This window comes from Pyxicephalus adspersus, chromosome 5, assembly GCF_032062135.1.
Source record: "Pyxicephalus adspersus chromosome 5, UCB_Pads_2.0, whole genome shotgun sequence".
NCBI lineage: Eukaryota > Metazoa > Chordata > Amphibia > Anura > Pyxicephalidae > Pyxicephalus > Pyxicephalus adspersus.
In genome coordinates this window covers 31,245,323-31,367,218 of record NC_092862.1, presented here as the reverse complement: position 1 = coordinate 31,367,218, position 121,896 = coordinate 31,245,323, and the positions used below count along the sequence as shown (strand labels likewise).

Below are 121,896 nucleotides of genomic sequence, written 5' to 3'. Positions count from 1 at the left end.
ACAATACTATTTTATAAGGCAATGTTTATTTTAGGTTTATAGACCTATATTCTTAGTTTGCATATGACTGAGTAGAATAATATTCCCTAAAGGATATACTTATACTTTGTTAAATCTGTTGGGAACATGATGCAATTGCTGATGTAATAGACTTCTGAAGGCTTTCAACATTAAGGACCTGTATTCATAGGTATTGCTCCCACGCAATTGTTTGAGTCTGGTATAAATATTTCTATTTAAAGCAAATGTGCGAGGCACAGAACTCAGCATAATATAGGGGCCTGCATGTAACTTTTTTTATCTTTAGCAGAGTGAAATGATGTTATTTGGTTGTATTTGCATCCTGAAAAGAGGTCAGAAGCTCAAAGTATACACTGGAGGAGAAAAAAAAATGATATAAGACAAACTATTTATAAGCTATTTTTGCTATTAAATAGGTTACATAAAAATGACTTACCATTTCACTTTGCAGACACTGTAATTTCTATAATGGTAAAGGAAATTGTTGCAATGAAGTCAAACGTTAGGCATCTGCTGCAAAAGTGGTTTTAACGTTTATTGATAATAGGCTTCTCCACATCTAAATAAAATGCTGATTTTTGTATAAATTTCCCGATATGTTTTACACATACCTTTCATTTTTGTTGTCTGTCTTTGGATTCATTTAAATTTATCATCATGTAAGTGAGGTCTCCAGAACTGGACACAGTATTATAAATGAGGTCTAACTAATGATTCATATAAGAAATTAAAGACTTTTCCCATTGTTGGTGAACTTTTTAGTGACGAATCCTGTTGGTTTCCCTCACTTCCCAGTCACTGTTCCATTTTTTTTAGTCATTTGAAATAAACACCCCCAAAACTTTTTCTTTGGTTAGCGCTGTACCCCCAATGTCGGATAATTATTTTTCCCTAAATGTGGCCTTTCTGTACGAAGTTTAGTCTTAAACGAGGGAAATGCATGCTCAATTGGGTTCAGATCTTGGCCATTCAAGAATATTCCACTTCTTTGCTTTAACCTCTCTAGCGGTGTAATTCCATCTTAATTTCCATGCAAAAAGCGGTACAATCTTTTGAATAGAAATTTATTTTCCATTGTAGGCTATAATTCTTAGGCATAACGCATCGATATTATTACCAAATTTAATAATAAACTTTAAATAACACAAAAATCTGTTACAAAAATGAAAGAAATATTTAAACATGTAATAACTGTACTGTAGCATATATATATATATATATATATATATATATATATATATATATATATATATCTTTGTATGGGACTCAATAGAGCTATTTTGTATTATATCAAATAGAAAATTATTTGAATTTCTCGCCAATCCACCCACCTGAACCGACCCCGGAGATCGTCTCTGTATTCGGAGATCAAAGAGGAAGGACGTGTCACCAGGACCTGCAGTGACCAGCAGGACGCCGGGGGACAGCGACGAAGCAAGGCAAGTGTGTTTTTTTTTTTTTTTTTTTTTAGTTAAAAGCTACCCCTAGTGTGACGCGGGAATACCAATTTTTGCCTGGAAAATCCACAATTAGTCACACTCGGGAATACCGCTAGGGGATTTATTAAACTCCTGGGTTGCTTTGGCTGTATGTTTTGGGTCATTGTCCATTTGTATTATGAAACGCCTCCCAATCAATGTGACTGCATTTAGCTGGATTTGAGTGGACAGTATGTCTCTAAACACCTCAGAATCCATTCGGCTGCTTCTGAACTGTGTCACACTGGATAAACACTAGTGTCCCAGTGCCACTGGGAGCCATGCACGCCCAAGCCATCACACTGCCTCCGCCATGTTTTACAGATGATGTGGTATGCTTTGGATCATGAGCTGTTCCACACCTTCTCCATACTTTTTTCTTGCTGTCATTCTGGTAAAGGTTGATCTTGGTTTCATCTGTCTAAAGAATGTTTTTCCAAAACTGTGCTGGCCTTTTTATATGTTATTTTTAACAAAGTCCAATCTAGCCTTTCTATTCTTGAGGCTTATGAGTGGCTTGCACCTTTCAGTGTACCCTCTGTATTTACTTTCATGTAGTCTTCCCTTTATGGTAGCCTTGGGTATCGATACGCCTACTTCCTGGAGAGTGTTGTTCACTTGGTTGGCTGTTGTGAAGGGGTTTCTCTTATAGAAATCATTCTGCGATCATCCACCAGTGTTGTCCTCCGTGGAAGTCCAGGTCTTTTGGCGTTGCCGAGTTCACCAGTGCTTTGTTTCTTTCTCATGATGTACCAAACTGTAGATTTTGCCACTCTTAATATTGTAGCAATTTGGATGTTTTTTTCTGTTTTTGCAGTTTAAGGATGGCTTGTTTCACCTGCATGGAGAGCTCCTATGACCGCATGTCTGTTCACGGCAAAATCTTCCACATACAAGCACCCCCCCCCCCCCAAATCAACTCCAGGCCTTTTATCTGCTTAATTGATAATGACATAACAAAGAAATTGCCCACACCAGCCCCTAAGTCAATTGTCCAATTACTTTTGAGCCCCTGAAATGAAGTGACTGTGTAAAAAAAGGCTTTAGTTACTCACATTTTATGCAATTTTTTGTTCAACCCATTGAATTAAAGCTAAAAGTCTGGAGTTCAACTGCATCCGAGAACCAAAATTAGAAAAAAGCAGTCTCTGTCCAATCATCTATGGACCTAACTGTATGTATGGGTAAGTGTCCTTGAGATCTTTCGAAGCTATGAAACAATTTGGTGAAAGCATGGACAATGAAATATCTTGCATACAATAATCATGTTTACCTTTTAAAATTCAGGATCAACTGAAACTTTCACAAAGATTTCACATATCAAACACACAATAAAAGAATAAACCCTTCCCCGTCTGGTCTCTGGAACTGAAGACAAAATCTTCTGGTCTACTAGTTCCTAAAGATGCAACATCAAAATGGGGATGTTTTTTGCCACTGAATGAAGTAGTGGTAGTTTTCTTTTATCAGCAGGAAAGGCCTTTTTTCAGTCATCATGTGTAAATTTTTTTTCCAACTTAGGGCCATAAAAAATGCAGGCATTTTAAAGCTTGACTTTAGGCCACTGGAAAAAGTCTATGACGCGGTTTGAAGCATTGATAAATTGGGAAAATGCCCCCATTGTAATCAATGTTCATTTTTAAAATGTTGCAAGGAGCGTTATCTGTAAGACTCAAAAACGTGCCTCAAGGAAACTCCTTGATGTAGATAGCCCATTGAAATACATAGGAATTTCAAACATGGGTTTTTAAAGAATCAGGTTAAACACTGGGCAAACAGTCCGTGTAGACTAAGCCTTACATTGCAGTTAGGGAAAACTATGAATTTTCAGAGGCTGCAAACATTAAATCCAACTTAGTGCTCAGCAACAGTCTCAGGCATATCTAAATATAAGGATACCCTGTCTAGGGGAGGTAATTACAGGTAAATACCATGTCTAAAATATACAGCTATAATATTTAGGGAAGATTGTAAAACTAAATGTTCTGGCGACTGGCTATGCTTAGATATGGTTTATACATTTTATGCAATAGTGTACCAATTCCTGCTAGTGTTTGCATTTTTCTTAAAACTTTGAAAATTTAAAGGAAAACTTAGCCATGGCCTTGACAAAGCTGGGAGCAGTCATACCAACAAGACTACTTTGGCTAATTTATCAAATCTTGCACCTTATGCATGGATCAGTGGGCAACGGACACTGAAAGACTACTACTGAGCATCTACATGAAGATGCACTGCACTTTATCCATTGTGCTCTGCCTTAAGAAATAAAGGCTATTGTGTTAAATAGTAACCAAACAAAAAGCAATGGTAATATAAGGAAAATAATTTATTTGACAAAGAATATTCCATAAGACCCAACAATTAGTTGTGTTAGAGCATCAGCGGTATCTGGTGTCAAGAGACATTTATAGCCCCCAGCTCTGCTCTGCTCCTCCTCCTTCATGCAAAGTCTAAATATCACCTAACAGCCTGGAAGAGACCATAACCAAAAATGTGCTCACAGTGTTTCTTTTAACAGACAGTTCTGCCTATTGTGTAAAGAAGCAGAGTAGCTCTTGTACTACACAATCACAGATACAACTGTGTCACATTCAGAAATCTTTGAACAAATATTAATTTATAATAAATATTTTAATTTATTTTAAATACATGGAAAATTAAGCATATATACTACAGAATGGAGGACATATGTCCAACAAGGAATGAAGGGTGGTGATAAATCCCTCAGTTTTTGAGTGGCCTGTATGTCTCCATGATCAAACTGTGGCCGTCCAACAGGTGTGCTATGCACAATAAAAGCTTACTTTCCAATTCTACCAAAAGGAAGAAATCAAATTAAAAAAAAAAAAAGTTTCCAAAACAAATGAAATTTACAAATTTAATAAATAGAAGTATGTAATAAGTATGCAGTCTGAGCCTAACCTCTCTGCTCTACTGTCTTACGGTCTGACATTACTGGGCTACGCATATCTAATAGCAAGCAGATACTACTGGTTTTAAGTATCTCCTGTTGGACAACCCCACTACAAGAAGGCCCTTATATAACTAGTTATGAAAGGAAAATACAATGTATGTTCTGTTGTCACAGGAAGGGTGATTTTTGTGCCTGGTCATGGTGCTACAATTGTATGTACTCACTCACCAGTCTTGGGGATACTCTCAGTTTGTCATTTACCATGATTTATTCAATATTAAAAAGCAAAAAATGCCAGACATATTTTGGTAATTTGAAGACTACAGATTGCTGTGCTGCAAAACGAGACTATCATCTAGACAGAAGTGGCAGCAAATTAGTTCTATTTTGTAGTTCCAACAATACAGAGGCCAATACGATGAGCAGCCATAACCCTCATCTTCCTCAGCAGTCTGACTGTAAACAAAAGTCTTTACCGATGAGCTAGCCATTGAAAAGGCACCAGTTTAAAGGCCACATTTGTGAATGGCTAACGTGGTGCTGGACCCAGCTCTGATGACTAATGACTAAAAATAAATGCAACTAATTTGCCTGACCTTGTTTTTAGATTATGCACTAAATTCAGTAAAGAACTGAAAAATCCAAAATAATAAGATTACAAATAGGGATAACTCTGAGCAACATGACTTTTTATTTCCCCAGTAGTGAATGTTACCATGTACTAACCAAAGGAATTATTTTACAGCCAATAACATTTTTCAGTGTGTCTACGTCTAGCAAAGATTGGCATCATTACTGTATTTATGGACAAAACTTTTTTGGGTTAGGAAGAGAACACTTCCATATTTTTGTCCTGCTGAGAGATTTCTCTTCACTTGAGGACAACAGGAAGTGAAGAAAACATCACCAAAGTAATTCGGATTTCCATCTTAGTCAATAGTAGATTTTCCCCCACAGGAAGATTTCCCTTATCCTGGTCATTCAGAACTTTACAAGAACAACTATGAACACAACTTTAGTAACTCTAAAGAAGAGGAGCATTGACTGAGTCATTTAATAATAAATCTATTTTCTCTGTAAATAAATCTTTATATGACTTCATGGGTTCTACATTTCTAAGAATAAAAAAAAATATATGACAAAATTCTCTCTCTAAATAAAGTTTTGTATTAATTAAACATGACATAAAACAATGACCAGAAAGAAAACAGTGACAAATGTTTTTTAAACAAATATTTAACAGAGCAGGGCTCAAGTCGATGAAAACCTAATGAAGCATTAACTAAAAGAAAAAGCGAGAAATAGTACTCAGGTAAGTTTGCCACTATTTCTCATATAAAGCCCTGAATAGTGTTACCCTCACCTATAAACATTGGTGCCACCATTTTGTAGACCCAAGATTTTCCCAATATTGCAGCTTAATCACAGACTAACAATATACCCATGTCATTAGCTCCCTAGTATGCCGAAAGGCCGAGGAAAATTAATGGTTTGCTTTGGCTGGGATGGAATGAAGCTATGACCCTATGCTGAACTGGGAATCTTTGTGTATGTGTATTTGAAGCCTTAGCTGAAATCTGACATCTTGACCAGTGCCGCCCATCCCACTTATGTTGAATAGGTTCAGCTTCATTGATATAGAACTTTAATGCAACCTGTGTCATAATGGCAGTTTACAACAAATGCTTGACACACAGGTACTCTGCTTTAAGGACAGGTTCCGTTAGGGATCTGTCAAAGCTTTGCAATCATAACTTTTACTATTCCCACTGTAGCCATAGGTGGGTCAGATGTGCTAGATATACCAAGCAAACTAATTAGGTGGTGCTAAGGACATCCAAAGAAAGACAATCTGGTTAGTTCATAGTAACCGGAAAATTAATATTCTCTCTCATACTGAACTAGGAAAATAGGTTTGCTATGGATAATACAGACAGCAATATCGCTTTCAACAGACTCTGAAAACTGAGCTCCCTGACCAAGCAGTGATGTGAGTGATAACAGCAGTACTATCACTGTCCATAGTAATATATGGAGAAATAGGTATGCTGTTGCAGAACCTTATCACAAACACTGTGGAAGTATGGGAGACCTTCCTAATGGAGTTGTGACCTATTCTAGGACCTAATGCTGCCTCTTTTCACTCAAACAATGCAACCATGGGGCATGGGTTGTGTCTGAGTCCACAAAATGACTGTCTGGTGTGTACAGGCAAGAAGTCCACTTAATGTAATCTAGAACCTAGCATATCTCACACACTATATTCTAAACTTCATCAACAGGTATATATATACAACTTATATATTTTACTGCATGGGATTGAGATTTTTGTACCTGTTCATTCACAAAACCACCTGACATAAAGGAAACAGGTTAATAAATATACACAGTTCCTGTTTCGCCGTTTTTCAGGTCAAGCATGTTCAGCCATGGAGCCACTTTCATGGTCACAGTGCAAGGTATCCAGGTGTCATGGATGGCAATGTAATGCTGGAAGCATTCTTTCTTATCCCAATGCATTTGGTAAACATATCCAGTAGGCCCACTCATGCATTTATCATTGTTATTGCACAATACATGAGGACCTGGGAAATCGTGGAAAGCGTAAGAGAAAATAAAATGGAATTTTGTCCTGACATCTGCATTTATCCAGTATGACTAACAAAGCATGTCAGCTGCATGTGCTGAGACAGCTAGTAACATGCGCCACAATGCACACTAGTAAAAATGCAGTAAAAAGGAAGTAGTCTTCATTTCCTTCAGTCACCTCCAGTCCAGGGTTAAAGTTCAAAGACATGAAGGATCAAAGTGCTCATGTATTCAGTAGGTTATCTTCTTCTAGAGGGGCTTAAAACTGACATCAACATGTGTCATCTGTCAAGAGAAAAACAGAAGGTAATGTGCACCACAAACTTACAAACATAAAAGCCAAATGCATAAATAAAAATAATGCAGTTTGAGCAATAATCTACATATATATTAAATTTGTATCATCTTCAATAACAAATCTCCTTCCACCTTTCCCCATCCTTTACACTATTTGAGTAAAAAAAAATAGATATTGGTAATATCTTTAATCCAGAGCTGCAATAATTAAAAAATGCCCTTTAACTTCAAGGAGAGGAGTAGATGGGCTACTCACTTTACCTAGAGTGACCTGCTAATACCTTGACAGACTTCAGAAGAGAGTGGAGAGCTTTTCCATCTGCAACATACAGCGAACAGATGTAAAACTGTTTCATGGTGCTTATATTTTCCTGCTTACCAGATGGAGCTCAGCTTGTCTTCTCAGTGTTTGAAATGTGGGGCCACAAAAGCTGACGTATATCATATGATTTGGAGCTGCCCCAGTATCAAGCATTTCTGGAGACAAGTTGCATCATCTGCATCCACACCTAGTAAATTACTTACCACTATTCCCACCTGGGCAATTTTTGGACCACTGACCCTACAGGGAGTACAAATTACAAAAGGATGTGGAAAGCGCTTGTCAATACTATCATTGGCAGCCAAAACCATACTGCATAAATCAATAAGTCCGGACCCCCACCCTCTGCATCATTTTGGAAAAGTTCAGGTATTTCAAAGGGAATGGATAGAGGCTTCCTTGGAGCAAGAGGTGAAGGTTAATACCTTCTTGGAGAAATGGGCTCGTATATTACTATTTTATCTTTATCTACAAAAAATGCATTGTATCAACATTTGACCAGTCATTGTGGTAAATTGTCTGTTATCTAATATATTCACTGCCAAGTACGGTCACTTATTCTATTTGCCTATAATAGGTTAACATATTGTCTCCTTTTTGTTCTCTGCTTGTTTGGATATAATGATGATATATGTTTACATTTTTTCATTTCACACACAAAAAAAAAATAATAACCTGGAAAACATCGGAAAGGAAATCTTGCAAAACCACTGGCTGGCTCGAAAAAAATAATCAAATGCAATATGTCCTTTTACAACCAGTACACAAAATAAAGAAAAGTCACTGCAAGAGAAAATGCATTTAAGCACAATGATGTAGAACCCTATACACTTACCATGGTACCACCATTTTGTTTTCTTTGGATTTTTGTTGCACGTTCTTACATAAAAGGAATTATCTGGAGGTCGTCTCTAAAAAACAAAAACAAAATACAAAAACGAATTGTCAAATAGAGTTTAAAGGAGCAGAATAATGTAGATTCTACAGTACTAAAAACGCATAATTACATGAGGGTAGAAATTTCATCCCACACAATAAGATCATAATGGTTGCTGACAAGCGCTAGCTGAGACAACTCTTCTGAAGCATTGCGGTTAAAATCTAGGTTACATTCCTGAGTCAAGAATAAAATGACCTCAATTTGATCTCCACGCAGATAATAAAGTAAACCTTCCCAGATTATAGAAAGCTGCCATCAAAACAAGCCTAGTAATAAAATGTTATTTATTAAGCCCAGATAATTTTTGATGCAGGCCTGAGGTAGCTAAAGCAAGATCCGTTTCCCTAGCTTGAAGAAACAACTAATATAATTGTTGTCATTATGTTGGGACAGTTTCATTTCAGCTGGACAGAAGGTACAAAATATTGTATTCTTTTTCTGAGTTTTCAACACAAAAACAAAAATTCTAATTGTTCTATAAATATTACTCAGTATTTATAAAGAACTGACATATTATGCAGCACATTACAAAGTGCATAGTCATGTCACTAACTATGCATCAAAAAGGCTCACAATCTAATGTCCCTACCATAGCCATATGACTAATAAAGTCCAAGGTCAGTTTTTTGGGCGAAGCCAAGTAACTTCCCTTGCATGTTCTATAAAGTAAACCCAGAAATAGCATTGCACTATGAGATAGCTCCCATCTATAAAATAGGTGAGGTAGGAGTATGTGGCTCCTATATACACAGCTAGCTATACAAAACTATAAACAGCACAGACGATTTTGGTCTGTTCCCATGGCAGTGGTCAATTAGTTTGTGAAGTTAGCCTTTAGATCACCAGCTGCTGACAGCAAATGGCCAATATGACATGTAAATATGCATCACTGACTCTTGTATTAGGAATGACATCTAACAAAGTCAAAGTAATGTATTCTAGAACATCAACTGTGTGTGTGTGTGAAATCACATGCGTCATAGACTCCATGTTTTCTGCACATTAGAATGGTTTACATCTGTTACTGAACATAAACCACATATGTGTACATAAGATAACTCACCATTACAACTAAAACACAACCTGAACCTCACTCTAATACACAACACTCACACTCCCTGCAATGTTGTTGTTTGGAACATTGTGCTCTGCAATATCTGAATTCTTGCTTTACTTTTTAGACAGCCTATTTCCAAACAATAAAAAAATAAAAGGTAATAAAGATTTATTTAGAAAGTTAATTTAAAATGAATAGTTTTCCTTAAACTGGGTTATTCGTTTAAAGAAAGTAAGGAATTTAAAGGTGATTACTTTACAACTTTTACCTTTTCTTTGCAGCTAGACAGCATGCTGATTATGCTAAGACACACGGATTGCACAGATAGTGCAGGAGACCAGTCTTCCGTTAAAATAGATAAACAGATATGACCGTTGCTATAAACATGAGGATGGACAGGGATATTATCACCGGTGAACATAACCTGAAGGAAAAAAAACAAACAAACATATTTTAGGACCTTATCAATAGTCTACAAATGATGTACAACCTACAAGGAACGACTGATAAAAACTCTCCTAACCAGACACTAATGCTACATAGAAACGTTTGATAATCTCCACAAACTCTGACACATGTACAGTGGTCCCCTGATTAATGAATGACTGATCGGGAATAACTGATGTTCACTCCTATGGAGGAGAGGCACAGTGGCAAGCATAGGTCTTAAGTCTTGTGATCATGCACAGAAAAGTCCCATTCACTCCCAAGGACCAGCTGTCTGTTATAGAGTCACAAACAGAATGTATCTCAGTAGGAATGACAGGTATTATCTCTGTGCACATACAGCCAACAGCAAATTAAATGTAATTGAAAGAATAACTGTACAATCGCAGTGAGAGATGACCACTTCCCCTGTTTGCTGCTAGGGTGCCCCATGGATGGATCCAAAGCTCATGTTAGAGATGCAGACATTTTGTACACCCAGAAGTGTCATATGATTCTACCACAGATTATAGATCAGCAAGAGAAGAAACATCAGAGGTACAAGGGTCTGGGGGAGTAATTGGTTCCCCCACGAGGTGGCCATATCAGAAAGGCTGACCTGGAATATTAGGTTAGAAAAATCTGCCAATAAATTTGATAATAACTAAAAGATAAAAATAAGTAATTCAGTCTTCAGACCTCCTAACAAACTTCCCTATATGTCATGTCCAATCCTTAACAATCCGCAGCAATGCCATATCACCTCCTGAACTGTGGCCTGAATAATACAATTTGAACTTGGCAACACCAAAATTTCGCAATTAAAGACATCCTACAAGTAAATAAAATTAATTTCCATTTAACTCTTTATTACCCTTAGTTAACACTAATCAGCTCCAACTATTTTTTCCCCTTAATCAAAATCAGCAGACAAAATGGCTATTACTTTTAGCATTGTTTTTAATTTAAATTTGTTTGTAATTTTAGTAATTAGTGTTGCAGAAAATTAGCACAATTAATGTATGTGTTTGCAAACAACTAATATTCTATATTTCAGAAACATAATTTTACTGTTATTTTAAACGTGACATATTATAGAATAAAATGTATACTCCGTTTATATTAAATATATTTTTGTTGCTAACAATGGTCACAATAGGAAAGATCTGAGAGTTGAAATAGTTAATAAAGGTTAGACTGTAATTCTCATTATTCAACACTCATTTACTACTATACCACACCTTTCAACAAGTTGCTCTGGAAACAAAATATCACCCATAAATAATATCAGTGGCCTAAAGCCAAATTCCAACCCATATTAAAATAAACTCGGAAGGTTTTCTATAGTTGTCTGTATTTGCTTTGGGGAAATTTCCGCTTGCAGCAGGGACTTCAACAGCAGTAACATCTTTTGCAGTATCTGTTCTGTACCAGAGCACCCTCAGTGTTAAAGGCACAGACCGAATATTTTATCTACGTGTCTGTTGGCAATTCATTTCACATCGGCCTAATTAACATTTAGGGAGAAGATTTTTTATTTGACATTTGACATTACCTGAGGGGAATCAAAGGGATATCGGCTGCTGAACTTAAATAAAAGTTGAAACTTCTCTCCTTCATATAATGTTCCCGGTGCTCCTTCCATATCTACAATCCATCTGTCAACAAAAGCAATACACAGATCAATGCATAGTAGAACAAAAACTTGAAAATCAAGTTCAATTCATAGATTTGTTCTTTTCATAAATGTATTCTGCCTAAAACAGACATTGGGACTGGTTTATTTTCAAGTTAAGGCAAAGATTCTCAACCTGCTGGGGGAACCCCTTGAAGTATCTTTCAGACCCTCAGGGAACCCTTGCTATAGTTACTACACCTGCAGCTCACCGTATATTAATGTGGTGGTCAGTAGGGTGAATCCCTCTAACATTGCTGGCAGAGAGCAAAAAAAGTCACTGGTTTCAGATAAATTGAGTCTCAAATTGCCAATGGCTCAAGGAACCCCCCAGCATGCTAATGCATACATAAGTTTTTTGTAACTACTCAAAGGTATCAGAAGTATCACCACCCCAAAAATGCTTTTATTTTCTCCTTGGACACCACGTTGGGTCCTGGACTGTTACTTTTAGATGTTTCATGAATGTATTGCTTTTTCTCATAGCTCAGCTTATCATCTTGTAAGCTGCCAAAAAAATTCAAAGATCACAGGGGAGACAGGCGAGACTTGGGAAAATGCTTAAACACCTTGCAGCAAATTGATGAAATACTTTCAGATTGGGACACTCAGAAAGACCTAAAAAAACTGTCCTTATTCAGTTACTTGGCAAGAATTCAGGACTACTTACCTATGATAAAATTAAAGATTGAGTAAAAAAAATAAAGTAATATTAACAAAATATGTACTATAGCATAATGGGAAGTGTGAGGCTAAATTCAGAGTGTATTTGGCAACATTTACTTCAATTTCACATGGAAAAGGGTAAAATGATTTGGAGTTAAGGCTGCAAATAATTATGATGTTGCAGATTTGCAGTTTTGGGATCCAGGCCCGAAGTGTCGTAGAAGAAATGTGTGGGTCAGGCACTCCTCCCCTTTTCCAGGCCAGAATATGACAGTGACTAAAAAGGACCTGGCTGATGATAAAAAAAACAAATTGATTTCTGAAACAGGAGAGTTGGGAGCCAGTGGCGAGGTGTCTCAGTCAGAAAGGCTGTGGGAAGTCTTGAGAGCAAGGAGGTCTCCCAAAGATTGGGGCTGTTAGACCAAAATGTCTACAGGAAATATCATACAGAGAAAGGTGGGCTAGAGGCTGAAATTTATGTTTTTATGATAAACTGTGATAACACTGATTCTCTGTGAGAGGAGGGTAAAAAACCCAGGATGTTTTTTTTTTTCTGCTCATGTTTCAGAATGAATAAAAGTAGGCAAAGTGCTCTGAAATCCTACTTTGTAGTCCAGACTACCTCTATGCATTTGATACACACCGTTGCGGCATATGATGATACAAACTTGTAGTTAGTGATAGGATCTTACATTGACCTTTTGATCTTTATTTAAAAATAAAAATGCCTGGGGGAGGATCACCTAGTCACAAACCTGTCATGCAGAAAACACTAGTTATCACAGGCTTCACATCATAGCAATACAGAATGTGGTGTGGCTTATATACACTGTGGTGCTCTCCAGTCCTTCATGCATAAGAGGGTGTTTTTTCTGTGTATTGTACTATTGAAAGACCTGTTAATGAAAAACTGACTTTTCATGTTACTGGTTCTTCATACACCAGAGATTATAGAACTCATGGTTATGAGGGTTTTCTTTCTGGAAATTGCTACAATTATCTCCAGTCACAGGAATTGCTGCATGCTTTGTTCTGGGTCCTGGTCCTCTGAGTACAAGCTCCAAGTAACTGGAGCACACATAATCTCTCAACAGGCATGACATACATATCATGTGTTCTTAGGAAACTGAGAACGGAGGTGTGTTCTTATTTCTCCAACATGAATGATGTGCAGGAACCAATTTTTGCTACAATATATTACAGCAATGAATTGTGAATGTGGTAACCTCACTTCTTCGGCCTACAATTTCCATTTTTTAAATTTATACCCACGGAAATAAGAATATATATGATATCATATTGCCAGATTTTCTGCGGGCCACAGTCAAATTTTCAAACTAAAATTTGATATGCATGTCAGTTCTAATATTTTCTGTTGATTCAGGTAGGTGGTTATTGCTGAAAGGGACAGATGATGTTCCTTCTGCAATAACACCTCTTACCTGCCTGAAGTATGAGGAAAATATGTAAAAAGGCTGAGATGGCAGCATCAGCTTTGGTTACCAGGAAACCCAGCACTCCCGTTTTCCTTTGCGTGTGCGGGGATGAATGAATTCCCAATCAAGATGGCTGAAGATTGTTGCTGGGAGAAAGAAAGAAGTTGGCGCCTAGTTAGTATAGATAGTTCCCGCAGGGTTTAGTTTTGCTTTACTGATGCCTATATTTAAATGTACTAGTTGCACAAATGTGAAGGCTTTAAACATATTTGCAGACTGGGAGTTCTCATATTATTGGCTATAACCTTGTTCCAGGATCATACAACAGAACCTAGAACAGAACATAACAAAAAACAGAAATATCATATTCCAAACCAAATATGCAAAGCAGCCCATGTTATATTTTTCAGCACAAGTTTCAGTTAAATTGTCCTTTAATTAGTGCAGAAGGTACTTCTTCATTCTGTAGCTCAGCTCCCCACTTTGAGCAGTGACTTAGAACATTAAAAGGAGAAAGAGAAAATTGCAAACACCAACCCTTACTGCAATTAATTGTTCCAAAGGTGATGAAACTACAAAGAATAGTGAGGGTGCGATATCATTTGTACCACTTGTTAGAAATACTTTGTATCTGAATGTCAATAGCCACCATACGTTACCCAAAGATCACATGGTCATCAAAAAGGGGGTCCTAGACAAGCAGTTTCAACACGTGCCAAGCACTCCTCAACCAAACTTCCAAATTTGCTGGGCAGAGTTGCATGCAAGGTTTGGTTAAAAGCAAGGTATTCCTAAATGAGTGGGAATGGAAATTTATGGGTATTGAAGAATAATCCTTAAATGTAGAAATCAAGCACTGGAAATATTCTGCCTCCATGGTGAGTAATTTTTACCCTAGCAGTCATGCTGTGCAGTGGACTCCCCCCTCTGCCATTTACCTATGTCTTTCTGTGACTTTTCCAGATTGGTAATGATACAAATAGAAAACTAAAAACAATGTCTTGATGAGCCCCTCTCCTGCATTCTCCTAGGTGTCTACAACAAGAACACAGTCAGCAATATGAAACCTATTGGTGAATCTAACCTTACCAGGCTCACCTAACAATATAGTGCTTTAATTCTGCCTGTGGCTGCAATGGGACGACATCCTCCACTACCTCTTCAGTTCTGTCAGCAGAACAAGAAGTAAAAGGAGAAAATAGCAGCAAAGATAAAACGAGTAACATATGTGCAAACCTTTTTTTATGTCTTTCAGGATTTGAAGTTAATGGTAAAAGCAAATATAATCAAGCTGTCCTTATTAAATTCTGTTTGGAAAAAACTACCTCCCCTGGTATGTAAATAAAAAGGCTTGAAAAGCTTGAGTAACAGATCAACTTCTACAGAAAGGAAACATTTTCCATATATATGTCAGGGGATTTGCTATCTTATAAAATACAAACTATTATGTGCTCTGGTATGTGCTCTTTGTGCAGTGATATATTAAACATTGATGTAACACTCAAAAAGCAAACCAATTATTACATACATAATTTCTGGGAGTTAAACATACCACAGAAGCTGGAATACTGGAACAACCCTTGGCTGAAAATCCTGGCTTCCAGAAATGTCAGCTATAATTATTTTGTAAGAGCATGGTGTCACAGTGAGTAAATGTGAGATGTTCTATAGTGTCTGTGACATCTAATTAGCAGCTACTGAAAAATCCTGATATTATTGCCACAAAGCTTTTTATTGTTTTCATGGACAGAAACAGTTTAATTGTCAACATGATACCCAGGGAAATTCTTTCTGGTGTTTGTTTAGGCAACCAGCAATTTAGAGCAAAGAGGATTGCCATGCATATGCAGCACCGATGTACGTTTGACATACTTAAAATTCAGCAAATGACTTTCTTTTATCACTTAAAATTTTCAGTTAATATTCGCTATTGCATGTGGTCCCCCTTTTGTTCTGCATTGTATCTCAGTGAAAAGGCCATCTTGGTAGGGCTTTGCTTCCTCACATCAGAGCCTCCAACAAAAAAAAAAAAACAGACTAGAGATAGCCTGAGTAGAAGTATCTAAGATCTCATACTACAGATATACAGCTATAAGGTTCAAGGAACAGGATGGTCTAAGCACACTCACATAGCAGGTGTTCCAATCCTTTTTTTTAGGAAGCTCTGAAGACAAAAGTTATATCTTAAGGACACTGTGTGAGCACAATAAAAATATGTTAAGGTAGTCCATGTTAACCAGTAAAATAGAACTAGCATTAGATATGTTTTCATGTAATGTGAATTCAGTTTGTATTTCTTCTCTAGGAGGTCATAGTACTTTCCATGTCTATCTTTCTTGGTCCACAGAAGGTCAGCACCATCAGTAAGGACCTAAAGCTAATTCCTTGAGTCAAACTTTAGCCTTTTATTCCAATATGTGTACATATGAACTTATGCAGAGGAGGAGGACTTTGCTCCTACCAACACTTTCCCAAACTCCTGTTAACGATCATGCACTGCTTACATCATTAGTATAGTTTAGAGCATTTGCACAGTGGAATACTTGGAGTTGTTGTGTGTGTTGTGTTAAAGAACTTTGCTGTACAGTGGTAGCTTGGAAGAATTTTTACAGCTGCTTACAGAAATATGTGTATGCTACAAGGCTTAAGAGAGCAACAACATTCATTTGTAGCTCCTACATCAGTATGGCCACATTGCGGCTCAAGGGAGTTCCTGCAAGGCAACCTATTAGCAGAAAACACAAGAATTTACTATGTACACACATGCAAAAATTGTCATTGGCAAGGATCTTTCACGATCCTTTCCAAAGACTGCACGATGCAAGAACGAGTGCTGTACATACAGCACCATTCTTCTGCTCTATCGATAAGGGTGGGGGGAAAACGATGGAACAGCACCCTGCTGCGCTCTCTCTGCTTCACTTCCATTACGATCGTTCATCATTGATCGTCTGTGGAACCGCCAGGACGGTCATTCGAACGATGGATGACAAGCTCTGTATACATGCAAGATTCTCATCCGATATTGGCCCTGAGGGCGAGAACCATTGCACGTGTGTACCTAGCCTAAATGACAGTATGCAAACTAAAGGATGCATCAAATTAGTTACATGTGTGACTCTAAAATATGCTTTGTGTCAGTCTACATTGTAAAAAGCCAAAATTGCTTTTGGTGCTACAATTCATGCAGTCATATTAAGGTAATAGGGGCCCTCCTATTTAAATCTATATTGTTTATTCAGAAATATAAAACAAAAGAGAAAGTTAATAAACTGGGTAACCAAGAGGTTTCCCAGCATTTCACTACTAAAAATGTTGAAGAAACCACCAAGTTGTCTCATCACAAACTAATGAGAGGGGTTGAAGTGTTAGCATTTAGCTGGCAGTGCGGTTGCACTGAAGTCTTTAAGTGGGTGCTTAGACACTACATTCACCATCTTAGATGCAGTAGGCTGCTCAACTGCTTTTTGAAACATATGCAAGGTTAACCAATGCATTCTCACTTCCTTTAGCCATCAAGTTCCTAAAACTGCTCCACAGTGGATTTCAAGCAAAATCAGGAAAAGTTTATCAAAATTCTAACATCCAGCAGTTCATATTGGGTGCCCAGTTGTGTCGGTCTGTGTACAGCTTAACTGGTGCTATTACTGAAGACAATAAACATGGCAATATTGAATTTATCGGGCCATCATATTAATTTGAACACTAACTGACTGAATCCGCAAATAAAAATTACATTTTTAATTAGAAGCATTGAAATATCTATATGGGTGACATACTCCTTTCATTTTGGGAGTGTATCTTAAATGTCTATTTCATTGTTCATAATTGCTAATAGATTTTATAGAATGGCTACTCATGACTGTCTTTTCTATTTGTGTACCATCTGGAATGGAGTTTAATCTACTATCCTGGCATCTGTCTAATCCAGGGAGCTCTAAAAATGGCTGTGATTTCTATTTTCAGAATCCATGCAAAGACACAGAAGGGCAGTATGCATGTTAATGTAAACTACATCAATCTAGAGGCAACAAAGTCTCCCCTAAAAGTATCATTTACCTCTCCAAACAGGGTTTCCTCCTATTGTTACCTGGCTATACAATCTTATGTACTAGTCTTTAAAACAATGTATTATATTACCTGTACAATTCTCCTTTACTATCTATTACTTTGTACAGCACAACAGGAAATAATTGAGCTATAGAAATCTTATAAATGCCAACAGAATGTAAATAACAAAGACACATACAGGCAGAGAACATGGTGTTTGTAGAACAGATTGTATTATTAGGAAGCCATAACTCACAGCAATACAAAGGTATAGAGAGGGGAAGTGAATTACCTTTAAACATTTTTAATCAGGATAAAGACAAAAAGTATGTCAGCTGCAAACAAATAAAGGATTACCGATTATACAACAGGAGAGATCAGTAAATTCCCATTTGGTCTATTACATATACTATTGAAAGTGGGGTTATTATAGTACCTAATAAGTGCAAAACAAATAACTGTGGGTCCTGTCAAAGCTTTTCCCTCTTTGTTATCCCAAAGAGTCTTATCATCCCTCCCAGTTCTTAATGTGGACTACAAAAAGTATATTCTCTGTTGTGGAGATAGGGGAGAGCTGGCAAGGTTCTGTAGTTTTGCAAGAAACAAATATTTTCATCTGATTTTAGTCCATAACAGGAAATTAAGAGGGGATTGAATTTCTAGTGCACAGTCCGCTAAAGCAGATGGTCTGCTTGTACTCTGTGGTTCTCCACTGATATTTTTCTGTTTTGGCAGCAAAATTAGACACTAAATCTGTAACAATTTGGATATATTGTACAGATGGGCTGCATATTTTGTATTGTTCCCTGACACACACATAATATTCAGCCACACAGAATTTGTAATCATTTACATGAAAGATTAAGAATCTAGTTTTTTTTTTTCCCAGATAGTGTAGGACCTTGAAAAAAACACAAAAAGAGAACATACAAAAGAATGTTGGTAATAGCAGAACGCAATACTAAACGGAGGAACACTGACATAAGACAATCAGCAATTTAAATTTAGTGACAGCTCAGAAAATAAAAGGAGCTTAGTTTAAAAAAAAAAATATTTTTCCAACTTCAACACGTAGGAGTTATCATTTGAGGTCTAATGGTGCCAGGCTATAAAAAGCCCAGGAATGGATGGAGCAAGAAGTGGGGATGGATATCTATCCACACAAATATCTGTCCAGACTAGATTAACAAAATTTCCAGCCGACTGGAGGAAAAGTGGAGCTCACCCAGTTTAATTGAATGACTTTGCTGAATTATTCTTTTTGGAAACGCAAAACTAAAGGAAACAAATTCAAACCAATTACAACTTTTTTCAAGCTCCTATTCCAGAGCATTGGACACAATGTTTATCAAGAATGCATTTTTCAGCTATAAAATGTCTCACCTAGCCACACCAAACATAATATCAAATACAATGTCCACTTAAGTAATACTAGAAACTTAGCTTGGACTGATTTTACTTACTGCGTAATAGAATTCTGAACACTCTTTTCATTTAATGTCATTCCGGGTGGTGGCTCATTTTGTAAAGCCAACAATTCCTTTTGGAGCCGTTTCTAAAAAATATAAAATAGTGGGCGATATGGTTATATTTCGATTTTGGTTTACGTTGTATTAAGATTTTCACACACACAACATAAAATCTCTCCATATAATAGGTAAATGACAACATATTCACTATATAGACATAAACCCCTTTAGTATGTATAATATGGTCAGATAGGTCCAAACTACTAAATTGGTCTCATTGACCCTACCTGTCTACACGACCCACAATTAGCATTTAAAGTGGAACTAAAGACCCAATTTATTGCCAGGGATACCCGGAAATCCTGGTTTCTCTTGCATATGCTGGGAATGAATAAACTCGCTATGTCATCCCACCCAGAAACGAACATGGCCAAAGATATAAAAAGGGAGAAGATGGTGGTGCCCTGCGATGAAACAAGGACAGGTGAGTATCGCGGGGGTTTAGTTCTGCTTTCATTTAGTGAGGAACGATAACAATGTACACTAACAATGCGCCAACATTCATGAAAATACAGAATCTGAAGTTTTAGGTTCCAGGGTTCTTATATCCCAGTCTGCTGTTACTATTGGTCCTCAGTTAGGGATTGGCATCAAGGGCTTTATATTAAAGTTTACGTTACCGGTTATGTGTTAAGATTAGGTTAACTGTTGAGGATGTAGAAGGATAGGTAAGTGTTACAGAAGCCACATATGTATATCTATTAAAATGGGTAAATGATGCATTGTGCGAATGGTAGCTTGTCATACATTCTTTGATATATTTGACAATTATCAGACAATGCTAAACATTTTCAACTAGCATCCAATCACACAAACAGATCAAGGCAACCTATTAGCAGCAAGAGTGGGAGAATCAAAACTGCCAGTGGTGACTTCGATGAACAAGTCTGCAATTTTTTGTTTTGTTTTTTTTTTGGCACTCCAAGCTTGTTAAATACTTACAAAAGAAAAGTTAATTAAGAGAAGACAAAAGTCATAATAATGAAAATGACAATCATAAAAATTTGAGTACGCAGGCAATACAAACAATATCAAAGCTTGGAAAGAGAAAAAAAGTTAAGCCTCCAGGAAGGAAAAGAGCCACAGTACATATAGATCACTATATACTGCCTACTATCTGGCATTTGTTAAATGAATCACATGATGACATGTATAAGAGAAGGGTATTATTCTACATAATAACAAAGTCAATAAAGTCTTCCAAGCTGAAGAATCGAGATTTATTTTGCTGCATTATATCCTGCAGAAAAACATACAATGCCTTTTTTAATACACAGACAGAAAAAGTTAGCAAAATGATTATTTATGTAACGCCTTGGAATAATGAACCATTTGTATTATTTGGTAACACACAGCAATATGTATGAATAAAATCATCTGAGGACACAGTATGCAAATATTTCATCAGGTCATTCGAAATGGGGACTCTCTTCCTCACAGCTGGAAGAATGAATTGCCTATCTGGGGATTTCATCTACTGCTTAACCTTTTCAATTCATCTGCTGTGCCATGCTTTGTAGCTTACAGGATAATGGAAGAAATGTGTATGCAATGAAGACCCATTACTTCCAAATCACAGCCCAAGAGACTGTGTCCGATGGCCTAAATACAAATAACCTGACTTTAGTAAAGAAATGACAGACATTACATAGTATAGACAGATACAAATGAACTAATGTAGAACAGAGGCTATAGAGAGGTGAGAATTGCAACAAAACAACAATCCTATGATCACTAAGACCTGCCATTATGTACTGCAAATAATGTGATTTTAGTATGAAACCTTGGACTGTACCAGTAGTACCTCTAGCATATGCTATGGCTATACTATATTATGTAATACATTTTACTATTAGAGCAAAAAATAAAAAGCTTATCATTAAAGAAAGCCCCACAACAAAGCAAGACCTTCCTGTTTAGCGCAGCAGTAATATTTCAATTTGCATGCTTTTTATGAAGTGCTCGGGGTCTATTCACTCCACAAAAGTATTATTATTAATAAACAGGATTTATAGAGCTCCAACTAATTATGCAGTGCTGTACATCAAATAGGGGTTGCAAATGACAGAGGAATACAGTGACACAAGAGGAGAGGACCCTGCCTCAAAGAGCTTACAATCTAGGAGGTGAGGGAAGTAACACACAATAGGAGAGGGGATATGTAGTGGTGGAAAGTAGTTACTGTTTTAAAAGACAGAAGAAGATGAATAGGCAAGTTAAGAAAAAAAAAGGGGGGGTTTGAGTGCTTTTTTAAATTTTTTCTCTCACCTAACTGTACATAAAGAGTCCTTCCTACCCCACCCTCTCTGATTTTCACTTCATTTGAAGTCCACTCTGTCCAACTCTTTAGCCCCTTACCCCTCATTGTTACTGTTGTCTACCACCCTCCTGGCCAGTATCACAAATTGTGGATAACGTTGCATCCTGGCTCCCACACATTCTTTCCCATGACCTGCCCACCCTAATCCTTGGTGATTTTAATGTTGCAATGGATGAGCCTAACCTTCCCTCCTCAGCCAAACTGCTCTCCATTACCTCCTCATTTGGACTATTTGCAATCCCTATTTAATGTACAGCGCTGCGTAATATGTTGGCGCTATATAAATCCTGTTTAATAATAATAATAATAATAATAATAAATGAGCAGAAAGTAGGAGCAAGCCGAATAGGACCAGGAAGACCATTCCAGAGAGTTGGGGCAGCTCTAGAAAGTGTATGGATGTTTTGCTGTGGTTTATCGACTCTCAGTGCAAGAGCACAGGAAAATAATTTTTCAATGTGCCCAGTTCACGCCAATACATAGCTGTGATGTACACTGGGCAAAAATGGCACATGCTACAATACAGCTCAATGGGTTGCATCACAGTACACACAAATAAAGCAGACCTTCCATGCAACTATTATACAGTATTTATATAGTGCTGACATATTACACAGTGCTGTACAAAATCCATAGCCATACCACTAGCTGTCCCTCAAAGGGGCTCACAATCAAATGTCCCTACCATAGTCATATGTCTTTAATACAGCCTAAGGCCAATTTGGGGGGGAAGCCAATTAATCTAACTGCATGTTTTTGGAGTTTGGAAGGAAACTCCCAAGTTAGGTAGCAGGAAAAATATTTTTAGTTTTTGGTTTTAGCAAATCAAAATTTTTTAAGCCATATTCACCTTTAATTCAGAGATTTTATCTACTGCGTTTTTTTTTGAATGTCCTTAGTCAGATTGGCAGAATTACTGAACCAACTTCCTGGCCTTTCCCAGTCTGTGACTGGACAAAAAAAGGGATGCAGCACAACAATGAACTCATCTCTCTGCTCTATCAGCATGCATCTCCATGAAACAAGAATTCATTGTCTCCATAAAGGACTACAAACGCTGAAATTCAGGTATGTACAATGTTTGAATTTGCAGAGAACAATTGTATAAATGTGTGTGATTAGACTGCACATGGAATATATGAATTTAGAATGCATGCCGATCCAGAGTTCTGACTTCAGTGTGACTTCACTGGCGGCATACTTGATCCATGTTATTGACACTAATGTCACAGCCACAGCATTGGCATTGCAGCAAGACAACAATCAGCTCTGGTATTATTCTCAGTAGAAGTGTTCTATACAGAACTGCACAATAATACATTTTCTACAGACTTTATATAAACCTTGTCTATTAAGAACAAACTGCAGCAAAAAAAAATGTGTGACAATCTTGTACCAGAACGAGCAAAATGATTGTCTTTGTAGCATAGTACAGTAAATGATACCAATGAAGGCTTTGTTGCTAAACATTATGATTCACCCTGGATACAAAAACACTTTGTGGAAAATTCACAGTAAAAGCCAGATTGTTGTGATTGACGATCCTTATCAAGTCTACATTTAACTAAATTGAAGTCTGACACTTTATTGGACTACTTTTTCATTTTACAATGGCAAAAAAAATAAAAAAATAAAAATAAAAGTGCAAAAGTCACACAACCTGCTGTATGTATATTATGGCCGTGTAGCACAAATCAATGGTCAGTGTAATTTAGTGCAGTGTTTTTCAACCAGGACTCCTCTAGAACTTGCTGGGACAGTTTGTGCCTCTCAGGTACCACTGACACCAATGATCTTGTTGGCTATCCATATTGGTAACAATCTTCCCACTGACCACCACACTATTATACTGTGAGCTGTGGAGTTAGTAATTTTAGCTGGGGTTACTAGAATACCTGAAAGTTATTTCAGGCTGAGTTAGTTATTATACTTGCTAATAAACAGTGTTCTTTTTATTGATAAATAGAGAAACTGTTTCAGTTAAGGGGGGGGGGGGGGGGGTATATATGTTTTGGTACAGTCACAATATGTTCCATCAAATATAAAAGATGACACAAGAACCCAATATATTGTGACTGCACAGCCATTGTGTTGTACTGCAAAAGAGGAAGAAGAATCTGAATATGTAACAGATATAGCTGCCTCTACATACAGTGAATACAAACTAAACATTATTAGAAAGAAATGGCTAACTAGAACAATTTTGACTGTGAGTGGGGAGCTCTGAAAGAAGTACAAAGTTCTGTTTTTGCACTAAAGGTTGCTGAAAATCAGCCACAGATTGATCAGGGTATGTATAATCTTGCTGCCCTGTGTGTTACCACAATGTGTTATTGCAGCTTCATACCCTTCATTAACTCCAATGCCATAGGAATTGTCTAATGTAAGCACAGCGGGATGTCAGCCCATGGACTGAAAGGTGTGTCTGGCTGTGTAAATACAAGCTACAAAATGACAATGTACACACACTGGTGTAAATGGTAAAAGCTGTGGCAGCCTGAGATTTTCTTTTTCTCAAAGAATGAGACCAAATGTTCAGTAATCATAAAAAATAAAACATAATTTAGGAGGAGACATTTGATGGTAAGATTAGTGGTTACATAAAGAAATAAGCAGGCATGTTTTTACTGATTGTTTCACAAGATACCATATTTGTGTGCTACAGCAATGACTTCACCTAAGGAAGTCAATTTTAACACAAAAATACCGGAAGTAAATAAACCTTTGCTATGACCAACTAGCACAAAGCAACAGCTCTGCTTTAATCCTCCTGTGAGTTCATACTCACCTGTTCTTACTCCCATTGATGCACGCAGGAGAAGCTGCCCCATAAACAGCCATAAATATTAAATATACCAGGATATCAGCTTTATGTGAAATCCTTACAAAGCAGAATCAAATCTGAGGGGGGGTCTGTATTTATAAAGCAGTGAACCTGACAAATCAATGAAACATTCCCAGGTGGAGAATCAGTTACAGTCATTGAGCCTGGAAGATTCACTGCTTGATAATTAGACTCCTTGAAATCAGGAATGCTTCTATAGCTTTGCAGTGTTGTCAGTCTTCCTTTCAGACAACATGTATAGCTATGAAGTTATGGTAAGCTGGTGACAAAGCTGTATTACCATATTACAGTTTAGAAAAGCAGACAGTAGCTACCTGGGAGGCCTGGATATGAAGAGCTGATACATGGAAATCCAAGACATTTCCCATTTATGTACTTCCAACCAAATGTTTGTGTGTTAGCTGACAGTTCAGCATTAAAGTGACCCGGTCAGGAGAGATGTATGGAGGCTGCCATGTATTGCTTCCTCCAAAACACACATTACCCGGATGTATTGGCTATCGGTACTTTTGAGTCACATGCAGACTTGTGCCATTACCAAGTGTCAGAATTTCTGATCTCTTACTTGATCTAGACTGTTGACTAAGAAGACAGTCAAGACTTTGGCTTTTTTTTTATAAAAAAAATGATCAGCAATGGCAGCTTCCATGATTCAGTGAAGACCTTGTATGTTTAACAAAAGTATTACCAGACATATTTACATTATATACAACTGTAACTTAAATTAGGTCTGCATCAATAAAATGAAGTGCTGTCATATTCATAAATGATTAGCATTCAGCTGCCTGTAAATACAGACTCAACAATTGTTCTGTGCAGCCTCATCTCAAGCCAACAATCTACTGAACTTGCAGCCAATTTGCCTAGCACACAATACACATGGAAGTTCGCAGTCCTCTAAGCAGGTGTGATTCATTATAGTAAATGATAGGATTCATTGGGGCAGGAAAAGACTCCTAAAGATGATCCAGTACACGTACCACATACTGTATGTGTCAGCTATAAATGTTCAGGCTAAAGCTGTGTATTGGTGACAGATCCACTTCTAAAGACCAATAAATCAGACACTGAATCATAGGATAAAAGCTGAAGATATGACAAAGAGATTATGTGACTACACCATGCATGTTAGGATAACACAGTCATGTAAATCTACTCACAGTAGAATCATTTATCAGTGTTCAACTTAGAATTTTTTTTAAGTGGAGTGGGAAGAAATTGTAAGCAGTTGGGGTGGCCCTTTATTGTATTGTGACCCAACTCTTCAGTAACCAACCCAAAAACAACCGTGTAGTTACTGAAAAAGCACAGGGTGGTGCGCCAACATAAAAAAGGGCTGGGGGGGAACACTGGTTTATAGTTCCATGTATTTTCTAAATTTCTGCTGCAGATGGTTGACATTCCTTGTCAACGTTTCTTGCAAGCTCTGCTTTAGCAGTTAGCATGGTTTGCAGTTGATCACACACATTGGGTGGTGACAGGGACTCTTTAGATTTCCTAGCACACAACGTCTTAAAGTGGAACTAAAGTCCTACTTTGAAATCTAGAGATCTGGCAGGTGTTTATTGCAGGCGATGTCCCTTCCGCAATACCTATTCTTACCTGATTGCCACCCAGCAGTCAAATTTCCTTTTTTTTGGCAAGGGATACCCGGCAATCCTAGCTTCTCTTGCAGGTGCTGGGACTGAATGCAATTATTAGTAAGTTCTATTATCAGTCTTGACAATCAGGATGTGAAAGAGAAGATGGAATCCTGGATTGTAAACTCTTCTGTGTCACTCTCTGTATCTGTCTGTCATTTGCAACCCCTATTTAATCTACAGCACTGCATAATATGTTGGCGCTATATAAATCCTGTAGTATTATTATTAATATTAAAAATAATAAAAAAGGAAGGTGGTGCCCGCAACAGAACAGGGACAGGTGAGTATCAACTGGGTTTAGTTCTGCTTGAAATCCTTTACCTTGAACCAAGAGACTATCCTAAAGTTTGCAGGTGTTTTAAAACATATACCACAGAGACTAGATTGCTGCACATAACACTAGGTGTACCACTGACGGATATAACCAGGTTACAGGAATTTACAGCTCTTTTTAAAGTTATGTATAAAGATCATAATGTGAAGAAGGAAGTTAGTAAAGACAGCTCAGATCTGATCTTAAACAGCTTTAATCCTGCAAGAGTAAGGATGGATAATTGTTTACACAACTACAGTAACTATTTTACATTATTTCTATGCTGCCAAAATACTTATTAGATCAGACACTAAACCTCAGCTCCCAGTCTGGGTGAAAGTTCCTGCTGGCTGGAGTGGTGATGCCACAAACCGAAGCAGCGATTCTGCTGCTTCCACATCCATTATGGCTCGCAGTGAGCAGAAGTTGTGGCTCACACTTTTGAGATCAGCTCCTCTTACCACAAAGTCTGACTGTGCCTTCATCTATAATGCCTACTAAAAGTATGCAGGGCAAATCACCAAGTGTCATATGACTACATTACATGCACCTAACCACAGCCCCTGCTGCAATTTCTTGCCAGGTTTGTTTTTTAGTAAGTTGGCAGGAGGGCCCATGACCCAATCGTAAAGAACCATTTTACTTTCATAATTTAAAAATACGTTTTTTATTGCCAGTAGCTGTTGGTTTCTTTACTGAAACTTGGTTTCTATTATGTGACTTAGACCTTCAGCTTAAAATGTACTAAAATGCCAGTCCAAGGTAAAGATTTTGGGCCCTGAAGCTTTTTGCCATAATGTGCATTTTTACACGGTATAGTCACACACAAATCTTACCATGCAAAGAGCCCTTCCCTTTCCTGCTTGGTGATATCAGCAACCACAAATTCTTCCTATGGGTTTGGAGTCCTATACTATTTGACTGTTTTTTTTTACCTTGACTTTATCTTTAGTTTGATTCTGGGTGAAGTTACTAAGAAGTGTTGAAGAGCACCTGTCATAATGCTTAGCACACTTGCACAGTGCACCAAACCTACCGCTTAGTGTGGCCTTCTCCAGCAATGGTCTGTGCATTCCCTCATCACTGTCACCATTCGGACATTTCCTTTTGATCTGGCCACTGATATTGGAACGTTTGTGCTGAGGTTACATTGCCCCGCCACCTAGACTGGCAGACCAGGTACCACAGGCAGGGTACACAAAAAGTTAGCTAGGAAAGTGAAAGGACTGAGACAGAGCATTCACTCAGCACTACAAATATCACTGCTTGTTTAATGTATGCTGAGTGGGATATTTTGGTCTTACTTCTCATCTTACTATTCCCCCTATAATAATAATAATCATTTCTCCAAGACTCAGGTACCAGCATCAAATAAATCTAAAATCAAACAATTCTCTCTGATGGCTGATTTTACACAGAACATTCAGGAATTGCTGGATGTGGGTGAATATGGAGAGAACATCAGGGATATCGGCTATTCTTGTGCTAGGGAGCGGTGTACATGGCTGGGTGTCAGGGGTACTGACCCTTTTAGGGATAAATGTTGAGAGGAAAGGCCTTGTTTGTAATGGAGGTCAGGGGTGACGGCTGTGTGGCTGAGGAGCAGGATAGAGTATGGAATAGTGATGAGAGGACGTCCATAGGATAAGTATCAGGGGTGTAGAAGATATTTGGGGGTCAACAGTATGAGTGGGCATCAGAGTTTCAGGTAAGCATGGTGTCGTTAGTATGATAGGGGTCAGGGGTGCAGAATGGGTATGCAGTCCATGGTATATATATGTGGGAGGTCAGGGTGAGTATGGGCTCAGTGGTATATTTGGGGGGTTAGGGCAAGGATAGGTATATGTAGGGGGTGCGGGACAAGCATTGGGTTCATGATATATGTGGGGGACAGGATGAGTATGGGGCTCTGTAGTAGGACTGGAGGTCAGGTGTGCAGAAAGAGTATGGTGTCCGTGGTATATGTAGTGCAGGGGTGCAGGATAGGTCTGTGGTATACACGGGTGCATGAGAGGTATGTGGAGGGTGCAGGATGAGTTTGGGTTCTGTGGTATACATGGGGGTTAGGGTGCAGGATGACACATAGGTATGTGGTGGTGGGGGGGGTTAGGGTAAAGAATAAGTATATGGGGGGAATGCAGGGTGTAGGATAGGGGTGTGTAGGTTGCAGGATGAGTGTGGGCTCGGTGGTAAGACAGGAGTTTGGGTCTGACTGTTAGGTGTGGGGTCTGTGGTATATGAGGAGGAGAGGTCAGTGCAGGGTGCAGGCTGGGTATGGAGGGGTCAGGGTTTCGGCTAGGTCTGTGGGGTGCAGGCTGGGTATAGAGAGGGGGTCAGGGTGTAGGATGCATGCTGGGTATTGGGGGGGGTCAAGTTTCAGATAGGTCTGTGTAGGGTGCAGGATAGGTCTGTGTAGGGTGGAGGAGGGTCAGGGTTTAGGATAGGTCTGTGTAGGGTGGAGGGGGGTCAGGGTTTAGGATAGGTCTGTGTAGGGTGCAGGATAGGTCTGTGTAGGGTGGAGGAGGGGGGTCAGGGTTTAGGATAGGTCTGTGTAGGGTGGAGGAGAGGTGTGAAGGGGGGGTCAGGGTTTAGTATAGGTCTGTGTAGGGTGCAGGCTGGGTATAGAGGGGGGCCGGGGTAGAGGCTAGGTCTGTGTAGGGTTTAGGAGGGGTCTGGGCTCGCAGGTCAGGTGTGCAGGTTGTGTCTGAGGTGACCAGGTAGCAGTACGAAGACTGATATCACAGCACGCAGTTTACCTGTCACAGACACAAACTACCTATAAACTAATAAAAGCAGCCCCTGTGTGAATGGCACTGTGTCGCTCCCCGCAGCCCCGGCATTAGAAGGTTGTATGTACGGGTCATCCGGATATACATTCGCGCAGCACTCACCTGCATTGACGCCATGATGGGATCCCGCCCCCTCCCTCCTGTGGTGACGTAACGCGTCACGTGACAGAAACGAAGTCCTCCCCGGCACGCGTGCGCTCAGGCTGTGTGCAGTGTTGTACTGCGCATGTGCAGCAGGGCAGGGGGAAGTTGGAGATGTGTGAATGGTGGCTGTGCTTAATATTCACACTCTGCCTTTATATTGCTTTTAGAGCACTGTAGGCTGGACTGAGACAATGAATGTATATGGTAGGAGCACAATAACTTACTAGTAGAGTTGGAGTGATTGTATATTCCCATAGCAAATTTTAGAACATGATCTTTGTTGACAAAAGGTTATTTTGTAAAGCAAACAATAATAATATTCATAAAGGTTATGCAGCTTGCTTTGCCAAATGAACCACACAGCCATCATCAAATATAAGATCCACCAATCAGAGCTCAGGGAACAAATCTTTAGATTGCATCTCATATATAACACAAAATATAAAGAAACTCTCCTGGGATGCTTGATAAATTAATATTTTGTGTTATAATTAGATAATACTTCATCCACTGATCTGTGAAGAAGTAAGATGGTGCAATATATATATATATATATATATATATATATATATATATATTTATATACATTATAAAATATTTTTTGTATTTTTTCCTCCATTGAATTATTAAACACCTTGTTAAATTGTTCTTCTCCTTTTTCCAGGATTCAATGACGTGATGATTGCTGGCTTCACCTATTGTATTTTAAATCTGTGATCAATCCTATATGTAGGCCATACACTGTTGTTTGATGGGTTTACATTTTCTTGTATATGGCAATTTACAGGTAATGACTACAGCCTACTACCTTTACTAAGTATACTTGTAACTAAATCACACATTTGATATAGCTTGACTAGGTGACAGGCAAGTGACCTCTTTGACCCCTATCCAAGTTCACCTTATTTCATTCTAAGTGTAATGTAGTTATAAATATTTTTCATTTGAGAAAAAAATGTTTTGTGTGGCTTGCGCTATTTGGTAAACTGAGAAAAAACTAATGGGTATGACCTGAACTCAGACAACTTTCTCAGCTAATTAAGAGTAACCCAGATAAGCTTTTCAGTGAGTGAAAACTGATAGGGCACTGGGATGGAGGCAGTATGGGTTACATTACTAGCAGCAGATATTCCGTATAAGGTCCTCTGCACAGAAAATAGTTCACTCAAACTTGATTATGCATAACGTTGCCATTTCAAGTTTTTTTTATCACTAATACACTGTAGTATATTACCTGTAAGTGCATAGTTTAAATGATAAATTGTTTACTCCAACTTGGTCACCGATGGTCTCAAGTTCTGTAGTCGCTGCTAAACACTCGGCCTGGTTCCAAGCAATATTGGATCAAAGGCACTAAAAATGTTATACAATGAGGTTGGCAAAAGCATGACGGTGTTCTTGTTTGCTCCCCTTTGTGTGAATTTCTGAGTACCGCTAAATCTACACTGGGCTCTGATCACTATCCTGTAGCCGACGACAGTCCACTAACTAGTGATCTGATACTTGGTTTGGAGAAGTTACCTCAACTGTACATTTATGGGTGCTATGGTGTTTGTGGCATGAGTTGGGGTGGGAGGGAGTGCAAGTGGTTTTTACCCAAGTGATGTTCGTATTACATTCATTTATTTGTTTCAGGGGTTTACAGTTTGTAATACATTTGAATACATTCCCTGTTCTATGTTCACAAGTTATGTGAAATATTTCTTTTTTACTAAATCTCAACAGATTACACAAAAAATTATTTGTTAGTTAATTTTCTCTGACTTCTAGATTTTCAAAATTGCTTTTCAATGTTAAGAATTAAAAAAAAAATTATTAGATTACCCACTAGATGAAGCTTCTGGTAGTTCAATTCAATTTGAAACCCCTATTTAACGTACAGCGCTTCATATGTTGGCACTTTATAAATATATGTTAATAAATAAAAATAGTGTTTTTCCTAAAAGGATGTAGTTTTCCAAGTTTTATTAAAGTAAATGTAAATAGGAACAAGTTAATGTTAACACCTATAACTAATAAACATTTTAAAATTGACCTGAACTCGGGATGTTTTTGAAATAAAGGTATGAGTATGTTCTTTGAAGTCATATTACATAAATACCTGTACTTACTTTATAGTCCTTTGTATAAGATATTCTAATTTCTAATTGTCCATTCTGTCCGTTGATGAGCAGGAAGTGAGTGACTGCACCCTCCCTCCCGTATAATTACTAATCTGTCAATCACCCTTTTTCACTCAGATATAATGTACACTACCATTACAGACCGGGTTCTAAAAAATCCAGCTTGCCCGATTGCTGTTCTCATCCTTCACCTTTAATACCTTGTAAATCACAGACTCAAAGTCGGTATTCAGCTCAGGTTTTCAAGTACCTAATTGTCAGTTATCTGCATGCTTGTCAGGTGGGTGACTAAAACTACAGAAACCAGAACAGCAGCTTTACACTCAGGCAATAGCATTGTTTAGAAGGTCAGCAATGGCGGCTTATATCTTCTCTCAAGGCTCTGTCCGCTTTTACTATGTAAGCAGATGACGTGAGCAGTGGACAGATTACTGCAAATCCTAAAAGTAAGCTTCATCTTCCACCCACAGAAAATGAAAATGGCAGTGCCCACTTTCAGAATGCAGCAGGTTTTTCAATGATCCTCGGGCACCAGTGGAATATCTACTACCATCGGAATAAATGAGGCAAGTATTGGGAACAGAACATAATAGGAGGGGATTTAGATTAGGATGATAATATAGATTTATAAAGTGCCAGCATATGCCATGGAGCTTTACACCTACAGTTGACAGACCAAAACATTCAAACATACCATGGTAGAGACATAGGTAATACAAGTACTATAGGCATACAGTATACTAGGTAGGGGGTACATAACAGAAAAAGTTGAGGCAATTATACATCATAACCATAACACATTTGTAGGAGTGGCCCTGCCCATAGGTGCTTACAGTCTAAAGGAGTAAAACACAAGGATTAGTAAACTGTGGTGTACTGACTCGGCTGGATATAGTTAGATAATATGCTTTTTTTTTGAAGCGGTGAGTAAAAGGTTGCCTTTAAAGATCTTCAGAGATAGGGAGTACCATACCGGTTGTGGATGGCAGAGGCAAGAAGAGGTTTGTAAGAAGTCTCAAATGTAGATATGGATTGCTGGAGTTCAGGTTTGCTGTAAAGAGAACAGCAGCTGTAAAGATTTGTGAAGTTCAGCAATGCAGGTGTTAGGAAATGACAATGCAGGCTGGTTTTGTTGTTTAAATGTGCATTAGAAGATGTTTCCTGGCTGGAGGACATCATCTAACCTTTTCATTCTCAACCTTTTTGTTCCTATCCTGCACTTTTTATTCACTGAATATCAGTTCCTTCAGTCAAGCTGGAAGTTAAGCATCACATGTTGGTATTACATAGGGCAATCTGCATACAAATGCAGAATTCAAAGTACACTCACTCCTCCCTACTAATGAAGACATCTTGATATTTCCAAACCTCTAACCAAAAGCCAGGCCACCATATTAGGGCCCAAGGTGCTATGATGTTTTCAGGGTGCTATGTACAGAGAACATATGTACCTTATCTTAAAACAGCATTAACTTCAACATTTTGAGCCAGGGTTATGTTAATTAAGTGTTTTGCCCACACTCTTTTTTTACTGACAGATCATATAACAACTCAAGAAGTGTCAGTCAGTACTAATGTTTCCATTTGTAAGGGTTTTATTTTCTGGTAAAAAGCATGACTGAGACCTGTTCTCCAAAAAGTCACTTTCTGTCCAGACAACAGAATACAAAAAAAATTATAGCCACACAGAGTGTAGATTTTTCAGAAATAATTAAACTGTCTTCCCATCAACTAATTCTCTCAATGGTATGATGGATCATGCCAGCAAGTAAGATCTGAACCAGGACGGCAACACCAAATTGTCAAACTGGTTTATTAATGTTACAGTGTGGGAAAAGAATATGTAAGACAGGAAGCAAAGCTTTTCAGTGCACTTGCTTTGCCAAAGTAGAATGAAGATACTGATACATACTGTACATTACTCAGAGAAGGATGCAAACATGCTACATGGAAAAAAAAAAAAAATACTAACCAAAACTGAGATTTTTAAATACGAAAGAAATCATTTAACATGGTAATTTCAACAGTATTCAACAGTCTAGGAAGTTTGCAGCCATCAGGAGCTCCAGTGCAATCTCTGGTGCAATAGGGAATTCTGGGATTTCTGTAGAGCTGTTTGTATAACGAACTTTGTAGGTAAAATACATGCAGACTTTGGATAGGACATGAGAGGGGATCTCTCTGAAATTCACTTCATTAGTTTCATTTTCAGCAAACTGACCTAAGTTGAAAAAAATAAATGAAAAAAGCAATTAGGTAAGTGTTTCTTTACAAAAAAAAAATTTTTTATGTAATTACTGACTTTTCAACAAACTGCTGGAAGAATAGAGATGACAGCCACAGCACATGAAGAATGAACCAGGCCATTGATTCTGTTTTTATATACAAGAAACTCAATATATCTTCTCCAGGAAGGATCAGACTTTAGGTCAGACAAAAATTGAATTTGTCTGACTTTACCAATAAGCAAAAATCAAACTGTAAAAAAGTAATACATTGAGCACCTTTGAAGAGTTAGACTATAATTCAGAAGAGCCATGATAATTATTAATGGAAATCTATCCATATATAGGAGCAAAGTCTCACTCATCTTGCTGTTTGTGGCCCAACTCCCCTAAAACATCCTGTCCTCGATCAGTGGTCTGAAGAGAAATAAAAACGCTGGGTTCAGTGGTCATGCCCACTATGTGTTAGGACTACCAGCAGCCATGTCACCCCCTTCAGGGTTGTGTTTAAATGGCAGCAACAAAAGGAGTCCACAGAGTTTATTAGGAAAGACGGACATAAAAACTTCGTTATAGGATAAAAGAGTGCATACTGGTTGATGTTAAAATATCCTTAATTTTGTATATAGTTTAGCTCTGCTTTTCATGCAGCAAAATATGGAAAGTTACTCTTGCATCATGAGTGGATTTTTTTTTGCTACAATAAAAAATGCACGGATGAACCCATACACAATATCAGATGTATGAAAACTGGAGCAAATGTTTGAGCTGAAGTATATTCTGGCTATATTTTACTTTCACCATGTGTGTAAGTTGGTTGGCAAGAGTTGTTATTATCATCATCTTGTATTTAAACAATGCTGACATATTATGCAGCGCTGTACAAACTCCATTGTTGTATGCGTGTAGTAAGACATTTTTTGTGTGTGTTTGTGTCCACAGCAGCCCCGTACATTGAAAGTCCAGGTTGTAAAACCAGCACATTCATAAGACTGCATATAATTAAATTAACTGCATTAAGTAAATATATTATTTGTGTTTGTAATTCTGCCCTGACACTTTTACACATTTCCCTAAACTTTGAGTTCATGGTAAAGATTTAAAACAACATTGTTACCATAAATTCACGAGAAAGTGTGAGAAAGATGATCTCCGTATCACATCTTCGGCATTTGATAACTATAAGGATATGCCGGATGTCCACTGCATTCCATGCTTCCACCCACCAACAGCTAAATCACTACAGCCCTACAAAGACACAGTGCTAATCTAGCAGATGGTAGGTGGAACCAAAATGCACAGCAGGAGATGCAGATATTCAACTCATCACACATTGTAAGATAATGAATATTTTCCAGCCTGTAAAGAATTAAGTCATGGTTAGCAGGAACATGTAGGCATTAGCTCTGTTTCAGAGGGTGCCCCACTTTTTTCGGCCTACAAAGCTGTTTTAAATGACAAGCCTACCCAACACTAGTTATTCCAGGTTATAAATGATGTACAAATAAATGGCCAAGGTTCATTTAATCTCTCAGGGACTGCAATCTCAGATGTGTCTGCACATGAATTGTAAAACAAACCAACACAAAACGACAATAAGAACTTTCTACAAAGACTCAGGGTCTTACTTCTAGTAACTATGATTATTCCTTATTTACAAACATTTTGATTATAAAGCAGGATTTCCCTTACAAACTTTTATTGTGTTAAAGTACTGCTGACAATATGCAATCGGATGGAATAAAAAAATTAATCAAGACACTTCTTTTATTGCTCAAAAGACATTTGACCCATACCTGGACCACTCAACATGGCTTTTATTGTTCCAGATGTTAATGCATGTTCACGTTTCACAATAAATTCATGGCCGTCAGAGGAAATCAATTTAACATACATAGCGTCTGGCCCTTCACAGCCACCGTATGTTTTCTCTTCACCATCTAGTAAAGAAAAGAAATATATCCTGAACATAAAAGAGAATTGCAAATCTTTTGACAGCAGAGTGTGTCTGGATCTTTTCTACATGTTGTAACACTTAGATCAAGGGTGTCAAATCTGGCCCGCAGCTTCCTTTTTTTTTGGCCCCAAAGAAATCCTAAATATGAATTGTAGCTGGCCTGCCGCTGCATTGGAATAGCACTGCTACTACAAATCACTCGCGTCTATAGACCAGCAGACTGTTTGGCCCGCATGGACTGTTTTATAGACGCAGGAAATTGTAGTAGCAGTGCTATTTCAGTTTCAAATTTAGGCCGGGACTTTGCCTACGTTTTTAATTTTGGCCCACAGTGTGTTTGAGTTTGACACCGCTGACTTAGATGAAATGCAGCCTGAAAATGCTAGCAATTATGGAATTATGAAATTTAAGGACAAAAAGTAAAAAAAAAAATTCCAAGCAAACACACAAAAACAAGAGGAGAGATACAGGAGAGCACTCAGTGTAGGCGTCACCAATCTGGTGGCATTTACTAGAACTCCATGGAATAAACAGAAGGCAGGGAAGAGGCTTGGAGTCCACAGTGTCCAGGCCTATCAAAAATATTTATATGGTGCTATGATGCCATACAGAAAGGCAAGGATCACAAGAATATCTACATCACTTTACACTTCCCTGGTGTTTTACGTGTAAAGGATAACATAAGATTAACATTTCTAGTCTGACAAACACAAGCAGCTGTCTGCCATTACTGTTCTGCATTCTGTTCTCAGCACGAATTCTCTCCAATGGAAGCGTTTTGTGTGGTCAGCTGCTGGACTAGCTCAAGATAACCACAGCACTTACAGCTTACCAGCTCAAGACAAAAATGTAGCTAGTGTGTAAAAGGTATCACAAACAAACATTTCATGATGGCCACAGAAGCAGATTGTAGTAAAAATAAATGTTTTTAAGGATACTGACAACTGTACTATCATAAGAGGCATGTGTGTGAATGTAGCATACAATGAAAACATTTTTATTTAGGATCTAATAGGATTCATTGAACATTGATATTCTGATCTTTATTTTAGGGACCACTGTGATTTTTTTTAGGGTCTGCTGAAATGGCAGTTAGAATGGGTTTTAATACTAAAGCCCCAAAATCCCTAAAGTCAAAAAAATATGACAGTTTACTGTATAGAAGGACCGGCTATGAATGTCCGAAAAAATCTGAAAAAACCAAAGGCACTTACAGTAGGAAAAGACCAAATTTCCTTAAATTGTCAAAGTGACGGCACATCAGAGCCACATCCCGCAAAGAACAGCAGTCAGTTCACTGACCAACTGAGATGTTAGGAGCAGATGTATTACCAAACCTACTGGTTGCTAAAATAAAAATCAAGATAGCCATGTTCAATAAATGTTATTAAATTCTAAATAAATGTTGTTTTCATTGTATGCTACATTCACACACATGCCTCTTGTGATAACAGTACAGTTACCTTATGGAAGCCCCTAAATGGATGGTGCCATAGCTGGTCAACTGTGATTTACCAAGACAACTGCAGATTTAAATGAAGGGATTATCCTCTGTGGGTATGAGGGTTTATTTTGGACCTCCAGCTCTCTTTGATCAATTACCATGCTGAAAGTTAACAGCTTACTGTAAAAATCCCAAAGGAAAGCAGAGCCATGGCACTTTACTCAATACCAATAAAAGAATTTCCTATATTTTTTATAGAAATGGAGATCTGAGCCTCTGACAAAACTACAGTACAAGACTGCAAGCACAAATCATGGTTGTGCAGTAACAAGTGATCAGTGCTTAAGAGAATCAGGAATAGTCATTATTGCACACTGACATTTTCTTGCATGGTCCTAACAATTTTCCTAAAGCATACAGGAAATGTAAATACATCTTTGAATTGTAGGTTGCCATTGCAGAATGCCATATAGCTTTCCTGTGCACGAGAACAAAGCACAGCCAAAGAATTCACAATTTAAGCGCCGTATAAAAAAATTGTGGGTTTGAACACTGGCAGAACTTCAAGCTCTAGGTACCTAAACAAGAATGTTCAGATTTCTTCCCACAATTGCTCTCACACACCAGGTACCGGCAATATTATAGCAAGTATAAACACTACAAAAAGTCAATTACTTGGTGCATGAGCTACAAATCCATTAAATAAAACTTTCACTGATCATTTTTTTTTCCCCCAAGCAACAAAACCACCAAGCAAAGTGATAATGTAGGTTCAGAAATCATGATATCACCTGCAAAACATTTATTCTAATAAAGGTAAATCATATATTTACTTCTCTTGGGACTCAATACAAAAAAAAAAAAAAAAAAAAGATTTTACATACCCATCCTATTTAGATGATTATCCGTCAGGAGAATGAATACACTGGTCTACAAAAAGGAAAAACAAACCTATTAGAATACACAAGTATACAGTTAGTGTTATCACAAAATAAAATAAACAATCATGTAATCACAATCACAGCACAGACACCATGAGCTATAAATAAATAGGGGTTTGTGGTGGTTTTAACAAAATGTTTGTAATGTCCTCAGGAACTGAATGTTGCCAACCCTTAGTACTATAGATAATGAAGAATCAAAGATAAGGAGGGTTTTTTGGCAAGGTATATTATTGTACTGAATGATACATCTCATATGACAATAGAGTCATACAGTAATAATCTAATGTTAGATTATTACTGTATAGTGCCCCCTTAAACCTAAAATGTCATGTGGTCTTCCAAGACCACAACTTCAGTCTGGTCCACTTGATGGAAAAAAAAATTTGTTTAGTCATATGAGATGTATAATTCAATACAATAACGTACCTTGCCAAAAAAAAACTCCTTTCCTTAGATTCTTCATTTACCATGAGTTATGGTTACACCTCGGCTGATTCATGTCATGCAGGTTCAGTCTGGTGGTTTTAGACAGCTTTACAAGCAGCAACAATCTTCTATAGAAAGTACAGGGATGTGAAAGCAGCCTAATATTTACCCCCCCATCCTCTGTAAACAATGTTCTAGGAAACATTTAGGCTATATACACACGTGCAATAATTGTCGTTGGAAAGGACCTTTCACGATCCTTTCCAACGACTACTGACTGCACGATGCATGAACGAGTGCTGTACATACAGCGCCATTCTTCTCTATAGAGAGGGGAGAAAATGACGAAACGGCACTGCGCGCCCTCCTCCTTCACTTCACCATTAAGATTGTTAGTCGTCCATCGTCTGTAGATCCGCCAGGGCGGTCGTTCGGACGATGAGCACTGTACACACACCAGATTCTCGTTCGATATCGGCCCTGAACTGATTATCGAGGACCATTGCACGTGTGTACCTATCCTTAGTATGAGAAAATAAAGTTCTGCCTCTACCAAAAATGGGTGCCACCAGAGACAAAGCACAGGATAAAGTTTGGGAAGATCAGCTGTATAGAAATGGGGTAAGGTAACTACACATTAACTTTCTTCTTTCCAGCAAAATTTAGAATATTTCTACAAGGACCACAGTTTAAAGGAAACCAGTAATAGGAAGAATATAGATGCTGCACCCGGCATTGACACTTTATCAGTGACCTGAAACAAGTGTGCAGCCCAGCTCAGAAATCCTTATCTTTATACTTGTTCCTAAACTACAAAAAACACCAGGAGGTAGTACTAAAAAAAACCAAGGCTGGGTACACACATGCAATAATTGTCATTGGAAAGGATCTTTCACGATGCATGAACGAGTGCTGTTTATACAGCACCACTCTGCTCTATGGAGAGAAGAGGGAGAGAACGACAGAGCGACACCCTGCTGTGCGCTCCCCCCCTTCGCTTCCAATAAGGTTGTTCATTGTCCATGGATTCGCCAGAACTGAGCCAATTGTCGGACGAGAACCATTGGACGTGTGTACATAGCCTAAGTCTGCGTACACAGGTCAGATGATTCTCGTCAAATAATTGCCTGAGGGTTGATAAAGGAGAATCTAGCGTGTGTACAGGGCTCATTGTCCTAATGACCCACTTAGCGGCCCTCACAGGAAGTGAATGGTAGCCCAACAGTTTGGGTTGTCACCTGAGAAATAGGTGAGGGGAAAATCCTCTAATGGGCCATGAAAATTTTGTAACTTTGGATTTCTCCCATTTTCTGTTCTGTTTTAAATAGAATTTAATTGGCAAAAGAAATAACCTGACAGTTTTAACCTTTTCCTAAAAATATTTTGCTGGTCATACATTTATAATCTTCAAACCTAACCACACACCTCACAATCTAATTGTACAATCTCCTTTAGATCTATTTATCATGCAGTGAATTAATAATAAACAATATTTATATAGCACCAACATATTACACAGCGCTGTACAATAAACAGGAGTTGCAATGACAGACAGATACAGACAGTGACACAGGAGGAGGAAAGAACCCTGCCCTGAAGAGCTTACAATTCCTGAGCAGGATCCTCTCCTCCTCCTGTGTCACTGTCTGTCTGTCATTTGCAACCCAAAGTGTACCTAAACTCACAATTTTCACTTTACATAAAAAGGTAGACAACCCTTTTAAGTAAGGTAAAAATTCTGTTGCTTCTTTTTTCTTGCAACACATCCCGGGAGGTTAATGGGTGCTCATGTGCATGCCTGAGCATCTGGGCCATGCACAGGGGGAGCCTTTTTGGGCAAAAAAAAATTGGCAATTTTTTTTTCATCCTACGTCACCCGATCTTGAGTCTGGCTCAGGTGACAGAGGAAGAAGAAAAGAAGATGGTGTGCCGGCTCCGGGATGACATGGGACCCGATGCAAGACACCCCCGGAGCGATCAGACTGCCCTGCCGGATTGAAGGTATTTTGTTTTGTTTTTTGCCATTTTGGGTTTAGTTCCTCTTTAAAGTACAGCGCTGTGTACTATGTTGGCGCTATATAAATCCTGTTTATTAATAATAAGTGAATACAATGTGCTCTGGTAACCATTTACATTACAATATTACAAGGAACCCAGACATGTAATGTACAATCAGATTATTATTGATGGCTGGGCTCTGACATACCAAGCCATGCAATGTGACAGCCAAGCCCGGATCCTAGCTGGTCCCCCGGGTTATGTAGCCGGTGATAGATCGTCATGGGACGATACACACGGCACAATCTATGCTGAACCTCTGTAAGCTCAGGCCCAGTACCCCAACTCCCCCACCAATCAGAACACAGGGAAGGGACAAAGAATGGAACCTAAACCCCTGGGGTGCTGTGAATGTAGTCACTGCCCTCGCCCCATGTGTCCCCCGCCCAGCATGATACAACGCCGGCACACAGCTCTCCTCACCCGGCCGCACCGCTTGCTTTCCTCCGGTGCTCTGATCGCTACCCCCTTAGCGACAGCAGCAACAATCACTTCCGGAAGGTCACGCCCAGTCACGGAGCGGAAGTGACGCCTTAATCATGCGCCCGCCTGGGGGAAGTCACGGTCTTGGCCATATTGGTTGAGCTGAGGAAGTTTTCTGAGATTTGTGTTGTGCTTCCTCCTCACACTGAACCCCACTCTCTAAAGGTTATATAATAAAAAGTGTTACATCTGTGTGAAAAGTAACGTGAATGTGAACAAGATCACCTAAATCATTAGTAACAACACACACAGGCTGTGCAGAACACAGCAGGGGCAATACAGATCCAGCTGCCCTCCACCTTCACAGTGCCCACAGGGAGCTCCCCTGGCAAGCCCTGTAGAAGAGCTCAGCAGAGAAGACACTTCTGATAGACAATGGGTTCTATTTATAAAACAGAATCTGACATTCCCTCTAACATTCCCTTGTAGGAATCTTCCAGGTCAATGTGTTTCAATGGGAGTAATTGATTCCCAGGAGGGAATGTTTGAGGGTATGTCAGATTCCCTGTGTCAAAAATAGAGCTCAATGAGCCTTGCAAGTAAATACCATTGACTAAATAATAATGCCACAACCCGAACATTCCAATAGAAAACACAACAACCCTTTTCAGGCATATAAACACTCATAATAATTATATATGCTATATATATATATATATATATATATATATATATATATATATATATATATATATATATATATATATATATATAAAATGCCAGCAAACCTTATTAAAATATCCATATTAAAACAAAGTTAGACATAAAATAACCTCCATAGGATTATAATAGATTGGTTTAAAGACAATTTTCCAACTCCACATGTTTTGCAGACATAAGAGTTCCATTCTTCAGGAGATAGATTTGAGACCTACCAGTAAGTGACCATGGCATATGACAAATAACAATTCTATAACATCCAACAATGCAATGAAACATTTACAACTCAAACATACACATTGGTTCAATGCTTACATAGATGGACCACAATTCCATTTAGCATATGTCCTTCTCTCTTGACTTAAAAGGGGAAGAGAAGGCAGAGTGATCAGATGGATCAGATCAGTGGAGCAGATCCTATTTATGGAGGGGCACTGAGGGTTACCAAAATCCCAGCTTGCATAAAAAAGAGGATATCCAGTGATTATCCCCCAATGTAAGAAATGTCATCCTTCTATTTTAAAGTATATGCTAACTTATCATCTACGCATGGGAAGCTGAGCAAAGCCGTGTCCAAGATTTAGTAATCTGACCTAGAATTTATCTAATCATATTCCTTAAAAAAATTGAGCCAATTCAATAGGGGTTGAAATCCATATCCATATTTAGAGATGGGCTCAATTTTTTGAGGAACCTTAGTGAGAAACACTGATCTAGTGTTTGGAAACACGCAACATGGAGTATATTTGTGCACATGGGACTGTCCCAGGGGTGGCAAACCACACTTCAGGTCAACACATTTGCATAGGTTGCCCCTGCGCTTACAGTGCAGTTATTTTTCTAGAGGAGGAAAAGCAACTGTACAGCCAAAAGCAACATTTTCATTCTGTGAAACAGCACTGTGGGTGTTGGGATGCTGTGGTCATGTGGTAAAACTCTGCAATGTATTTTTCATCTGAAATTAGCCCAAAATAAAAGGAGTAGGCATTGCCAGTAAAAAAATATTAATTTATTTAGAACCAAACTAAATGATTTCACCCAATAGGAGCACTAACAGTGGTGCCTGACAGCAATAGCCCAGCAAGCAAACATATGTATATGAGTCCCCCAGGCTTCCTATTCATTCTTGGTTGTACCCAAAGGCAGCAAGGATTTAGGGCACAATCTGATAACAAGGCTTACCAGCAGTGCCAACGGTTTGATCTTCACTCCTCTGTGCACCACACGCAGTCAGTTATGGATCTGCATCCCTTCTCCTATCCATCCGGCTGTCATACCAGCTGCAAAGATATGCAGTGAATGATTCACACACCATATCACACATGGCATCTGGTGTAGAGGGAATCATTGGACTATTAAAGCAGCCTGCCACCATATTGCTCTCCATCTTCAGGGCCTGAAGATTGCATTGATCGGTGCAGTGCCTCATCCTTATGTCCTGGCAGTTCTTCACTCCAAAGCACACTTACCCAAATTGTGGCTGCAGCTGCTCCAATCTCTACTCATAAAATAAAATTACAGGGAGAAATATTTCCTAACTTTTTTCTATGTCAGGTGCGAATACATACAGTGGCGGTTGACATACAGTGGCATTTGACATCTCCTCCCACTGCTTGCTGATGTTGGGAGGATTCTTTCATTTACCACCAACACTAGGACATGTGTCTGACACTCACTGACCACCAAAGCATTTTTATTGACACTGGCTGCTGCCACTCGTTTATTCTTCCTTCTATTGACTGCCAACATTGGGGCATTCTTTCTGCCATTGACTCCTGGGGCATTCTTCTTCCAACAGACATTTTTTACTCACTGACCACCAGGACATTCTTCCTTACACTGACAACTGGGGCATTTCTGCTCCAACTGACTGTCAAGCATTCTTCCTTCCTTTGACTGCCAGGGAATTTTATTCCCACTACCTGCCAGGGTAATCTTCCTTCCAGTGGCCACCGGGCTATTTCTTCCCTCACTAACTGCCAGGGAATTTTAACTCTAAGTGACTACTGGGGCATTCTTCCTCCCACTAACTGCTGGGCATTCCTTTTTGCTCCGATTACAGTGGCATTTCTCTGATCACTGGGCATGCTTCCTCCCACTAACCGCGGCATTGTTCATTGTAAATGGTTACTAAACAGCCCTTATTTATAATATATAGCCCAGCTATTTTAATGAAGCTCTGTGTGGTCAGAATCTCATTTATGACACTGTAATTCAGGAACATTTTTGGCTATGGAATACAACACATGTGAGTGGTGCATACTGCGGCCAATATTCAGCGTAATATAAGCAGCCCTGCTTTTTCTTCACTGCACTAAGATCTCAATCTCCCCAAAGCCTCCCTTTTTCTCTCAAGGACTGTGAGGTATGCATGTGTATACAATGGGCCTGATTTATTAAAGCTCTGGAAGGCTGGAGAAAATACATTGTCATCAGTGAAGCAGGGTGATCCAGCAAATCTGGAATGTATTTTTTAAATGTAATTTGCTATTTGCTTGCAAATGTTTTCAATTCTGAATTGTATCCATTCCAGGTTTGCTGGATCACCGAGCTTCACTGAATAAAGTGTGTCTTCTCCAGCCTCGGAGAGCTTTACTAAATCAGGCCTAAAGAGTCTAAAATAAGATGTGGAGAGGAGTGCAGGCAAAGTTCCGTTTGTTATGACAATGCAGAATTCACCGTGTGAGTGCTATGCCGAGGACCGCCGGCAGGGGGCGCTATGGGAAGCAGGTAGACACTCTGTACAGAGGAATGAATGGCTGAGACAACATCCGGGTCATAGAGGTCGGCCTGTCATTGCTGTGGCCGGGATGCTCCGCTTTGTAGTATGCGGGGGACGGCCGGCGGGGCTCAGAAGGGCGTTCCAGGTCACGTACCGGGGAGCAGTGAGGGGCACCCTGTGTGCGGCCTTACCGGAGAAATGTGCGGGAAGAGAACGGAGGAGCCTGGGGTCACCCTGTCAGGTGCGGCCACTCTGCATGGAGTGTGTATGGTGATAGATAGCAGGGTGTATAATATATACAGGGGTCAGATAAACTGGCAAATCTCCTAAATGGAGGCATTGCATCAAACAACAAAGACCCCAAACATTATATAAGGAAAATAGAAAACCTAGATCCCCTGGTCAGGTTTTTATTTCTGTGTCCCTGCTGCTGAAAGTTACCCTTCTATTTGTATTGATGACAACTGACAAAGAAAGTGACATCCAAAAACATATTCAGTTGTCTTCTGAAGATGAGAAGAAATCCTCCAATGAGGAAATGATAATTCCATGCAGTTTAGAGAGATTTCCTGTTGCATCTTCAGGACAGGAAGTGAAGAAAAATCTAACCTTTAGGAGACAGAACTCAAATATTAGAATAATTAAGAGTGAAATTCCTATCTAAACGATGAAGTAAAGGTCAGCATATGGTGCCGGGGTTACTCTGTGCTCTTGTTCCTTATCACTGCCTAGGCAAATGAAAGGGCCCCATTAAGGACCCGGCGTACAAGTTTCTTCTGGATTTGTGTGGCCCCGGCCTATTCCCCTGATCGGCCCCTTTGTGTCTAACCCCAAAGCTCGATGGTATGAAATTGTAGGTGGGTGACAGCCCCAGTAATTTGACCCAACTCTTCACTAACCTCCCCAAAACCCGGCTAAAAGGGGCAGTGGAGAACACTGTCTTTAGGTGAGGTTTGCTGGTTGGGTTGCCACTGTACTAGACCAATTTTTTCATCATAACCTATATTATAATTCTGGGGAAATAAACGTTTTTCCTGTGTGACTTATTTTTGTATCTTTTCCATAGGCTCTACCTGAACTAAGGTCCATTCGGGTTTTCAGCACGTCATCCACTCCTTCAGCACCAGAAGAAGGCAGATTGGTGTACAGCGGTAATATGACCAGGGCGGTCCTTGGTACGTTCTGTGGTCTGCCCAGGTCATGTGACTTGGGATTGTGAGGGATCTGGTAGGCTGCAATCCCTGACCTCCGACATGTATGGCATTGACTTGAAACAAGAGGGTCAGAAGTCCTGATGTGACTGGCTGTAGTGTGAGGGTTATTTGTTATGCTGCTGCTGAGTTCATAGTAATTCACTGACATCCAGTTTCAGAAATGTCCCAGGTATATGAATATATATGAATGTACATTATATCATTCATGTTAGCTTGGTGGCGGCATCAAATGACTCTAACAGTGTTGTGTGTTTATGGTTCGTTGTCTGAAGAAGATTCTACAATGCCTACAAACTTTTTAGCTCACTTACCCCCTTGTGACATCCCCAAATGTTCATTCACTACATAATCATTTCAAATGGTATGCTGGTTTTGTGATATAATTACTCAAAGTCTTTTTACATCTTAGACATTTTTTAAATATTATGTAATACATCCTTTAAATATTCTTTTGGATACTATCAACACCTTTCAGAAGTCAGCAGCTGTCCTGCCTTGTAAATACACATCAGTGAGTGGAGGAATCAATTTAGGATCACCCTTGCCGAAATCTGACTGTCTAACCCAGCAGTCCCAAACCTGTGGTCCACAAGAAAATTTTGGTTCTCCGCGGCCCTGGCTGGTGCGCCCCCTAGCGGGGTCAGGAATAGGACTCACTGGGGGGGCCCACCTTCCAGAGCTGCAGACCATGTCCCCTGTACGGATCCCAGGCTCAGGATGGAGGGTGGGTTCTGTCTCTGGACACAACCTGCCCACTCTCCCATTGCAAGCTCAGACTGGTGATGGGAGAATGGGCGGGTTCTGGCATTATGACCCCACTATGGGGGAAGTTTCTTCCCCTTTTGGGTGACACCCGGCTCCCCGCGCAGTCCGGAGTCCATAAATTTAGTGGTCTGTGACGTCCAAAAGGTTGGGCACCACTGGACCATAGCCATCGCACCAGGACAGTGAATTGGCAAGAAACTTTACATCTTTACACCTATTTAGCCCCAATATTTACTTACCCTTATTTGACCCCCAGCCTTTTTAGCTACCCTTTGGATAATCTCTTCAACCCTTGGGGGGTCGTTATTGACCATTATGAGGTAACCCTGGTTTATATGCTACAAGAGGGGCATGCTGTATTCATTAGCCTTCTGGTCATCAACTTAAGAATCTGCAGTGTCTGTGACAGTAGGGTTCTCTAAGGCTATGTTTAGAATGCACAATGGCTCAGAGGTTAGCACTCTGGCCTTTGCATCGCTAGGTCCCAGGTTTCGAATCTCGACCAGGACACTATCTGCATGGAGTTTGCAGGTTCTTCCTGTGTTTGCTTGGGTTTCCTCACACACTTCAAAAATATGCAGTTAAGTTATTTGGCTACCCCTCAAAATTGACATTGAGATATGTCATTGTTTTAATGACATATGACTATGGTAGGGACATTAGATTGTGAACCCCTTTGAGGGACTAGTCACATGACTATGGATATTGTACAGCGGTGCATAATATGATGATGCTATATAAATACTGTGTAATAATAATAATAGAATGGCTTAATATAAATACCCATATATCAAAAATGTATAACACAATATAGAAAGAGAAGAACAGATCCTTTTAACTGGCAAACGAGGTTAGAAAGTAGGGATTTGATTGCTAAACAATTAGCCATAATTCAATTTAGCAATTGAAGGATTTGTTCTTTTCGTTGTATATTGTGTTTAGAATGGTGGCAGGAACAGGCTTTGCTATGCAGCTCCTTATGGATGTTGCCTTGCCAGCTGTTTGTCCTCCCATACCAAACCAATGGTTGTTTATGATCCAGCATTTGAACACTTTGCAGCAGGTAGCACTGAACTGCACCCCAATTAATTTTGCTGCTTCACATAGCATAGCACTGTGTGAGCTCAGGTCAGTTTGAATCTTATACAAAGTAGCTAAACAGAGCTGCCCATGAGTGAAGAAGTGCATTTTGTTGGGTGGATGCTGTATCTCTCTTTTATAGTGTGTATACAAAGCCATGGGTCACTTTAAATTGGGAAGCCTTGTAAATGGCCAAGCCTGCTGAATTCAGCTTGTGGTTAAATCCTTCTTCACTGGCTGTTTTCTTCTTCTTCTTTTCTTCTTCTCTTGTTACCTCTTGGTATCTTATCTGTGTCTAATAGGAGATCCTATTGTTAAACGTCATAAGAAGCATATATCTGTCTATATCAATGAATGTGCTAAATATTGAAATATCCAGCAATACACCAGCAGCGGCAAGCTTTACATAATGTGTTGTATCATTTTTCCCACACAGGTGTGAAGTTCTTCTCCTATTCTACCAGCATTGTTAGCTTGTTTCTTTTGCCATATATTTTGTTGAAGACGGGCATTGGAGTGGACAGCCTTGTTCTGAAGGTAGCTTTCTACGGAATTGTGGGATTCTTCACCTTTGTCACCCCTGTGACTCTGCACTTATTAACAAAGGGATACGTGGCTCGCTTGTACCACAACCATGACAGAGACTTGTACACTGCTGTTACCTATAACGTCTTTCTTGCAGAAAAGAGGACTGTGTTTTCTCCTGCTGATGTGGAGGTACCCGATGTGAGTAAAATGTTCACAACCTTCTATGCTAAGAAGAAATCAATGCTGGTAAATCCAGACCTATTCCCAAATCCTTGGGACTATCATCACCTTATGGGCTATGATAAACCTTTCTTCTTTAATCCTGAAGATCTGGATAAACCATCAAAGGACCAATAAAACTTTTTTTTTGTGAATATGTGGTTGTCTTTTTAATGTTTACTTACAACACAGACGTAAGATGTCACAAACATCTTTTACCTTACATTTTTAAAACATGCTCATAGTTAAGTTACATAGGGCATTGTGATTAGATGATATGATAGGAACTGCGTTGTGCTTATCACCTTATTTTCAGAATGACCCCATAAATATACATTGCTTAATAAGTCAAGCTATCCAAGGCGGGTGAGGATAAACTTTCATCAGTGTACTTAGGTGATCCAGCAAACTTGGAATGGATCTGGTCCATAATTGAAAACATTTGCTAACAAATAGCAAATGACTTTTAGGAAATCCATTCCAGGTTTGTTGGATCACCCAGCTTTACTGATAAAAGTGTAACCTTCCCAGCCTTGGAGAGCTTTATTAAATCTGGCCCATAACACTGACCACCATATTATTGCTGTGCTTACCAAAAGCCACCACAAATGTCAAGGTAGTTTTTTTTCTTAATCTGGACCGTTAAATGTCATACCAATATCTATTAAATACCAAAAGATTAACTAGAGGGTCAGGTCTTTAACAAGAATTGTGTATAAGTGTGATGAACACCTTTTTATTCTCCTATATCAGTGTTTTTTAATCAGTTGGTATTTTACTTCCAACCCACAATGTGACCTTTCCAGCTCAGTAGACTTCCCATAGAACCTCACGCTTATTTTTATTTAGGAGATAAAAACCTGTGTTATGATCTTTGGGGATTGATCAGTGCAAGGAATCCTGCAAGGCAATATTGGCACTAATACCAGCAAGTATGTTGTAAACCGTTCAACATATTTCTACATGAAAGATAAATATAAAAACTACATAACACATTGTTTATATAATGCAGGGGTGCCCAACACGTGGATCACGATCTACCTGTAGATCGCAAAAGCAATGTGAGTAGAACTGCCTTTCAAAATAAACTCTACCGCGAACAAGAGTTATTAAGTCCAAATACCATTGTTGGTAGATCATTTTGACTTGGTCAGTTTAAAAGTAGCTTGCAAGCCAAAAAAGTGTGGGCACCCCTGATATAATTTATAGGTTGTAGGAATTGGTTTAGCCTTATAGGGACTGATTTATTAAAGCTCTCCAAGGCTGGATTGATGAATTTTTGTTTGTTTTGGTGCGTTGCTTTAACATGCGAAGTAACACCCATGCCTGTCGAGGCATACCATGTTGGGTAAATGTAAAAGAGCCCTAAAACTTGAAAAGGGTAGTAAAATAGAGGGTATGGGTCTGACTTTTAAAGCTCTCCAAGGCTGGAGAGGATACACTTTCATCAGTGAAAATGAGTGATTAAGCAAACCTGGCATGGATCTTGTCTAGGATGCAAAACATTTGCTAGCAAAAGCTATTTCAGGTTTGCTGGATTACTCAGCTTCACTGATGAAAGTGTATCCTCTCCAGCCTTGGAGAGCTTTAAAAAATCAGACCCATACCCTCTATTTTACTACCCTTTTCAAGTTTTAGGGCTCTTTTACATTTACCCAACTTGGTATGCCTCGACAGGCATGGGTGTTACTTCGCATGTTAAAGCAACGCACCAAAACAAACAAAAATTCAGTAATGCACAATAACTTCTGGTAGTGTGTTAGTGTGTGGTAATGGTCTGGGGTGCCATTTGGAATAATAGCACTGCAACCCCCCTACATATGTAACTTGCAATGTGGTAATGCAAGCAGCGGCAGGTCCTATTTGCCCCTCAAAAATGTAAAAAAAAAAAAAAAAAAAAAAGTTTTTTTTAGGAGGAAATGATGTCCACCATTACTCACTTGGACTCACTCAATATATAATTATAGTAAATACAGTTGCTTGGCTAGTATGGTGGCCCATTTGCTCAGTACTTTCAGATCTTCTCTTTTTTTAAGAAGAGTGCCTGGTCTGCAGCACACCTCATGTGGTCAAATGTGGTTCAACCATACATTTTTTGTTGATGCTTTCTGACTGGTAATGTGACCTTTTCAGGTCTCTTTTCTCCCATCAGTGATGTTCAGTACAGCATAGAGTAGTGCTTATATCATGACGTCAGTGCAGCTTTTTGTAGTCCACACCAACATTACAGTGATTCCTTTGTGGTCCGTCTAAACCAATCCAGGCTTAGAAGTGTTACTACAGGAGACTGCTGGAGGCCAGTTAGGTATTACAGAGAAAGCTTTTTATTGTAGAGTGGAGCTTTAAACCACTAATCAAAGTATGCAGATGAAGACATTTCTCTGACTTTACTGATCTGTATACTTGTTCTGGGGCAGAATCTCAGAATATATCAAAGACTGAAAAACATTCTTAGGGTCTTGCAGGGGAAGGATGGGTCTATGGTGTTGCCAGGGCGGGGGGCATAATTCATTTCAAAGTAGGTTTGCAAGGCGTTTTCCAAACTGGTTGAAATAGTACAAGGGACAGTGTTTTTGTTTTACCAGCACTTACATTTTAAGGAACCAACCAATAACTAAAATGTTGCTGCAAAGCTTATATTTATTTTTACATGGCTGAATCAGCTTTTTACAACTAAGTGGAGGAGAAAAAAACTAAAAGTAGAGCTCAAGCACAAAAAAGTGGCCTATTAAAGAATAACATAAAAAAGTTGATTTTGCTGCAATACATTTTACCTTCTCTCTTGGCGGCTGTGCTCTGTGCTCTTTAAAAAATCTAACTCCTCTCCAAAAATGTAATATGTTGTATCATACCAGTCTTTATAAGTGGCTGTTCCATAAGTGTTAATTTTCCAGGCCAAAAACATTTTTGGCAAAAGAGTGGAAACATTCTTATATTTATCTGTAAACTTCTAATTCCTTCAATCCACTATGAATTGGAGATGAACAAAGGCAGACAAGTTTGATATTTAGTGTGACATCTATGGCTTCTTCCAAAGGTACGAGTGAGCACTGCCACAAATGGACAGAAAGTGTGTTTTTTGCAGTAATACCAAAGCCTGCAAACTACATCTGTGGACAACAGGTGTCTCCACTGAATGATTTTGCAATGTATTCTGGTTCGGTGGCAACTCTACAAATGTGGATTTACAATTAATGTATGTACTAGAAACAGTGAAGACACAGCAAAAGAAAAAATGTCTTTGCATATACTTTTTAAAACCATTTTGCCTGTTCCCGTTGAAACATCTGCCTGTCACAGAATGTTAATTGCTAATATCACTTTACAAACAAAAAAAAAAATAAGAGGAAGTAAAACTCCTCTTACAGCTCACAGCTTGCTCTTCCTCTCACTGAATATATTTAATTTTTGTCTCACAGCTTTTTTGATGTCGTATGATATGGTTACATTTATGTTCTTTTTTTTGGTTCTTTTTGTTCCAGTAAAGACGATTACAAAACACATACTTTGTGACTCGCCTAATACGGAGTTGTATTATGAATTGTGTGGTAAGTAACAGAGTACTTTTTATTATAATGTATGTAATTCCATTTCCCGTACTGTCTCTACTAACATCCATGTAAATGTATGCTCACTTATACATTTGGTTATGTAGGTGGAAGGTTTTCTGGCTAGCTCACCCTGCCTGACTCCCCACACATTGATAGCTTTTCAAAGCTACTTATAAAGAAATATATATATGAAATGTGTGAGATCCAAAACCTTTTTTTATTATATGAAATAAAATCCATGTCAGTTTCCCTTTTGTGTCCTAGTGGGGGTCTGTATGTCGGATGTCCTTAACTCGGGGACTATATGAAGATCCACGATTCCAACAGTTGCACACATTGACAGAAAAGTGTGGGGCTTTTGGGAAAAATGATAGATCTTTTGTAAAGCTCCAAACATTCATAAAACTCCGCTGGTAGAGTCAACTAAAAAATGTGCTGCCATGAAGATGTAAAAAAAAAACAAAAACACATTTTTAGTTGGCAATGATACTGGTTTTGAGACATCAAATGAGGGGAATTCTGCCCAACAAAGGCACTAACAACAATAAAAAAATCTGCTATAGACTCTTATGATTCTGTATGCTTTAAAAAAAAAAAAATCTTTGTATACACATCTACTATCAGGTGCATGACACGAGCGCAACATTCAAAAATTTATGGTGGTCCCCCAACATCTTCTGACCTCCATCAGACATCTGCAAGAGGTTTGAAATCCAGCGTTTAGACTGGAATTTAACTAATAATGTTTCTTTCTAAATCATGGCCGTTACTTCTCTGCATGTAATTAGTCTCATTTTTAAACAAAAGCTGTAGTATCTCTTTGTTAATGTCTAATTTTTATGGGATGTGTATAGGGAGGTGCAAAGTGTGAGGTACCCTCCTCAATCAACAGGTAGCGCAAGTCAGTTCAGTCGGGGGGGGGGGGGGGGAGTTCTGTCCAGGGGTTCATTGTTATGCCATGTCTGCCACTGTATGTATTTATTTTTCAGGTGACATCTACCCGGAGCCAACGTTTTTTTTGGAACCCTGTTTGTTTAACTGGAGAGAACATGTGGATATTTCTGTGACCGGTATACCAAGTAAATATTTATCATTATTACTAATAAATTAGTTATTTAAAGGCTAAAGAGTAAGCTACCATTTGCCTGCAGGTATAGAGACATAGGAGATGCTTATTTGGCCAGCATTATCGCACCAGCAATGTTACTTGCAGCAGCAAGGAGAACAAAGAAAAAGCAGCAGCTCCTGCTTCCCTTTAGCTGTGCAGACTGAGATGTACTTTATCGGCATCCCCAGCACATGCTCTGAGGCTGTGCACAGCAGAAGGGGATGTTAGAGGCAGATTGGCTCCTGACTTTATTCTGCGCTGTCATTGTCTGCTGGGACATTTATAGCCTTTCTGCTGACCTGTTGCTGACCTTGCCTGTTCCTGACCCTTGGATTGCACACTGCCTGGACCGACCTTTTGCCTGTGACCCTGATACTATCTTCCAATGATTATGGAAGTCGGATAAGCGCTTCGTTATTCCAGTAATAAATATTTTCATTTTTTTGTTTAGCAAGCCTAAAGCTATAGTAAACAGCTTCAGTTGTGCAAATATATGTAGGAGAGATGTTTAACCTGCCAAAGTTTTTATATTACTGTACATCCAATCCCAATATTTACACATCCCTGCCTAGCAGCACAATCAGCGGGACTATATCACATTCTCTGTTACAGTAATAGACTGTAAAAAAGATTTAGTAATGTCACTGCAATTGAGCAGGGAAACCTCTGTCATATCCTATGGAGGAGGATACAGCGATTAGCAATAGAAGTGAATTGCAATGTCTGTACAAGAAAGATTGCTTCCAATACCAGAAATGTAATGTCTATATGCAGCTTTGGTGCAAATTGCTAGCAGCTTCTTTAATGTGACAGCATTCCCAATATGAATTGTTTTTAAGATTCCTAATCTGGAGCTCAATGATTTAATAAAGGCTTTAAAAAAGTTTGTTGAAATTTCTGAAAAAATTTTCATCAAACTAAAACTCTGTTGAACGCAGTGGCACCTCATTGAATTGTGAGTGGGTACAAACTAGTTGCCAAAGAAATCATTTTAGAGTTAACTTGAGGCTCCTGTGTATTGGTATTGATAATGTAGCTAGTCATGGAAACTTGGTGCTGAATGGTGCTATAAGGACAATTTCATATTAAACAGCAGATCTGAATGTTTAGCAGGAAACACAAAGAGGGTGAATACACGTGATGTTCTGTTTACACATTATTTGTATAAGTAGCATGGCTTCCTGATCGCAGTAACCTAGATTTCCACTTTGTGTAACATGTAAATTAATGTTTCTTTATTGCAGGACTAGATTTGGACTATATGTATGCTACACTTGAAATCTGGAATGACGATAAAAAACAAGTCTCTAATACAAGATATGATTTTTGTTCTGGAACAGATGATGAATATCCTTTTTGTGGTGCCCTAAAAGGAGGTAAAGTATTCACATTTGTTACTTTATTGGTTCTTTACCATCTAAGAGTTCAATGCATTGATTATTGGCTACAATGGACAGCTGCATTGGCATATACTGTATGTGTGAATAAACAACAAGGTAAAATGAGTAAAAATTAAGAAGATTTTTTTGTAAAGTAAAGGCAAATTGTTAAAACAAAAATGTCCTAAAATGAAGGTGGTTTAAATGAAATTTTAGTTTTTAGGTGGCTGTATCCTGTCTTGGCACTTAAAGGTAAAAATGAGAGGGCAGAATCAAAGGTGACCACAAGACAACTTGCCTAAGGGGAGGGGAGGAATAAAAGTGTTGTTAACAGTTAGAAGTTTGTCAGGGGGAGATTTGGAATGTGAGGGGGTGAAGATGATGAGTTCGGTTTTATCCAGGTTGAGTTTCAGGAATCGGTCAGACATCCATGATGAGATGGCCGACAGGCAGTATGAGACCTTATCCAGGACTGAGGGAGACTGAGGGGGATGTGAGACTACCGAGAGAGGAGGTGTACAGAGAAAAGAGAACCAGTTCTAGGACTGACCCTTGGGGGACACCACCAGGGAGGAGAGTGGGAGAGGAGAAATTACCATTGAAAAAAAGAAGTCTAGTGAAGGTATTTTCAGGATAGGGAGAATAATGGCATGTTTGAAAGTGGAGGGGTGGATACCAGTAGAAAAGGAGAGATTGAATAGTTGGTTAGTGCAGGGCCCGAGGTTGCAGAATGGGCATGGAATAGATCAGAGGGAAGTGGGTCAACTTGACAGGTAGTGGATGGAGTTGAGAAGAGAGGAGACTTCATCCACAGTAACAGGGCTAAAGGGGCAGTGATAATTTAGTTGGAAGGGGTGGATATGGTTGGAGTAGCACTGTAAGCAGAGACATGAGAAATAATTTTGCTTGGCGAAATCAATGCGAATTACCTTCAGTAAAAACTGGTCATCAGAATGATCAGTAGAACCAGAGATATAGGCAGTTTAGGTAATTTGCAAATCTCAAAACACCAGTGTTTGATTTTCAGATGAAGTAGGTGGGGATCAGCACATTAGACCTTGTAGCAGCTTTCCTTTTCCTACTACACATCTAAATTCATTCAAGCTGGGTATTTATACTTCTTACACAGATTTAGGATGGGGTCTGTGAATATGTGATTCTGTTTGTTTACACAGTTTGAAGCCATTGAACTGAGCATGTTCAATATCTGCTCCTAGCTTTGGTACCTGAAACTCCTCTTCAAATTTACCATTGGTTATATCTATTGCTTTGTAACATGTAAATGTTTTTTATGATTGTTGCAGTTTTAAAGAATGATTTCTAGGATCAATATTTAGCATTGTGTTTGTGGCTGACAAAAAAATGGATATGTGATGTCAGTATATAGCATTGCACAAGCTTTCTCATTGAGGATCTGTCCTCAGTTCTCATTTTGCCATGCAACTTTCTCTAAAGGTCACCTCTGCATTTTTTTTATCATCTGTCATCATATCATAATAAATTATCTGTGCTTTTGACAGATTTACATCATGTGGTTTGATTGTTTTCACAAAATCTCAGGAAAACCTTTTTTCAAAGTAATCTGCTGTGACCAGTAATTTAAAAGGATGTGTTTGATTTTTATTTGCCCAAGAAGCTGACTATTGCACCTTTCGTTCTGCACATGTCCACTAATGATGGAATTTGTATGTGTTCCTACAGAGACAATCAGACTTAGTACCAGAGCAAAGCTTTCTAAAGTTCCCTATATAAAGGTATGGTGACTTTGTGGTCATACATTGTTAGACCTTTATTCTTGCTCTAAGATTAAAATGTAATTATTTTCAATGATATTCAGCAATTTATTCTCGAGCTCCTATCTGTATTTGCATACAGAGCACCCCTGTTTTCAGGGGTGATTTTAGACCCAACACTGTCATTGGTGAATCTCTAAAATGCAGGCAGATTATCGCGGGTGAGCAAGGCTTAAAGGACACTGTACATAACCTCCCCAAACCAGGAAGCTGTGGTAACACTCACATGTTGATTCCAATTGCTAAAAAGAGCTAAAATCCATGACCAGGGTACCGTATAAGAAAACCTCACTGCTGCCACCAATAAAACCCTCCCCCCAGAACACCCTTCTCTTAAAGCCATAGAAATAAAAGAAAACAATACACAATGCTTTGGAATAAATTGGCCACAGCAGCCCCTTTTATTAATACAAATAACATCTTTATTATGACGGTGTTAACTTAACAATCTCTATAGGTCCTTGAAAGTCACCCCTCCACTTTCTCCCACTGTACCCGATCTACCACCAGGCCCCCAGGCGCCCTACCCCGCCTCGGGGACAGTTAGCAGATCTTTATACTCCAACTCCGCCTCCACCAACAACCAAGTGTCATGCAAGGCCCACCTTACTGACCAAAAAGAGAACCAACTTTTTTCTGTCCCCCATTTTATTTAAATTTACAATTACCCCCCTTTAACTTTCATGAACCCAAACAACCACCAAAACCGCCACCAGCCGCAAATTTGACTCCTTAAGTTTGCGAGCACCGCCACACCCGGACTGCCCTCTGCAACGTTTCACCCAAACTCAGCATCCACAAATCAGTCCCCACCTCATTAAGATGAACACCATCACCCCGCAAAAAAAGCTCAGGATCCGATTCCAACTCTCGATGTCGTGCCACCAATCCTCCAATTCGAACCAGAAAACGTCCCACCTCCTTATTAACCTTGATGCGACCTTTATTCAACCTCACCGCTGAACATGCATACCTCCAGGACAATCTCACCACCATATCAGACCACACCAGTACAGTGCCCGTGAACGGTTCCCTTAAACGTAAGCAGACAAATTTGATACCTCAAATCAACTCCCGCATAGGCCGCACCCCTAAATCATTCCCACCCACGTGAAGAACCAATATATCAGGGGCCCTATCCAAGCTAGCAAACCTGTCCACCTCCGGGAGCACTCGACTCCACCGCATGGCAGGAATCCCAATCCAACAAACCCGGGCATCCTCCCTCAGTAATCCCAGCTGTCGACCATTTTTCCGCACATCAGCCCTTCTGGCCCCCCAATACACGAAAGAATGGCCTAGAATCCACACTAGGCAAACCGGGCAATCTGCAATAAAAGAGAAAGAAACCACTAACTACTAACCACACTGCCCAACACTACACAGCACAACACCCCCACCCCCATTAGAATGAAAATATCCAAACAAAAACTTGCCTTTTAACAAATGCGGTCGCACATACAAACGAAAGCGATGGGATTCCCACCGACCAATCCTCTTAATGACTTCCGAACCCAAGCCCCACCTGGCCGCTTCAGTGGCTGCTCCAATCCTAAAAGAATGTGCCGCATACTCACCAGGTCTCCCGCCCAATGCTTCAACACATCTTCTGAACACTGCCACAAACTGAAAACGCGTCAAAGGCGACCCATCCTCATGCAAAAACAGTGGACCACCTCTGTCCGGCCGCACCGCGAGGTACTCAGCCATCACCGTGACTGGACAGAGCCCTGCCCCCAATAGACCCTGCAGGACCACACAAGCACCTCTCCCCTCCTGATCCGTTTTAGATCTACGGATCCACACTTTCAACACTCCGCCCGTTATCCGCACATCACCCACCCGAAGGCCCCCTTCCTTACCCCTGCTGGGACTCACCACTTCACCAATTCTTAAAGCAGCGAAAAACATCAGTACAAATGTGGCTCTGAACAGAACAGCCTCAAAATTGCTAAAGCACACCTCCCCCAAAACCCGACACATTTCTTCTAACATCCGAAAGGACACCGGCCGCCTTTTATCCACCCGTACCTGCCTTTTCCTATAACCCTTCATGGCCTGCCGTATCACAAAACATTTTGTACCATCCACCCAACCAAACAGCTTAAATAAAAAAGCTAAAGCGGCCAACTTCCGGCTCATGACATTACAGGACACCCCAAGCTTCACGTTGCACATTAAAAATAGCAAGACCATCTCTTCCCAACCTTTAGTCTCCAGGAACCCCCGTTCACCCTCCACAAACCTCAACCATTCCCTCCAAACACCTACATAAGCCTTCCAAGTTCCTACCGAAACGGAATTCTCGATCAGCTCAGAGAGGATCCCCATATCACCGACCACACCACTTCTGGACAAGGAGTCCCTCGCTCGTCTGCCCCGGGAGCCACTTCTCGAAAACGATCCCACTGAAATCGAGAAAGGGAGTCCGCAATTACATTTTCACAACCCGGAACATGAACTGCCCGCACATGAATATTCAATTGCAAACACAACAAAACCAAATGTTGCAAAAGACATACAACCTGAGGGGAAGGCGCTGAGTTATTGTTAATCGCCTCAACCACCCCCATGTTGTCGCAATGAAATTATACTTTTCGATTCTGCAACAAATGCCCCCATAAGGTCAAAGCTACGACTATGGGAAACAGTTCCAGTAAAACCAGATTCTTACACAAACCCCTTTGCCGCCACTCCGCCGGCCATGGTTCAGCACTCCAATGTCCAGCAAAATAGGCCCCATAACCGAAACTCCCAGCCGCGTCCGTCCAAAGATCCAGAGACACATTGTCCACTGGAGCGGCCGGCCACAAAGACCGCCCATTGTACTGTTCCAAAAAACGCCTCCAAACTCCCAGATCCCTACGTAGCACACCTGTCAAGCGAATAAAATGGTCTGGCCTACGTATCCCTGCAGTAGCAGCTGCCAGCCTCCGGCTAAAAATCCTCCCCATGGGCATAATCCTGCATGCAAAATTTAGCTTACCCAAAAGAGACTGTAACTCCCGCAGATGGATTTTCTTTAAACAACATGCCCTCTGCACCTCAGCCTTCAATGCCTCCAACTTGTCAGCTGGCAGCCTGCACTCCATCCGAACCGAATCCAAGATGATCCCCAGAAATGACAACTCAGTTATTGGGCCCAACGTTTTGTCCCCAGCAAGCGGAACACCAAAATCCTCAGCCACATGCTCCAAAGTACCCAACAAATTAGCACAGACAAAGGAACCTCTCGGACCCACACAAAAGAAATCATCCAAGTAGTGAATTATGGACTTGGCGCCTGCCACTTCCTTCACCACCAATTCAACAAACGAGCTAAACATCTCAAACAGTGAGCAAGAAATAGAACAACCCATTGGTAAACACTTGTCCACATAAAAACCCCCCTCCCAAAAACAACCCAGCAACCAAAAACTGTCAGGATGAACAGGCAACAAACGGAAAGCTGACTCAATGTCGGCTTTTGCCATTAAACAACCCTGCCCGGCCTTCCGCACCAGCGACACAGCAGCATCAAATGAAGTATACACAACCTTGCACAATTCAGGCGCAATGCCATCATTAACAGTTTCCCCTTTGGGGTAGGACAAATGGTGTATCATACGAAATTGATTCGGTTCCCGCTTAGGAACCACCCCCAAAGGGGAAACAATCAAATTTTTAAATGGCGGCTCCACAAAAGGCCCCGCCATGCGACCCAAAGCTACTTCTTTTTGCAATTTAGCAGTAACAATTCCCGGATTAAGCAGTGCTGAACGCAGATTCCTCCTTACCCTGTGTATACTCACCAGTGTACAAGGGATCCGGAACCCATCCGTAAAACCCTCCGTCAGAACCCTTGCTGCCTGTCGATCCGGGTACTTAGAAAACGGGCCATGTTTTCCACTCTCACCGGGCTCATCCCTTTTCCCCGTAAAGTCATTGGGGCGCCCTCGCCCCTTAGCCAAACACCGGGCTCCTGAGTGTGCCCCCCCACAGCTGGAAGACTCATGCCTAAATCTACAAGTGGCGCCGAACTTACAGGTGCCCTCGTTGAACAGCCAACACAAACCCTTTTTCTTACCCGCCAGGGATCCTGCCATTCCCGAACCCCCGGCGCTTCCAAGAAAAGGCAAGTGGGACATTCTTGCCAACGTCATAAGGCGCATCCAAAGGCTGATGTCTTTATGATCCCAGCGCATGCCCGGTCTCATCGACTTCCGCTGACGGAATTGCTCATCATACCTAAGCCACGCGATCCCTCCATATACCCTATAAGCCTCACTGATGGCACTGATGACCATCCCCCCTATGTCCAAGATTGACCCCAGCAGCCCCGCCACCAGTCACATTACTAAATTTCACCAACAAATCTCTCAAACCTCGCAACAAATCACCCCACCCTAAACCAACCCCGGACCCTGCTCAAGACAGTGACTATGCACACCCCCCTGTATCCCCATACTTTTAACCACCCCCCTATCCAAAACAACATCATTAACCAATTCCTGCAATCCCCCCCCCACCCCCCGGGTATCCCATACCCCAAGGTACTCACCGGGCCGCCGGGCATCGTCCCAGCCCGCAGCCGCCGTACCGCCATATCCCCTCACTGCTGACTCCTCCTCAATGTCTTGGATCTCCCCCTCCGATAACGCCCCTTCGGCTGGACTCCTTCCACCTTCCTCGCCTTCTTCTGGGCGCCGTCTTATGATGTCACTTCCGGGCGCCTCTGCTGCCCTGGAAGTTCCGCCCCGGGTCGATCGAAGCACTTCCGGTCTAGGACGCCGCCCACCAGCACCCAAGCCAGCGTCCGCCTCAAGGGATCCACTCCTCGGCCTCCGTCCCGATGCCGCCAACGAACGAACCTCTTCCCGGGCAGGAGCCCCGACAGCCTCCATCGCGTGGCCGGACCCCGCGCTCACCCTTCCACCGTCATCCCTCCGATTATCCAGGCTTCGGGTAAGTAACTCCGCCTCCGGGCCCGGTGCCAAACCCCGATTGCTGCGCCGCAGAGACTGGCCGCGCTGAGATTCTCCCCACCGGTGTTCTGATGAGGGGTCCCGCCTGAGACGAGGATTCCTCCCGGCTTCTCTCCTGGGCTCCTTGGATCGCTTTTTGACCGGAGGAGCCGGAGGGTCCCGTGCGGGGCTCCTACGGCGGCGCTGGACCCCAGGGGTCGTACTAGGACCTAGACCGCCGAGTGGGTCTGGAAAGAGGGGGCTCCACGGTCTCCCCCCCTTCGACCCCCTGCAGCACGGCAGCTATCTGAGTCTCTAGCCAAGCTGCTCCTCGGGATTCAGCTGCCCTCCGCATCCTCTCCATAGGTGCCTCCACACCAGCCATCAACGCAGTCACCAGCAGAAATTTTACAGTGATGCCCCCCATTCCCAAAAGCCATCTTTTAAACCCTTTATCTTCACCTCCCCTTTTCTTTCCCCACCAATACAAGCATCCCAAACTTTCCCGCATTTTTCATATCCCTTCATTTTTTTTTTTTTTTTTTTGAACTTCTGACCCCTTTACCACATTCCTCCACATGCCCTCTGCCACGAGGCACCTTACAGCCTCATGCTTCCATTAACCTCCTTACTTGAACTTTTAACCCCCAAATATGTTTGGTCGTCTATGCCCCCCCGTCATGAGGCCTTTCGCCCATTTTTTTTTTTTTTTTGCTTCAGGCCTGCTGTCAATGAAATGGGTGGCCCAGGGACAGTAGGACTGGAAATGAAAGGGTCAGATAATTGGGATGTCCAGCCTCAGCTTCTATTGCAGAGTGTGAGAAGCAGACTGAAAATCAGATTAAATAATTTTCATACAGAAGAAGAGCTTGTACTGCTGTGAAAAACTGAATGTAAGACTGAATTAAGTATTTTAGAACAGCAGCACAATGCTTTTCACATGGCATGGCCCAAGTCTGGGCCAAGTGGTTGGCAGAAGAAACAGGCACCTTATGAGCATCAACAAATATTGGGTGCAGAAGAGGTAGAACCGCACAGCCTATGCTTCTAAGTTAGTTACAACGCATTGGGGGAAAATGCACATTGGCTTTTTGCCTAGGATGCTAAAGGAATTTGTCGTCGCACATGTTGTACATTTGTTGCCACAACTCACTGTTATGCACATGAGGATTTTGGAGAACCCTAAAATGAAATGAAACCATTTACGCTCTTTTCTGCAGATTATGCTGTGGAAAAACCCATGGGAAGCCCTTTTGCATAGACCCGTTTTCCCGTTACGTAAGCATCCCCATAAATTGGTATCCTTTGTTTTTATTGCTGCGAGAAAAAATAATTGCAGCTGCCTGGCTGAAACTTCTTCAAACTTTGTGGTGGTGATAAATGGAGTCACTGATATATTGGTTTTTGGGCATATGACTGCCATTTTAAAGTATGAACCCCTTGAATAGACCACCACAGCCTCTGGTGTGGTCCGCAGGGCCCCATGTTTTGTTACATCAGCTTGGCCTTGAGGATTATACCCACCTGCCCCCCCCTTGTTGTACCCCTTTTTGTCCTCCTGTTTTCTGGTGTTCCATTTTCTACCCCCTTTTTTATTTCTTTCATTGTTTTTTCACTGATTATAAATGTTATAAATTAGGATTTCTTGATATGATCTCAGTCCAGTTCTCTTAAAGAGATTGTTTCCTCTTGTTTACTTTCTCTTGTTAGAACTTGGAAAACTCCAAAAAAAATGTATTGAACAGACAAATAACATAGGCAGTTAGAAGGAAATATATCTTTTGCCGAGGGGTTATGTACAGTGTCATTTGGCTCTTAACATATGAACAATTTAGGACTACATTTATACAAAAGTGGAAGTCCGTAACCTCTCATTTCAGTGTAGGAGCCTTCAGACATTTTTAGAGTGTATAGATAAGTGTGTTCTTGTGTCATGTTCTTATGTGTTCTGTATTTCAGAACTCTATGTGCGTAGTTAGTTTTATCCTCAACACACTAGTAAATACTGCACACTGAATTTCTTGCATTATGAACACATTAACATGTCTATTGAAGCCAGGCCTGCAGTGTGTTTCTATTTTTATTGGAAGTAGCGACATGTGCTAAAAAGAAATAGATTCAGATATTTTATTTTTTTTTTTAAATTGCACTTTACCCAAGCTGACCAACGACTGTCTACTCAGTCACCCAGGAATTATTACTAAGTATATAATACCATACACTGAACAACAAGATTTAGGGCCATTTCAGACATGGGGCTGTGGCCCCAGCGGATTGCAGCAGGTATCCCAAAAGTGACAAGTTGTTTTTGGCTGGAAAGATGCATGCCGCAGCTGTGTGTAAAAGTGATTACCAGTCATGCTTGGTGCACAGAATCAGTTTGCTGTAAGCTTTGGAGCGGCCAAGTACATGGTTTTCCACCACAGGTGAGCCCTTCCTGTGCAGTATCTATACAGCCACAATGTTCATTGTACACTGTCCGTTATTACTGTACTGAGTTTAAATAAGTAATTCTCCAGAATCTGTGTATTTATCAGCATGTGTTTTCTTTGCTATTAAAGCTTTCCATCCTTTCCTATTTTTCAGGGAAAATTTCTGGGAAAATTTCGGGTATATGCTGGACAGAAGGAAGAACTAATCATGTGTGCTGTTTTCACTTTAATTAATAAAATCTAACTTATATGTATCCCCTCTCTGCCTGTGGTATGTTTTTCAATTATTATTTTTGTATGAAGTGGGGGAAAGATTAGATGCCCAAACAGGGACAAAGATAGCAAAAGCTTTTTCCCCATTGTGGAGATATCCCTCAATTCCTATAATTTCATTAGGACAGGATATGAGGGGAAATTTCTCCAACTTTTTCTCAAACTTTAGAAACTGGAGATATCAACAAGAATAACCTATAAGACATTCTAACCCTGTCCCAATTTAAATTGAGTTTTAGCTGACGTTCTACTTTAATTTTTTTTACTGCAAATACCCCTGACAGAATGGCATTATTGAATGTATTATGTAGGTTTTTATTTTTGAATTGAAGTTAAAATGATTTTCAGTTTCTTTTTATTATTTTCCTAGAGACTTTGCCAGGGTTTCCATGAACTGTGGCTGATTGAGCTCCCATTTGATGATGCCTGAACAGTTTTGTGGGCAAAGCCACGTGAAAGAGACAACCTTGTAAAGTTGGTGATCTTTTAAGACAGCGGTCGCCAACCAGTGGTCAACGAGAAAATGTTGGTGTTCTGCGGCTCTGGCCAATGCACCCCGGAGCAGTATTAGGGAGAAGGACCCTGCTGTTTCAGCGGCTCTGGCCGGTGCATCCCCTGTACAGATCCTAAGCTCAGAGCAGTGGGCGGGTTGTGTCTCTGAGCCTGTGACGGGAGAGTGGTCGGGTTCTGGCATCATGACGTCACTAAAGGGGAAGTTTTTTTTCCCTATGAGTGACACTTGGCTCCCTGCGCATGCGCAATCTGGAGCCAGCTAATTTAGTTGTCCGCTGGTCCCAAAAGGTTGGCGACCACTGTTTTAAGCTACTTTATAAGGGTGGCAAATGGAAGCGGGTGCATTCGTTTCACTGGACAGTGAAATATTTTTCATTTACTCTAAAATGGATTGCTTAGGTTCTCCCGATAATTTGAAAATTATTCCAAGGGTTCAAGGGAAAAAAGAGTGTAGCAAAAGTAAAAATATGCATGTTTATTTATTGAAAATGTACCTGAATCGAATGTATCAAACCCCACATTTCTTTGAGTATCATAGCAGCATACAGTGAAAAGTTGATACCGTAACTCTGGAAACTTTCATTGCACAAGTTAGCTTCTCTTTCCATAGCAATCAGTGTTGTAGTTATGAATGTTGCCCACTAGATGGCAGTGCCCTCTGTTTATAAGCTGTCAGTGTACAAAGTTTCTTTCACAGCTTCTAATAGAATTTTTGCATCCTCTAGGAATTTTGAGCTGCCACCTGGCTGGAATTCTTGTAGTTAAAAACACACTCTGAGTAATATAACACATGGTTTAAAAAGACAGATCTACTGTGTGACCTTGAGTAGTAAAACTTTATGGAAATGCCCATAGCAAGGATGACAATGTGACCTGTAGATGTGCTTATCTTGTATATTCTGCTAAATTTTGTTCTGTACATGGATTTTGATTTGATTTTGATCATTGGGGCTGATTTACTGAAAAAGTAGGTGCTTGTAAAGTAATGCAAAGTTGTGCTGACATCAGTCTGCCAGGCATGAACTAGCAGAAATTTTGTGATATAATATTGAAAGTCTATTTACATTACAGACAATTTTTAAAACCTTACTTAATGCACACTAAAAATATTCTTGTGAGTACTATCAACACCTTTCAGAAGTCAGCAGCTGTCCTGCATATAAGTGAGTACATTGGTATCATTCCTATAGGTGTACTTGGCCCTGCCAAAAGTTTGTGGTGGGTGTACTCACTTCCTCTCCGTGAGTACTTGCTTGCTGTCTAAGTGTTTGAGGTTCAGGAATACACTGGTTATAGTGAGGCCATACATATATCATACTCCGATTTAATGCTGGTAAATGAGGCCAGAAAACTCACAGCTGAAGGAGACAACTGAGGATCACACTTGACGAAATCTGACTGTCTAACCCAGTGGTCCCCAACCGGTGGTACGCGAGAAGATTTTGGTGGTCCGCGGCTCTGGCTGGTGCGCCCCCTAGCGCGGTTAGGAGAAGGACCCTGCTGTGGAAGGGCACACCGGCCAGAGCCGCAGACCATGTCTCCTGTACGGATCGCAGCCCCAAGCTGTGGGCGGGTTGTCTCTGGACTGAGCCTGCAATGGGAGAGTGGGTGGGTTCTGGCATTATGACGTCAGTCTGGGTGAAGTTTCTTCCACTTTTAGTGACACATTGGTCCCCACACATGCACAGTCAGGAGTCCGTAAATTTAGTGGTCTGTGATCTCCAAAAGGTTAGGGACCACTGGTCTAACCCATAGCCATCACACCTTTAGGATGGTGGATTGGCAAGAAACTTACATCTTACATCCTATTAGCCCCCAATATTTACTGACCCTTATTTGACCCTCAGCCTTTTTAGCTACTCTTTGGGTAATCTTTTCTACCCTTGGGGGGTTGTTATTGACCAATATGAGGTAACCCTGGTTCAAATGCTACAAGAGAGACATGCTGTATTCTTTAGCCTTATGGCCATCAATTTAGGGGTCTGCAATGTCTGTGACAGTAGGGTTCTCTAAGGCTATGTTTAGAATGCACTGTGGCTCAGAGGTTAGTACTTTGCAGTGCTGGGTCCCATGTTTAAATTTCAGCCAGTACACTATCTGCATGGAGTTTGCAGGTTCTCCCCATGTTTGCTTGGGTCTCTCCAGGTACTCCGGTACCAGTTCTGGCTTCCCCACAAAATAAACTGTATTAATGACATATGATTATAGTAGGGACATTAGATGGTGGGACAGTTAGTGACAGGACTATGGACTCGTACAGACGCTGTGTAATATGATGGCGCTATATAAATACTGTTTAATAATAATATTAGAATGGCTTATTATAAATGAAGAGAATTCCCCATATATCAAAATTGATTGCCACATTCCTATGTATAACACAATATTGATAGAACTGGCAAAGGAGGTTAGAAAGTAGGGAGTTTATTGCTAAACAATTAGCCATAATTCAATTTAGCAATTGAAGGATCTGTTCTTCTCTTTCTATATTATGTTTAGAATGACAGGAGGGACAGGCTTTGCCATGCAGCTCCTTATGGATGTTGCCTTGCCAGCTGTTTGTCCTCCCATACCATACCAACGGTTGTGTATGAACCAACATTTGAACATTTTGCAGCAGGCAGCACTGAACTGCACCCCAAATAATTTTGCTGCTTCACATAGCATAGCACTGTGTGAGCTCAGTAGCTGTATCTCTCTTTTACAGTGTGTATACAAAGGGATGTGTCATTAGGAAAGCCTTGTAAATGGCCAAGACTTCTGAATTCAGCTTGTGGTTAAATCCTTCTTCTCTGGCTTTGTTGTTATCTCTTGGTATCTTATCTGTGTCTAATAGGAGATCTTATTGTTAAATGTCATAAGAAGCATATATCTGTCTATATCAATGAATAGGCTAAATATTCAGATATTTGCCTATTCTACCAGCATTGTTAGCTTGTTTCTTTTGCCATATATTTTGTTGAAGAAGGGCATTGGAGTGGACAGCCTTGTTCTGAAGGTAGCTTTCTACGGAATTGTGGGATTCTTCACCTTTGTCACCCCTGTGACTCTGCACTTATTAACAAAGGGATACGTGGCTCGCTTGTACCACAACCATGACAGAGACTTGTACACTGCGGTTACCTATAACGTCTTTCTTGCAGAAAAGAGGACTGTGTTTTCTCCTGCTGATGTGGAGGTACCCGATGTGAGTAAAATGTTCACAACCTTCTATGCTAAGAAGAAATCAATGCTGGTAAATCCAGACCTATTCCCAAATCCTTGGGACTATCATCACCTTATGGGCTATGATAAACCTTTCTTCTTTAATCCTGAAGATCTGGATAAGCCATCAAAGGACCAATAAAACTTTTTTTTTGTGAATATGTGGTTGTCTTTTTAATGTTTACTTACAACACAGACGTAAGATGTCACAAACATCTTTTACCTTACATTTTTAAAACATGTTCATGGTTAACTTAGATAGGGCATTGTTATTAGATGATATGATAGGAACTGCGTTGTCCTTATCATCTTATTTTCAGAATGACCCCATAAATATACATTGCTTAATAAGTCAAGCTATCCAAGGATGGTGAGGATAAACTTTCATCAGTGTACTTAAGTGATCCAGCAAACCTGGAATGGATCTGGTCCATGATTGAAAACATTTGCTAACAAATAGCAAATGACTTTTGGGAAATCAATTCCATTTTTGCTGGATCACCTAGCTTCACTGATAAAAGTGTATTTTAATTTATATAATTATACTAATATTTAATAATTACTAAAAGATTAACTAGAGGGTCAGGTCTTTCAGAGGCATGAGTTATTCGAACTACTTTCCTCGCTTTCCATCTGTATTGAGTATATGTGCATTTCATAAACAAAAGTATGGCATAGGTTGGTAATAGTATTTTCTTAACAAGAATTGTGTATAAGTGTGATGAACACCTTTTTATTCTCCTATATCAGTGTTTTTTTAATCAGTCGTTATTTTACTTCCACCCCACAATGTGACCTTTCCAGCTCAGTAGACTTCCCATAGAACCTCACCCTTATCTTTATTTAGGAGATAAAAACCTGTGTTATGATCTTTGGGGATTGATCAGTGCAAAGAATCCTGCAAGGCAATATTGGCACTAATACCAGCAAGTATGCTGTAAACCACTCAACATGATATTTCTACATGAAAGATAAATATAAAAACAACATAATATATTCATTTTATAATGTGTAGATTGTATAAGTTGTAGGAATTGCTATAGCCTGATAGGGACTGATTTATTAAAGCTCTCCAAGGCTGGAGAGGATCCAGCAAACCTCATATGGATCTGGTCCAGGATTCAAACCATTTGCTAGCAAATGGCTATTCCGGGTTTGCCGGATCACCTAGCTTCACTGATGAAAGTGTATCCTCTCAAGCCTTTGAAAGCTTTATTAAATCAGGCCCATACCCTCTATTTTACTTCCCTTTTCAAGTTTTAGGGCTCTTTTACACGTACCCAACTTGGTATGCCTCGACAGGCATGGGTGTTACTTCACATGTTAAAGCAACGCAGCAAAACAAACAAAAAAAAAAGTTTTTTTAAAAGGAAATGATGTCCACCATTGCTCACTTGGACTCACTCAATATATAATTATAGTAAATAAAGTTGCTTGGCTAGTATGGTGGCCCATTTGCTCAGTACTTTCAGATCTCCTCTTTTTTAAGAAGAGTGCCCAGTCTACAGCACACCTCCCTCCTGTAGATAATATTTAAAAATGGTTCATCCATACATTTTTCGTTGATGCTTTCTGACTGGTCATGTGACCTTTTCAGGTCTCTTTTCTCCCATCAGTGATGTTCAGTACAGTATAGAGTAGTGCTTATATCATTCATGACGTCATTTTTTTGTAGTCCACACCAACATTACAGTGAATCCCTTGTGGTTCCGTCTATACCAATCCAGGCTTAGAAGTGTTACTACAGGAGACTGGTGGAGGCCAGTTAGGTATTACAGAGAAACCTTCTTTTGTAGAAAAAATAGGTTTGCAAGGTGTTTTCTGAACTGGTTGAAAAAGTACAAGGGACAGTGTTTTTGTATTACCAGCACTTATATTTTAGGGAACAATACCTAAAATGTTGCTGCAAAGCTTATATTTATTTTTACATGGCTGAGTCAGCTTTTTACAACTAAGTGGAAGCGAAAAAAACTCAAAGTAGAGCTTAAGCACAAAAAAGTTGCCCAATAAAGAATAACATAACATGATTTTGCTGCAGTACTTTTTATCTTATCTCTTGGCAGCTGTGCTTTATTTACATAGCATAGTTTATATGTCATGTAGTGTATAGCTCTGCTTTCTTTTTTTTTTGGTAGATGCAGGAGACAAAGGGGCCTGATTTAATAAAGCTCTGCAAGGCTGGATAGGCTACACTTTCATCAGTGAAGCTGGATGATCCAGCAAACCTGGAATGGATTTATTCAAAGTCGTCTGCCATTTGCTAGCAATTGTTCTAAAATCTGCACTAGATTCCAGGTTTGCTGGATCTCCCAGCTTCATTGATGAAAATGTATCCTCTCCAGCCTTGGAGAGCTTTAGTAAACCAATGTATTCTTGCACAGGTGCAGGAATTACATCATCAATGGCTACCGAGGGTCAAAAAGGATAGCAGATATGAATGAGCTAACAGCAAAGATGGCAGTGTTATGAAATGATCTCGGAGCTGTCATTGCTGTTGGGTGCTAAAAAAAAGGTAGGCGTGTGCTCACCCATACATGTTTACTTTCACTTGTACCATGTGAACTATAAAAAATTGCCCTTTTTAAGTAAAATCTATTTATATTAGAACTAGATATTGCCACCTTGATGGCTATACCTCTATCAGGGCAGACACTGGTAAACAGGTTCATTATATTTCAATGCATACTACTTAGAATTTCTCAACCACATGTTCAGTAAACCACAAGAAGGAAGAAGTATTAGCAGTTTTAAGCAACTTTGTAAATAAAATGAGTACTAATCCAAGAACAAGTAAATCCTGTGAATGTATGTAGAAGTTATTATGTATTTTGTTTGGCATTACAGGCTGGTATGCTGATGAAAGAGGGTCCTACAAATACCTTTCAATCACCCCCCCCCCACACACACACATACAAAAAAATCATTTTGTGATTACCAAAAAGGACATTCAGTTACAAAGAGGGAAGTTTAATTGACAGAAGAAGGTTTATTTAAAAACGACCTCATAGGTAGCACTGATACCTGGTAAATGTATTTCTTATACCAGATTGTACAAAAATTTGCACAGACATCAGATTTAAAACATCTAAATCCTCTCCAAAAATGTAATATGTTGTATCATACCAGTCTTTATAAGTGACTGTTCCATAAGTGTTAATTTTCCAGGCCAAGAACATTTTTGGCAAAAGAGCAGAAACATTCCTATATTTATGTGTAAACTTCTAATTCCATCAATCCACTATGAAATGGAGATGAACAAGCACTGCACAAATGTACAGAAAGTGTGTTTTTTGCAGTAATACCAAAGCCTGAAAACTACATCTGTGGTCAATGATTTTCCAATGTATCCTGGTTCGGTGGCAACTCTACAAATGTGGATTTCCAATAAATGTATGTAGAAACAGTGAAGACACAGCCCAAAAAAGGAGTTTTAAAAATGTAATCCTTTTTTAAAAAACATTAAAAAAATTGTCTTTACATAAACTTTTTAAAACCATTTTGCCTGTTCCCGATGAAACATCTGCCTGTCACAGAGTGCCATAAATTGCTAATAATTTAACAAACAGAATTATTGCTGATAATTTAACAAACAGAAAAAAAGGAAATGGAACTCTCAGTTCTTCTTCCTGAATATATTTATTTTTCGTCTCACAGCTTTATTGATGTCGTATGATATGGTTACGTTTATGTTCTTTTTTTTGCTTCTTTTTGTTCCAGTAAAGACGATTAGAAAACACATAGTTTGTGACTCGCCTAATACGGAGTTGTATTATGAATTGTGTGGTAAGTAACAGAGTACTTTTTAATATGATAATGTATGTAATTCCATTTCCTGTACTGTCTGTGCGAACATCTATGTAAATGTATGCTCACTTACTCATGTGTGGTGGATAGCTCACCCTGCCTGACTCCACCACACATTGATAGCTTTTCAAAGCTGCTTATAAGTGTGTATATATATATATGAATGTATAAATATATATGAAATGTGTGAGATCCAAAACCTTTTTTATTATATGAAATAAAATCCATGTCAGTTTCCTATTTTGTCCTACTGGGGAGATTTATTTTCACTTTCTGTGCTAGAAGTTAAAGTAAGTTGTAACTAGAAACAAGTCCCCCCAATGGAAGATTTCCCATCTATTCCTAAGTTGGAGACCCCTCTATTTTTTGGATTTTATTTTACTTTTAATTTCAAAGAACTGATTCCAAGAATTTAACCCTTCTTTTTGCTAAAGAACTTTGTAAATATGGATCTTACACAGGGTATATACAAGTAGTCCCCGGGTTACATACGAATTAGGGACTGTAGGTTTGTTCCTAAGTTGAATTTGTATGTAAGTCGGAGCAGGTACATTATTTTAATAAATGCAATAAGAACAGATGTTTGTCTCAACATATTATTAGGCAGCCTGGTGTCAGTTACTGTTTAAAATCCTCACTGTGAGTTAATCACAAACAAAGCAAAAAAAAAATCTTCATGGGGTCTAGACATTCATTAACTTCTGGAGCAAGCTGTGTTTTGATATGCAAAAAGAAACAGCTGCAGAGTTTGTCTTGGTCATTAAAGAGGTACAAAAGGCTGCAGAAAGAGCTCACCTCTATAGGATCACCCATAAGATCACCTCTGCTGTGTTTAGCAAAAGATTTTTTCTGCAAGTCATGCAAACCGCCCCCTTCCCCTCTCTGTATGTATGTCAGATGTCCTTAACTCAGGGACTACCTATAAATACACGATTCCAACAGTTGCACACATTGACAAGAATGTGTGTGAGTGTGGGGCTTTTGGGAAAAGTGATAGATTCTTTGTAAAGCTTCAGACATTCATAAAAATCCATTGGTAGACTCAACTCAAAAATGTGCTGCCATGAAGATGTAAAATAAAACAAATCAAATTTTTGGTAGAGTAGGAAGTTTAGAACTGTGTGCATCTCCTTTTAGGGTAAATTCCCTTACTTTCTTTGGCATTGATACTGGTTGTGAGACATCAAATGAGGGGAATTCTCCCCAACAAAGGCACTAACAACTATAAAAAACCAATCTGCTATAGGTTCTTATCATTCTGTATGCTTTAGGAAAACGTAAGCTTTGTATACACATACAATAATGGTTGCCTGAGACGAACACAAGGTTCAAAAATCTAATGGTGGTCCCCCAACATCCTCTGACCTCCATCAGACATTTGCAAGATGTTTAAAACCCAGTATTTAGACTGGTTTTTAGATCTAAATCATTATTTCTGATTAATTTCTCTGCATGTAATTAGTCTCATTAATAAACTTTTCATTAATGCCTAATTTGTATGTGCAGGGGTGTGTATAGGGAGGTGCAAAGTGCGGCTGCTTGAGGGACCCTCCTTAAGGGGCCCCAAGTTAGAGTTAGGTGGGGGGGGGGTTTGGGGGGGGGGGTGGAGGTGAGTTCTGTCCAGGGGTTCATTGTTATGCCATGTCTGCCATCGTATGTATTTGTTTTTCAGGTGACATCCCGGAGCCAACTTTTTCCATGGAACCCTGTTTGTTTAACTGGAGAGAACATGTGAATTTTTCTGTGACAGCTATACCAAGTAAATATTTATCATTATTACTATTAAATTAGTTATTTAAAGGCTAAAGAGTAAGCTAATGTTTGCCTGCAGGTATACAGACATAGGAGATGCTTATCTGGCCAGCTATCCTGCGTTGTGCAATATCGCACCAGCAAAGAACCAAAAAATAGCAGCAGCTCCTGCTTCCCTTTAGCTGTGCAGACTGAGATGTACTTTATCGGCATCCCCAGCACATGCTCTGAGGCTGTGCACAGCAGAAGGGGATGTTAGAGGTAGATTGGCTCCTGACTTTATTCTGTCATTGGCTGCTGGGACATTTATAGCCTTTCTGCTGACCTGTTGCTGACCTTGCCTGTTCCTGACCTTTGGATTGCACACTGCCTGGGCCGACCTTTTGCCTGTGACCCTGATACTATCTTCCAATGAGTCTTCCAAAGTCAGATATGTGCTGTGTTATTCCAGTGATAAATATTTTCATTTTTTTAATTACCAATCTGAAAGCTATAGTAAACTGCTACAACTGTGCAAATACATGTAGGAGAGATGTTTAATGCCAAAGTATCTATATTACTGTACATCCAATCCCAATATATACACATCCCTGCCTTGCAGCACAATCAGCGGGACTATATCACATTCTCTGTTACAGTAATAGACTGTAAAAAAGATTTAGTAATGTCACTGTAATTGAGCAGGGAAACCTCTGTCATATCCTATGGAGGAGGATACAGCGATTAGCAATAGAAGTGAATTGCAATATCTGTACAAGAAAGATTGCTTCCAATACCAGAAATGTAATGTCTATATGCAGCTTTGGTGCAACTTGCTAGCAGCTTCCTTAATGTGACAGCATTCCCAATATGAATTGTTTTTAAGATTCCTTAATCTGGAGCTCAATGATTTAATAAAGGCTTTAAAAAAGATTGTTGAAATCACTGAAAAAACTTTCATCAAACTAAAACTCTGTTGAACGCAGTGGCACCTCATTGAATTGTGAGTGGGTACAAACTAGTTGCCAAAGAAATCATTTTAGAGTTAACTTGAGGCTCCTGTGTATTGGTATTGATAATGTAGCTAGTCATGGAAACTTGGTGCTGATTGGGGCTATAAGGGCAATTTCATATTGAACAGCAGATCTGAATGTTTAGTAGGGAACATAAAGAGGGTGAATACACGTGATGTTCTGTTTACACATTATTTGTATAAGTAGCATGGCTTCCTGATCCCAATAACCTAGATTTCCACTTTGTGTAACATGTAAATTAATGTTTTTTTGTTGCAGGACTAGATTTGGACTATTTGTATGCTACACTTGAAATCTGGAATGATAAAAAACAATTCTCTAATACAAGATATGATTTTTGTTCTGGAACAGATGATGAATATACTTTTTGTGGTGCCCTAAAAGGAGGTAAAGTATTCACATTTGTTACTTTATTGGTTACAAATCTGGTCAGGTGACTCTCTGTGGGAGTTCTTTACCATCTAAGAGTTCAATGATTACTGGCTACAGTGGACAGCTGCATTTAGCATATACTGTATGTGTGAATAAAGAACAAGGTAAAATGGGTAAAAATTATTAGGATTTTTTGTAAAGTAAAGGCAAACTGTGAAAAAAATTGCAAACTAGGTTAAAAAGAAAGTGGTTTGAATGAAATATTCGTTTTTAGGTGGCTGTATCCTCTCATCTACTTCCTCAGTCGACTACATTACCCCATGCTTATGCATGTAGACCCCCTTCTCTGTGAGCATGCTTGGGTCTAGCAGCAAATTACCAGGTCTGAAAACTGTTACATGACCATGGATTGATCCCACTGCACCACCAAGCCACAAACATTTTTCATTCTAATGAAAAGTAGAGTAGGAAGGAATAGAGAGGGATTGCTGGTAAGCTTAGGATATGGGGCGGATAATTACAGAGACCCCACATGGGCATGGTGACAGTATCTCTTTAATGTCTTTCCATAAGGTGTATTATTTCTACACAGTGTAAGCTAGCACTATATTACATGGCTAGGTGCCGTTTTAAGGTAAGTTTGACAATTTTGTATTATGATTCTGGAACTTTAAACACTGCCTGACCAAAGTCCTAAAGTGCTATGGTCTGGTATTGCTTCAGATGGTCAGGTGTAGGTTCGGCAATATTATATGTCCAACAATTTTACCTAACTGCCTGAATAAAGTGAAATACCTAGTTTTTCCATCAATGTTTTTTTTTTCCTCCCTGAAGGCGCAGGCATATTCCTAGATACCAAATGCCAGGATTCATCTGGCCCATATTGTCAAAGAGTGGTTCAGAGAGCATAAGGCGTCATTTTCACTCTTAGATTGCAATCCAGACCCCCCCCCCAAGGGGGACCTTAACCTCGTTGGGAATCTTTGGGATATTCTGGAGAAGACTTTACGCAGTGGTCTGACTCAAGATCTTGAGGAAAAAATTTAAATAAATAATTCATAATTAAAAGAAAGTTGGCCCAGTTAATCATTATACTGTGTCTTTTTTGTCCAGGCATATTTTGCCATTTTCCCATGTACTGAACAAAAAGATAATACATACTAACTTTTGTGTTTTAAAGTAAACCAATTAAACCTTGGCAGTTCAAAATTAAGCAAATGATGAAAAAGTACATAAATATGAATCAAACCTCAAAATCGATCAGTAGAACCAGAGATATAGGGAGTTTAAGTAATTTGCAAATCTCAACACACCAGTGTTTGGGTTCCAGCTGAAGTAGGTGGAAATCAGCACATTAGACCTTGTAGCAGCTTTCCCTTTCCAACACACTTCTAAATTCATTCAAGCTGGGTATTTATAATTCTTACACTGATTAAGTATAGGGTGTGTAAATATGTGGGGTGCTCTGATTCTGATGTCTTTGTATATTCAGTTTGAAACCATTGTATTGAGCATGTTCAATATCTGCCACTAGCTTAAGTTTTTTTTGTTTGTTTTTCTTTTAGTCATGTAGAGTAATTTCTAGGGTTGTGTTTTAGGTATATAGAATTGTGTTTGTTGGCTGTCTAATAAATGGATCTGCAATGTCAGTACATGGCTTTGCACAAGATTTCTCATTGAGGATCTGACTCTGGTTTCTTCCATACAAATTTTTCTGTTGGTTTGTTAATATGGTAAGCGGTCCCAATGACCAAACGAAAGGCTGAAAAGATAAGTGGGGGAGAACAAAGCTGGACTATTACAGTAAAAAGGGCTGAATGTACTATGCTGGTGCTATATACGAGGGGGTGCTGAGAAGTTCCTGGCTTTGCCCAGAAAGAGGAGAGCCAGAGTTATGAAACAACATATTTATTCAACATATTCCCCCCTGAGACTGATGCACTTGGTACAGCATAGTTGCAGCTTTTCTATACCGTTCAAATAAAAGTCCTTTGGTTGGGCCACAACTGACTTTGCCAGCAAAAAGAAACAAAAACTTCACGACAGCCCGTAACTCCATCAACGTGAAACTTGCTTGTGCCTCTGCCATCACAGCTTCTCACTAAAAGAAAAAACAGTTTGGAGAATCGCAAAGACCTGATATTTGCACAGTTACATACTAAGATATTAGGCTGTTATATGTCCCCACACTCATTTTTCTATTTCACCAGGAAGGGGGCAAAGCCAGGAACTTCTCAGCACCCCCTCGTAAATACTGTTCATTATTATTTTTATTATTATTAATATTAATAATAATAATAATAATAATATTATTATTGTAACTGTAGCTGGCTTAACTTCATTTTGAAATGCGATTTTCACTAAACATCATCTCTGCTTTTTTTGTCGTCATTTATCATCATATCATATTAAATTGTCTGGGCATGTAATAGGTTTGTATAATGTGATTTTATTGTTTTCACGAAATCTCAGAAAACCTTTTTTGAAAGTAATTTGCCCTGACCAGTAATTAAAAAAGTGTTTGATTCTTATTGCACCTTTTGTTCTGCACATGTCCACTAATTATGGGATTTGTATGTGTTCCTACAGAGACAATCAGACTTAATTTTAGAACAAAGCTTTCTCCCTATCCCTATATAAAGGTATGGTGGCTTCGTGGTCATGCATTGCTATAATATTTATTCTTGCTTTAAGATTTTAATTTAATTATTTTCAATTACTGTATATTCAGCAATTTATTCTCGAGCTCCTAACTCAGTATTTGCATACAGAGCACCCCTGTTTTCATTTTAGACTAGGCATTCTCATTGCTAAATCTTTAAAATGCTGACAGAATAATGCTGGTGAAAAGGGTTAAAAGGACAATGTGCATAACTTCCCGAAAAGAGGAAGCTGCGGTAATGATCATATGTGAGAATTCTTATTGCTTAAAAGAGCTGAAATCCAGTTAATGAAATGGGTGGACCAGGGACAGTAAAAGACAGGGAATAAAAGGAACAGATGATGTTGGATGTCTGATGGAAAATCAGAATACAAAATTTCCATTACTTATATAGAGATTGGATCAATCAATTTTTGTTGCCAACATTTCATTGCAAACATACAAAAACAAAATTTTTCTAACAAAGAGAGCTTTGGGACTTTTTAGGCCATTTTCATACCTCCTTAGTAAAGGTAAAGTACAATCATCAGTCTTTGATAGCAATCATATTTTTAAAAACCAACAAGAATCATAAATATAATACATACTTAAATCAACGTATGGTTCCTTGTCATTAACATTTCATCTAGTTTTCTTAGTATAAGCAATAGGCAAATATGTTGGGAGTGTGTTGTTCCATGGTTGTTACTTGTTTTATTAGGACAAAATGTATGAATTGATTGTATTTGTATGTTAATGACAAAAGTTTTGTTTAAGATTGAAATAAAATTTTATTTTACCTTCCCCTGTCTATTGAGGTATGAAATGGGCTTAAAAAGTCCAAAAGCTCTCTTGGTTGGAGATCCCTAACATGAAATAACATAAATGCAAAAAAGAAAAAGTGATCCAGTAGTGGTGTCCATAAGAAGGTTCAGTTAAAGAACACCCCTACAGGTTTTTTGCCAACCCCACACAATTCATGAGAAAAACAACAAGAAGGGTAGGAAGCCTATCCTCTCCTGTGTCTGACACACAACAGGAGAAGCTATATCTGCAGTTCTCTTCCTACCATCAGTCAGCCACTGAGTGTCTCATCCCTCTCCAGCTCTACCACTAGGTAGCCATCATACTACCTGTAATTTCCTAATGGCATCATTATCTTGGCCTACAAACTTACACATGCATCTCCATACCGTGGACCATTACGTTGCACCTCTCCGCTACCGTGCGATTACCCCTGAGGAAGTCTACATGAAATGCGTCAGGTATCATATATCACACTTCACGCTTTGAAATGTCCAGTGCAAATTAGATGGCCGGATACATGCTTCAGCAATGTCTATATTGTGATATATATATTGTGTTATATATATTTTTTGATTTGTATTGTATTTTGAGTTATTGGAAGTCTGTAACTATTCTGACTCCAATTGTTGAAATAGTATTTGATCCACTACTGAGTAGGGATAGGCGAGTGAGATTTTAAAGTTCGATCTTGTGGCGAATCTGGCCTTTCTCGCTTACCGAACATGTGAGAACGGCCTTGTGAATCGCCGTGAGGTTGTGTTCGCAGGCGTACTGAACTCATATGACCTCTCAATAGAGATTCTCCATTGAGAGGTCATATGAGTTCAGTAGTATGCCTGCGGTCACAGCTGACTGGAGGCATGTGCCTTCAATCAACTGTGAACGCAGGTTCCCACGCTGTAATGATAAGTACAGCCCAGGGAGCGTGGGAACCTGGACCGTGGGAACTCCATTGAGAGGTCTAATGAGTTCGGATGTGACCGTCCAGGTTCCCATGCTCCCTGGGCTGTAATTATCATTGATAAGTACAGCCCAGGGAGAGTGGGAACCTGGACTGTGGATTTGCGAAATCGGTTCCCCGAAATTTCACGGACCCATCAGAAGTTCAAGGAAAATTTTGCGACACTGTCAGAGGCATTCTTGCTCATCCCTACTCCTGAGACCATTATTTGCCTGGCCTGAATGAAACAGAGACAACCACTGCTGACAATCTTCCTCAAATAGCTTGAACTCACCAAACACCTTGAATCCACAAGTCTTTATTGTTGCATGTACAGATGAACAAGTACGAGTACATCTCATATTCAAAGATGTACAGGTATTTGCAGGTCAAAAGGAATATTCTTTTCCTAGCCTCAGCACATGTAACTAGTAACAATCATGACGAATCATACAATGAAGAAGAAGGAAGTGACATCATAAAAAGGGATGATGCGTACAGAAAAATAAGTGCAATAAATCATAGACCACAAGATGGCAGTAGAATAATGCACTGAACATAAGCATAGCTATAATACAAACACATTAATGGAAACTTTAACTGCTGGAGGCAGCACAGTAAGCCCCAATCTCAGTGTAGAGTCTTCAGACATTTTTAGAGTTTATAGATAAGTGTGTTCTTGTGTCATGTTCTTATGTGTTCTGTATCTCAGTGTGTTTTCTATGTGCGTAGTTAGGTTCATCCTCAGCACACTGGTGAATACTGCAGTTTGCTGTAAGCTTTGGAGCGGCCAAGTACATGATTTTCCACCACATGTGAGCCCTTCCCGTGCAGTATCTATACAGCCGCAATGTTCATTGAGGTTAAAGAAATAATTCTCCAGAATCTGTGTATTTATCAGCATGTGTTTTCTTTGCTATTAAAGCTTTCCATCCTTTCCTATTTTTCAGGGAAAATTTCTGGGAAAATTTCGGGTATATGCTGGACAGAAAGAAGAACTAATCATGTGTGCTGATTTCACTTTAAATAATAAAATCTAACTTATATGTATCCCCTCTCTGCCTGTGGTATGTTTTTCAATGATTATTTTTATGTTTTAAGTGGGGAAAGGTTAGATGCTCAAATAGGGACAAAGATAGCAATAGAAACACTTTTTTTTCCCATTGTGGAGATATCCAATTCCTGTAATGTCATTAGGACAGGATATGAGGGAAAATTTCTCCAACTTTAGAAACTGGAGATATCAACAGGAATAACCTGTAAGATATTGTAACCCTGTCCCAATTTAAATTAAGTTATGGCTGACGTTCCACTTTAATTTTTTACTGCAAGTACCCCTGACAGAATGGCATTAATGAATGTATTATGTAGGTTTTTTATTTTTGAGTTAAAGTTAAAATGATTTGTCAGTTTCTTTTATTTTTTTAGAGCAGTCATTCTCAACCAGGGTTCCTCCAGACTTTGCCAGGATTTCCATGAACTGTGGCTGATTGAGCTCCCATTTGATGATGCCTGAACAGTTTTGTGGGCAAAGCCACGTGAAAGAGACAACCTTGTAAAGTTGGTGATCTTTTAAGACAGCGGTCGCCAACCAGTGGTCAACGAGAAAATGTTGGTGTTCTGCGGCTCTGGCCAATGCACCCCGGAGCAGTATTAGGGAGAAGGACCCTGCTGTTTCAGCGGCTCTGGCCGGTGCATCCCCTGTACAGATCCTAAGCTCAGAGCAGTGGGCGGGTTGTGTCTCTGAGCCTGTGACGGGAGAGTGGTCGGGTTCTGGCATCATGACGTCACTAAAGGGGAAGTTTTTTTTCCCTATGAGTGACACTTGGCTCCCTGCGCATGCGCAATCTGGAGCCAGCTAATTTAGTTGTCCGCTGGTCCCAAAAGGTTGGCGACCACTGTTTTAAGCTACTTTATAAGGGTGGCAAATGGAAGCGGGTGCATTCGTTTCACTGGACAGTGAAATATTTTTCATTTACTCTAAAATGGATTGCTTAGGTTCTCCCGATAATTTGAAAATTATTCCAAGGGTTCAAGGGAAAAAAGAGTGTAGCAAAAGTAAAAATATGCATGTTTATTTATTGAAAATGTACCTGAATTAAATGTATCAAAACCCACATTTCTTGGAGTATCATAGCAGCATACAGTGAAAAGTTGATAACTGGAAACTTTCATTGCACAAGTTAGCTTCTCTTTCCATAGCAATCAGTGTTGTAGTTATGAATGTTGCCCACTAGATGGCAGTGCCCTCTGTTTATAAGCTGTCAGTGTACAAAGTTTCTTTCACAGCTTCCAATAGAATTTCTGCATCCTCTAGGAATTTTGAGCTGCCACCTGGCTGGAATTCTTGTAGTTAAAAACACACTCTGAGTAATATAACACATGGTTTAAAAAGACAGATCTACTGCGTGACCTTGAGTAGTAAAACTTCATGGCAATGCCCATAGCAAGGATGACAATGTGACCTTTGTAGATGTTCTTATCTGGTATATTGTGCTAAATGTTGTTCTGTACATGGATTTTGATTTTGATCATTGGGGTTTATTTACTGAAAAAGTAGGGGTTTGGAAAGTAATGCAAAGTTGTGCTGACATCAGTCTGCCAGGCATGTACTAGCAGAATTTCAATTACTTTTTCCTTTGCACATAATTTTGGTTTTTAATCTGAACACAGCTTTGCCTTATTTTCTAATATACATTTTTCAAAATAAATATTTGCAAAGTGAACATTCCCTTTTCAAATGGTCAACTTGTATCCTATCAATAGATGAATAAATATTGGTAAATATATGTTTTCACTTAGCAAGGTATGAATTGTGTTAAATATTCACTCATGTGCGAGAGAATTAAAAAAAAAAAAGACAGGACTGTTTCTTGCATGTGATTGGATGATTTAAGCCAGCACAACCTTATCTTTTTTACAAAACTAGGCGAAGAAAGGTGAGTTTAATTAAAACATTGTGATCAGACAGGTACATTTATTCTATCGAAGAAGAAATATCATCTGTTCCTTCTGCAGAAAACCACCCACCTGCTTGATATATTTTTACTAGGTAAGTTTACTTGTGCTTTAAAACAAATTGCCAGTTGTCTCCAGGTCATAGGGGGCTCAGCTAAGGAACCCCATGAATTGTAGTTATGCCTCTGTCTGTGTCTATGTGTGGCTAAATCTGAAATACCATGAGAGTGCAAAATAGCAGCAAGAAAAAGGGTTTAAATAATGCAAGAATTACTAATAATAACATGACCTATGTTATCGTCAGTTAGAATTTAAAGCTCAGGCACATATGAAAAAGCTGTGTTTGACCTGCTGTTGCTTTCGATGTTGTAGCTATAGACCTTATGGCCCTCAATGTGGTATTTGGACTTAGGCCCCCTTTCATGTTAACTGCACTGCTGCTGATGACCTTCCAGGTATAGGTTTATGTGCCCCAGTGCAGGCGATCTTTTACTACTGTTTTACTTTACCAGGTTCTGATAGGTGCCATCATCTAATGGAGAGTTGGGAAAAGGAAGCCAAGCACCGTGGCTCGGAGGTTAGCACTCTTGCTTTTGTTGGAGGTTTGCAGGTTCTCCCTGTGTTTTGTGTGGGGTTTCTCCCATATCCTAAAAACATGCAGTTAAGTTAATTGGCTTCCCCCTCAAATAGCCTTAGACTGTAATGATGGCATATGTATATGGTAGAGACATTAGACTGTAAGCCCTTTAGAGGGACAGCTAGTGACATGACTATGGAGTTTGTAAAGTCCTACGTAAAATGCTGGCGCTATAAAAAACACAATAATAACAATACCTCTTCTGGCCCCGTGTACAAGTGGCAGTGGTTGGGAGGAGAACCCCTACCGGCCCTTTGTATAGGAAGCTGGGTCATCTCTTGTCTGGACGACTGTAACATCCTCCTCTCTGGTATTCCACTAACCCGACTCTCTCCTCTACAATCTATTATGAATGCTGCAGCCAGACTCATCCATCCTTCCCACCACTCCTCTTCTGCTGCATCTCTTTGTAGTTCTCCCCATTGGCTTCCATTTCACCTTGGAATCAAATTCAAGCTCCTGTACTTTGCCTTCAAATCCCTCCACAATTCTTGTCCCACTTACCTTTCTCACCTGGTAAAAAATACTCCCCCAGCCGCTCTCTCTGCTCCTCCAATGACCTACTAATGACTTCCTCACTCATAACCTCATCACACGCACGGCTCCAAGACTTTTCTAGAGCTGCCCCAACTCTCTGGAATGGTCTTCCTCCTTCTATTCGGCTTGCTCCTACTTTCTGCACATTTAAAAGAGCACTCAAACACATTTTTTCAAACTTGCCTACCCACCTTCTTCTGTCTTTTGAAACCATCACTACTTCCCACCATTACATATCTCCCATCCTATTGTGTGTTACTTCCCCCACCTACTAGATTGTAAGCTCTTCGGGGCAGGGTCCCCTCCTCCTGTATCACTGTCTGTATTCGTCTGTCATTTGCAAACCCTTCCTAATGTACAGCGCTGCGTAATATGTTGGTGCTATATAAATCTTGTTTATTAATGCCAATAATATTAATAATAATCAAGTCATCAGCAACCCCTGTTCTTATGCCACTGTTTTTCTGCAGTGCAAAAGCAAATCTCAAATAGGACACAACATTCAAAAGAATGCAAAGCAAAGTATCAATGAGAACCGGGTAATATAATTGTTGGAATGGTAAAGTTACATGAACAGTTTTGTGGGCAATGCCACATGATATCTTTTTGTTCACCTCATTTAAATGGTCACTTACAAAAAGATATTGATAGGATAAAGTCCAGAGATGGATAACAAAAATAGTAAGAGATATGATGAGTAATACATATGAATAGAGACTGGAAGAATGTAAAAAGTACAACTTTGAGTTAAATGGGAAAGGAGAACATAGTATAACAAACCTTTACATTGCAGATTCACTGGGCATTAGGGGTGAGTGCTGTGATCCTGCGTAGTAATTCCAAAAACTCTCTACTTATACTATTAAACATCCACAAACAACAATGATTCTATTGACTGATGATAGTCACGAAATCGGAACTCAACAGGAAATCCTTTGTATCTAATTAAAACCGGGACAATGGGAAAAGAGAGGAAATTTACATTTTGAGGATGTGTCTACTCACTTCTCTTCAAGGTGAAAGAAAAATCAGTGCACAGCAAATACATCTATGGACTCATTACTTATAGGAGCAAATTAAGACAGCCTGGGATTTTGAAATGACATAAGATTTTATATTGGGACACCTCATTACAAAGTGGAACAGACTCATATATTTCTGGAGGTATTTTTATATTTGATGATTTACATTATTTATATATATATATATATATATATATATATATATATATATATTTTTTTTTCTCCATTTTAGGATTTAGCATTGCTAATACTTTTCATAGGTGGAATATACTGTTTTAAGCATGATGCCAGTCTCACCATTCCTGAGCAAGCAGATCCTGCAAAACACATTGAATACTAGTTAGGACTAGATGTACACTATACCTATATATTATGAAAAGAGTATTACTTTAATAATAAATAAACAAATTATGTTTTTATTTCTAAAATGGTAATGTGATTTATTAGAAATTGCCTTAAGTCTTATTCAGTAGTAATAATTATATTGTAGAAAGAGTTTTGGATTTGGCACCAAACTCTACACTTGTACCTTGTTAATATTAATGGAATGGATGGTTGTAAAGCCACTGATTCCACTAACTGACTGCAATGTGTGATCCCCCACCTACACAGTCCCAGAACTCACCCTAAGTCAAATGAACCCGGGATCATCAGCACTTCCAGTCTAGAACAGTCAAACCCTGGTGATCAGGCTGGGGAAAGAAGCAGACTAAACAGTCTAAAAGTCTTTTGATTTGGCTCTGATTTGTTTGCAAAGCATAGGGGTTATATTATGGATATATCACTCTCTTTATAATCTTCATCTTTAGAAAAGCCCCTGTTCAGCCTTGGGAATTTGTTGCACTATCCCAGCAATCAGTTGCCCCCAGAACTTAAGTACATAAGGTTTAGAACCACGGGAGGGTAAGAACTGACAGACAGCCAGGGAACCCGTTAGGTTGACAGGGCCAGAGGAAAGTACTGGGACCTGAGAAGACATCAGGAAGGCAAGTCAAGGTATCCGGCAAAGTTTTATATATGGAAGGCAGAGATTCAATGGGATGGTCCAAGGGTGTAAGTGAGTTTGTGATTGTGAGAGAACAAGACAGACAAACACAAGAGGGCATTAAAAGGTTAACTTAATTGCAGTTTTAAGCAGGATCTGGCTAAAGAGTGGATAAGGTGCAGAGTCAGGTAGGGTCCTATGGGATTTCTGGATTCCTCCCATATCCTTAGGATGTAAACTATAATAGGAACATTGAACTGTGTGACCTCCTCTAAGAGACAAGTAGTGACAAATGAGTATAGTGCTATAAAAATACTGAATGATAATAATATTATATATATACAGGACATATACAGACTTTCACAAATGTGTTATTTGATGATCCATGTAGCTGAATATGAAGTTAAGCTTTAAGTTAAAATTGATAAATATTGTTAGATGAATCAGTCAAATGATGGTGTCAAGGAGTCCTGGAAGCAGTGAATTTATGTTAGCCCATTGTATAACTTTAATTCAATGGTAGGTTAGAATAAAATAACAAGTGATGGGCTAAGAATCTGAAGAGTACCTAAGAGCAAATATATAAAAGTGTTAAATTCTATTCACACGAGCAAAAAAAAAAAAAAAAAATATCAGAACAGAAATAGTTTCTGGCTTGCCAACTTTTACCCACCACTCATAAATATGACATTTTTACTATAAATGGGGCTCAGAGACTTTCAAAGAAAAGCTGTCAGGGGAGAAGGTAAAAGTGTTAATTGGTTGTGTTCAGTCGTTTCACTGGCTTATTATTACAAAACAACACAATAAATCAGTGATGTCAAGTCTGGTTTTATGATCAGCTTTGATTTCTCTGCAGGCAATCCATGAAATTAATTTTAAAAGGGAAAAATGACTTGCAATGAATGTCTGCTTTTTTCTTTATAAATCAACCCCTAAATATGTTGTTGTGCTTTATACAATACAATCCTTCACTTTTTTTTAATGTGCTGGTTGGTAAATCTGTGTGTTCCATATTAATTGTGCTCCATAAATGTGTAAGAAAAACATTTGTTATTCTCTATCATGTATAGTGAAACAACCCAGCAATAAATACAAAAATAGACTTTTTTATCTGTACTTAATAGAAATACTGAAATGTTTGTTTTTACTGCCCATTACATCCATATAGACTCAGATGAGTATAGCAGTAATCCCTGACAAATCTGACACAACAATGAATTTCAAAAATAAAATCAAGTTCTATACTGATTCAGTTTGCCCTTTAGCTAACATTCACATAGGAGTTCAATTCTTTATTACTGAGAGATATAACCACTTCCCACCAGTACCCCCATAAACTACACATTTTATTAGTTTACCTATTCTACTAAAATTATTAGAATTTTAATTGTATCTAAATCCATAAACAAAAGCTTACCGTCCACAGGTGTGTTGGCTGCATTATTATTGTATCTTACTTTTCACCTGTCCATCCTAATAATAATACAATTTCTGCACCCAGGTGCCTACATTTATTTCTCAGTGTATCTATAAATGTACCCTGGTTTTCATTCAGGCTGGACATCAAACATATCTTCCTTTGTCTCTCTTCACACGGGAAAGATAAGACTTCTATGGCTCCTGGTCAGCTCACTGGAATTGATAGGAATTTTCTGTTTCTGGCCAGATAAACAGATTTTTTTTCTTGACCTTGCTGATAAATGAAAACTAATGCAACCATCATATCCAAGGCTAGGTACACTCGTTCAATATTTGTCATTGGAAAACGAACGATTATCGGCCGATCAACGATTATGCAGGGAGTGACACGTACCGGAGAATGTGTATCACAGAACAATCCACGATCACTGAACGACCGTACACACAATAGATAGTGAACGATCCTTGCCAATCAGATCCGCCGAGACGGTCGTTCTTTTCCAGCGACATTCCTCGTTCGGCGTCGTTGTTGAACAATAGTTGTGCACTTTTTTCTGTTAACGATTATCAGCCGATCGATCGATAATTGTTCTGTTCCAATGATAATTATTGCACGTGTGTATGTAGCAGAAGGATAGGCAATCTGAAAATATTTAGTCATTATATCTGCATTTAATACTTTTAGATCACAAAGGATCTCCAATTGCTACTTATGGAACCAGATACACAGGTAGGTTGATGTTGGACCAGTAGGATGATGATCTTACATGATCTCACAATGCTAAAATGATTGTATCTGTTAGGCTGCTGCAAGGTAATAAACACCCCTAGCGGTATTCCTGAGTTTTACTCGGGGGTTGATTTTCCGTTAAATCCGTTAATCCCAAGTCACACTTGGGGTCACTTTAAACTTAAAAAAAACAAACTTACCTTTTTCCGTTGGCGGCCCCCGGCGTCTTGCTGGTCCCTGCAGGTCCTGGGGACACGTCCTTCCTCTTCGATCTTCAGCCGTGAACTGCAGAGACGATCTTCGGGGTTTCCCGGTGACGTCGGTGCAGGTGGGAGAAGCGACAGAAAATTCAAATCATTTTGTATTGGATTCAATACAAAATAACTGTATTGAGTCCACTACAAAGAAATCTTTATATAATATATATATAATTATTTTTTATATATATGTTATACATGCTACTGTACAGTTATATTTAACTATTTTTTTATTTTATTTTTTTTAACAGATTTTTTTGTTTTTTAATTTACAGTTTAATATTAAATGTAATAAATATTGGACATATTTCGGTGAATTATGCCTAAGAATTATAGCCTACAATGTAAAATAAATTTCCATGTAAAAAAAAATGTAATGCTTTTTGCATGGAAATATGGACAGAATTAGAACGCTAGGGGGGTTAATGCAGTTTACTCAATAGGATTTATTCATCTTTTTAGCAAGCAATTGCAACTTTTAGGCCCAAATCACTATTGATTTTACAGGTGTATATCTGAGCTACTAAAAATCTCAGGTATCCTCTCCGTTAGGATAGACTCTAGAACAATGTTTCTCAACTTTTTTAACTGGGGGGACCCCTTGAAATAACACTTAGGTTGTCAGGGAACCCCCGCTATAACCACAATATCTACAACTATATCTTACAACAGTACAGTAGCATGGTGGTCAGTAGGAAGAATGTCACCCTTAGAGATAGCCATAAAGATCACTGGGGCCAGTTAGTTTGACTTGAGAGTTCCAAATTTCTAATTTCTCAAGCGCCCCTAGCAATCTCTGGAGGAGGTTGCCAAATACGGCTCTAGAATAATGAGGACACTGCTTGCAAGCACTTACTAAGCAGCAAAGGTTTAAAATTACACAGGTTGTTTAGCCCGCTTCACTTGCCATAAACTACTAATATAAAAATTGTTGAAAGAAGTAGACAACTTGCAGATTTATTTCATTGTAGTGAAAAGAGTAAATATATTGACCAATATGGAGTTACATGTAAATTTTATTATGCTGTCAGAAGGTTAATTGTAGTTAGTTACATATGCTTTATTAAACACGTCCCATCATTTTTTTTCCCAGTTGCTTTCCAGGAAGGCTGGTTCCTGTATTTGCATGGATGTAGCATGAATGGTCACAAAAGTTTTAGGGCTGCGGCATAAATTTTTAACACACATCAGCATGTTTTGCATTTTATATGTATCCCAAAAACACACTCTGGCAATGCACCTTTTATGTAGGTTGTGCTTTCTATGATAGATTAGGGTCTAAAGATATTATAAACTAATTTGTATGATAATTCTGATTTGTAGGAACTGACTGGATCTGCCTAGATGTGAGTAATTGATGACCTGGTTGCTTGTTGTAGGTATTTATACCTTTACAATTGCCTATTTCATTTATTAAATAAACTTAAAAAAAAAAAAAAAGACCTACAGCCATGACATTTATATTAATAAAACAAAGATTTGTTAATCACGCCTAATGCTTGTGCTAAAACCTGATATGGCATAGTAACATTCATGCTCTAGTTGCTGTTCATGTAATTACAGTAACATGGACACAAAATCTATAGCAGTTGACTTGGGTGAGATCTAGGTCATTTCACGGCAGCCCCAAATTCCTCTATGATTAATTTGCTCTGTATCTGCAGTGCCAATAGAACTAGTATTGTAACTAGCTGAATATGTTTTGTTAATTTCAAAATATTAAATATAAATATGAAATTATATTAAATATAAATGCAAGACCAATGCTTTCCTGTATATTAAAGTAAGCTCAATGTAGTCCAGTTATATATTTTAAAATGTAATAAAAAAAAGAGCAATATTAGGCAGTCTACCTTCAGGCGGTCACTTTTGAGATTACTTTTGCTTATTTCATGGTGTGACTACATACGTATATTTTATAACAGTAACTTCACATTTCCATTTCATGCTTATTATCACTAAATAACCATATGATTTGTTTATTAATTCTGTTATCCTGTACAGTATATATTTCACATCTGAATATTTCAGTGATAACTATTTCTACATTTAGTGCACTTCTTTATATTACCACTAGATGGAAGGTAACCTCCTTGGAATATTCATAAACTTATTTGTAGCCATTTCAGTGGTTCCTTTATTTTGTAGTGTTGGAACAATTATGTTCCTTGAAAATGATTCAGAATTTAATTCAGCATTGAAATCAATAAATGAATATATGATACAATTTTACTGTGATACACCAAAAATGTGGCTTTGGCTCAGGTGCCAAACATATCATACGCCTAATTTCCAGTCAGTGAGTCAACTGGAACTTAAAGCAGAAATCTTCTGCATCAAAAATAAAAGAGTTTGCATAGAAGTAGTGAACCTCTCTATGCTCCAGCACTGTAATCAATGTCCTTCTCTTCCACCAGTCCTTTTCCAGGCAGAGTTATGTTAAGTGCCATTTATTATTATTACACAGTATTTATATAGCACCCACATATTACACAGTGCTGTACAAGGTCCATAGTCATATCACTAGCTGTCCCTCAAAGGGGCTCACAATCCAATGTCCTTACCATAATCAAATGTCTTTAACACAGTCTACGGTCAATTTTGGGGGAAGCCAATTAACCTAACTTCATGTTTTTTGGATGTGGGAGGAAACCCACGGAGAACTTGCAAACTGCATACAGATAGTGTCCTGGCCCGGATTCAAACCTGGGGTATAGCGCTGCAAAGGTCAGAGTGCTACCTTGGAGCCACCGTGCTGCCGATTCCACTTCTTTGCAGCCAGGCCATGAAGGGCAATCCCAGGGGTGGTGTTATCACTCTGTCTGTGGAGGACAATGCTTGTGTCACTCCATGTAAGAACTGAATATCAACACCACTGACAAAGAGAAAGGATCTTGGGGGGGTCACAATATTGACCAGAAACATCTTTATTGCAAATTTTATGGGGAGTTAGTCCAATCTTTGGTGGGGAGGGGGGATTTATTAAAGACGGTTTGGCTTCTTAGGGTAGGGCTACATTGATGAATACGTCTGTTTTCTCATGACAGATTAATGCGTATTAAAACTCAAAACCAAAACTGTAACACATTGCAACCTATTAGTCTTTAGATTAGGGATCTGCATTAGTTTGCCTTTTCCCCCTTAGTTTCCACCTGGTAGTCTCTCAGATAACACACTTTCCATCCATGTTCCCAGTCCACAATAACATGGAGCCATGGTTGTCACCCAGACAGCTTTACTGATATGGACAGCATAGGGTGGCAGATGTAGCCAACAATGGGCCCCTGTACAGACAGAATTAACTTGCCTTTTGCTTCATTGAGTTGACGTAGGGCCCTTGTGCATCAGCACACTCTGCACCACCCTATGTCCGCTCCTGACTACAGTCATACCCTGTTTTGGGATACCAGTAATTTACAGAAAAAAACTAAGCTTAAGCTTATCTCAGAGAAAGTTACAAGAACTTAACGTTTCTGTACTTCTGAAAACTAATGCAGTCACCACATCTAAGGATTTAGCATACACTTAAACCAACTCTAGGCTGTCACCTTATTTGCAGCACACAGAAATGAATGTAATGCTAGTAAATTGAATTCTAATAGTTCATTTTTTTTTCCATCTTAGTAGCAAAGACATTATATTGTCAGTGCAGTCCTAGGCTTCATGTAACAATCATAAAGTGAAATCATACTAGTGGAATGTGTTGGGTACACATAAGGTAAGTGTGTGGATTGTTTCAGTTTATCTAAAGTTCAGAGGAGAAGGTTGGGAAGTGATTAATTATGCGCATAAAACAATTAGCAGCAGCTGGGAATGACTTGGAAAGCTGATAAAGAAGAAAATATTAACACATGTGAGAAAAAAAATACTTTATACTGCAGAGTAAGAATAATGAATTCCTAGAATAGGGTATGTTCTGTATCCGTTATAGAACATGTCACTCACAATGTATTAGTTAATAAAGCAGAGAAAAAAAGATCCAAAACCTTTATTACATTTTCAGTCAAAACCAGTTCATTTATTTTTATATAGAACTAGCATAAGTACTCAGATCTTCATGGATATCAGACTTCTGTATGATTCTGCTCTGTATCATGCTACAGGAAGGGGATGGGCAATTCAACTCAAAGGGAAAGACAACCCCAGGATTATTATTATACAGTATTTATATAGTGCCAACATATTATATAGGGCTGTACATTAAATAGGGGTTACAAATGACAGACAGATACAGACAGTGACACAGGAAGAAGAAAGGACCCTGCCCCGAAGAGCTTACAATCTAGGAGATGGCGAACACCACAGCACACAATAGTATCTTATCATTTGGTTGCTGTTCTTTCCTAGATTTATGACAGGTTGGGGTGGACCCTGGACCAGGCTGTATTGCTTTCCTGCACTGTAGTCTGTTGGTGTGGTTGTATTGTCTTTTATGGGTGCCTGGATTACAAGATTGGCTATTTGATGTATTATGTAACTATTTATTTAATTGCTTGCTTAGATGTCAGCTTTTAGTTTTATCAATAGAATTCAGTCCTTAAACTACAGCCAGTCTCACCCAGGATGTGAAAATGTAATCAGTCTGCTGCAAGCAGTAATAAACATTTCCTCAATCCCCCCTAATGATCAGACTGCAACAATATAACTTTGTAGCAATCAACACATGAGAGCCTGCGGCAGGGGTTAATCTGTGACCATTCGATAAAACAGCCATGGCCTTTTCTTCTCTGAGCCAGCCTTTTAGTCCAGGAAAATGTTGACCCTGTGTGATTCCTGAACAAATATGATGCCATAATTCTGAGAAAATTAAAATAATTGTCAGGATGGTATTGTAATGCTAGGCTCACTTTTAAAGAAAACACAAAATATTTGTATATAGTAAATTGTGTTAAATTGCACATCAAATTCTTACCCGTTCAGTAGACTATGATGAACTCAGTTCTAGATAAAACCATGTTTGTTGTTATAATGTAAGTCTTGTGGCTTCCATTAGCCTGGGTTCACATCCTAATGGCCATATTAGCAAAGGGGCAGGGTGTGTTGGGGTACCAAACTCCATATGGTGGCAAGGTGTGTTGTGGTTCAGAAATAATGGCACTGCAGGGCACCAACATTTGTTGCAAGTGTGTGGAGTGTGTGGAAGGTAACAGATGCAGTGCACAAATGTGAACCTGGCCTTAAAATAAGGGGGTATTCAGTCTGTATTGCATACCACACAATATTATTATTAATAATAAACAGGATTTATATAGCACCAACATATACCGCAGCATTGTACATTTAATAGGGGTTGCAAATGACAGACAGATACAGACAGTGACACAGGAGGAGGAGATGATCCTAAAAAGACGATGGGTAGGCAAATTTGAAAAGATGGGTTTTGAGTGCCCTTGTAATTGAGCAGCTGCTGGATTTTATATCAGTCAGCATAAAGTTATAGACTTCTCCTGCAGACACATGTTGTAAGATGTACATTTTGTCATATTCAGCTGTAACCATGAAAAAACATTTTCTATTTTTCCTTTTGAAATTTCTATATCCAGTTCCAGCCAATCACTGAATGTGATCTGTCCTTACAATGTTCTTAGATTTCTGTCCCTATTTGCTCCCAGTCTAGATTGAGAATTCTCTTTCCATCTCATGGTTCTGTGAAAATGTGCTAAGCTTTGAATTATCCACTGAAGCTTCCTTCTGTTCCATTTGTTCCCCCTGGAGATGTTTATGTAAAATCTCAGACCTGAGGGGTTGCTGTAGAAGGGGGGAGGATGGGTTTATGTATAGAATTAATGTGACAATTGCTGTCATCCACCCTCCTACTTATATACTTACGGTACAGTGTGTTTACAAGACAATTCTATACAGAATAAAAAAAATCATAAAAAAACATTTTTTTTTTTAAAACAGCATAAAAATGAATTGAAATTATTATTTTTATTCATGTGGCCTAGTGTAATAAACGTATATTCAACCAGTCTGATCACATCTGTAATTTTGCTAACATATGCTAATTAAGGGTAAAGTGCTTTGTGGTTACAATAACAATCCAAATAATTACCATTTCAGCCACTTACTGTGTGAGCAGCAGTATGTTTAACCCCTGAGCAGAGCAAAGATCGCCATTTCATAGACCAAATATCCCTGGAACCCAGAAGTACAGATGTGACAGGTCCTCTTTAAAACACATGTATGTTGTGATATAGGGTGTTTGTTCTACTATTAGCAAAATAAATGAAATTGTGTAGTAATACCCATTCACACTTGCTCACTGACATTTAGTTAAATATTAAATTGAATACTTCACTTGTATTACCTGCTCCATTGAGTGCATAGAGACCTTGGAATGGTTCTTTGACTGCAAACCATTGAGTGATATCTGGGCAGGCTACATGGACATATGGTTGAGGAGGAGCATGCATTCAATGAGCTGCTCACAAGTTTGATGCTGATATATTAAAATAACTCTGATAGCATAAAACCATCCCGAACTGAACAGTCACTACCCACAAATCACCTGCTAACAAGCACCACCTAACTCTTAAAGCCCATTTGACGTTTCAGTTGAAATCAGCTGAATATAGCCCAGATGCATCAATAAAAGGTGTTCAATCCTATACAGTTTGTTTACTTAGTAAAACAGCCACAGCCTGATGAGGAAAGCTTCCACCATCTGCAGAATTGGACCGTTGCTCGTATAGAAGATTGGTCTGGTTCCAGAAGCCCCAGGCTTTGTAGACATGCTATATTTATGCTGATGGAAATGATCTTTTGTGATTGTTTCCAGTGACGATAGAATGAATGGTCTACATATAAAGCTTTCCAGTTCTATAGAGCAGCGGTCGCCATCCAGTGGTCTGCTGACCACTGGTGGTCCACAAGAAAGCTTTGGTGGTCCGCGGCTCTGACTGGTGCACTCCTAAGTGGGGTCCTTCCCCTCTTCGCTGGGGGGACGCACAGGCCAGAGCCACGGACCATGTCCCCCATACGGATCGCAGGTTCTGGCATCATGACGTCACTAAAGGGGAAGTTTCTTCCCAGCCACCCAGCTCCCTGCGCATGATTGGTTCGGAGCCGGTAAATTTAGTGGTCCGCCGGTTCGAAAAGGTTGGCGACCACTGCTATAGAGCACCACTCCACTGTGCTGACCTCCTTATTAAGTTAGAGCAGGTACCTCTTGGTCATTTATTGATCCACCTTGATAGATCAATTTACAATGTTTGGTGTCCAATGTACACATGATAGATCATGATTATTTAGGATGTGTATGTAGCCCAACACACCCTTGAGTCAGACCCATAGCTCTGCAATCACCAGAGATCATGGTGTATATTGCTATCTTTTTTCACCCTGGATGTATTAGTATCACTTTTTCCCTGTATTCTCATCAAATATTTGTTCTGAAATGGGCCCAGTAAGTCTGATCTCAGTGTAATGTTGTGATGTCCAGCCATTGTGCATTGTGGTGCAGAGCTTGTCCATCCAGATGTGCAATCACACTCACAGTTGTATCCCTCACTTTTGACTCATCTGTCCAAGACGGGGAGATGAGGTATTCTGCTGTCTCCTAAAAATTAGAGAGATGACTTACATGAGCTACAAGCATGTTTTTAAAGCTGCTATTTGGGTAACAGGGAAATTTGACTAAAAGCCTCACAAAAAACTAAAAGGTAAATAGGAAAATATCTGGATTTATTTATATCACAGCTCTAATTCTTGGTATGGAAATCCATTTGGCATGGGCCCTAACCTTATTGCACAATCAAGTTTCTGGCAGGGACGGAAGGAAGTGATTTTGACATGACAGATCTATTCTGTTATCTTTCTGTATGATTAACCTGTTGTAGCACAGAGAAAAGTGCTAGGGCAGGTTTAGAAGGAAATTTACAGTATTCACCTCCATTTTACCCTCAAAAAAGGAATCAAGGACCCCGAGAAGGTGTCAGTTAATGGTAGAACTGCAGATTTGCAGATCTTTATTTGGGATCCAGGTCTGGAGCATCTTGGAAGGAAAAGGTGGGCCAAATACTCCATTCCATTCCCAGGCCAGGAACCGGAGGTGGCTACAAAGAACCTGGCTGACGATGATAATAAAAGGTAAATAAAAAAAATAAAGTATAATAAAATAAATGTAAAATAAAGTATAAAAAATAAAGTACATAAAAAATAAATAGGAATTAGGGACTTTTTATGATAAAAAGGAAGGATTCTTCACTGTAAGGTCTGTGAAAATGTAGACTTGGCTCCCTCAGGAAGTAGTTTCAGTAAGTTCTATAAACTGAAAAGAAAAACCTGGATGCTTTTTCTAGAAGCACAGAATATAAATGGGGATTAAGGCTTTAAAGTAAAGATAACAGTGACTGTTGATCCAGGGAACATCCTATTGCCTCATGGAATCAGGAAGGAATTTTTTTCCCATGTTGGAGCAAACTGTACCAGGGTTTTTTTGCCTTCCTCTGAGATATGTTTATTTCCGTAGTAGTTGATGGCCTTATGTCTTTTTTCAACCTGACTTACTATAAATCTATAGCCCCAGACACAAGACAATGTCAGGTATAACATCAAAGTACCATCAGTAAAGGGTTTTCTTTCTGAAAGGCATTCTATGTCCCACAGATAACAGACTAGTTACTGCCTTTACTGTGATGGTAACTACTTCATTCAATATTGGAACAATGGATTTACGTCATAACCTCGTGGTTCACCCACCACTATGCTGGGCCCCCAGGGAACTATGGAAATACTTAATATTTTTATGATTGGAGGAGCACTGAATTTTCCCCACGTGATAACACTGGTAGTTTGTGATTGACTTTACTGTCACATGAGGTGAGGAAATAGTCGGCCCTGGGTAAGCTCCAATAGTAAATCCTACTTGCGCAGGTCTATATTACCTCGTTTCATTGGTAGAATGGATCTGTATGAGAACAATAGGAGGGTAAGCATATAGTTCTGGGTATGGGGGATCACAAGAACGGTTGCTTTGCCATGCCTGTGCAAATTATGATCAATGATGTGTACTGAAAAAAGAATTGTACTTAATATGTGTGTACTTTGCAGAATTTAAATTTTCCCTCTATTTTTAAAAATGTCAAATGGGTCAGTTGATTATGTATACACAAAGCCATCTTCAGCAAATGCAGCAACATTTTTTCCCAGCCCTGAATAGTGAGTGCTGCATAAATTGGGGAATGTTTGTTGCCAAGTGTGGTAACATTATATGATTGCATGCTAAACTCCAAGCTGTACAGTAGATCCCCCATGAAGCTCACACTTTGCTATATAGCTGAATATCTGAATCTTCGGATGACTTACACTAGTCAACCACTCAGCACCGGTCAGATTTATTCCTGACAGACAGGAGCAGCTGATGGTTACATTGCTTAACCTTGGAAAGCTGACCCTCCTCCCTGGGTTGGGTATTCATCTATTTCTACTGCTGCGACAGATCCAGGAAGGGTTAATTAAAGCACTTTTAAAAGCATGGCAGAATGTGCAGGTGAAAGGGCGGGGAAAAAAATGTGCTGAGACAGAAATGGCAGGAAACAGCTGATACTCGACTCCCAGCTGACGTCAACCCATGAGCGATTCGTTCCTCTGCGGGAATACAAGATTCGTATGTCTGTTCTCCTCTAGCACGTTCGTGTAACAGTAATGTTATAACAGAGATGGTTCACTGCTATCATATAGCCCACTAATAAATGGCAGAGGATATAATGTATGCTACTAATAATAGGAGGTAGACCTCAGAGTTGTTACTTGGAGTGTAACTGTTTCTCCGTACAGAGACTTAAAATATATAAATCAAATCTTCATCCTATTATCTTTCAGGTGTCCTGCTGTTGAAATGCTTAGCCAAAGAGACAAACCTCCAAATGCATCAATACCAAAAATTACCAAGAACTTAGGCAGCATGGTGGTTCAAAGGTTAGCACTCCGGCCTTTGCAGCGCTAGGTCCCAGGTTCAAATCTCAGCCAGGACATTATCTGCATTGAGTTTGCATGTTCTCCACGTGTCTGCATGGGTTTTCTCCCACATTCCAAAAACATGCAGTTAGGTAACTTGGATTTCCCCCAAAATTGACCTTAGACTCTGGTAGTGACATATGACTATAGTAGGGACATTAGATTGTTTGTCACTAACCGGGGGACAGTTAGTGACATGACTAACGACTTTGTAAAGCGCTGCGTAATATGTTGGCGCTTTATAAATATACTATATACTGTGTAAAAATAATATTAACTGTGGTAAGAAAAAAATGAGAACTGAACTTAAAAAAATAAAGGACTCTTTATTAATAAATGGTGGTTGGTTTTGGATAACAGGTGATTTCCCATTTTGTTCAGGAAATTTGCCCAAAGCAAACCTGTACTGCGCCTATCTAAGCCAATGCAACTGCACTGCTGCTGCTTGGTGATTGGTTGATCAAGTACCAGCTTAGTCACATCATGATGGGTAAAAAGTCTTCAGCCTTGTGTAAGCTCTCCCTAGAACAACTCTGAACTTACACAGGGCTTACTTTTCTGGTTTTGGCAGCCAAATTAGGTAGCAGGATGCACATGTAAGGTATGTATGGTATTAACTTGAACTGAACTTGTTGCTTACCTTGCATCGGCAAGGAACAGGTTCACTTTTAGTTTTTTAGAATGTTGCTTTATTTTAAGGCATTCTTTGTTCACATTTGGTTCCTGTGTGGGAATGTTGTGTCCATACTCTCACTCCACACTGTGTACAGCTGTAGACACACTGTACTTCCATGGCAATTGGAAAAATTCCTCACTGGATAAAAAGAATTCTTTAAGCACTTGAGTAGGGGATAACTACCCACTCAAAGCGAGAGCAGCAAAATGGCAATGCATATTATGTTTTAGCAGTATTATATGTAATTTCAATACTTGGAGCCTGTTGGCACACAAGGTATGACATCCCAAACAATGGCTCTGTGCTACCCCAAAAAAATCATTGTTAGGAATGTTTAAATAAGCATATCAGAGATAACTAGTTCTAGAGTTGCCAGAGGTTGTAGAGGGGGCCGTTCAACACCCCACGCCCCATGCTTAAATGAACACTGCATCCAGGGACACTCACCCTACATATTATTGTGACCTTTCAGATCTCTGAAACTGCTTCAAACGCCCTCCTATAGTTGTCCATTCCCATGCTACATATCAGAAGACAGTGCTCCCACTGCCAGGCCTGCTTCATATATATTTACCTGCAAGAAAAGATAAAGAGGCATTTCAACCAACCTACTTGCTCATCTGCTGCCACTACCAATCCCAGTTTTGCAAATATGCAGCCTGCTGCCAATTGTAATGAGAGGATAATCAATCAGTGCTTCCTAGCAAACAACCTAACAATGTAGGGGCCCATACTGACCACCTTTGTAAATGTGCACATTCATCGCTATTCTAAAGGGGTACTGAGAACTGACCATTAATGCAAAGGGATTCGCGGACCACTCTTATATACTAACCAGCATGGTAAGGGGGTACAATGAGCACTGATCGTCTATGTATATAGGCACCCTCACCAGCAATGTGAGGGGTACACAGAGTACAATAACCTGCAACCCGCCTTTTCTAATCATCTCATCCTGAAGCTAGACTCAACACACTGCCTATACCTCACCGCTGTTTAAATCTGAAACCTATTTAAATTGGCTTTAGTTTATATCTGCCTAGAGTTTTTCCTGCTGGTGAAAGGTCCAGAATAGAAAATAAAAATATATTTTGTTTTTTTTAAAATTTACTTCTCAAAGCTAATGCATTTCTTGAGAAGACTTAATACACCCTGTGCCCAAACAATGAAGATAATTATAAATTGCTGCACCTAAAATTAATTTAGTACATTTAGTTACAGCAAGGTAATATGTATCCAGATAATGACTTGCACATCCCAAAAAACCTTTTTATTTTTGTAACTTGTTTGTCATTTTAATAATTGATGATCTATGTGCACTTTATTTATAACAGATTGCTTTTATTATATGATCAGTCCATTAAAGTTTGTGTTTAGGAAGAGTTTAACAGCTACAATGGGCTATAGAGACGCGGTGCCCTTGTTATCAAAGTTTACAGCAAGTATTCCTCTACCCTTCACTCACTGTGACTTCTAGGACTTCATGCTCTACAGTGGCAACCCCATGCAGAACACATTAGTGATCATTTGGATCCTAAAAACCATTGATCATACCAAAGTAAGTTATGCTGAAAATTAGGACCCTTAAGGCAGTGCAGTTCGATAATGTGTTTAAAAAAATATAGGAAAAACAATGGTTGAACTACTACCACCAGATAGTACACAAAAATGCTGTGTGTTGTCAGCCCTCAAATTAGAGGAATCTACTTCTGGAAGATGAATTGTTTTTTTTCTGTAGGGTCTTAAACAAATGAAACTGTATATTGTAATTTTTTTTAAAAAATTTTGCCTTTATGTACATGACATGCAATATCCATGAACAACATTAAAGAGACATTTTCTCTTTGCCCTTATTGCTTTATTTATGAATATGAAGGGACCTCGAACAGAGGAACATTAACAAGAGGTAAGGGCAAATCTTCCTATGAGGTGATGAGAGCTGAGAACCAACTCCACCTTTCTATTCCAGCTGGATGACCCCCAACACTGACGCCTAAAATCGGAAGGTCTAAAAAATTCTTTCAGAAAAAGATGATAAAATTATACTCTATATTCAAAAGCCAAGTGCAAACTATATTAATCCATAGCAATCAATCAGAAATACTTCACTGAAATCAAACTAAAGGAAGGTGGGTTGTGATAAGATGAGGGATGATGACATGAGCCGGGAATGAGGATAGGGGTCAGCTATGTGTTTGGTGGATGGAAGCAGACAATAAATTATGCAAAGGACACAATAGTAGTCTCAGCCCTTCTTTTAACAGCAATCATTCTGCCAATGACTGTGGCAGCTGTTCTTCTTGGGAGGATGTAAACCAAGATGAATAGGAGGTTATATTGGGAGAAGAAAGTCCTTCTGGGCTTTATCAATTCAAACAAGCACAAACGCACAAAGGGCAGACAGTGGTCTTTGGATTTACATCCATCAGCTATTTTTAAAAGCAAACAAATGAAAACACAACTGTGAAGTTCTTCTTGAGCAACCTCCTTTGAAAACATATATGTCCTATTGAAATGAATGTTATCTGTGCTTTCAAGACAGGTTGTATCTATTAGGTCATAGTGCACAAAAAAGCAATGAAGTTCTAAAGTGCTAATCATTGCTGAGGAGATCAGGGTAACGATACCAAGTGTATAAACCACAATATACAGAAATGGGAGCTTTTACAGGCAGTGTTCAGTACCCAGTAACAAGGAGCAATAAACATGGGTGATATTACATATAGTATCTAATCAAATTTAAGTTTTGTTTTGCTGGCTAATGCCATGTCACATGGAACTTTGTTGCAGTGTATTGTAGTAGCAGCTCTTTATTGAAGAATAGATACGTTATATCCAAAGATGGCCAGAACCTAGAACAGTGGTGTCAAACTCAAATACACAGATTAAAAACTTAGACCAAATCGGGGGCCAAACTTGAAATTTATTGAAAAAAATAAGGCAGTTTACTATTTCATCCATAATTAACAAAAACAAACCCACATTTTAGGGTTGAAAAGACTAATTTCTATCTTTCTACGCAGCCTGTGTGTTGTTCATCCTCTCACATTACAAGTTTGTCTGACACTAAATATTACACCATGCAGTTTCTAATGGATTGAAACAAACACAATGCCCCTGGTAGTCAGGCACCAATATCCAACAGGACCAGAGACAGGTGCGACTTGTAGGGTTGACTGGGTACAGGGACAGTACAACATAAATTTGACATTGCTAAAAGTGCTGTGGGTCAGTAGCTGAAATATAACAGGTTCAACCAACAGATGCAAGAGTTCACAATGTATTGTCCAACAGCAACAAATACAGCCAATGGACCTGATCTATTAAAGCTCTCCAAGGCTGAAGAGGATACACTTTCATCAGTGAAGCTGGGTGATCCAGCAAACCTGGAATAGATCTGATCCAGGATTGAAAACATTTGCTAGCAAAAAGCAAATTACTTTGAAGAAGTTCATTCCAGGTTTGTTGGATCACTCAGTTTAACTGATTAAAATGTATCTTTTCCAGCCTTGGAGAGCTTTAATAAATTGGACCCATTGTGTTTTTTTGGGGGGAAAAACTCCCAGTCCTTGGGGATCAATAGTAATAAATGCAATCAGAAGTCTGTAGAGGTAGGGAAACGCTTGATATGCCTGTAACATCATTTAGTATTTTAATTCCCATTTCCCAGTGGGGTTATACACTAAAATTTATTAATAAAAGAACATGCTCCATTTCAAACAGTAAATGTTAAAGTAGTAAATGAATTAATTTAAACACAATTTGACCTTTACTTATTATCGCCCTGCCATTGGCCTTTTATAATTACATTTATTTGATTTGACTTGGGATTATAAAGAGGTGAAGATAGGTCAATACCATGAAGGTTGAAAGAGACTGCCATGAAATAAAAAAGGAAATATGTATTAACCTAAAAAATTACAATGAGGTGTCTCTTGCATGAAATAAATAAAAATTGAAACTAAAAAGTTACATGGCATAAAGTTGAGATTTCTGTGCAGTACGTGTTGTTTGAAGCATACACTTGTGAAAATATTTAAAATATTTCTATCACCTGATTTTTATAGACTTTTTTGTACATTAGCGGCCTGTAAAATCTTTGTAAATTGTTAAACCAAGTCTTGTGACAGCAAAAAAAAAAACCAAACAATAAATATTTTTATTTATTTTAAAGGATAGAAGGAACAAAGCAAGTAAAATGTGGTCAGCTATTACAATTGTAATTTTCTAGTTTTTCAACAATGATGGTGCTCGCATATGGTGGCTGCATGTTTTTGGTGTGTTTAAATCCCAAAGTTTAGAATATTATTATCAACGGCCTTCCTTCTGGTCTGTATATCAGTGAAAGAAATCCAAACACCTTAGTAAATATAATAATGATCAAGTTCAAAATATGTATTGTCAGTCCTAAAATCTCTGATGTTTTTTTTTAAAACATTTTCTACTAAAAAAAATGTTTTTTAGTAGAAAATATATACTCATAGTATGTGGGCACACTACATGTACTGATTTATTTGAAACATATATGAATTATATCTATAGCATAGCAGGTACATAAATGTATTCCTTGTGTTTTACTAATATAAATGAATAAAATATAATATTGGGGGAACTGTACAAAGCAAATGATTTCTGATTTATCACAAAACAGGTTTTGCTTATTAGCAATGTGACTGAATCATCAGACAGGATACTGCAAGAAGTACACCAGATGTCTGCCTGTAAAGGGAACAGATGTAGAAGTCTTTCTGATATTCTTCCCTGAAGGACTTCAGCTCCGACCATATGTAGCCAACACAAGGTAGCTGCTTCTATCAGCCTTTATGTTATCATAGGCGATGACACATAATCCTCTGATGGGTGACACTTCATCAAAATGATAAAATCATACATACATGCATGCATTGTATATATATATATATATATATATATATATGTATATATATCAAACACAATTATTACTGTCACTGCAACATGCATACATTCCACTATTCTAGTAAATGACCTCTCTCCTTAACCTCCCTAGCGGTTCATTTCTTTCTGGTTTTTTATGTCTAAAAACGGTATATTGTTTTTCAAGAAAATTTATTTTAAAGTATAATATAATAGTATGAGTATAATAAAGTTTGAAACACAAAATCGTAAAAATAATACATTGAATAAATTCAAAATCTATATATTTAAAAATTTTTTTTTTTAATTTTTTTAAAATTAAAAAAAAATACATATTATACCCATACTATTATATATACTTGTACTGCTTTTACACATATAAATCCAATGTATTGCATTTATTACAGTGTTTTTGCATTAAATGCAATACAAATGATTTTTTAACTCCCCGGTGACTCATCGGATGCAGAAGCCGGCTGGAGGAAGAGAGAAGAAGACGGAGATAGTGGCGATGGGCAGCGCGGGACGCCGGCAAGTCAGGTAAGCGCTGTATTTACTATTACCTCCCATAGGTTTACCTACCCCGAGTGTGACTTGGGGTTACCGCTTTTAGCAACTTTTTTCTACCCGGAGTCACACTCGGGGTTACCGCTAGGGAGGTGGATATCCAATATAAAGTATTTTCTTTAGAATGGCTGTTTAGATATATACGCTGACATTTATTGGCATTGCTTTAGTAAATATGTAGATAATGATAACCTTTACCAGCTTTATATTCACCTTGCAAACTGACTTTTAGGTGAATTAGGTAAAATGGTATTTTCTTGGACAAATTCACAGAATTTTTTCTTGGACATTGTTGATTGAAGTTCAGCTTCACTCTATTTAATAGGCCCAATGAACAGTCCTTTCTCTGTGAGTAGAATGTCTCAGAGATTGTTTGTTTACTCCCTACACCTTCCATAGGATGATCAGAACTGTCTGGCAGTGGCAAACATAGCCATCAGTCGGTCCCCATGCAGAAATGATTTGGGGCCCCCGACTAAACTGACTTGGGACCCCTCTTGGCTGAGGAGAGTCCAGATCCCTCAAGCAGTGGGCTCACTTTGCACCTCCCTATGTCCACCCATGCTGTCTCTACAGGGCTTGTTCATTCATCCATACCTGCTGGAGATGATGGCAATTGTTTCAAGCAACAATAATTGAGCATTTTTTATGAGGCTTTAGAGTGTCCACAGTCATCAAGATCATCAGGTCAATGCAGGTGATTGGGTACCATAGCTCTGAGTTTGATTTTATAAAGAGAGAAGGAAATTGTCACCTTATCTGCAAATAACCTTGCTTTGGGCTGATATTATCTTTGGTTTGAATGCCAAATAAAAATAATTTTTGCTAGTATGTGATTGGGTGTTAAAAGTGAACATGTATTTACCTTATTTATTTACTTTTTCTATGCAAAGTGAACAGCCCCTACCGCTTTACTAAATCAACATTTTATGTTATCAAAAGTAAGAGGAAAATGTTTATAAAAGACTGAAAGTACAGGACAGATGGATCTGTGGTTTATCTATTGCAGAATAATCCACAGAACACAATAAAGCCTGATCATGGCACATATTTAAAATAATCTGCATTTACTCTGTAGTACATTGTCCGTGTCTCATGCTAAGATGCTGGAAGAGAGCAGCGGATTAAAATTCAGACCCAATGACTGTTCAGCCTGGCCAGTTCCGTTTACAGCAGCCTAATCATGATGGAAATTCATTGGTATGACATATTTATTAAGGAAAAAAACTTAAAACAAAGAAATATTTAAATGAACCTCACTGCACATTGGATTGCCTTACAAGTACAGACATACAAACATACAAAAACCATCTCTATAATTCTTATATTTTACATTGGTTGGAGCGGTCAGCATCCATTACTAAGTCAGAAAAAAACATAATCTGGTTTCATAGTCATTCATAACTCAGAAAAGAGGGAAATACTCTTCAAAATACCGTAGGAAATGCTAAGGTAATAGAATAATAGAATCGGGTAACAATAAATTATAGTGATCTATTTTTTTAAAGCCCAATTTAATTTTTGTGTGTCCCACTGAGGTACAATGGCACAGGTACCATTTAAATAGAAGCTTTGAACTTTCAAGGTAATCCTCCAAATACACACTGATAGCAAGCACGACGGTCATCTGAAAATCTATCACGCACAAAGCTTTGCTCAGATATTTCAAAGTGTAACCAAACCAAATGATTTACTTTTAGTTGGAATAGACTAATGAGTTGTCACCAGAACAAGTGTAGAGGAGAATGGCAAAGAGGATCCTTCACTTTGGGGAAATTTCCTCTTACTTCTGTTTCTACAAAACATGAAGCCAAATCTCTTAAATGGCACAGAGACAGGGATTTAGTCATAATTTACTAATTCCCAAATAGCAAAGTTTGGTGAAGATGTTCAGTTGGGTTCCATATGTTCTAATATTAACATTTGTGGTGCCAATGGTAACTGTGAACGCTTTATAGAGCTCTTCCAGCTTGGAAACCAACTAAGCTTCATTTACACAAAGGATGATCACAAATAAAACAAACCATCAATTTAAATGCTTACTGATTTAGGATTACCATACTTAAACTCAAATTATAAGATAGAGATCATAAGCAACTAGATGTGGATATGTGAACATGTTGGTGACCCTTGCAAGTTAAACAATCGTTAAAATATTTACACAAGCACATAGATGGATGAATCAATAGATTGATGATAAATATAAAAGATGAAAGTGCACGTTTCCTGATTTCTTATTATATTTTACTGACATAGAACAAGCATGTGGATCAGCAGGCAGAGAAAAGTCAGATCCTGTGCTTTGTATGCTTGTTCCCAATCAGTGAATGTATTGAAGCCATAAGATCAGCATGGGATAAGATGACCAGGAAATATATCAGCAATGGAAGAAACAGTAAATCATCAGTCCAGATTTCTTGTTCTGTTCCAGCATTTAGCAAAAACAGAAGTATTAGTTTTTGTTTCTGCTCTTTGAGTTGACTGATGATGTGTGTTTTTAAATAATTATGAGAGTATTGTTTACATTTTCATTTATCTAGGTCATTCTTTATCTAGTGTTAGTTACATTAAACTGGGTTTGTTCTTGTAATGTTGAAGATATTTTGCTTTCCCCAAATTGCTTCATTAGTTCATAATGAACTGATGAAGTAGCTTGTACAGCTGTGAAAAGTATCCAACATCACAAGAACAAGTCCAGCTGAATGTGACTATTACTAGAAATAGGAGTATTCTGTAAAACTAGAGGAAATGTAAAGCGAATTTGTTGCCTAGTGGATTGCATTCTTTCATTTTACAACTTGCAGCTATAAATGATACTTGAAATCTTTTAAAAGAAACATAAACATTGTTCCTTTTGTTCACTGTTATAGAATACCAACATGCTAGTGGCAATGATACAAATAAATACCTTGGATTGAAGTAGGTGTGCAGTGGAATGCTGTGATGAACAATGAATGACATACCTAGTGTTGGTAATATTTATAGGATAAGGAAATGCAGAACAGGAACTTATTACTGCATGTGCACTGATTCCAAGAGTGACTTCTCACAGAGTGGCAAGCAATAAAAGCCCCAAGGTCATGGGAAGGAATTCCATATTAGAAAGAGATTTATATTTATGCCATCAAATTTTGAACCAGTAAATGCTGCTATATGGAACAAAATTCTAAAGCACAGCAATCAACCAAGTATTATTGACTTATAGTTTTACAGTAAAAATGTGTTCAAATAACTTGTGTTAACCTCAATTGTAAGCACCAAACCGTGTATCAATAATAACTATGAACCACATAATGAAGTTCATTCAATAAGGAAATAATGGGGGTTCACTTTGTTTAGCGAATAGAATTAAGCTGTGTTCACTTCAATCATTCAACCGTAAGCATGGCAAAATCCATTTTATTTTTTTATTTCCCCGCACACGATTTGGTATTCAAGGTAATTACAGGTTTATTCATTTTGCTAGGTGAACGTTTTCTGCTTCTTTCATTAATTTAAACCTGTTATTTTGTAACAAACAAAAAAATTAGTAAAATAATTTGTTGCTCGATGCTTTTAAAGTAAATAGCTTATTATGCATACAAAATAAACTGTAGAACTGGAGTGGTTACAGAGGAGGTGATTAGGAATGAATATGTTACAACAATCAGTGTTAATACATAACAGGGGAGAGGAGGATGAAGGATAACACATGCAGATGGGTAAAATGTCTAAAAAAAATCAAATACCAAAGTTTATACATAAAGCGAAAGCCTAAATCAGACATAAAGGTGCTCTAAACTGCAAAAACAGAAAGTTGATACTTTTATGTCATAAGTAGGTCATTCTAACCTAGTGAAATGTTTTTACTAATAAAATTAGAAATTAGGTTAGGCTGTGGTGGGATGAGTGGGGTACTCTGGCAAGCACAAAACATTCTTGTATGGGCCCTGTAGGGCTTCAGGGGTCCTTAGTTGGAGAAAGCAGAAGGACAACCCCTGAAACCCTTTATCTACCAATCCTAAAAAAGGTGTCACTTGGATGCTAAAACTGTTCCTAATTTCAAATGTAGGCTCTCATTCTTATTTCGGCATGTTGTGTTCCAGCCAGTGACTTACCTCCTGTCTTAAGTTGACTACATTAACTCCTTCACTGAATCTTTGGCACAGGAACATAGCCACCCTTGGACAGCTGCCACTTTGCACACTTGTGAACAGGACAAAGTTAGATAGACTGGTTGATGGTCATTGATTAGATGGACTTTAAATTATTGCCCAGCAAATTAAAACCAATGTCTAGTGTGCATGTGGGGTTATATATCTAAATCCTAACTTTATGGCATTAAACCTCTTAAAAACAGCATGTTTTTCATTAATGGATGCATTGCAATTCTCAGGGTGGGTTTCCTCGTAGTGACAAAAGTGGACTATGCCTGCATGAAGTATATAGAAATGGTCACCTGTAGTTTCCAATGGAGGCTCATATGATGACAGACTTTATGTAAATCTGACTATATTTTTTTATAGCACTCTATATTTTTATAATAACATAAGAAAATCAATACAGAAACACACTCCAGAATTAGGACAAACATTCAATAATAAAAAAAAATAAAAACAAAAAAGCATAGCAATTAGAACATTGTAGAATAATAAAGTAATTGCCAAACTGAGACCGAAAAAAGCACACATATCAAAGAAAAGAGCAAGGACAAGGATGGGGAGTATGGAAAGGAGATGTCAGGAAAAAGGGCATAGGGTTAAAAAAATAGGGGAGTAACAGGAAATTTCCCAAACAGATTGGTCAACAATGAGGAAAAGAAAAACCCTGATGATCCATGAGGGTCAAGAAAGACTTGTCTCAAGGCCCAGGTAACCTCTGTATTCAGCAGAATATAGTCCACCACTGAGTACAGTTCTTATTTAAAGCTGAACTAAACCTGTACATAAAAAAACGCGACCAGGCAGTGTTATTTACAGTCAACTGTCCTGGTTTCATTACAGGTACCACCATCTTATTCTCTTGATCCAGGTTCTGGCACAGTCCTGGCAGCCCTGGGGGATTTTTAAAAGAAATAAGTGATCAGGCATGTAAGTGTGTTTTATTACATCGCCTTTGCCTTGTGCAGTAATAAACCGGGCCAATCACAATTTATTTTTGCAGAACACTTTTATTCTACCAGTCCTTTAGCACTGAGTATGGTTCTCCTTTACATCTGCTGGGTATTTAGCACTGAGTAGGGAGCGTTGTACTGCGTTTCAGGTTCCCCTGGCAGTAAATACTAAGTGAGGACTAGACTGTAAACTAACGCTAAACTTTATAACAGACTTAAATAGCAGAAAACAGAGAAAGAGAGAGAGAGAGAGAGAGAGAGAGAGAGAGAGAGATATTCACTTGATTAGTAACTGCCATAGTAAATAGCTCAATGACATTTTAAAAAAGAATTCTCACTGGAGGCTGAAGTAAATATTATGTTACAAGCATAACTATAAATAGTATTAATTTTGATGCCAGGAAGAGGTTTAAACAGCTTTTGAAAATGAATGAGCTCAGGCTGTGTGAAGATAGGTTTCTGTGCGCTAGGCCTGCACTTGCTTACAAGGCTCTAATTCTCTTTGACAAATAGGGTCATTTCGTGGAGTGTTGTAATCTTTCTCATTTTAAATGATACCTTTGTATATTGGCAGAGAGCCGGAGTTAATTATGCACTGTGTGCTGAGCAGTGTTTCACAGAACAGAAATGATATATGTAAATAAAAAAGAGAAATAAGAAAATGCAAATGATTTTAAGAGTATATAGAAGAAGTGTTAAGCACAACAATATCTTATTTTTCCATCTTGTAGGCAGATTGTTCAGCAAGAGTTTTGGCACAGACTTTTATAGGCTTAGCTGTACAGGCTTTTTATAGTAGGAACTATGTTTGACAGTTTGTACAAGGGGACCTTTCAGGGGGAACAACACGAAGAAAGAAAAAAAAGATCTGAACAATTTACTTTAGTCAAATTTAAAGCTTAAAACACCTTCAAAGAGAGAAGCCTAGGTGCTCAGAAGTTCAGGTATTCACATGGACATGGCCATTTTGCAGTCTATCAGTCTCCTTTTTGTCGGTGATCTAGTGATCCTGGAACAAAACTACTGATAATACTGGAATAGATTTTTCTGCCTCATTTGCACAGGAAATCTAACATTAAAAAATACCAGCACTAAGAATTTTCTCTAGAAAAATGTAAAAGTTTAGAACTTTTAGAAATGTAGGAATAAGGAGAATAAATCACACAGCACAAGCCACTGATTCCAGACACAAATTCCAGTACCTAATCTGGAGCATATTATGCAAAATTAAAGTACCCCATTCCAAAAGATATGTATTCCGCCCTCCAGTTATGAGAATTACTTCTTGGCTACGCAGATCTACCTTGCCTACAATGATTTTTTTTCTGCAGTTAGATAACACTTATTGTCCGCTCCCTATTTTTTCCCTAGACCAGCATTTTGTTTAATTCAATTTAAATGATCCCAATAATCTTTTTGGGTATCTGTAAGGGTGACATTCTTTCCAATGAAGAGCAATATAGGTGGCATTTTTCCCGCTGAGTAGCACACTAATATTCTGTGTGCTGTGTTTATAGTGGTTATCAAAGGGATTCCCTGAAGTCTTGAAAGTTATTTCAAGGGTTTTAAAAAAGTTGTGAAAGCCTGTCCTAGACTGTTAAAGGAGAAGCAGAAGACTCAGCTCATTTCTCTTTTACGCTGCTCTTACCTCTTTTCAGTGTGTTTTTGTTGTACACATAAACTCCACGTCATGGCCAGCACTTGAGCACAAACCCAGCCACACCAATGTCTTTGTTAGATTTTGTATGCTTTGCACACACACAGCTAATGTATGGAAAATTTCCACAGGAATATTATCTTGTTGACTTGAGCTTACACCTTTTGTTCCTTCTGTTCAAGTTTCAACAAAAAAAGGATTCTGGTTTTCTATAGATATCCAAATATATCTTATCTGAGCATGAGGAAAATGTTTGGTAGTTGTCATTTCAGTATATGTTTCCTTCAGCATACTGTGCTAAAAACAAACATGGGCTCCTATTCCTTTCAATGTGGATATAGAGAAGGGCTCTGTGACCATTGCTGGCTCCAGAGCGCTTCCTGGCAGGAGTCCTGGCAGCCATGCTCACTCACTGACCTGCTGATGATAGTTCTTCCACTTCACTATCAATCAACAAGCATGAACTATAACCATGTTCTGTCACCTTGTATACTTCTCCCCTAGGCTGCAAACTGTTGGGAAAATGGGAACCAGCAAAGCTCTTCCTCCTTATCATAACAATCAACAAATACCTGTGGAAGAGAAGCAGGGGGACATCAGTCCATGTGGCTGCAGTTGTCAAGTGAAGCCAAACAAAATGGCCCTTTAATGTTACTAATGTAGTATAAAAAATAACGAAAAGACAACACAATTTTGTTTATGCTTTCAGACTCTAATAATATTAAATAAGACCTAAGAAATATGTATGGATTTGGTAGGATAGTCATGCTGCATTTCAGTTAACTTTGGTCATTTAGAATGGCACCAAAGTGAACTTACCAGCACACTTCCACACAACAGGGTTTTAGAGCACCGTTAAGTCTGTTATTAAGTCCACAAATGTTACTCATACATGCATTTTGGTGCGCTGCATGGTAAATATTGTTGCAAGTATGCATTTACGTGTTCTGAAGTGCATGGTCACCCCCTCAAAATAAATGGGCTTCTGTAAATTGAAAAAAGGCCCTAATGCAGTGTTTCTTAACCTTTTGAGCATGGGGCACCCCTTGAAATAACTTTCAGGTCTCTAGGGAACCCTTGCTATAATTTCTTCATCCACAACTAACGGTACATTAATGTAATGGTCAGTAGGAAGAATGCCTCTTATATTGTTGGCATTGGGAAGAATGTCACCCTTACAGATAGCCAAAAAGATCATTGGTGTCACTTAAACTTACCTGAGAAGCACAAATTGTTATTCGATCAAAGAACCTCTACAACTTCTAAAGGAACCCTATTTGAGACACATTGCCCCAATGTAACTAACCATGTGTGTTAACACTTTGCATTTTGTGACAAGGCCCATAGCGCCCAAATTCACACAAAACATATTTTTTCATAAGTTTATGTGCTGTCTCTGTCCCCACCTTGGACTGGATCCATCTTTTAATATTCAGACAGTCATCAAGTTAAAATGGAGTCTCCACAATGGACAAAAATAGAACGTTAACAGAACTTGCAACCCTCCCCTACTCCTTATTCAAGAAGACAGGACAAAAATCTCCCAATGGCAACAAATATAGAAAAAAAACTTGACAGAGTTTCTTATATTTCTCCATTCTGTCCCAAATAAAAAACAAAAAAAACAAAAAAATAAATAGAGCCAGGAGAAACGAGGCCGAGAGATTCATAGTTAGAGAAGAGTGTGGTCATGTGTCAAAGTTATATGGTTCTCTAATTTTGGACCTTTTTCTGCTCCATTTATCATTATAAATTCCATGGACTGCAGTGCGTGTTGTGCAGTACAATGTAATATAGAGGATAGCAGTGTGAATTCTCCAAATTCACCCCAAAGCCTTTGGATAGAATTGGGGTTTAAGCCCCCCCCTTGTCAGATCTTCCCCAAAAAATGAGAGAGTCTGCTTAGCTAATATCCTCCACTATGAAGCTTTTTCCTCATCTCTCCAAGCTGTAGATTATATTTAAACCACAGTTGTATTGAGTGAGAATTCATATTCAAAGAAAAGTGCAAAGGTTAGTAACACATAGCAACCAGACCGTCTCTATCAGACAGGATGTCCCTACATTCCTACTCACATTCCTTGCAGATGCATGAGTTTACAATAATTGTTTGGTACATCAGGATAAAGATCACCGACTACACATTCATGAATGAAATGTCTTCACATTCTTCACGTCATGGATAAATAGAGTCTAATAAATGAACAAATTCTATTGCCTGCAGCATCAGATTCTCCTTTCAGTCTACTATACAACAAAGAAGGATGACAAAAGAAATCGTTGCTAAGGGCAACATGAACTTTTCTTTTTGTTAAGATACTTTAAAGCATGAAAAACAACAATTAACATTTAAACCGCTTCATAGGAAATAACATTTAGAAGGCCGGCTATATAAAATACTCCCATGCCTTAGGCCCAATTTTTGTATATGTGAAGGCATAAATGGGTGAATCTTTTTTGATCAGTGGCCCAACTAGCTAACAATTTTGTAATATGATATGTAGTGCCCCATTTATGAGTTATTGCAATGCATCATTGCAGCAGGTCCTAATGCAATAAAAAATTCACCATTTTCATCATACCAAAAATGCACAGAATGCTGTGGTGCACTGCCACTGCCAAGGTACAGTAAGGTTTTATTTACCAAGAAAGGCCCCAAAATGTAATGAATGTAATGTGCATGTCGCAGTTACTGTAAAGCATTGGTGTGAACAAGCTCTTAGGGCTCTATTTTTAACACAGGGAATTTGACATTCCCTGGTCGGAATCTTCCAGTTCCATGTGTTTAAATGGCAGTATTTGATTTGCACCAGGGAATATTTGAGGGAATGTCAGATTCCCGGTTTTATAAATATAGCCTTTCAAGCCTTTTTTGACATCAAGTGCATTTTAATGTATTTTCCTATTTTTTTGTGTTAACAAAGAAAATATGAGATACAGAATAGAGGCTGTTTACTTAGTAAAGTGAAGGGTCACCAAACATGTGCAAAGGAAATTAAGAAAAAAAAAAGGACTTGCTTGCACATATTAGATATATGTGAGAGATAACTGAAATCAACAAAGCGTTAGCTCATTCACTAATCTAACCATTTTCAATCAGGGTTTCTCCAGGGTTCCTCTATGAGTTCTTTAAACGTTTGCGTTACCTTTCATTTAATGATCCCTGCATAGATGTGGCACCAATGCCATGTGGTAGAGCCAGTTGCATTCCCCTTATTATGATAAGGTGGAAATCCGGCTAACATTGTATAAGGGAAGTCTTTTTACTAGCCATCATTTAAAAAAACCTTTTTTACCCAATGATTGACAATAAATTGTTTTATTAGGCTTTCTACCTGAGGCTGTCTACCCTTTATGTAAAGTAAATATTTTGGTGATAGGTCCACTTTAGGACAAACACAACACATCTGTAATGCATGTAGATGTATGATAACACACCATAGTTATTGTGTGTGTTCTTGTGTTAACAATTCTGTAATATTATTATCCCTTAAGGGTCTGAGCTGAGCACCACTTCATTGACCTGAAGTTAAGCAAAGGTTTTTGAGTTGCTTGTTTTTGATGGTAATGCAGAAAATTGGCGCTGTTGTTTTAAATCCTTTAAAGTCAGTGTGAGGAGAAAATGATTATTTTGGTCTGCATCACAAGTCTAAATAATACAGTATGCTATTTTCAAAACAGTGAGATAGTTACATTGTCAGAATAACACTTAGCAAACTATATGCTTTCAAATCACAGGGTTCCTTTCTGACATTGCGTCTATTGAAATTAAGCTGTGTGCTTAGCGCATTACCAGAATGAGCTGCATTTACTGTTTTAGGCAACAGATACAATTTCTGCAAAGAAGAGTTGCAATTGTATTTTGTAAACTTGGAAGTCCTGTAAATGACCCGAATGTTATATTAAAAGAACATACAAAAGTAAAAGTGCCACATAAACTTTGGGTTCTACGTTAAAAAAATCTTATTTGCTGAAAACCTGATACAAACATGCAGCTAAAGAGATTCATCTTCACTGGGTGCATGTTTGTTCTGAGTGAATAAACCCTTAACCGTAGCACCGTGCATCGTGGTGTGCATGTTAGGTAAAATATGCATTGTGATGCACTGGCAGCCTATGCAAAATTAATAAGCTACCTTAGCACAATATATGTTAATGTACCAAATACATGAAACAATAAAAATTCATTCATCAGGCTTCCCTTCCTGAAGCATAATCATTAACCATCATTATTTAATTAATTATAAACCATCAATTATACTTATCTTTTTCTCTGTTCATGTTGGCAATTACTTGTCAGCACATGTGCATGCAAGAGAACCTAAGTGGCCCCTGGTGCTGGCCATCTCTCTTTTCTAGTTTGTAAAATGTCATTTTAGATGTGATGACAGAAATTTCAGATACATGTGCTAGTCATATGTAAAAATACTCTCAAGCAATACACAACTTCATTAAGTTGCTTTTTTTACATGCATGGCGTAAAGCATTTAGGAGGTGTTCCAGGAAAACTGTAATCCTGTCTGTGCCCTTGCTATACAGTAACATACAGGCTGGCCTGAGCCACAGCTGTCTGCTTGACTAGATCTAGGAATCACAATTACAGCACCATCTCACCATAAAATAGGCATGATGGTATGTACATACAATACACTGATAATCTATAAAAATGATTGTTCAATGGACTTCTGACCACCAAGCATAATCAATATGTGGTTCTGCAACTGTGTGTAGGGGTCTGTAGAAGGAGTGCCCCTCCATTCCTCTTCATCACAAACTCCTTTATCCCCTGTCACAGATGTGTTTGGACATTACAGAGTATGAAACATCTCTTTCACTAAGACCTTTTTATCTGTGTCCACAATTAGATTAGATGACGATAGTCGAATAGTTTGGATGCTTTGATGCCAAAATAAAAAAAAACCTTCCCAAAGGCTGAATATGAGTAATTTTAGTGCAAGCTCTCAGCATGAGTGTGTGTAAATGTTGTGGCCTTTTAAAAATGTGATACCATAGCATCTGTTTTAGTAGCAAGCCAATACATACCTTCAAATAACTGATGGAGAGCGCTGAAGATGGAAAGTACAACTCCAGATGACTTTAGAATGCAAAGCCATCTCTCCTCTCTCAGGAGGCAAGGGAATTCAAACAACTGCAAATACTGAACTGTACTTTATATATCGTGTACACATCCATATGAATGTTAGCCAAAAATGGTACCCAAACACTGAAACACTTTACTGAACTTGTATTCATAACATTAGCTAAATGGGGATGTAATAAAACCTCCTATTTTGCTCAAGGTATTAACATAAAGTTATAAAATTTACCCGAAATAAATAAATCCTGAACGATACTGACTATTATTTTTTGTTAAGTAGTGTTTTCATAAAGATTATATGATGTGCAGGGAAGGAATATAGTAAGGTCAGATATGTACATGTTAAATGCTACAAATGTCATTATGGTAACATTTTTATTTTTTTATTATTAACATTTGACCCATGGTGAAATATTGTGCAGCAATTGGCTAAATTATTTTAAAACCAAGTAAATTGTAAAATGAATATATGATTACATTTCTGTGTATATTCAAAGAATCCATGTAACATATTTGCCAGTATTTAGGTTTGATTTAATGCTTTGCAAATCACACAAAGCTCTGTGCAGATAGATATTTACAAGAAATAATAAAATAAATAAATTTACTGCAACTAATCCTGTAGAATAAAGAGTATTAAGAAATAGCACACATTAATATATTGTGTAGCAGCCCTTTAGTATAGGGATCCCTTTAAGGTGTAAGGTACCGTATTTTTCGGACCATAAGACGCACTTTTTTTCCTCCTAAAGTGGGGGGAAAATCAGGGTGCGTCTTATGGTCCGAATGCAGAGGTACAGGGGCATTCAAATGAATTTTTTTTTTTCTTGTTTTCCCGTGCGGAAAACCTGGTGCGTCCTATAGTCCGGAGCGTCTAATGGTCCGAAAAATACGGTATATGGTATTTGGAATATATTAGATTGTTCTAAATTCTGTTCTTCCTAGGGGGTGATAGTCGGCTCCTTTTTGTCTCAGGGAAGAAACCCAGCTGTAGCAATGTGGGAAGTACTCTGGTACATGTGCCTGCTAGTTCCAAGGCAACTTTTATTGCCCTTCTGGATGGGCACTTCAGGCAGGATAAATGGTGGATTGGTACTTGGCCGTTGGATCACTGGGGAACTAAATCTGGCTCCAGTGACAAAGGTCTTAGTCACAATCAGAGCGAAGCCAACAAAGAAAGGACCAATATTAACAGTATATTAAAACAGGAGCTCATATGTGCTAAGTTGGGGATTGTTGTTTTAATGTGGAAACCCCGTCCAGAAAGAGATTCTTCTTTCACTGCCAGAGAGGCCAATGAGTTCAGTGGGAATGCTAAAGAAAGCTGTCAGTGCTGGCTAATATTCATCTGTTGATGGATTTAAACAGCATATTCCTGTCACTCTGCTATCCTAATCCTCTCTTCTACAAGTTGAGTTAAACGACCCCTAAAACCAAACTATACAAGCCTCTGTGATTCTTCATACCACACCACTAGAAAGAAAAATTGCTACAACTATCTGTAAAATAAAAGTTTTAAAGCTGAATTTCCCTTTCCAGTTACCAGTTTCTTCTATCACTGCATGGTAAACCACTGACCTGGATTGATTATTATTATTATTATTATTAATAAATAGGATTTATATAGCGCCAACATATTATGCAGCGCTGCACATTAAATAGGGATTGCAAATGACAGACTAATACAGAGAGTGATATAGGAGGAGAGGACCCTGCCCCGAAGAGCTTTCAATCTAGTAGGTGGGGGAATTTCACACACAATAAGATGGGAGATATGTAGTGGTGGGATGTAGTGGTCTTTTCAAAAAACAGAAGAAGATGGGTAGGCAAGTTTGAAAAAATGGGGTTTGAGCTCTTTTAAATGAGCAGAAAGTAGGAGCAAGCCGAATAGGACGAGGAAGACCATTCCATAGAGTGGGGGCAGCTCTAGAGAAGTCTTGTATCCGTGCGTGTGATGAGGTTATGAATGAGGAAGTCATTAGTAGGTCATTGGGGGAGCGGAGAGAGCGGCAGGGGGAGTATTTTTTTACCAAGTCAGAAATGTAAGTGGGACAGTAACTGTGTAGGGATTTGAAGGCAAAGCACAGGAGCTTAAATTTGATTCTAAGGTGAAATGGAAGCCAATGGAGAGAACTACAAAGAGATGCAGCGGAAGAGGAGCGGAGCGAAGGATGGATGAGTCTGGCTGCAGCATTCATGATAGATTGCAGAGGGGAGAGTCGGGTTAGTGGAATACCAGCGAGAAGGATGTTACAGTAGTCCAGACGGGAGATGATAAGAGCATGAACAAGGAGTTTGGGGGTCTCAGGGGACAGGTAGGGGCGAATTTTGGAGATGTTGCGTAGGTGAAAGTGACAGGACCTGGAAATGTTCTGAATATGGGGGGTAAATGAGAGGGAAGAGTCCAAGGTGACACCAAGGCAACGTGCCTGAGGGGAGGGCCGAATAACAGTGTTGTTAACAGTTAGATATATGTCAGGGGGAGATTTGGAATTTGAGGGGGGGATGATGATGAGTTCTGTTTTATCCAGGTTGAGTTTCAGGAATCGGTCAGACATCCATGATGAGATGGCCGACAGGCAGCATGAGACCTTATCCAGGACTGAGGGGGACAGGTCAGTGGTGGACAGATAAATTTGAGTGTCATCAGCATACAGATGGTACTGTAAGCCAAAGGAGAATATAAGACTACCGAGAGAGGAGGTGTACAGAGAAAAGAGAACCGGTCCAAGGACTGACCCTTTGGGAACACCAACAGGGAGGAGAGTCAGTGAGGAGGAGTTACCAGTGAAAGAAACTTGAAAGGAGTGGTCAGACAGATAGATTGATCATATTCATACATAGTGTTGGGAGCATTTTGCTTTTTAGCTGTATAGTATATTTTCTTCCAATCACTGATAAGGCTTAATGATATTGCATACTATTTAAAGCTATAGGTTCTTGGAAAAATAATTTATGGTCTGTAGGCAAGTAACATTGTTAGATTGGTAAACGGCTGTATATGCTGATCAGAACAGCTTCCATTTTTGTGAGTTGTATTTGCTTTGGATGCACAATGGAGGTCTTTTGCTGCTTTGGGTGATGTCCGGTTTTCTGTTTTATTGCTGCACCTTTAGAGAGGAAAGGGCAGCCCATTCTTAGCTTAAGGGCTCAAAGATGTGGCTTTGCAAATGTGTGCAACATGTTTTCAGAATCTGAATTGCTAAAAAAGTTTGGTGAGGTTTTTTATAGGTATTTGGAATATGTACTGGGGAACTTTTACTGGAAAAATTACTTTTGTTTCAAAGACCGAAAGCAGGGGTGTCTAATTCAAATAACATAAGGGGCCGAAATCGAAAACACAGGTCGAAATTTTTAATAAGGTACATAGTTTTTGTAGAAGTATAGATTCTTCCTCACCCTGAGACATCATATCACAAGCCATCCTGAAGCGTTAATTATGTTCTGAAAATAACAGCAAGCGCTGATCAAACTAATTTATTAGCTGGCTCACTTTGATAGCCACCCGAGCACAAGGATAACCATCAGAAGAGGAGGCTGACATGCTCTGACAAACAGGAAAGTGGGCAACATGGTCCTGTTCCAGTTGGTACTTTTAAAAGAGAAGTTTAGGCTGGAATGCTGCGATTATTTCAGACATCTTCGTGATGACTTGTTTGTATCCCTGCAGCCTCTGGTTTAGTTGGGTGAGATGCCTGATTAAATCACACATCATAGCAAGATAACAAAGCCAGGATGGATCCGAAAGTTCAGGCAAGGGATTCCTTTACTTTACATGAAAAGAGTGATTTGTTCCCTAAGCTCAAAAAATTGTTTGAGGACTGTGCTCCTGCTCAGCCACTTTAGCTCTGTGTGGTATGGCACGACTACATGCTCTGCACCTACCTCCTGTAAAAACAGCTAGAACTGGCAGTCATTCAGGGCACAGTCACCGAGGGCCATATTTATGTGGCCAGATTCAGCTCGTTGGCCTTGTCTTTGACACCTGTGGCTCAGAGTATACATGCTATATAGTATACATACATCAGAAAAGTGTCAGAATTCCTTATGTCTATACTTGTTCTAGCCCAGTGACAATGAAAGCATTAAAGTAATGTATGAGCATTGCAGGCACTTAACGTATACCCTCCAAAAGGAAGGCCTGCAGTGTCAGTCTATACAACTACAAAACAAACCTTATAACAAATAAACTCTCCCAACAGGACCAATTGAATGTTGCCCACTAATTAGGATGAACAATATTGCTCAGAAATATATTTCCTTAAACTATTAAAAACTAGCACAAACTTTAACTTGGTGATAATATTCAGTATTTTAAGGCATTTAAAAAAAAATTGTGAAAAGGAGCATTGCAAACCTACATACTAATGCAGAGATAAAATGCTGATTTATAAGAAATAGAGACTTTCAGTCTTTAAATATTTATTTCTTGTGAAAACCTGCTGAATCAGACTATTTCATAAAAAGTATCATAAATCATAAAAAGTAGTTAAAATAACTCAGCGTGAAATGAAAAGTCTTAATCTTTAAAGCATAATTCCAGGATTATTTTAAAAAATCTTTCTTCCCCTGCACTGCAACTGGTAATTCCTTTTTTTCTAGGGCAGTCCTTCTTTTTTTGGCCGGAGCAACCCTAGAAATAATTTACAAGTCTGGGGTAACTTCTACTAAAACAATAGAAGGTAAATAGAAAAAAATACACTTTTCATTAATGGTCAGTGAAAAAAATGCTTCCTTTAAAAACTAAAAAGAGCTTTGGTGTCATGCTATTAAATCTTCCAAGTGGCATTGACCACACTATAAAGTCACCATCACATAGGGAAAATAGCCTAAAGAACCTCCAGCAACTCCTGGGGGAAACCTGGTTGAGAAGTCTAAGGAGATATAAAGCACTTTTACTAACCTATGTTACCTTGCTCGCACAGGCTTCTCGAAGTAACTGGTCCTCTGCAGCCTCATCTCTAAGGCACGCTAAGCTACAATGCAGTAACATTTCATTGTAAGCGAGAATACCAAGGGCTATACCACAATCCAGAGAATCGGGCCGTGAAAAAAGTCAGACTGGAAGAAAGAAGTTAGGGAGGACAGAACTTTGTACCTGAAGGTGCAATATTATACTCTTTACAATATTATATTGGAAAAAAGGTCATGACGACAGAAGACAAGAATCACAATGAGAGAAATGAAACCTCAGTATAACAAATCAGGTACACTTGGGTATAGACGTATAGTCAGGCAGGACCAGACTGCACAATATAGATATATAGATAATAGTAATGACTAGGATTTCAGTCTCACCCAGAATTCTATTTATAATATCATAGGACTTTATGATCATTTGTGTTCTATAAAGGAAGAATTTCCCTGTAGATTTTTTTGCTCATTATAGCTGGAATTCTTTCATGGAGGACATGAAGAAATGTTGGTGAAGAAATAATTATATGGTGTGACTACAAGATCCCAGCCAGGACACTATCTGCATGGTGTTTGCAGGTTCTCCCCGTGTCTGCATGGGTTTCCTCCAGGTACTCCGGTTTCCTCCCACATCCCAAAACATGCAGTTAGGTTCATTGGCTTCCCCCTAAATTGACCTTAGACTACATTAATGACATATGACTATAGTAGGGACATTAGATTGTGAGCTCCTTTGAGGGACAGTTACACGTTAGGGACACGGCTATGGACTTTGTACAGCGCTGCATAATATGATGACGCTATATAAAAACTGTGTAATAATAATAATAATATTATATAAAAAAAGATCTTAAATATCCTTAAAAAGCCCCTGCTTTGAACTAAATTTCCCAAATTTTACTTCTTTAGTCTTCAAATGAGTTTCACTTACATAAAAACATTTCTCTGTGATAAACTTATACCTACTTCAATGTATCATTTGACACCTAAATCTTGTAGTCCACCATATAAATATTTGAAACTCCGTTTAAAAAATGGATAGTTGATTGTTGCTGACAATATGGTTTTTTAACACTTGGTGGTAACAGTTTACCATCAATTTTGATCTCTTATGCTTCACTAATCATATTATGTAATGTGATGATTAGCTTGAAATGCATGTATGATGAACCTCTCTAACAATCTGATTACTTTATGCATATACAATTGATCATGATTATGATGTCTATCTATCATGTGCTTAGTTCAGTATTCTATGTTTGTCTCAAGTGTTCTATGGAAGCCAATATGGTGAAACGCGTCGGGCATTAAGGGACTTAAGGGCTTCACCCAGTAGGGTTTACATCACAGATTCGGTCTGTTCATAGGACCCACCAGGATCCATCTTTCTTTCTTCTCTTGTTATAATAGCAGCATGTGTCTAGATTCAAAAGATTAAAAAAAAAGCAAAACACTTCTTTGCATGCTTTGAATGCAAGAGAAAGGGGATATACAAGTTTTAAGCATTTTCACATTGTATTATACATTCTTTGCACATTGTTTTGCTTTATTTGTAACGTAAGCAGCAAAAAAAAAATATCTTTCTCAGTTTCTCCTAATTTTATTTGTTTTCATTAAAGAAATTTCCCCTTAATTTAAAGATGATTCTCCTCACTTCTTGT

General features: G+C 38.9%; 5 protein-coding genes across 10 annotated transcripts; 3 read left to right on the top strand and 2 right to left on the bottom strand.

Moving 5' to 3' along the window:
* Nucleotides 1–3,810: 3,810 nt before the first annotated feature.
* On the bottom strand, nt 3,811–29,523 carry UBE2W (ubiquitin conjugating enzyme E2 W). Its single transcript, XM_072411048.1, has 6 exons — nt 29,416–29,523; nt 19,338–19,429; nt 11,603–11,705; nt 9,890–10,045; nt 8,460–8,535; nt 3,811–7,290 (listed from the first exon to the last, which is right to left on the bottom strand). The coding sequence occupies exons 1-6, from the start codon at nt 29,428–29,430 to the stop codon at nt 7,277–7,279; spliced, it is 456 nt and encodes a 151-aa protein (XP_072267149.1). The 5' UTR covers nt 29,431–29,523; the 3' UTR covers nt 3,811–7,276.
* A 3,851-nt stretch (nt 29,524–33,374) lies between these two features.
* ELOC (elongin C) lies at nt 33,375–41,166 on the bottom strand. Its single transcript, XM_072411047.1, has 4 exons — nt 41,058–41,166; nt 38,091–38,136; nt 35,602–35,745; nt 33,375–33,801 (listed from the first exon to the last, which is right to left on the bottom strand). Exons 2-4 carry the CDS (start codon nt 38,092–38,094, stop codon nt 33,611–33,613), a joined length of 339 nt encoding a protein of 112 aa, XP_072267148.1. The 5' UTR covers nt 38,095–38,136; nt 41,058–41,166; the 3' UTR covers nt 33,375–33,610.
* A 3,376-nt stretch (nt 41,167–44,542) lies between these two features.
* Nucleotides 44,543–48,460, top strand: TMEM70 (transmembrane protein 70). The gene is made up of 3 exons (XM_072411046.1): nt 44,543–44,740; nt 45,566–45,674; nt 47,995–48,460. The coding sequence occupies exons 1-3, from the start codon at nt 44,588–44,590 to the stop codon at nt 48,441–48,443; spliced, it is 711 nt and encodes a 236-aa protein (XP_072267147.1). The 5' UTR covers nt 44,543–44,587; the 3' UTR covers nt 48,444–48,460.
* A 3,120-nt stretch (nt 48,461–51,580) lies between these two features.
* LOC140330702 (lymphocyte antigen 96-like) lies at nt 51,581–67,556 on the top strand. 4 transcript variants are annotated; one of them, XM_072411042.1, is made up of 6 exons: nt 51,581–51,853; nt 52,846–52,935; nt 54,209–54,340; nt 56,045–56,097; nt 62,300–62,357; nt 63,666–63,765. In XM_072411042.1, the coding sequence occupies exons 1-6, from the start codon at nt 51,607–51,609 to the stop codon at nt 63,743–63,745; spliced, it is 660 nt and encodes a 219-aa protein (XP_072267143.1). In that variant the 5' UTR covers nt 51,581–51,606; the 3' UTR covers nt 63,746–63,765. The 4 variants fall into 4 exon arrangements, 3 of the variants coding, with proteins under 3 accessions (XP_072267143.1, XP_072267144.1, XP_072267145.1); XR_011920788.1 differs by lacking the exons at nt 56,045–56,097; nt 62,300–62,357 and adding exons at nt 65,369–65,460; nt 67,441–67,556 and having other exon boundaries at nt 51,634–51,853; nt 63,666–63,782; XM_072411043.1 differs by lacking the exon at nt 62,300–62,357 and having other exon boundaries at nt 51,618–51,853.
* Nucleotides 67,557–71,121: 3,565 nt separating this feature from the next.
* Nucleotides 71,122–79,880, top strand: LY96 (lymphocyte antigen 96). 3 transcript variants are annotated; one of them, XM_072411045.1, is made up of 5 exons: nt 71,122–71,284; nt 72,978–73,064; nt 74,329–74,457; nt 77,032–77,084; nt 79,781–79,880. In XM_072411045.1, the coding sequence occupies exons 1-5, from the start codon at nt 71,164–71,166 to the stop codon at nt 79,868–79,870; spliced, it is 480 nt and encodes a 159-aa protein (XP_072267146.1). In that variant the 5' UTR covers nt 71,122–71,163; the 3' UTR covers nt 79,871–79,880. The 3 variants fall into 3 exon arrangements, 1 of the variants encoding a protein (XP_072267146.1); XR_011920789.1 differs by lacking the exon at nt 77,032–77,084 and having other exon boundaries at nt 71,128–71,284; XR_011920790.1 differs by lacking the exons at nt 77,032–77,084; nt 79,781–79,880 and adding an exon at nt 75,277–75,514 and having other exon boundaries at nt 71,128–71,284.
* Nucleotides 79,881–121,896: the final 42,016 nt, after the last annotated feature.

What these genes read in the sequence shown, in the direction of transcription:
- LY96 (XM_072411045.1), top strand. Translation starts at nt 71,164, where the DNA reads ATGTCGTATGATATGGTTACGTTTATGTTCTTTTTTTTGCTTCTTTTT. An exon ending in TTGTGGTGCCCTAAAAGGAG is followed by an intron (nt 74,458 to 77,031) that starts GTAAAGTATTCA and finishes GTGTTCCTACAG; the next exon opens with AGACAATCAGACTTAATTTT. An exon ending in CTCCCTATCCCTATATAAAG is followed by an intron (nt 77,085 to 79,780) that starts GTATGGTGGCTT and finishes CCTATTTTTCAG; the next exon opens with GGAAAATTTCTGGGAAAATT.
- ELOC (XM_072411047.1), bottom strand. An exon ending in AGCCATGTTGAGTGGTCCAG is followed by an intron (nt 33,802 to 35,601) that starts GTATGGGTCAAA and finishes TTTTCAACTTAG; the next exon opens with GTCAGTTTGCTGAAAATGAA.
- UBE2W (XM_072411048.1), bottom strand. An exon ending in ATCCCTTTGATTCCCCTCAG is followed by an intron (nt 10,046 to 11,602) that starts GTAATGTCAAAT and finishes TTTTTCCTTCAG; the next exon opens with GTTATGTTCACCGGTGATAA. An exon ending in TGTCTAGCTGCAAAGAAAAG is followed by an intron (nt 8,536 to 9,889) that starts GTAAAAGTTGTA and finishes TTTGTTTTTTAG; the next exon opens with AGACGACCTCCAGATAATTC.
- LOC140330702 (XM_072411042.1), top strand. Translation starts at nt 51,607, where the DNA reads ATGTTAATTGCTAATATCACTTTACAAACAAAAAAAAAAATAAGAGGA. An exon ending in CTAAAGTTCCCTATATAAAG is followed by an intron (nt 56,098 to 62,299) that starts GTATGGTGACTT and finishes TCTTTTCTGCAG; the next exon opens with ATTATGCTGTGGAAAAACCC. An exon ending in TAGACCCGTTTTCCCGTTAC is followed by an intron (nt 62,358 to 63,665) that starts GTAAGCATCCCC and finishes CCTATTTTTCAG; the next exon opens with GGAAAATTTCTGGGAAAATT.
- TMEM70 (XM_072411046.1), top strand. Translation starts at nt 44,588, where the DNA reads ATGCTCCGCTTTGTAGTATGCGGGGGACGGCCGGCGGGGCTCAGAAGG. An exon ending in GCCTGGGGTCACCCTGTCAG is followed by an intron (nt 44,741 to 45,565) that starts GTGCGGCCACTC and finishes TCTTTTCCATAG; the next exon opens with GCTCTACCTGAACTAAGGTC. An exon ending in TATGACCAGGGCGGTCCTTG is followed by an intron (nt 45,675 to 47,994) that starts GTACGTTCTGTG and finishes TTTCCCACACAG; the next exon opens with GTGTGAAGTTCTTCTCCTAT.